The sequence below is a fragment of the Ochotona curzoniae genome, unplaced genomic scaffold (assembly GCF_017591425.1).
Source record: "Ochotona curzoniae isolate NIBS_2020 unplaced genomic scaffold, NIBS_Ocur_1.0 patch175, whole genome shotgun sequence".
Lineage (NCBI taxonomy): Eukaryota > Metazoa > Chordata > Mammalia > Lagomorpha > Ochotonidae > Ochotona > Ochotona curzoniae.
In genome coordinates this window covers 100,711-238,890 of record NW_024466723.1, presented here as the reverse complement: position 1 = coordinate 238,890, position 138,180 = coordinate 100,711, and the positions used below count along the sequence as shown (strand labels likewise).

Here is a 138,180-nt window from a genome sequence, read left to right as displayed (position 1 = left end):
CCGCTCGCTCACAGTGGCAGTGATGCCTGGAGCCCCCAGCAGGAAGGGCAGGATGGACAGGGGTATACTTCGTTCCAGGGGTCATGTGTTCAAATGCGCCTTAACTTCTCTTTGGCAGCAAGGAGGCCAGGCCAGCCATCCCACAGCCGCCGTGGTGACAGAGAAGCAGCAGATGCTGGAACAGCACCTGCAGGATGTGCGAAAGAGAGTGCAGGTGAAGCCACTGGGAAGGGGGTCTTTTCCTGGGGCTAGTGCGTGGAGGTCATCTGTGTGCACCTTTTTTGAGGTTTGAGTTTTGTTTTGGTTCCACTCAGAAACTTTTCCTTCTCCCTAAGGAAATCTTTTTTGGGGGGGTGTTTATCTTAAACAGGATCTAGAACAGAAAATGAAAGTGGTAGAGAATCTCCAGGACGACTTTGATTTCAACTACAAAACCCTCAAGAGTCAAGGAGGCAAGTGACTTAAAAAACATGAAAGTCTCCGATAGAGAGTGAGTTTGTGCATCGAGTTGCAGAATTTGTCCCGAATCTGTGTTCATAATTTACTGTGAGGGCTGGCCGTGGTGCTTAGGGGACCTCGTGGCTGAGAGGTTTACATTCTCTTAGGCCACGATCAAGGAGTGTCTCTTCCACAGACATGCAGGACCTGAATGGTAACAACCAGTCTGTGACCAGGCAGAAGATGCAGCAGCTGGAGCAGATGCTCACGGCGCTGGACCAGATGCGGAGGGTAAGTGCCCCGGACAGCCTCCCTGGCTGCCTTGTGCACACGTGGTATTTAGGCAGCTCGAGGCTGGACTTGACAGCTGGCTAAGACGTTCCTTCTCTGGGACTGACCAAAGCCAGCGGTCAGTGCTGAAGGAGGGAATGTCCTCTGACTTTGTTTTGGTCCCCACACCCCTAGAACATTGTGAGTGAGCTGGCGGGACTTTTGTCTGCCATGGAGTATGTGCAGAAAACCCTCACAGACGAAGAGCTGGCTGACTGGAAGAGGAGGCAGCAGATCGCATGCATCGGGGGCCCTCCCAACATCTGCCTCGATCGTCTCGAAAACTGGTAAGAGGGCGAAGAGAAGCTTCCCCTCTCCTAGAAGGCTGCATTAAACGATGGTCAAAATTGTAGGCCACAGAATTGGTATTGTGTCTAAGCTGGAGACCTTCACATAACTCCAGTTTAGTCCAGTAATGAAAACTTTTTACTGTATTTGAACAAATTAAAAAATACATATTTTGTTTATTTATTTGTGAGGCAGAGATAGAGAGTCAGAAAACTGCTCTCTGCTGTTTGTTTATTCCCCAAATGCCAGGCATCAGTTGGGACTGAAATGGGTTGGAGCAGGAGCCAAGAGGAACTCACTCTGGGTCTCCCAGTTAGTTGAGCCTTCCTCCCCGCTTCCCAGGGTCTGCAGAGGTAGGAAGCTGGAACTGGAAACCTGAGCCGAAACATTAACTCAAGCACTGGTGTGGGCCCTGGACATCCCCACTACTAGGCTAAAGCCCCGGTCATTTTAGTCATCTAAAACAACACATAGTCTTTATAAAGGAAATAGTTCAAATACAGAATGTTAGTAAGGAGGTGAAAAATCTTTTAACAGCTTATCGTTCAGAGGTACCAATAGTTAGCTAACATTTTCATGATCACCACTCTAGCCATCATCATGGCTATAGACATAAAGATAGGACTCCATGCAGTGTTATGTCAGCAGGATCATTGTTTAGATGTTACTCTGTAACCTTGGCCTCTAAACATTCTGTACAAGCTTAAGCTAAGAGAATCTCAACCCAAGAGGGATACAGTGAACATGAAACTGGAAATTTGAGACAACTCTATGTGAGAGTACTGAGTGCTACTCTGCCCTCGTAAGTGTTGTTTTACTGAAAGCTGTTTAAATGCTTCCTGTTCAGGGAGTCGGGAAGTTTGAGTTGTAGCATTGGGACAAAGGAAGCGACACCAGGGCATCAAGAGAGCTCAGAAATCCCTGCGGCAGGGCCTGGTGTGCCACACAATGGTGAAGTGGCAGCTTGGGACACCTGCATCCTCCCTGGGAATGGTTGGCATTCCAGTACCACCTACCCTGCTTCCCATCTTCCTTCCTGCTAATGTGCATCTTGGAGGTAGCAGCTGATGGCTCAAGGAGTTGGGTCCCTGCCCCTCAGATGGAGTTCCAGGCTTAGGGTTCCTGCCTGGTCCAGGCCTGGCTGTTGCAGACATCCTAGCTGAGTAACATAAAGAGGAAGTTAGCATAGCTGTCCCTCTCCTACATCTTTCTCTGGAATCTCCTGGTCCTTATGAAGCTGGTTGTGGATCATCAAAGAGAAACCCGAGCATGCCCACCCTTGGTGACAGACTTCAGCAATTTTGTTCCCCCACCTGCTCACTTTTTCCATACACTTGTTGTTCATACTTGAATCACTGTGTCATGTCCTTCGACCTACAGAGAGTTTGTGTGGAAATGCTCACGCAGTTGAATGCTTCTCTTGGGGGTCCAATGATGTAGGGGACTTGTGTGTTCTCAGACTGCCTAATCCCGCTTTTTCCATTATTGCTGCATTGTACATGGGCAGGTCAAGATGAGGAAGGGGCGTGCTAACTGCCACATGTCGTCATCTCTATCCGGGCTATAATGCTCATCACTCTGCTGTGATATTAGCGCCTCTTAGTGGTATGAGCCTTAATACTTCTTCCTCTTTGCTCAGCCCCCTCTTTGAAAGGTGACATTTCAGGGAGATGATTTAAAAAAAAAAAAGAAAGAAAGAAAGAAAGAAAAGCAGAAGGGCTTATGTCGTGGTTCTGTGGGTTAAGGTGCTACATGTGGAGCTGACATATTATATTGAAGGGACAGGTTAAGGTTGAGATGCTTTACTTCCTATGCAGCTTCCTGCTAATGCACTTGGGAAGGCAGCAGATGATGGCTCAACTCCTGGAGCCCCTGCCACCTATGGGGGAGACCTATGTGGTTGCCTTTATCTTCTACTCTCCCAGGTAGACTTGGGTAACTGGTAGCCTTCTTATGTTATTGGTAGGATAACCTCGTTAGCAGAATCTCAACTTCAGACCCGCCAACAAATAAAGAAATTGGAAGAGCTGCAGCAGAAAGTGTCCTACAAGGGGGACCCCATCGTGCAGCACCGGCCCATGCTGGAGGAGAGGATTGTAGAGCTGTTTAGGAACTTGATGAAAAGGTAAGCCTTGACCTAAAAAAAAAAAAAAGCCAATCCAAAACAATGTAACAATGTGGGAGATGGGCCACCTGCCAGGGCTGGGGTGGGGTGGAGACCCCAGGGAGGGGTTGGAAGGTGGGCTGCCTGTGATGAGTGGTCCTCTCTCTCTGTCTCTCCTTCCAGTGCCTTTGTGGTTGAGCGGCAACCCTGCATGCCCATGCACCCTGACCGGCCGCTGGTCATCAAGACTGGCGTCCAGTTTACCACAAAAGTCAGGTGGGTCCCAGTACTTCCACATCCGCTAAATGTTCCACCGAGGGACTTACAGGGGCTTCTCGAGAAGGGAGTCTGATGGCCATCTGACTCATGCTCTCCGGGAGGCACAGGTGGCAGTGCCATGCTGTGGGCCTGGAATTTGTTGGCATAAACCAAGTGCTACTTGGTTGTGGTGGCAAAGGTGAAAGAGCAGTAGTTTTTTCCTGAAGGCTCCTGGGAGTGTTCCAGTGAGTCCAGGATATAGCTTCCCTTCTGCCCTCCAGAAGGGGCAAATTAATGTTGGCTATTTTCTGTTTTTTTCTCTCCCCAATATGTGTATTTAAAATGCTGAGAGGAGAGGTGGGAGACAGAGAGAGTAAGATACCCTTCATCCACTGATTCATTCCCCAAATGTCCGCAATAGCTGCCGCTGGCTGAGGTGAAAACCAAGTGCCTGGAACTTGGGGTACCCCGTGTAGGTGGAGGACCTAACCACTCATGGGATACAGATGTCCCAAGTAGTAACCCCATGGCAGTGCCAGGCTCCTGTCCCTGTTTTCTGTTCTTTGAGCCCACATGTCCTTGAAAGTCTTCAGGGAAAGAGTGAGGCTCAGTGATGGGAAAGCCGAGACGAGCTGGGCATAGGGGAGGTGGCCTCCTCAGGGAAGTGTTATCTTCGCCCTGGCATCAGCACAGGTGTGCTTGGATTTGGCCCCTCCCTGCTGTGGAATGGCCCTCCTCAGAAATGCAGCATGCTGTTGGGTTTCAGGTTTCGTAGAGAGAATGCCAGCCGCAGAGCCTGGGCTCCTGGCGCAGTTTTCGTGAAAGGGTTTTTATTACCCTCTTAGGGAACTCTCACAGCTGTGTCCAAATTCTTGGGCTTTTTCTCAGCTACCTCCTGGCCTGCAGGGGTGATGCTTAGTCTAATTTCCACCAAATTTCATGTTGGGTGGAAGAAAAATTTGGGATTGTGATTCGTTTGCCACTCAGAAATGGAGGGTAATGAACTTGGCATTTCTTCAGCCAGAATTTATGGGCGAAACCTGACTCTTTTGGTTGGATATTTTTTTCTTCTGACAGATTGCTAGTCAAATTTCCTGAATTGAATTACCAGCTTAAAATTAAAGTGTGCATTGACAAGTAAGTACCCCTAATCTCAGCTTTTTTTTTTTTTCAAATGAGGGACAGAGAAGTAAGAACTTTGAACTCAGAGACTTTACCTACATGCAGAGGACTTTGTTTTATGAATGGAAGTTCACAAAGGCTCCCCCCCGGTGTGTTGCCTGAATAAATCCCCCCCCAAAAAACTGCACAGATTTAAGATTGATCCGTGACCACCGATCTCTGTAACTTGTACAATGTGTTATATAAAACTTAGAATAATGGAAAGAACAGATTTTTTAAAAAAAAAACTTCCATCTTTCACTATATAATGGAATACTTTTAAAAATTTGTGAATATCTTTCAAATATGATTCATTTTCAGTTTATTTATTTAAAAAGGCAGAATTCTTGAGAGCAGAACTCCCATTCGCTGGTTTCCTCCTCAGTAGCTGTAGGACCCCAGAACCCCATCCCCTTCCTCCTGTGGGTGCTGGGGTTGTGCACGCATGAGCCGACACAGAGGAGCGCCATGCACTGATGAGATTTGAAAGTTCTTCCTTGCTTGCAGTTGAGAGTGGGCTCAGGTCCCAAAGATCTCTCCATTCCAAAGTTCAAAGCAGCAGGGCTTATAAAGACAAAACTGCTGTCCAGAAGGGGTTCAGAGGGACTGAGCTGATGGCAAAACCACCTTAGGGATAAACAGTAACTAACTTTGCAAGCTTGTGTTGCTAAACCAGGTGAAACTCATTTTTCTCCTAGTCATGCTTGAACAGCCAAGCCAGAGGTTCAAGCGTTCTTGCCTAGCAGACTCATTTATCAGCAGTCTCATGGGTGGGGGGCTGTCTTACCTAAGATGAAAGCCAGCTCAACATGGAGTCCTTCATGTCAGGCCCATTATGAGGCTCTCAGGCACATGGGACATCCTCCATTGCTTTCCCAGCTGCATTCGCAAGGAGCTGGATCAGAAGTAGAGCAGCCTTGATTCAAACCTATACTCATAGGGGATGCTGGTGTGACAGTGTGTAACAACCTCCTGGCCACAAAACCAGCCCCTATCTTTCAAGTTTTAAAATTAACACAAATCAGAGGGCTTAGGGAAGGGAAATAGGCACTTAAAATTCTCTAAAAATGTCATGAGAATGAATTGGAAACGAAGATGATAGGTTTTCTAAATGAAGATGTAGTAATTGGTGACCTTAGCCATGCTTAGCCATGTACTAGCATTATAATAGCATTGTTAGAATTATAATAAACAACAGCAGTTAAAAAACAGTTATGATAAGCAACAGAATTAGGCTCTGTTTGAAGAAAACTATGAAAAGTTAGTGAGGGAAAGGTAATTCAAAACATGATGAGACAAATCACATTCCTGAATTGCAGGTTTTCAACTTTCTTATAAAGCTGTAGATTCTTCCCAGCTAAATCAGCACCATTCAAACGGTGAATAGGATCGTCCAGTTTATACAATGCTGTACGGATCTTACCTTAAAAGAGGAAAGAAACTAAGCAAATGTTCTAAGTCATTGGTTTACTATTATATTTTTTAATTTGTGATAAAAAAAACCCGTAAAATTAACTATCATTTGGATTGATTTATTTGAAAGAAAGAGTGATACACACAGAGAGATCATTTATCTGCTGAGCACGTGGCTGGCAAGACGTGCCTGGGCTGAAGCTAGGAGCCACGAGCTCCATCCTGGCCCCCACATGGGTGACAGAGGCTCAAGTTCTTGCACTATCTTCCACTCTTTTCCCAGGCACATCATCAGGGAGTTGGATGAGAAGTGAAGTAGCAGGGACTCAAACCAGCACTTGGGGTGCCAGATTGGGTGGTAGGGACTCCTTGAATTATCTTCCCAGACACACTAGCAGGACACTGGACCAGAGTATTCAGGACCCAAATCAGCACTCCAATTTGTATGCAGGCATCACAATCAGTGGTATAACCTGTTGTGCCTCAATGCATGCCCGTCCAAAATGTTTTAAGTACATATATATAAGTATAATGGGGAAAGAGTTGTGTTATGGGAAGCTTCCCTTCCAGATATTATAATGTGCCCTCAAATTTTAGTCTACTAAATTAGTATTTTACTACGATAAGAATAAACAGATTGATCATTAAGACAAAATCTGAAGTCCGTAAAGATTTGAATTTTATATAGGGGATTAATATTTACTTAATTAATGTTTGTATAGGGAACTAACTGCTTATTTTAATTTTATTTGAAAGGCAGAGAGACCAAGAAACAAAGACAGAGAGCTCTTCCATCTGCTGGTCTACTCCCCAAATACCCATAACAGCCAAGGTTGGCCCAGTCCAAAGCCAGGAGCCTGGAACTCAGTCTGGGTCTCCCACTTGGGTAGCAGGGGCCCAAGTACTTGACCAGTCTTCCACCGCCTTCCCATGCACATTAGCAGGCAGCTGAATCAGAAGCAGAGCAGCCAGGACTCAACTGGAGGCTACTGTGGGATGCCAGCATCATAAGTGGTGGCTTAACCACAATGCCAGTGGCACCACAATGCCGGCCCCAGAACTTTATGTTCTATACATGAAAAGTAGCTGACTAGTTTAAGAACTTCCCAAGCACAGGCGTTTTCCCATCCCACTGAGTGCCAGGATCTCAGAACAGGCTTTTGGAGGGAAGCAGAGGCCTGCGTGGTTAACAGTGATGTGTATTGTTCCAGAGACTCGGGGGACGTGGCGGCTCTCAGAGGGTGAGTTGGGCCCAGACTTCTTCCATGCTGTTCAGTCTAACTTTGTCCCCCCCCGGCCTCTGAGTAACCTGTGTGGTTGGCTTCTCTCCTGTGATCCAGATCGAGGAAATTTAACATCCTGGGCACGAACACCAAAGTCATGAACATGGAAGAGTCCAACAACGGCAGTCTGTCTGCAGAGTTCAAACACTTGGTACGTGAGGGGAGCCTTGGACACGGGACGTGGGGCCAAGGGTGGGAGAGGGCAGGCCCAGGGCACCGGCGACACACATCCTTTTTGTTTCTTCCAGACCCTAAGGGAGCAAAGATGTGGCAACGGGGGTCGCGCCAATTGTGATGTAAGTCTTGTTGGGGACAAGCGAGCAGCTGGCTCTCATAATGACAGGGGTTAGAAACTTGCACCTGTTACATCAGCTCTAGTTATTTGGAAGAGTGCCCATGGGGCCAGTGGGGTGTGACCGCAAGTCCCGGTGCCATGGCATGCTGGGACTGGGAGCATTTCCATGTGGAGTGGCAGGTCTGGGCTCCACTTGGGAGGCCTGGAAAGTCCCTTGCTGATCTCCGCCCAGCCTCAGGCTTTCCAGAGTCTCCTCCCGGCTACTGCCTGCAACTCCATTTGCCAGGACCAGTTTTACTGTCTGAGAGTGACACGGGGGGTGTGAACCTCACACGTCTGAGTTGAGCAGTAGAACGAAAGAACAAGCCCTGTGCTGTCTTGTCATTGGCCTTTCTGTCATTTCCTGGCTCCCAGACTCAGACTACAGGAGTTTTCTTTTACCTCTCTTTTTTAAATTCAATGGGTCTTCCTTCTTTTTGAAATACTTATTTATGTACTTTAAAGACAAAGTAACAAAGTGGGAGGAGGAAAGGCAGAGATGTTTTACCTGCTGGTTCACTCTTCAAATGACCATGATGGCATGCCGAGCCAATTCGAAGCCAGGAGCCCAGAGATTCTTTGTGGTCCCTGACTTGGGTACAAGGGCCCAAGCTCTAGGACCACCCTCTGCTGCTTTCCCAAGCCGTTAACAGGGAACTGGATCAGAAGTTGGGTAGCTGGGAGTCGAACTGGTATCCATATGGAATGCCGGCACTGCAGATGGAGGCTTAATGTGCTACAGCATGGTAAAAGACCCAATTATTGAATCCTTAATGTCAAGAATACACTTTTTTAAAAATTTATTTTTATTGGAAAGTCAGATATACAGAGAGGAGGAGAGACAGAGAGGAAGAGCTTCTGTCTGATGATTAACTCCCCAAGCGGCTGCAACGGCCGGTGCTGAGCCAACCCAGAGCCAGGAGCTCTCCCAGGTCTCCCATGCGGGAGCAGGGTCCCAAGGCTTTGGGCCATCCTCCGCTGCCTCCCAAGGCCACAAGCAGGGAGCTGGATGGGAAGTGGAGATGCCAGGATTAGAACCGGCACCCATATGGGATCCCAGCACATTCAAGGAGAGGACTTGAGCTGCTAGGCCACTGTGCTGCCCCCCCCCACCCTTTTATTTAAGTGAACATTTTAAAAAGCTTGGGGCATCTTGTGCTTTTTCTGATATTTGTTCACTAAGCCATTCTTCAATGCCTCTGGCATATTTATTTAGAAAAAGCAAGGTGTGGGCCCGGCTCGATAGTGTTGTGGTTAAAATCCTTGCCTTGCACATGCTGGGATCCCATATGGGTGCCAGTTCTAATCCCAGCAGCCCCACTTCCCATCCAGCTCCCTGCTTGTGGCCTGGGAAAGCAGTAGAGGACAGCCCGGGCCCTTGGAACCCTGCACCTGTGTGGGAGACCCGGAAGAGCTCCTGGCTCCTGGCTTTGGATTGGTTCAGCTCTGGCCATTGCGGCTACTTGGAGAGTGAACCATCGGACTTCTTCACTGTCTCTCCTCCTCTCTGTACATCTGCTTTCCAATAAAAATAAATAAATCTTTTTTAAAAAAGCAAGATGTAAAACAGTTTGAGTAATGTGATAGTATCTTTGTTGAAAAATATACCACCTTATATGATTAAATGAATGTATTCCAAAATCCTAGCAAAATACACATCAAATAGGATATAGATGAGCATTGCTGTTAGTACAGGAGGTTGCTCTGTCCCAGTCTCTGCAATTAATAGCATTTTAAACCAAGTATATGACTTTTATCACCAGAAAAACGGTATTCAAAAAATCAGTTGGAATTCCTTTCCTGAGAATTTATTATTACTGCTATTCCAAGAAGGTCACTTGCACTGCTGGTGGCAGGAGACAGTCTCAGTCACTTTGGGAAAGTTTGAAAATGGCTGGACAGGAGCCATGCAAGTCCCAGGAAGGCTTGGTGGAGAACTCTGCCTGGGTATGCCAGGAGACACAGACGCCCCGTCACAGCTGCCTGAGTGTAAGCTCTCACCCCAAGCCACTAGATGCCCGTCATCACTCACACACACGATGCCAGTCGTGATGTGGTCAGACGGTCGGATGTTGGACAGCCAGGAAGAAGAATGAATTGCAGGTGCACACAGCCACCTGAAGCCCTGCAGTGTGGGTGAAGTGAGGCACAACAGATTATACGGAGAGGATTCTGTATTTACGGGGTGACAGGCATCTCAATGCACACCCTGATTGGGGCAGTAGACCCAGGAACACTAGAGAAGAGAGCTGGGGAAGAGTGGCTGCTTCTGGAGGAGGGTTTGGGAAGGGACTGTCCGTCCTGCGTGGCCCGCTCTCCGACACGGGGTGTGCTTGTCCTCACTGCAGGCCTCCCTGATTGTGACCGAGGAGTTGCACTTGATCACCTTCGAGACCGAGGTATACCACCAAGGCCTCAAGATCGACCTCGAGGTGAGCCCCAGGGCCAAGCACAAAGGCTCCCAGTGGGGTCCTCCCTTCCCCAGCGACCACCCCCTGCTGAGCACTCTGCTGCTGCACCCCAACATTCCCAGCACCCCATTTGAGAGTCAAATCTGAGAGTTCAGAATACACGTGTACACTCCGCTCCTGAGTCCCGGCCGCCCACAGGGCCAGCAAGTGGAAAACCATGGCGTTGTCCTCTGTCTTTCCTGACCTTCCTGAAGTTTCAATTCAGATGGGCCTGGAGAAGTGGGGATCTTCGTCCTCGGCTTCTCCCACTTTATGGAGAAAATTAGCTTTGGTTTATGGAGAATGCCTCTCAGGTCTCCTGTGGCCTGTGAGCCACACTTGGAACAGGACCACCTCTCTGAGCTGTGGGTTGTGTTCAGGCAAGCAGCCTGCGTCCCCAGGCCATGGTTCAACATTGCTTTCACTCTGAGTGTCGTGCTAACTCAGGCCCACTCCTTGCCAGAGCTGGCAACAGGTACAGCTCTTGGCACATCCCTGTGTGGCACACGCTGCCTGCGAGGAAGGGGTGCAGGGACGTTGGAAGCCGTGAGCACCCCAGTCACCCCCAGCTCTCCACCACACTTTCTGCAGACCCACTCCTTGCCAGTTGTGGTCATCTCCAACATCTGTCAGATGCCGAATGCCTGGGCATCGATCCTATGGTACAACATGCTGACCAACAACCCCAAGGTTAGTCCATGGGCATTCTCAGCACCCTGCCCTGTCCCCTGGTCATTGGCCGGTGCCGCTGTCTGAACAGGCCGATGTGTTTTTTTCGACAGAACGTGAACTTCTTCACCAAGCCCCCGATTGGAACGTGGGACCAAGTGGCTGAAGTGTTGAGCTGGCAGTTTTCCTCTACCACCAAGCGGGGGCTGAGCATCGAGCAGTTGACCACACTGGCTGAGAAGCTCCTAGGTCAGCTTTCACCCCTCCTGCTCCCCTGCAAAGAGGGACCTGGTCCCTGGGGCAATTCCTGCAGTTGATTTGCCCTGCCCTGGGGCCAGGAAGCCTCTACACCGGAGGAGGTGGTATCTGGGTCCTCCGGATGTTTGCCGCACTGGTAGGAGGAAGAGGTGTCCCCCCTCTTAGATTCTGTCTTCTTGTCTTTGACTACTTTGTCCAGCTTGAGAAAATTTTTAAAAATTAGTTTTCTTTTTTTTTCAAACTTAATTCTGTTTGAAAGATACAGAGATCTTCTATCCACTTTTTCACTCCTCAAATGCCCACACAGCCATGGCTGGACCAGGCCAAAGCTGGGAATTCTAAACTCAGTCTAAGTTTCCCACGTAGGTTGGCAGGGACCCACGTACTTGAGCCGTCACCTGCTGACTGCCAGTGGTGTCTGTTAGCAGGAAGTTGGGTGCAAAGCAGCCGCTGGGATTTGACCAGGCACTCTGATGATGGGGTTCCAGTGTCCCAGCTGGTGACCTAACCACTACATCACATGCCTGCCCCAGCCTTAGAAGATTTTCTTTTAAAGCATGTTTTAGAAGCTAGGGCTAGAGGCTTGCCATTTCCTGTCCTAGTCTGTTGTTTGGACTATTTTGTGTGTCACCTGTATGGCAGGTGGCTTTTTTGGTGCCACCAACTTTCTTGGGGGTGCTGCTGTTCCCATTATCCACTCCCTCTGCTCAGCTGAACAGCAGCCCTGGTGGGTCCAGGGCCAGGAGAGGGTATGGGTGTGCGTTTGTGCAGTGCATACAGATCCACACTCACAGCCAAGGCAGCCTGCAGATGTGTGAAATCCAATAGCCTCATTGCCCACTGCACAACAGATGTGTGCTCTGAGAAGTAAGGTGTTGATTTTGAACTGAAAATGTCCTATATTATTCTTTCTTTCTTTTTTCTTTTTTTTTTTTTTTTTTAAATTTCAGGACCTGGTGTGAACTATTCAGGGTGTCAGATCACATGGGCTAAATTTTGCAAAGTAAGTGACCTTGTAAAATCTTGGCCATTGTGTCTCAGGGGTGAGAATGGGAGTGCTTACAAAATGTGGGCATGGCACGAGCCCAGCCTGAAGGCCTATGACTTCCAGTCCAGTGGCCTGGAGAACCTGCTTGAGGGCAGATGGGCCTAAGCGAGTGTTTCAGGCCAGTGCTTCATGCGCCTGGAGGGAAAAGGCTGGACTAGGGGTTGGCTTGATTTTTCCCATGATTTTTTTTCCAGGAAAACATGGCTGGCAAGGGCTTTTCCTTCTGGGTCTGGCTGGACAACATCATTGACCTTGTGAAAAAGTACATCCTGGCCCTTTGGAATGAAGGGTAGGTTAAGCAGAGAGCGCATGGGGTAGCCACATCACCTGCTCCTGGGCACCCAGGACAAGGGCCTATGCCTCAGGAGTCTCAACCATGCCCTCTTTGTTCTCTGTGGCTCCAGGTACATAATGGGCTTTATCAGCAAGGAGCGTGAGCGGGCCATCTTGAGTACCAAGCCCCCAGGGACCTTCTTGCTAAGATTCAGTGAAAGCAGCAAAGAAGGAGGCGTCACCTTCACGTGGGTGGAGAAGGACATCAGTGGTAAGCTTAGCTGCTGCCCCCTGGTGTCTCTAGCTGCTGCCCAGTGGCGCCCTGCTAGTTCTGAGCACCTGCTGCCCCCTGGTGGGCAGAGATAGCCTCACACCACCCTGCCTTGGTCTGCAGCACACAGTTGGGTGGGTGACTGCTTTGTTAAATAATTAATATAATAATATATATCATTAGTAAATGATATTCAAGTCTGTTGTCTTCAACCTATAGGACAGTCCATGTCTGAGTCATCCTGACCATGTCCACAGTGCTGGGCCCCAGGGAGAGAGGGAGGGGCGTTGCGGGGCTTACACGCTGGCCTGGCAGAAGTCTCTCCCCACCAAGGAAAGATGAGAGGGGGGCAGCATTTGCTGAAATCATCCAGCTGCGGGTTCCAGTCCCTTTGCTTTGCACACTGTGACAGGGAAGACGCAGATCCAGTCAGTGGAGCCCTACACCAAGCAGCAGCTCAACAACATGTCGTTTGCTGAGATCATCATGGGCTACAAGATCATGGACGCCACCAACATCCTGGTATCCCCACTCGTCTACCTGTACCCTGACATCCCCAAGGAAGAAGCCTTCGGAAAGTACTGTCGGCCCGAGAGCCAGGAGCACCCAGAAGCTGACCCGGGTAGTTGTTGATTTTCCACGTCTCTGCCCTTTTGTTCTTGGGGAGAGCTGGAAACTGCGAGGGCCTGGGAGGAGAGATACGCCTGGGCCTGTATCCGTGGGGTATTCCCGGGGGAGTATCCTTGTCCCCCTGCTGGGGAACAGTTCTGTGGAAAGAGCTTTTTGGGGTGTCTGGCTGCTGCAATCTCAGACCCGAGTAAAAGCTGAGTCTCCAGGCTTTGGCCTGCAGGGAGCACCCCATTCTAAAGGGGAGCTAGGAGGCCCCTGCAGCATGCCCACAGCTGCATAGACCACGGCAGGACAGGATGCTTGGTTAGCATGGTGCTTCCTACATTGTGGAGACCAGGAGGTCTGAAACTTAAACTTGGACTTGAGACCAGTGTGTCAGAAGGGCGGAAGTGGTGGCAGGAGGGTTGGTGAGGCTTCCCGGAGGCGAGCCAACGGAGGGGGAGTGCTGGGCTCACTGCGGTGACAGCTGCCAGTGGGAGAGTGTGGAAGCAGAACTTAGGATGAGCAGCAGCTGCAAATAAGACTTTAAAAATATATCCAGTTATCTGAAAGGAAGAGTGTCAGGGAGAGAGAGCTCTTCCACGTGTTAGTTCACTCCCCAAATGGCTAGCCCCAAAAGGGCTAAGCCAAGGCCAAAGCTGGGAACCTGGAACTCCTTCAGGTCTCATGCCTGGGTGACAAGGATGCAAATGCCGGGGCTCACCAGAGCCCTGTGCTTACGGAAGATCTGCAGGAATTTGGGTTAAACCTATGACCTGTCCAGGTGACCCATGTAGCAGGGGTGGGACCTTCCTGTCTCCCTGCTGGGTGATTGCTCTGTAACTCTGTTCCAGCAACTCGTCCTGATGAGGGGCTGTCTCTACTAGTTCTGTAGCTTTCCCTATTAAAAAAGAAGAAGAAAAAAAAGGGGGGAAAAAAAAACCCTTTATTTACCGGGGAAACAGAGAGCTCCCTTCTGTTGACTTTCCATGGCTGCAGTGGAGATCTTAGGCCAAGGCTCCCACACGGGTGACAGCAGCCCAGTTACTCAAGGTGTCCTGCTGCTACCCAGGGTTCGCATTAGCAGCAAACTGGAGTCAGAGCCAGGAGACGAACCGTGGCATGTCAGCCAGCATCGTCTTTGGTATTAGGCCAAATGCTTCTTCCCTGTTTGTTTTTATTTAACTTTTCTTACTGATGGAACCAGCATTGGGTCTTTAAATCAGCTCTTTAGAGCTGACTTTCCCTGCCTGAGTAGTTTTTGCTTAAAAAAAAAAAAAAATGATTTTGCCCAGATAACACTCACCCTTCCTTTTACATAGGAATTCCCTCCTAGGGAGGTGGAGAAGTGAGGAGTACAGTTTGGGGAGAGGGCCTTTGAGCTGGTTGACAGCTGACTTTCCTTCTCCCTTTGTTGAGCTGTGGAGTTTTGCTTCTGTGCAGTAGGGGGGTTTAACTCTCACTTCCTGTCTGCTCTTATCTCTGTCTGCACCTTGCATTTCAGTTGGGAGTTGGGTCTATCAGCCCTTCTCACACTCCCTTTGTTCCTCTCACACTACCCTGCAGGCCCAAGCCCTGGGCTGTGGCTGTGTCCTCCTGTCCCAGGGTTGCAGGGCAGGCCACAGAGGGCCTTCATGGGAGACTGCAGGATGAGATGATTCTGTTTCCTCTCTCGAGCCTGCACTGGCTGTGAGCAGTCTCACAGAGGTGGATCCTCTTCTCAGGCCCTGCCTCTGCCTCACTTGGTACCACATGCCCACTTGGGAGCTCCTCAGCGGCAGGGTGGGATTCTGAGCCCCACGCAAAGTGAGATGACTCACAGCCTGGTGTGGGGCCCCACAGAAACAGCCAGCCCTAGACTTTGTGTCTCCTGGCCCTCGTCAGGTAACCCAGTTGGTCGGTTTCTTGACCTAAGATAAATCCAGGTGGCTGCCCAGGCTCCACTTGCTTGTGCTTGCTCTCCGACCCTCTGCTCCCCACACCCTGCATTCCCCCTCCAGATCCTCTGTCAAGACCCTAGCTTTACAACTCCCTCTCTCACCCCTACCATCCTACTGTGCGCCCCCTAAGTGGCTTATGCACCTGAGGACCCCAGAATTCATCCTGGCACTCCCAAAGGGCTTTGAGTCCTTGGTGTAAGCATCTGACATTCATTTATTCCAGTCCTCATGTTTTAAACTACAGAAGAAGAATCATTGATGACAGGGGTCACAGGAGGCCAGCGCCACTTTGTTTTTCCTCTTATTTTATACGTGTGAAAGAGAAGTTGCCTTGCCATGGGTCTGTTACCATTGCTGAGGAGCCTGAGCCTGGCCCTCTTGTTCACTGGCTGAGCCTACAGGCGGCTCCCCCAAAGGGTGATGCTGTGCACCCAAAGGCCGGGTTACCTAAGAGTCACCAGGCCAGCATAGCGCCACCGGACCATGCCGAGACAGGTGACCATTTTCGTGGTCTAGGCTCCGGGGGACCAAGAGCCTGCAGGAAAGCCTGCTTGCAGCTCAGGAAAGCTCCAGGGCATTGAACTGCAGAGCCACCCCTACCATGGGCTCCACATGGGCAGGGCACAAGGCAGGGCCCTGGGAGGCAGCCCTGAGGTTCAGGGTTGGGAGTTTCCAGACCATCTGGACACAGGATGGAGTGTGTGGCCAGTCCACTCTGGCGAGAGATAGCTTCTTCCTGCCCTGAACACAGAATGAGGTCATGGTCAATAAGGCCCTGTTTTCTTTTTTCTTTTTTTCCCCTCCCAGGTGCTGCCCCATACCTGAAGACCAAGTTCATCTGTGTGACACCGTAAGTGGCTCCCCTGCCCTGATTTTGCGTTTATTTCTAATGTCCTCAGTTGCCTCCCGGGAATAGGAAAGCAGGTGAGAGGTGTCCTGGAGAAGGGCGGGTGCTCGTGGGCTCTGAGTAAGACTCAAAGTGACCTCGTGTGTCGAAGAAGCTTGAGCTTTGATTTTTTTTTTTTTCTGTTGGAGACCAGAGTTTGATGGCTTGTGTGTGTGTGTTCTGTTCTTTTTTTTTTTTTTTTCCCCTCCATTGTGTCTTGTCAACCCGGCCCTCTCCCCTCCTGCCGCTGCCCGTTTCCTACAGAACGACCTGCAGCAATACCATTGACCTGCCGATGTCCCCCCGCACTTTAGATTCATTGATGCAGTTTGGAAATAATGGTGACGGTGCAGAGCCCTCGGCAGGAGGGCAGTTTGGTGAGTACTAGGGGGTGCCCGGCCCACTCTCCACTCCCCCCAGCCCCCCTCCCCCGTTCGTGGGTCACCTGGATTGGCAGGAGGAAGTTTCAGGGTAGCACTGTCTGTATACTGTTAGAAACAGCATACACATCTTCATGGAAAAAGAAAACAGGGGCATATATTGGTCCAATAAATCCCAACCTCCTGTTATCGCAACATGTAAGAAACAGTGAAATCTTTCTCCATTTTTTTTAAAGATTTATTTTTATTTATTTCAATGACATGTTACAGAGAGAGAGGGAGAGAGATCTTCCATCTTCTGATTCACTCCCCAGATGGTCTCCACTGCCTAAGCTAGTCCAGGCTGAAGCCAGGAACCTGGCACTTCCATCCACCTCTCCTTCGGCCCACCTTGCGCTGTTCTTCCAGACATACTAGGAAGGAGCTGGGTTGGAAGTGAAGCAGCCAGGTCTCCAACTCCAAGGGGATGGCGATGTCACAAGCAGTGGCTTAATCCACAGTGCCACGACACCAGCCCGTACATTCTTTTTGTCCTCACTGAGTCTCTCAAGTGAGCTTTTCACAAGGCCAACACCCCTCAGGGTGAGTTAGCCATGTTGCAGGAGCCCCAACACACCCACCCACCCTCCCACTCAGTCGTGTTAGCAGAGACCCTCCATCCATCCTGGAAAACTGGCAGAAATGGGAACCTTGGTGGAGGGAGGGCCCTGAGAGTAGGCGGGGAAACAGGGCCTTCTCCAACCCTGACTGCATGAGGGAGCCAGGAGCCTTGTCCTCCACTCCACAGCAGAAGGGGGGTACGGAGGGCGCCCGCCAGCGGAGGGTCACACGGCTGACGGCCTTCTTGCCTGTGTGTCCCGCAGAGTCCCTCACGTTTGACATGGAGTTGACCTCGGAGTGCGCTACCTCCCCCATGTGAGGAGCTGAGGACGGAAGCTGCCGCCATGCCTGAGGCACCTCCCCGCGCCCCGCCGCCCCTCAGCCAGCCAAAGCCCAGGGTGTCGGAAACTCCTAACTCTGTGGTTCCAGATTTTTTTTGTAATCTACTTCTGCTATCTTTGAGCAATCTGGGCACTTTTTTTTTTTTTTTTTTTTGCAATAGAGAGATGTGTGAATGTGGGTGCTATGCTTTCATCTAGATGCAAATAAGAACGTGTTCTCGGAGGACAGCATGTGAGGAGGTGGGAGTGGGCGGCTGGCGGGAGCGAGAGGAAGCGGCTGCCGTGTTCTGTCTCCCTGCCCTCCTTTCTCAGCCGCTTTCTGTCACCACCGCTGTCAGACAAGTGCCTCCTGGTGCCTGTGGCACCTCCTGCCTATTTATGCCAGCCAGCGCCCTGTCCACCCCTAGATACGTCCTCCTGGCATTGCATTTTGGCCCATTGCTAATGTCCGAGTGGACTGCCTGAATACCCCAGGCCACTTTCTAAATGAAATAATCGTACTGAAAGGGCAAAGAAACCCAAATTGTCACATTTTGTGAGCAATGTAGCTTTTGTGTATTTAATTCAGCTCCCAGCCTCCTCGGTGCTCTAAGCATTGGTTTTCTGTGGGCTGATAATTTATAAAAACTCTGAGACGGGCTTCTGATCACTTTTTGAAGATATCTGAAGCTGTGGCTTAATAGCCTTTGGTTTTGACACAGGTAGATTTTAAAGAGAACCTACCCATTATAGGCTTTTATTTTTTAATTAACAGATTTTAATTTTCCTCTGTGACATTGGCCTTTTAGCTGGTGAAGCTAGGCAGAGGGGGCATAAGATCTGTCCCCCTCCCCAGACTGCCACCCTGCTGCAGACAGAGCCTCGCCATGACTCTGGGTGCCTTTGCAGGACTGGGATGGCCTGGCTCCTCGCCCGGCCCACCCCAAGCCCACGCCTGCCCTGGGCTTCCAGGCTCTTTGTCCTGCTTGCTTCGGGAACCCTGCTCTGAGGACCCCAATGAGAGGGGCAGGCCAAAGTTGTCAGGGTGATGGTGAGGCCCTAGCCAAGTGTCTGGCTGAGCTCAGGGAATACAGTTCTTGGCCCAGTTTCTCACCGACTTCCCACGGCGCCTGCAAAGCCTTCTTCACTTGGCTAGCACAGGGCAGAGACCTCCTCCCAACCAAGCCCTCCACGGGAGTGTTTTGCACTCAGCCTCCCCAGGGCGGGTGGGGGCTTACCTGCACCTGCTGTGGCCTCCGCTGTGCCTGTGAACATGCAGTGTGCTCTGCTCGGAGGGCTTATCAGATCCAGAGGTTTCTGTGGAACTGTTAGCTCCACACTTGATGACTCCTGAACTGAAGGGTGAGGGCCTGCTCTCCAAGACGAACAGGGCTTGCCCAGGGACATCCCGTCCTCCTGCTTGGGGGTGGAGGGGGGCTGATTCGTTGTACGGAGCCCTCCCCTCCACAGCAACACTTTTCCTACATAATAAGCTGACTGCCTACCGCCACAAACTAGAAAAGATGAAACTCGGGGCATACGAGGGGCATAAATCCTGAGGACCCAGGCTTAATATTTTGTGTTTCTCAGGAACAAACATTGTCGAGTTCCCGCGCTTGGGTAGCACGCATATCTGGGTTCGCTCTGATTGTAGCAGAAGTTCTGAGAGGAGCTGGGCCTTTCTCTCACCTCTCCCTTCCCCGGGCCCTGCCTGCTCTCTCTCAATTGCCCCTGCCCAGCCCCAGATCAGCCGAGGGATTTCTATTGATCGCTTCATCTATGAGTGGTTTATAAGCTGCTGTCCTAGCCACTGCACTCAAATTCTAATATGTACTAAATAGTGTAAAAATTTATATTATTGTGGGGTTTTCCTTTTTTTTTTTTTTTTTTGTATATTGCTGTATCTACTTTAACTTCCAGAAATAAAAGTTATATAGGAAGCGTCTGAGAGCCCGGCAGTGCTGTCTGTACCAGATAGAACGTCCCTTTTCGGTCCAGGCCCCCATCCGGCAGCCTGAGGGACACGAGGGGGGTCCTCAGGTCCAGGAACCAGCAGGTGGAAGTAGAGCCACACCCCTCCCTGGCCCTGCCTGGGCTCTGATAAGCCACCTAAGGGGGGTTGGGGTGTGGCTGCTCCCAGCCCCCACTCCAACACTGGCTCCATTATCGCATGACCTTCAGTTCCCTCAGAGGTAGAGGGGGATCACTGCAGATACCTTCCTGGCTGCTGCCATGGCCCAGCCCCCAACAGCCCGGGGTGATAATCCAGGGCAGCGGCACCTGTACCCCAGCGCCCACTCAGCACTCCCACTTCGACTAGCCCAAGTGCCATGGAGATAGAGCGGAGACTGACATGGGGGATGAGCTGCTTCCTCCTACAGAGATGGAGCAGATTAGGGACGTAGGGAAAATGCTCTAGGCCCCTGCGCCTTCCTGGGGCAGGATGCCAGCTCCAGGCCCTTCCCTCTCTCTTTGCTGAGAGCTCCCACCCAAGGGAGGCCCCCCAGTGGCAGCAGTGGGATGATGCCCCCTGCTGGTCTCTGGGAGGAGACCAGGAACACAGGGCTGCCGGCCACTCCTGCTGCTCTTGGCTGGGAAGCACTGGAATCCCCCTGCCCAGCAGGTCCTCAGCTGCTGGCTTCAGGAATGCTCCCAGCAGCAGCTGATAATGGCCGCCTGCACCCAGCTTTGCTGGGTCCCTGCCCGCAGTCATTCCTGCCTTCCCTGGCTCTAAGCCCCTAGCCAAGCTCTTCAGTCTTCTGAGTACACTGACAGCTTTCCAGGGTGGTGCTCACCCTCAAAATTGTGCCAGAGAAGGTTGCATGGCAGCTGCAGGCTACAAATGACAGCATCAGCCACACAGGCGGGACAGGACACAAACACCCCAGCTCCCAGGTCTCCACCTCACAGGCAGATCCCCAAGCCAGGAATGGAGCAGCCAATGTATGAAAAAAAAAAAAAAAAAAAACTTTAATTCAGAAACACTGTTTACACAACTGCAAGTCTATGTACAAAGTACAGCTGAACCCCTTTTCTCCTCCCCACCCCCCCGGGCGTCCTGAGGCCCAGGACAGCGAGGGCTCGGGCCACAGCCTGCCACACAGAGTAGCAGGAGGCCGCTCCCCACTCCCAGCCTGGCTCGCCCCTCCCTGTGTTCCCGCACATACAGCAGGTGTCTGCTGGGCCTCCCTGTCCCCACCCCGCACATTCTAGGCCTCTGTTCACGCACCATGCCCTAGCCCTGCCCCTTTCTCCTCTACAAGCAAGGGTACAAATGGACAGGAAAGAAGGCTGAGTGGACAGGAGGGGGCACAGCAAGGATAAAGAGGGCACAGGGTTGGGCAGTTGGTAACCACATCATAGACTCAAAGCTCATGTCCCTAGGCAAGAAGCTGTGTTGGCCACAGGGGCTCTGGCCATGGCCTGGGCCAGCTCTCAGAGGGCAGAGGGGGAGCAGCAAGTCTGCAGTCAGCGCAGACTTTTATACCAAAGTATAAAAGATACGTGGAAGTGAACCCCAACCTCCCTCCAGGGGAGAGAATCAGACCACTGTGTGTGTCTGTGGCCAGATGCACGCTCACACACGCGTCTGCACACATGCACACTGGGGAGGGCAAAGCTGCTCACTCAAAGGTTAAGCCAGCCTGGAGCTGTTCCATCCCCTGCCCTTGAATGAATTTCATGTATTCAAACATTGCTGCACAAACTGGACACACAAGGAGTAGGGTTGCCGGTGCAAAGCACCTGCCAAGAAGGAAGCTCGGCCTCCTGGACAGATGGACTGGGGAGGGGGTGGTTATCAGAGGCTGCTGCCATGGCAACCACAGAGCCAGGGCAGGTAGAGTGAGGCAGGCCCACCTCTACGCCACACATGCGTGCACACGCATCCACGTCCTGCCTACACTGGCATCACCGGGCACAGCGGAACCGAACCCTTCCCATCGGAGACTGCTTCCAAGAGCAGGTAAGATGTCCCTACTCAGGACAGGGAGCCCCTGGCTGCCGTGAAAAGGGCAGCAGGTGGGGACAGGCGTGGATTGAGGCTGTCCATGGGGCGGCGTAGGAGCTCCTCCACGTGTCGGGCTACATCCATGGTCTCGTCCAAGTCGAACTCTCCTTCTTGGTCCAACACAGGGTCTGGGCTGTGGACAGAGGAGACATCATAGGGGCTGGCATGTCTCAGGGAACCCAGTCTGCTCCCTACTTCAACCAGCATCCTAGGGACCAGCTGTGTGCCTCACAAGACAGCAGCAGTTCCAGCTCAGCATCCATGTGCATCTCTTGGTATTTCATTATCCTCTTGGGGAGTTCCCTGCCCTGTCGGCCTTGTCACAGTGGCTGGGCCAGTGAGTTCACCCACCTGCCCACCATGCACAACACCATTCCCGGGAAGAGCGAGGTGGGCATTCACCCCATTTTATAGGGAGGCTCGGCTTTGTTCAGAAACTTGCTCATGCCCCCAGGAATCAGGGCTGGCACCTGGGGTTTCCAGCCTGTTGGTCTCCCTGCAGCTCCCTCCCGGGTGCCCAGCCCCAGCCACCCACGGCCCACACAGGAATTCCTTGCCCTGGGCCCGCCCGCTATGGGTGCACAGCCTCTTTCTCACAGCAACCCTCCGCCTCCTAGAACCCAACTTACTTCTGGGGGTACATGTTGTAATGTGTCTGGGGACACACAGCCGGGGAGGGAGCCTGGTCCATGTAGGTGGCGTTGGCCCCTGCTTCTCCAGATGCATTCACAAACCTGCGAGAGAAGCAGGACAGAGCTCAGCTGCCAGGGAGGCCGCGGGCTGCCCAACCCGGAGGAGGGGCCCAGGCCAATGGCCTCCTTCTCTGGGTCAGGCAGGACACAGGGCCCAGCTTTACCCCCTCTGATGGCTGAGCCAGGTCTGTGGGCAAAAGGGAAGGCTGGACCGGGGGGGATGGAAGGGGCGGGTGGGAGGAGGCCCCAAGGGGACACTGCACACTTACTCAGGGACCACTTGCTTGATCTGCGGCTTCACGTACCCGTCCACGGCCTTGGCTGCGGGAAAGTGAGAGACAGCCTGAGCTGCCCAAGCTCCGCCCATCTCCCACCCACCATCAACTTGGAGCCTTACTTAGCAGGGGTGAGACTTCCCAAGCCCCAATAAACATCTGCTGAGGGCCCACCTGAGGTTCCACAGGCTCCCAGCACAGGTCTCACCCCTTTCTGGGCAGCTGCTTTCTCTGCACCCCCTCCCAGGCAGAATTCACAAGATGCAAACCCCACCACAGCTTTGGGAGAAGAAACCTATTCATTTTGCTTCCCGCAACAACCCCAAGGAGCTGGGAGAGTGACCAATTGGCAGAAACAGAGGATGCTCTGTGGGTGTGGCTTATCCTAGCTCCTCCCACCCCATCCACACCCTGCCTGTTTCCTCCAGGGGAGCAGAGGTAGACTGCACTGCGCTTGACCCCTGGCAGACCCAGCAGGGCCAGGGCTGCTTTCCCTGTCTGTCGGAGGAACCTGACGTCCCTTCCCTCACTGCAAGACCCCAGACTCACGGGAGCCAGGCATCCGTTGTAGTGTGAGGAGGCACTGTGGGGCTCCCTTGAGTGCTTGACCCAGCTTTGCTCCTGCTAATGCATCCCTGGCGACAGCAGGTGATGGCTCAGATAGCTGGATCCCTACCACCCTCATGGGACACCTAGATGGGTCCTGGCTCCCACCTTCAGCCTGGACCAGCCCTGGCTGTGCAGCCATTTGGGGAGTGAGTCAGCAGATGGAAGATCTCTCCCTCGTGTCTCTGGGCAATTATTGAGAGAACCCAAGATGGGGCGAGAGGCAGGGGAGGGGGCAGGACGCACCAAGCACAGGGGTGTAGTACTTGGAGAAGACCTCATCCTTGGGGCGGTCAGGAAACACATAGATGAGATAGCTCAGGTCCCCGAGGCGGTCAGCCAGGGACCGGATGGAGAAATCACGTGTGGTGAACGGCTTCAGGTTCCACAGGTTGCGATCAGCTGGGAAAAGGAGACTCCTGTTCCCACCAGCCTCAGAGGACAGAGGGCCAGGGTCTGGCCTGCCCAGGGACCCCCTCCCGTGGGATCTGGGCACAGGGAAGGAAATTCACACAGGAACCTGCCTTCCCACCAGCCAGGAAAGCAGACACCAACATGGCCAGGCATGGCAAGTGGGGGGAGCAACAGATGCCAGCTGAGACCTTGCCCTGTGGGTCTGGAGCCTATGTGCGTGTATGGCAGGGCTGGGGGGTGGAGGGTTGGCTAGTGGAGCAGGTGCTCCAAAAAGGGACGAAGGAACCCACTTCTGAGCATCATGCTGCTTGCACTGTGAGCCCAGCCCCTACCTTTCCTGATGGGCACCTCTTAAGCGGGGAAGAAGGAGACAGGCAATGGGGTCCCTGCACCTGACAGGGAGCGGGCGGGGGGCAGTGGAAGTGGGCACTTACGGGAGTCGAACTTCCAGGCAATGGTGATGCCCCCGATTTCTGAGTCGCTGAACCTCAGGAGGAAGGTCCCGTCAGGCTTGTTAATGAGCAGGTCGTGGGCCTGCTGCTTGTTCACAAAGCCGAGGATGGCCCTGGGACGACAGGACGCAAGTGGGTCACGCCGGGCCAGTAGCCCTGGTGCCCTGTGCCGGCCCTCGAAGGCTGACCTGGCCCTCACCCGTCATTCCAGTGGGGCTTGTGATGCTTCTTCAGCACCTCCATGACCCCGTCAAACCACTGCCAGAAGGTGTAGTTCCAGCCGGGCAGGTTCTCCTACAGGCCCGGAGACCCCAGGTCAGGGCTGCGGGGCCCAGCAAGCTCACAAGCCCCCCTGGCCCCAACTCAGGCCTGCTCCCAGGGTCCATCCCACTAGTTCCACCCTTGACCCCAGCACTCCATAAATCAACAGCTCCACTCGTATCGCAGGGGTCTCCTGTCCCATGTTTCTAAGACACAGGATTCCCTAATACTCCCCTTGGTGGGAGCAGGAGGAGCAAGAACCCTTCCAGGCCAGGGGTGGCATAGGGTACCATAGCTATGATCCCACCTGGGGTGCCCACACACTACACTGGAGTGCCAGGGTCCAAGTCTCAGTGCCACTTCTGATCCCAGCTTCCTGCTAATGTCCACGGAAATGGTGGGTGATGGCCCATGGACTGGCTTCCCTGCTGCCCCTGGGGGAGACTCGGGCTAAGGCCCAGCCTTCTGGCTTTGGACCAGCCCAGCAGGCACTGGGGATGTGAACCAGCAGGCAGGAGATCCTGCTTGCTCTCTGGCTGGCTTTTACCTACATTAAAAAAAATAAACTTATTTAATTTTACTGTAAAGGCAGATATACAGAGAGTGGTTTTCCATCAGCTGGTTCACAGCCACAATGGCTAGAGCTGAGCCAATCTGAAGCCAGGGACCAGGAGCCAGGAGCTCCCTCCAGGTCTCCCATGCAGGTGCAAGGTCCCAAGGCTTTGAACTATCTTCAACTGCTTTCCCAGGCCATAGCAGGGAGCTGGATGAGAAGCGGAGCACCTGGGACATGAATCAGCCAGTGACCATATGGGTTCCTAGAACTTGGAGGTGGAAGACGACCCAATTGAGCCATTGTACTGGGCCCTCACCTACATTTTAATAATATGTCCAGCTGGACCGATTTCCAAAGTCATTCCTGCCCCTTCTCCCTATTTTACAAATGAGTAAACTGGGCACGAGTACAGATCTAGCACTGGAACCTAAGAGTGCTGATGCCCCCCTCCAGGTTCCCCGGGGTCCTGCTGCTCAGGCTGTCACACCCCCACGCAGCCCTTGCCTGTGCTTCTTGGGGGTCCAAGCCCCTCCCCCTAACAGCAGGAGAGAGGCACAGCTGCCTGACCTAGATGTGGCCCGGGCCTCACCCTGTTGAACTGGGACCAGGACACAGACATGCTGCTGTAGTCCTCCAGGTGGCTGCTGCTGCTGTTGAAGAGCTTCTGCGCCAGGAACACCAGGTTCTCCTTGGTCAAGCCCCGGTTGCTCTGCACCTCAGCCTTGAACTTCATGTTGAGGGCCTCGCACAGCTGCGGCCATAGTACTTTGTCGGGCACGGCGAATGGCACCCTGCCCTAGGAGTGGGGAGGAGACAGGCAAAGGTGGCGGACTGAGGGAGAAGGAACGTGCCAGCAGCCAGCACACACACCCTGAAGGCAAGGTGCTCAGATACCATAGAATGGAGTGGGGGAGAGGGGGAAAGGACCGAGACACAAACACTAGGGGGAAAGAAAAGCAAGGCCGAAGAGGCAGCTGCATGGGCCTGCCGGGCTGCCCCAGGCCAGAGGTGAGGGAGACAGCCAAACTCCAGGTCCAAGCCCACCCGCCTGAGGAGCTCAGGGCCAGAACCAGGGACTCAGGGTGTGTTTGCCGCTGGCCCTGCTCTGGGCAGGGCTGAGGAAGGCCGGCTGAAGCTGGCATCCTCCTTGAGTAGGGTATCCTAGGGCCAGAGGAGCCAGGCTGGGGTCCCACGGGGCCTCACCGGCTCAGCAAAGGCGTTGTCCCACAGCACGGTGGCAGTAGCATTGTGGTCCTGGCTGCCGTGGACAATGACAACCACGGGTAGGGACAGGGTCTGTAGGGAACCAAAGGAATGGAGGTGGGGAGGGAAGCAGCCACCATCAGCCCCCCTCTTCCTTCCTCCTTTCCCCTCCCAAACCCAGTCCATCCGTCACCCACAATCCCCACCATGGAGGGACAGCAGGTTTTCTGTTGGCCTCACAGGGACCCTGGGTTTCCAAGCATCCACGTGGCCTCCCACAGAGCTGCAGGTGAGCCTCAGGGCGGGCCAGGTGGCAGTCTCACCTTCACCTGGAACACCAGCTCATTGCTGCCCACGCTGAACTGCGACTCGAAGAGCACAGTGAATTTCTCCTCCGTCACCGACTCGGCGCCCCTCCGGTCGGCACGCTTGATCCGCTTCAGGGACTGCAGGGATACGGATGCAGAGTTGGGAGGCTGGAGGGAGCAGCTCCGCTTAGGGCCCCGTCCCCTCCGAGGCCAGGCCCAGGCCTCACCATGTTCCTGAAGTGGGCACTGAGGGTGCCCGTGGCTTGGTGGTATTCCATGACACAGCAGTTGTTGAGGATCTCGCCGCTGTACTCGCTGCCAGCAGAGAGAGGGCCCCAGCTGAGTCCTGGCAGGGGGCCGGAGCCTCCCTCCCCCACACCAGCCCGTGCCTCGTCACCCCAACAGACAGCACCCAAGGCAATGTCTCCAAAGGCTGAGTTGGAAATTCTTCTGACAGAAAGGGCAGCAAGGGGACCTCATGGGGCAGCTGGGAGCTTCTGGTGTGTTTGAAAGAAGAGCCATGACCATGGCCTGGCAGGACTTCATGACCAAGCCCACCACCCTGCCATACTGAGTTCCCCTCCCCTCGCTCGGGACGTAGGCCTTGCCACCCACTGAACTTGCCAAGTTCAGTGCCTAACTGCGACTTCAGACCCTGGCACTCGCTCCTTCTGTCCCTTCGTCATCCCTGATCCGTCACCCAGCCCCACTCAGGTGTAGCTTCCACTCCCTGCTCTGCCCTCACCCATCCAAGCAACAAGGTAGCCTCTCTCAGTTTGCTTTCTTCACTCTCCACTTTCTGGCACTACCTTCTTTATTTTTCAATGTTATTTATTTGAAAGAGAAAGAGACAGCCCATCAGATCTGTCATCTGCTAGCTCACTCTTCAAATGTCCATGTTGGGTTGGAATGGGCTGAAGGCAGCAAGCATAAACTCAGCCCAAGCCTCCCCCATGGCTGGGCCATCACTTGTTGCCTCTTGGGGTGCACAGAAGTGAGAAGCTTAACTCAGAAGAGAAGCTGGCATCTATACCACCGAGACACTTTGATGTGGGGAACCCACAGGGCATCACAGCCACTGTGTCAGATGCCAGAGGGCAATTCTCAGCCTCCCCAGCTAAGCCTCAAGTTCTAAAAGCAGAACCTAGAATGCCTCCATCAAAGCACAATCTGCCAGTCACATGGCCTGCACGTGCTGAATGCCTCCCAGGGATAGGATGCAGGAGCCCAGGAGCCCAGATCACCCGTCCCTCACATGCTATCGCACTTGGTTGACAGCCTACCCTGACCCCTAGCCCACCACCGGGGCCTCGTGCCGTGCAGCCTTCTTGTGCCTCAGCCTCCAGGACACGGCCCAAGTTATCTTTCGATATAAAGTCCTCCTTCTCCAGCCCCTCTGGCCAGCTACCTCCAATCCAACTGCAGCCTGAGACTCCCTATGGGGGCTGGCATTTCACAAAATCTGTAGGCCTCCAGGGGCACCCAGGTTGGGTAGGGACAAAGTCAGGCTGTGTGTGTCTCCTCAAGGTTCGCTCACAAGGCCTGGACAACTGCCAACTACTATGTGCTGGACACAGGCAGGGTCCAGGAAGGGCATCAGGGCAGGAGGACAATAGTAGCTAAGGACAAAGTGTGAATTGGGACCAGGAGGACACACCTGCAAGTGAGGCAGGGGACCCAAGGGAGGGGAACTGTGTTGTCCCGACACCAATGGCACCAGCACAGAGGCCACACCTATAGCAGCCTGCCAGGAGGAATACAGGGAACAGTAACAGTCGGGGGGACATTTACTTGCGGGTGTTCTCGTTCTTGAGCAGGGACTTGGCCTGCTGCTCACTGATGATGGTGGCCTTCACCTGCGGGGGGTTCATGTGCACGTTCAGCTTCCCGCCCACCAGCAGGCGCACGGTGGCTGCAAACTTGGTCTGGGTCTTCAGGACCTGAGGGGGTTGCTTCTCAATGATGAAGGTGCTGCAGGGGACACGGGGAGCCCGCAGGCCGTGAGACACGCTCCAGGGAGAGGCCTCTCTGGGGCAGGGCAGGGCAGGGTGGGGCTCCTCCCTCCCTCCCTCCACTGGGGCTCAGCAGATGAAAGAAGGGCACACTGCCCAGGTCCAGCTCTCAGGGAGACCCCAGGGAAGAGGTTGGGAAAAGGGCAGGAGGGGAGCAGGCCCTGAGGACACCGCTTGTGGTGTCTGCCATAGAAATGGGGCCAGAGAAGCCACAGTCACAGCTGACAGGGTGGGGAGGGATGTGAGGCAGGGCGAGCCAGGACTGGAACAGACACCCAGGCTGCCCAGCACCCCTGCCTCCCAGGTGGGGAGCCACCCTGCCCACGGGGCATGGCCAAGGGACAGCGGTCACCTGGTCACCAGGGCTGAGATGATGTCTGTGATGGTGGCATTGACCTCGGCCAACATCTCCTCCACGGGGCCGGGGATGGGCAGCTGCTGGCACAGGTGTTCGGCTCGGCGGATCTGCTGCCGGTTCTGCCAGATGATCTCGGCCAGCTTCTCACACCTGGGGGCAGCCCAGGACCACAGGTATGCTAGGGCTCCCCCACTTCCCAGACTGCAGTTGGAGGACTCCCGTTGGGGGAGACTCTGTGCCATTATACAGCTCCACACTCCCAGGAGAGTCTGTGCTGTAACCGCCCCTCCTTTTCCTGCTTCAGAGCAGGCTGACTGCCTACCAGAAGCACAGGAAACAGGCCAGGACCAAGCAGCCCAGAGCTCTGCACACCTGGCCAGGCCCCCCTCAGGACAAGACGCCCTCACTAGGGAAGCTGGCAAGGACTTTGAGACTAATGTCTATGTCACAAATGGGCCCTGCTGAGACGCAAGTTGTCCCCAACAGAGGGGCCTGCCACACAGGCTGACCCAGTGGGCAGAGGGGTCTGCCCCTTCCACCAGCCCAGCCCGCACCCTGGCCTCACCAGGACTGCAGCACGTCCAGGCTGCCCTCGGGGGGCCCACCATTGCCGGCCAGCTGTTGCCGCCGCTTCCACTGGATCAGCTCGTCATCCAGAATGATGGTCTGCTGCTTCCGCAGCAGCTGCAGGGTCTTCTGATGCTTCTCAGCCAGCTCCTGCGGGACGGTGGACAGCAGCCCTGCTGGGCCCCCAGGCCAGCCTGCAGGATGCCCAGAGACACAAGGCCCGACACCTCCTGCTCCACACCTGCGCTGACCCAGAGCATCCCAGAGAGAAGGATCCAGCCACCGGCTCTCCAGGGCCCTGCTCTCATCCCGGCCTTGTCCCCCTGGCTGGTTCCAACAGCCCCCACCAGGATGTTCCACCCTGGGAGCAGGACGCAGAGCCACTCACCACGCGGTACTGCTGCAGGGTCTGGGCCTCGCGCTGCAGCCAGGCCTCCAGGGACACCTGCTTCTGCTGCAGGGCCGTCTCCCTGCTTAGTCGCTCCTGGGGGTTCAGCTGGGCCAGTTGAGCAAACTGAGCTGCAGAGGGGACACGACACCCATGGCCATCACCTCCTGCAGCCTGGTACCGAGCCCCAAGCCTGCACCCAGCTGGACAGATCAGGAGTCCTGCAAGCCTGCCTGGGTGCCAGTGATGAATGGGCTCCCTCGAAGGCAGTCCCACCCTCACTCTCCAGGCTCCTGACCATGTCCTCCTCCAGGGGTGGGTAATGGGCACTCAACCCTGCCTCTGGCTCTGTCTGCCTCCACACACAGCTGTCTGCTGAACCCTTATCACAAGGACTCCGGGTTGGACTAGTCTCGGGTGAGGCATGTGCCCTGCCAGGAGCCACCCCTTTCTGTCCTGGGGTCCCCATGAGCTCAGCCCACTAACCAGCAAAGACCACCAGGAGAGATACCTGGGCCTGCTGGGAGCAACGAGATGTCCCTGGGAAGGGTACTGCTGCCCTCACACTCCCTGGAGGGCCCTCACCCACATGGGGATCTGGCCTGAGTGAGGCCTCAACACCTTGCTCAGAACAGCTGTGACAAAAACCTTTAGACCAAGGAAAGGACAAAGTCGAGCATGAGGAACACCTGTGTGGCACTAACTGGTCACTAACCTGGCTTAGAAGTGAGCATGTGCCCAGGCAAAGCCCACAGAGAGCCACAGCCCTGACCCAGGTCATGCCTTCCTCCCAGAACCTTCCCAGCTCGAGCCCATCTTGCTGGAGCTCTTGGCTGGCCTCTATGGGCCATGTCACCCTGACCTTGTCCCTGCCTCAGGGAACACACAAGTGGATCCATGAAAGCCACTCCAGGCAGCCAGCAACTGCCCAGAACTACAACTCACAGATCTGCACACATCTTGGGCAGGGCACCATACAGACTGAGTGCTCCCCAGGCAGGGTCTGGACTAGGGAACTGGGCTGACTACACAGAAACCTGCCCACTCACAGGATGGGCTTTTGGTCCCAGCCCCTGGGCCTGGCCTCCCCATGCCAGTGACCCACTTGGCTGTCTCCTGGAAATCTGCACAATTTTCTGGAAGGAGGTCTGGGAGACCTGAGACAAGGGCTGGCTTCACTGAGGGAGCTGAGCCTTCCCTTGCGCCAACGGGCCCATGGTCTGCACAGGATGGGGGAGGCAGATAGATGAGGCTGAACACACGTGACACTGCAGGAACAAATTCAGATGTGGCTCCAGTCTTAACCCATCCCCAGCACGGGTCCTAAACCTAAATTCAGGATCACAAAGGACCTGGGTAGAATTAACACCCTGAACTCTGCTGGCTCTGCAGGCAGTGTGGGGTGGAGTCAGCAGCTAGGAGGAAGACATTCTGGAATCTTCCAGCATTTGCTCAATTTATATGATGATTTATGGAATGGACAGATTTTATGAAACTGAAAGCCCTGACATGGCAGTCTTAAAAAAAAGAAGCTTAAATTGCTAAAATGAAATTCTAGAGTAATCAAAAATATCCAATGTCCTGAAAAAAAAAAAGGAATGAGCAGAACAAAAACCCAGTCATACACAACAGAAAATGTTAAAATGGACACCTTAGTACAACTATGGCAATGATTGCTCTCAATATTTCTGAACTAAATAATGAAAGTCAAAGGCTTTGAGTAGCTAAAAAGCCAAGATTGAGCTACATGTTATTTACATGTCAGCTCTCAACATGCACGGATAAAGCTGTGTCGTGTAAAATGCAGAAGGCACTAAACAATGTCCGAAGAAGACAAAATAGCATTGCCAAATTAAGAAAGATATTTCATCATGATTAGGATGCCAAATGATCTGTGGAATAATAAAGGATAAAAATGCATGAAGGGGGCCCGGCAGCATGGCCTAGCAGCTAATGTCCTCGCCTTGAGTGCACTGGGATCCCATACAGGCGCCGGTTCTAATCCCGGCAGCTCCACTTCCCATCCAGCTCCCTGCTTGTAGCCTGGGAAAGCAGTTGAGGATGGCCCAAAGCCTTGGGACTCTGCACCCGTGTGGGATACCCAGAAAGAAGTTCCTGGCTCCTGGCTTCAGATCAGTCCAGCACCGGCCATTGCGCTCACTTGGGGAGTGAATCATCGGATGGAAGATCTTTCTATCTCTCCTCCTCTCTGTATATCTGACTTTGTAATAAAAATAAATAAATCTTTTTAAAAAATGCATGAAGGAAATACAGAATTAACCACAGTAGCAGTGAATTCCATTATCATAGTAATTTCTCCCTCAGCAACTAATGAAACAACTGGGCAAAGATGAAGGACAGATGAAGACAGTGGGGGTCTCCCGGTGTATTCTAGGGTCTTCCCAGAATACACCTGAGCCCCTCATCCTTAAGCACTTGCTTTTTTCACTCTCAGTCTTACACAGACACATTGGAGTTTTCCAGAAGCTACAAGATGTATGATACTACGGCAGAATGAAGACACAGCAACCTTTCACTAAGCCTGACATTCACGAGTTTTGCAAATGCAATTGTGTAGTAACAACAGAGCTACAATGAGAAATTTCTCATTAGACAATCTCATGGCTGTTTAAATATGGCAAAGTGTACCAACAAAGACCTAGATAGTGTAACCCACACACCCAGGCTATACGGATAATTAACCCAACACTGGCCAAGACACCAGGGTACAGTGCGTGATTGTTTGTAAAACAATGCCCTTCTACCCACTAAATTTTGTTTAGAAAACAAGGTTTTTTATAAAATTTTACCTTTCATATTAACATTACTAAATTGATCATTATCAATTTTAATGAAATGACCATAGAGTTTGCACTCTTTCCAAATGCATAAGATGCATCCACTGAGACAGAATATATCCTAAACCATCAAAGAAGTCTCAGGACATTTATAAGCACTGAAATCATACAGAATGCAATCACAGTAGAATAACAAGATGATATAGTTAAAAAAAATAGTTGGAAATTAAAGAAAATGTTTCTAAGTAATATATGAATTCAATAATTACTCACTGGAGGAATCAGAAATATTTCACAGTGGATAATGCTTGTACAGCATAACCAAAATTATGGCATGTAGTTAAAACAATGCTTAGAGGTACATTTATAGCTTTAAATAAATGAATATATATATACATACACATCATATATACACACATATACATGTGTAAGGGTACTTAAAGTTTGTGAAAGAACAAAATTATAAACTTATTTTGGTGTAAGAAAATGGAAATCCATACATAGTTTTTTCATGCTATGTATCTTTCATGAACTTTTTAAGACCCTGCTGTATAGGCTTACATGTTTGAAAGGAGGAGTCAGAAAGTCAAAGAGGAAAGGCACAAGTAGTTCAACACATCCTGCTGTTCCCAGGACAAGGTGGCACATCCCAGGAGTCAGGCTGGAGTGAAGGGAGATGGACCGTGTCTCGAGACTCCTTGGGTTACACCTGAGTAGGATTCCCTCAGGGCTCCCTTTTTCCCTCCCTCACGCCCTGACGGTGGCAGCCACTGGCCACACACAGTTCCAGGAGACAGGAAACTTTGGAACAGTCACCCCTTAGGTCTACGTTCTGTGAGGCCAAGGAAGTGGGGTTCCTGGAGTTCCCTCTCTTCTCAGCGTGTTACAACCTGGCGAAGCCCAGCCCAAATCCTCCCTCTTGTTGGGGAACACCATGCTCCTGCTGAGTGACATATTAAGGTATTCCTTGAATACCCACAGTTAGGAAGAGGCCATGGTTAACAAAGCACAGGAATTTAAACTCACAGCTTGGCAGCTAGTTCTGCAACCCATAGGAACCTGGGCCAAGTTACTTGTGCTTCTTGAACCTCAGTTTCATCGTGTGCAATGTAGGGATAATGCAGCTCTCTCTGGCCCCCCTCCACTGCCACCCCCACCAGTGCCTCAAGGTCATCTCCCTGCATGCAGGAGGCAGAGCAGCTCTCCCATCAGGCTCTCAGTGGAGTGTTGTGGAGAGTGACACTGCTTTGCAGGAGCTCCTGAGATGCCACCCACCCTCACTGGGGACAGGTGCTGGGCCCACCTTGGATCCTCAGGCTCTCCTGATACTGGATAATGAAGTACTCCTGAGTCTGCTGCAGTTTCTTCAGCTCATTCTCTGTGTCCTGTGTGACCAGCCGCAGCTCCTCAAATGTCTGAGTGATCTGCAGGTGCTTCTGGGACATGGCGTCCACCAGGGTCCCAGCAGGAGAGCCGCCCTGTAGGCAGGATGGGGGGAAATGACAAGGAGCGGTATGCCAAAGAGTAGGGGGACAAATGGAGAGGAAAGCCTCCAGGCTACCCACCATGCTCCCCAGGCTTCACATCTAAGCTAAGGAGGGAGGGCCATGTCCCAGCAGGGGGACAGAGGGAGGAGTGACAGGTGACACAGCCATAATAGAAATCTCTATTTCAGATGACTCCTCCATGCCTCTGCTGTCCTCCCTCCATGCTCTGCCAGAGCACAGCAGCTGGTCCTGCTTTCAATCTCCACTCCTTGAACACATTAGCATGTTCCCAGATCAGGGCCTTTGCACATGCCTGTCTGTCGAGAACATTCTGGCCCCACTTCCCCAGAAGGGGCCTTGTCGGATAAGCAAACTCACTCTGATCCTGCTCTCAGGTGCACGTGTCTTACTCTTGTTGCTCTTCTGGTTTTTGGTATCTCTTGCAAGAGGATGTGGGGTCCCCAGGTTCTGGCCCTCCCCCTATCACGTCCCACAGAAGCTGGAACATCAGAGGTGGCTCATGAAGAGCCTGTCTGCTGGGGAAAGGCGTGACCCCGTGACCATGACAACACACATCCCCAGACCAGAGCTGGATTCACATGCAGAGTCACATGGTGTTCTGTGGCTGCCACAAGGCAGGGGATGCGGGGTCAAGGGAGAAGGTCTGTTGGGACCCAGCTTCTATCCCGTCTCAGCCTTACCTACTGTCCTGGCCCACCTGGCTCCCTTCTCCCCAGGGACACTAATGACTTGCAAGCTCACCCAGGTGGCAAGACACTTGGGCTTTGCAGCCCCTGCACATGTTGCCACATTTCTTTTTTTTTTTTGGCAGGGGGATTCATCCCCTCTCTTTCCTCACTTCCTTCCCCACTGGGGGTCGGACACCCTGTCCTCGGCCCGTGCCCCCTGAGCACTGAGCTCCCCTCTGGGGAATTTGTCCATGCCCTGCCCTCCCTTGGGAGGAACCGGGCTTTTACCTCCTTCTCCAATCCCAGCCCAGGGTCAGACACACAGTAGGACTTCAATAAACGTTTCCTAAGGGACTGTGAAGTGCTTCAGGTCCTAATCCAAATTCTTTATGCAGTGTGACATTCACTTTACTTTACTGCAGATAATGCATTTAGAACATTGTCCTATGCCTTTATTATATGAAGGCTGGCATTGTGGGGCAGAGAGCTAGGCTACTGCCCTGCACTGCCAGTTCTCCGTATCAGAGCATGGGTTCAAGTTCCAGTGTTGCACTTTCAAGACAGCTCTGTGTAATGCACACGGGAAGTCAACCATGTCGTGAGACCTGCAAGAAGTTTCTGGCTCCCAGCTTTAGCTCAGCACAGCCAATTATTGTAGCCTGATTACTGTAGTCATATTGGGGAACAAACCAGCAATGGAAGACTTTTTAATTCTGCATTTTGAATAAATACATATAAAACTTTAAAAATATACATGCTGTTTTCAAAAATTATTTTTGCAAGGTTGGTGCAGTGGTGTAACAGGACAATCCTCCACTTGTAGTGCCAGCATCCCATACGGGTTCCAGTTCATGTTCTGGCTGCGCCACTCTCAGTCTAGCTCCCTTCTCAAGGCCTGAGAAAGCAGCAGAGGACAGCTCAAAGCCTTGGGACTCTGCACCTGTATGGGAGACTTGGAAGAGGCTCCTGGCTCCTGACTTCAGATTGGCTCAGCTCCAGCTGTTGCAGCCATTTGGGCAGTAAAGCAGTGGATAGGAGATCTTTCTATGCATGTGCCTCTCCAATAAAAATAAACCTTTTTTTTTTAATGCCTTTGAACTTGTAGTTTGAGAGGAGTCCTGGTTTCCCCCTCTGTGGGCCTCACTTCTCCACGCTGCCCTGGGTTGGTTCTCTTCCCCCAGGCCTCAGCTCCTCCCCTTCACACAGACGCCCCCAGTCTGCGGTTAGGCTGCTCAATGAAAATCCAGTCTTCCCTGCTGATTTGTAACGGCACCTCTGACACAGGTCGAGTTTCCACCAATGTGTGTGTGTATACATGTGTACACAGGGGTGTGTGCATGTGCATGTATGTGGGGTGGGTGCACATGTGAGTGTATGTATGTATGTGGGGTGGTGCACATGTGAGTGTATGTATGTGGGGTGGTGCACATGTGAGTGTATGTATGTATGTGGGGTGGTGCACATGTGAGTGTATGTATGTATGTGGGGTGTGTGATATGCACACAACCGTGTGTGTATGTGCACGTATGTGCATTAACCCTTGGTGCACAGTGCCAGTGAACTGTCACACTAGCCCAATAGCACAGGTATTATTAGTAGTCCCATTTCACAATAGAAAAATGGAGGCTCGGAGAGGGATGGTAACATGCTGACGTCCCACAGCTCATGAGAGGGAGGGTGATGGGTGGAGCCTGCGCCATCACCCCACACTGACTCAGAACACTGCCTCTCACGTTTGCTTGCGTCTCCGGCAGCACTGTTTAACATGGATGCAGCCATGTCCAGGGAGAAAGCCCCAGAAAAGGACCGCCCAATTCTCTCCCCACCCCCACGGGACACTCACGTTGTTGGCCTCCTGGACCAGCCTCTGTTCATTGTACAGAATGTGCCGGATGCAGCGTACCAGTTCCATGGGACAGCGGTCATACGTGTTCTGGAAGAATCCCGCAGTGTGTTCTTCAATTGCAGCCATGCCTGGCTTCATCCCGCACACAGCCCTTCCTCTCCTTCAGCGTTTTCCCAGGAAGCTTCAGGAGCCATTGTCAGATGTTCCTCCCTCTCCTTAACTGTTCCTCCCCTCCCTTCACACTTGGTTTGCGGTGAACTCAAAACCTACCATCTACAGAGCACTTCAATCCACCCTGCCCCTTGGCTCTCCCAGCGTGGAAAACCCCCACCGCGGAGGCCAGCACAGCACCCAGAGGAACACGGGTGTCAAACAAGTGAGTGGGGCTGGTGATTCAAGCCACACGCAGCTGATGCTGAGGCCAAGACGCTTTCCACCAGAACCCTGCCCATACTCGTCCCACCATCCCAGGTTCCTCCCGGATCCACCCTCTTTTCTGGGTGGGCTTTGCTTTACCTGATCCCTGCTGTCTGTGGTTGAGAAGGGCTCTCTAAGAAACCCAACTGAATTCCAATTAACCCTTAACCGTGATTACACCCACACCCCTTTCCTGCTTCATAACAGCTCCTGGCTTCCTCCACTACCCCCCACCAACTCCACACCACACAAAGGAGAAGCCACATCCTACAAAGCCATGCCAGCCAGCCCCTCCTCCCTGCCACCCCTCCAACGGCTCTACCACTTTTATCAGGGTCCCCAAGAGGGGCTTCTGGCTGACTTGTCCCCTCATTTCTAGAATAGATCAGTCTCCTTTTCTTCTGGAAAAGAAGCCAGCCTCAGTTTACCACCTCTCCACCTGCTCAGTCTGTCCATGATGCTGGCTCACCCACCTCCCCTCTGCAGGAAACAAAAACCCCCACCCCCTATCCCATCCCTTGCTCTGTAGTAGGTTAAAGGAATCTAGTAGCTCTGACTTAGAAAGAGGGGGCGGGGGAAATTGAAGTAAAGTTGCCACCAAGCAAGTGAGTGGGCTCATGATGACACTGGTGAGTCAGTGGCCAGGCCAGGAAAAAAAAAACCCTGGGGGTTTAGCCACATGCCCTCTCCACCCCCCCCCCCCCCCCCCCCCCCGCCCCAAGGTGTCCTGGAGTTCACACCCACCTGCAGCTGGGTGGCATAGTGGCCCAACTTGATCTTCAGAAGAAAGCCATCTTCCCCCACTTGGTGCTCAGCCTTCTTCTGCAGCTCCTGCACCAGGCCCTCTAGGAGCTGGGTGGCCTGAGCTCGGTCCTGGGGGCTGTCCAGGTCAATGGCATCCCTGGGGGCAGGACGGGGGGGGGGGTGGGAAGAGGGGAGACAGGAGTCCACTGTTGCAATTCCCTAAGCCAGGAGGTCAGGCACCAAGAGTGCAGTGGCAATCCCATGATGAGAACCCAGTGCACTTTCCCGAGCCCACGGGGGAGGGGGGACCACAGGCCTTCTCTCTCCCCTTCCAGCACCCCGCCCCCCGCATTTCCCGGTTCCCGTTTCCCAGGGACCCCACCCCTTCCGCACAGAGAAGGAAAGAGAGGATCAGAGTCACGCCAAACCACAAGGAGGAGACCTGGGGCGGGGGGAGCGCAGAGGGAAACCCGTCCCTGCGGTTGCGGGTTGGAAGCCCGGTGCACCTACCACGGCTGACTCTCGATCCACTGCGCCAGGTAATGCCGCACCTCGATGGGGAAGTGCTGGCCATAGAGCACCTGCATCTGGCGCAGTGCGTCCCCCTGCAACTGCTGGGCCTGGATCCAGCCCGCCATAGCCGGTCACCTAGGATGAGCCCAGGGCTGAAGAGGTGGAGCCCCACGGTGCCCACCCATCCCTGCACCCGGAGTCGGGTCAGGCCCGGCCCCTCCCACAGACACGCTTTCCTGTGCGGGAAGAGAGAGATGGTGAGGAGGGGCGTGCCGCCCTTCCTCTCCCACAAGGAACCCACTGAGGCTGGGGCAGGGTGGGGTGGGGGGTCTCAAAAGGCAGGTGCCCTCCCTCTTCCTCTCCCCTCGCCCCACGGGAAACTGAAAGAGAAACTTAACTGCCCAGGGAGGCCCTCAGCGCTCTGCAAGGGCTGCTCGGATCCCTCCCTCAGCGCGTGCCCCGAACCCCGACTCCCCGTGTTGGAGGACTGGGGAGGGAGATGTTTCAAACCATAGTTGGGTCAAGGCAGTGCCATTCCCACTCGACGCCCGACCCTGGGCACGTGGCTGGGCTTAGGGAGACGGAGCTTAGGTGCCGCGGCACCCCGAAACTGCGTTCCCTCCCGACGGCGCCCCCGCGTCTGCGAGCGACACCGGCCCCCACCTGTGACCGCCTCCCTTTCTGCCCGGTCCCCTCGACCCTCTACCCATGTGTCGGCTCTGCCAGCGGCGTCCCAGCTCCCTCTGGGCGCCGGGGACCGGTCCCTGCAGCGCGACGGGCCATCGGGCTGCCGGAAGTGTCGGTCCAGGAGCCCCTGTCCCGGCGCGCGCTCCCCAAGTCCCGTCGCGCGCTCCCCACCTGGTAACGCCAAGCGCGGTGTCGGCGCAGGCTGTGCGCCCCGCGGCTCTCGCTGGAGGGCCCGGGCTCCCGGTGGCGGCGGCGGCGGCTGTTACTACAGGAAGGAGCCAAGAGCAGCGATTTCCTCCTCAAAGGTCAGCTGCCTGCGCTAGACCAAACACAGAGCGCGGGCGCTCGCCAACACCCTCCCCGCCGCTGGTGCGGCCTCCCCTGCCTCCGCCCTCGGCAGCCAGCTCCCCAGCGAGTGCGCAGCAGCGGCCTGGCCGAGCCCGCGCGACCCGGCTGGGCGGGGCGGCGCCGGGCGTCGGGGCTGTCCCCCACCTCCTATCCCCACGCCCCGACGGCGGGGTCCCCCGGGAGTCCCAGGTAGCCTCTCCTGAGCCCCGCGGGAGCGTCCCGGGACTGTGTCTGGCCAGAGGCGCAGGACCGGGAAATCCCGGGACCCTGGAAACCCCAAAGCAAGGGCTCAGTTTTCTCAACCGTGAAAGGGGAGGAGAGAAGGGTGGGCTGACTGGAGATGCCTCCTCACTCTGGCGTAGGTCAGCTTAGTTAGAGGATGGAGAAAGAGAGAGACATGATGTGGGTTGGCGCCACCGTTTTTTGCGACCTCAGCGGCCAAGCCTTAGCAAGGGAAAGGACCCGGGGGTGGGGGGATTCCAGCGAAGCCAAGCTCCCCTCTGCCCTCCCTCTCATTACTCCCACCACCCAGCTGGCGGGGAAAGAACCGTGGCAGGCCGATGTTTGTCCTCTCCAGTGCACAGGACCTGCAGGTGAATGGAAGTCTGGAGGAAGGAGGGTACAGCGCAGGCAGCACACCGGAATCCCTGGTGCCCCCATTCACCTCCTACCAGGCTGTGCTTTCAGAAAGGGCTGGAGGAAGTCTGTTTTTGGAGCCTCAGAGTCCCACAGCTGCAGCCACAGGCATCCTTCTGGGGGCCTTCCCGGGGTCACAGTCCCCTCCCCTCCAATGTCCTCGCACACAAGGCCCCAGGGGTTGGGTAAGGCTGGCTTGGAAGCCTTCCATCCCCTTTGCCTGGTTTCCCTCCCCTCTGGGCCTCCCCTATGCCTGGCAGCTGGTATTGGCAGCACTGGAGGAGGGGGCGGCCTGGCTGCCCACTCCTGCCTGCCAGCCACGTGTCCTGGGGCAGTGCTGCCCACCTGCCTCCTCTTCTTCCCACCCAGTTGGATCTACCCTTTTCTCTCCATGCCCTGTTTCTACTACCTTCCAGCCCCTCCCTGGACTTCTTGCCCCTCACTCCCTCTCCCAGTTTTATTAGGTTCAGTTCACAGAAAATCTCAAGTTTTTCTGCAGAAGTTGCAATGTCTGGACTCTCCCCACCTTCCACGTGTGGTCAGAGCGTCTTGGCTGGCAGAATCACAAGGAAAGGAATTGAAAATCCAGCGGGTGTGGGGAGGACTGGGGGAAGCCTTGCTTCCCAGATGTTCCACACGGGGCAGAGTTGGGGAAGCTCTGAGGACCAGAAAGCAGCAACTGTTTTGAGCAGTGGATTTCCCAGGGGAAGTGCAGACACACAGAACTGGGCAACGTGGAGGCATCAGGAGGGAGGCAGCTGTCACCTGGAATAAGAGTCAAGTGTTAGACCGTGAAGATGATTTTCCAAACAGGGAGATGAAGGCCGCAGAGGGGAAGTTAACTTAGCCAGTGTTATACAGCCTGTCAGGGGCAGATCCAAAGCCATTGGCACCCAGTGGGTGAACACCCCTGGGGATCTGTGGCCTGCAGCCTTGTCCTACAAGCAGCTGTGGAGGTCAGAGGATGGGGAACAGGGTGGGTCCCTGGATGTCCAAGGCCTCCAAGTGAGACCTAGAAGCACTCATGTGTGGGCACCTGGGAGAGAGCATTGTGGGAGTACCCCATGAAGTGTGGGGACCCTGCCTACACACTTCCTGGCAGCTCCTCCTCCAGGGCCTGTTGCTCCAGCTGACAGCCCCACCTAGCAAACATCTGACAAAGTTGAGTTTGGTGAGGATATGGGAGACCCAGATCCTAAAAAGGTGGCACCGAGGTGCAAGCAAGCAGAATCAGAAGGGATGCCCCCAAAAGGACATGAGCGAGTGTCTGCAGAACCCTCAGGGGTCCCAGCCTCTGCCTGGCATCCAGGCGCCCTGGCCAGCCTCACCTGTCAGGCTCCCAGCCTCTTAGATTCTACTGACTGCTTCCTCCCTTCCCTTGTCTGGTCTCTCTCTTTCTCTGGGTCTTTGTTTGGTCCTCTCCTGGAAATACAGCAGGAGGGAGGAGCTTGGGAGCTCTCCCTGGATGGGTAAAGGCCAACCCAGGCCAGGCAGGAGGGAAGGGTGTCAGAGGTGGGTTGGGGGCAGAGGTGATTGTGGTCGGCACTCCGTACCCGGAAATGTCAAATTTGGGGTTTCTTTTTGCTTTCAGTCCCCTGGTTTGGTCTCTGCTATTTCCCACCACAAAGCACCTAGTGGTTTGAGGGGACCCGGCTATAGAAGAGAAAACTGAAGTCCAGGGGAGGGGGTTCCCAAAGACCAGAAGCTACCTGTGGTCTGGACTGAGCTGGGGCCCTCAACTGGCTTCCCTGCCCCCAGTGGACCTTCACCCCCATTTCCAAATTGCAACAATGTGTGTGTGGGGGGACAGTGAGGAGGAGGAGGAGGAGAGAAGGATCCTTTTAAAACCTCAAAGGAATACATTCCCTAAAGGAAGAATGACTGTATTGTATCAGGAATACTTGTCTTCGGCACAGACTGTGGGAGCACACGAGTCGCATACCCGGAGCTGCATTGTTGTACAAACATGGCTGTGCTCTCCAACTCCATTGAGGTTTGCACCAGCCTTGGCATCAGGCAGGGCCAGAGTTGCACTTTTGGATTGGTCAAGGAAAGAGGCTTGACCAAGCCATCTGGCCAGTCCGTGCACAACTGGCATCAGGGCCCCAGTTGCCAGGCCTCTCTGCCTCACACCTGCAGCATCTCGTTCCCCTGGCTGGCCTATGATTGTTCCCTGGTATGGAATGTTGCAGCCCTGTTCCCTTGCCACTGTGGCACTGTGGGACTGTGTGACGTGGAGGTATGGAGGGTGGGAAGAATGATCTCAAGTCCCTATTCTCCCTTGTCCTTGGAGACCAGGTTACCCAAGAAGGTCCTGCCGATGCCTCTTGGCTTGGGAGAGCAGGATGAGGTCACCTTGACCTGACCATGCCCTGGGGGTGGGGGAGGCACAGAGATGCCTTTGTTTTTTCTGCTCAATCCCTTCTTCGAGGAGAGTTCCTGCCCCATAGGAGCAGGCAGGGCCTTCCCTAGAAAGCTACAGGTGCTACAGGAAGTACCTCTGTGCCTCAGAATGGACAGGGGACAGCTGGAGCCCCAGGGCCCTTTGACATCCTGTTTGGCCCCCACTGGCCTCTGCTTGGATCATCTACCTCCATTCCAGCCCCCACGCCAAGGCTGCTAGAAGTGAGGTCTCAGCCCAAGCTCCATGGCCACCCCCAAGGTTGTTAGAATTGGGGTCCCAGCCCAAGCTCCATGGCCACCCCCAAGGCTGAGATGGTGCCTCCCTGAAGGGGTGTACCCCCATTCTTGGCCAGGAAAAAAATAAGCCCCGGTAAGAGAATGTAGGGATCAGGAGTGGGGTAAGGGGTAGGGGTACGCAGCAAGGAGTCCGGGCCGAGCCTATTCCCAGCCCTGCCCCCATCCTCCACCACTCTTCAGGGAAGTCAGTTTACAGTGAAGTCACCAAGCACCAAGGTCATCCTGCCTGAGGCACAATGACTGCCCTGTAGTTCTGGGAATAAAGCAAAGGGAGAGGGGTGCGACTGGACAGGGTCAGGGGACTGGGAAGTCCTGCCTCCTCCCTGCCCAGGTGCACTTGCCTTCAGGGGAGGTTCGCAGGTGGCTTCCCTCTGGGCAGAGAGGAGGGGTGCAGGGTCTGTGCCAGGTGCATGATTCCCATGCCATCTGTGGAGATCCCTCCCTTGGTCCATCCTCCTTCATGTCAGGGTAGGCCTGAGAGCCCAGGGCAGGGGAGTTAGACAGATGGGCATGGGCAGCTGAGGGGCTGGCCTCGGTCCTGGGGAGCACCCAGCAGGTCTGGCCTCTCCTCTGGGGCAGTGATGGCTATCAGGCCCCTCTTCCCGCTGGACTCGATTCTCCTCCTTCATGCCTAACAAGAAACCTTTTGTGCCCTCTGGGTGCTTCGTGTTGTCACCCCTACCTTCCCTGGCTGATCTCTTTGCTTTTCATTGTTCTCCACAGTTCTGAGGTTCCAGGCTCACCCACATCTGCCCTGCCCACTGCCTGTTGCAAGCCTCAAAGACAACCCCACAGCCCCAGGAGCAAGCAGGGGATGCAAAGGCAGATGATGGCCTGACCCTTGGCCCAGCCCCTAGGAGGGACTGGCGGTGACCTGGCTGTCAGCTGCTGCTGAGATGGGCCCTAAGCCCTAGCCTGTCCTTACCAGGTGATTCAGCCACATGTTGTCCCTTACACTGGCCTCTCAATGCCAAGCCCTTATTCTGCCATCCCTCCTACCTGGAAAGTTATTCCTCCTGGGGCCACCTGGGGGAATGCGCCTGGTCCTCCCCAAGGTTAATGTGAAGCACAAAGGCCTTGTGGTCAGCTGGACCAGCTGCAAACCCTGGTTCTGTTGCGTGGCCTTGTGAGAGAATCTGCCTCTCTGAGCCAAGTAACTTCTCCTTTAGGACAGCAAGAGCTACATGTTAAGACCCTCAGCACACAGACATTCAGCACATAGGAGGTGCTTGGAGATCCTGGCCAGTAGACGGGGGCATTTTTTTTTTTTCTGCTGCCATCTGCATTTGGGGCCCTTTCTTATGGCTCTAAGAAGTTGTCTAAGGTATTTCACTGTGTTTTTATAATGAAACCTTCGTAAGTATCTGGTGGATGAAGAATGGTCCCTAAGGCAGCCTAGGGAGTAAAAAATCAGGCCTCCTCTGGGGGGAGGGTCCCCTCTGGGGGACCTCCGGGGCATCCACACCAACCCACTACACTCCATAGGCTCTGCTCCCAGTCCCACTGACTTACTTTCTCACCAGGGCAGCTGCAACTGCCATTGCCTGCACTAGTCTGATCTGGCATTCTTAACACCCCAGCCAGTATCTGGCTGGCACCCTGTTCTCTCCTCTGCCTCAGCCCCACCCTTCCTGAATAGCACAGCATTGCCCTGGGGACTCTGGGTGGAGAGGGCATGGTAACCTTTCAGGAGGTAGGGAGGAGACCATAAGCTTCCCAGAGTCCCCACTTTAGCTGTGGTTGAAGGGAACCCAGATAGGTGAGCCCAGGAGCAAGGAGAGCACACAAGCATCCCTAGGTGTGAGGTCTGCGGGGGTCCACACAGGAATCACTGCTCCCGCCCCCTCTGGCCCAGGAGCTGGCTGGGGTTGGGCTGAGAGGAGACTCATTTAGAGCACCTTCCCGAAATCAGACCTGGTGTGTGACACCTTCTCAAACTCTCACTACTTTCCCCTTTAAAAGAAATCCATCTTGGGCACCGGCATTGTAACCAGTTAGTAAAGTCACCGCCTACAAAGCCGGCATCCCATATCAACATTGTGCCACTTCCAATCCAGCTTCCTGATAGTGTGTCTGGGAAGGCAGTTGAAAATGGCTCAAGTGCTTGGGCTCCTGCCACCCACATGGGAGACCAGGATGGAGTTCCAGGCTGCAGCCACAGCTGTTGCAGCCATTTAGGGAGCAAACCAGTAGGTGCAAGACCTCTCTCCTCTCTCTTTGTGTGGGTGTGTCTGCTTGTCTCTTTCTTTGTAACCCTGTCTTTCAAATCAATCAACCCTTTAAAAAATGTCCATTTTTATTATTTTAATGGGTTGTCCATGAACATGATACTAAATACAGGAGTCCCAAGAACATGTGGTAAAAGGTAGTGTGTCCCCTTTCCCATCCTCCAAGTCCCCCTTTGGTAGGGGAACAGCAATGCCCAGGGTCTCATGTGGACCAAGAACATCCACGTGCTTACAAACACATCCTATACTTTTCTTCCCAACGTAGATTACAAGTGAGGAGAAACTGAGGCCCTCAGAAGTTAAGTACTTTGGTCAAGGTCACACTAGGGGTCAGTTGGCAGGGCTGGAATTGGAAACCACATCCAACTGTAGAGCCAGGCTCTTTGCACCACCCACACTTTAGCAGAAGTGAGTCCAGGCTGCAGCACAGGTCCTCCATCCTGCCCCTTCCCTCCCCCACCCCCTGCCACCGGCTGTCACAAGCCTCCCTTCTGAGGTCTCAGGGACCTGGAGTTCCTGCCTTGAGGCCAGCTTAGTGCCAGGCTTGCTCCCCATGGCTCTAGGGCCCACACTGACTTGGCCCCAGATGGAAGGGCCTCAACTCCTCATGGAAGGCGGAAAGTTCCTGAAAAGGCTTTTCCTTGGCTGATGTGTGGCCAGAGGTCGCCCCCAGGGCAGCCTGATTCCTGGGATCCAGTGAGGTCTGGAGAGGGAAGCCGTGGCAGCCTGGGTCTCTGCCTACAGGGGATTGTGGTTGTGCTTTTAATTACATTCTCAGAAAAAATGGCCTCATGGTCTATGTCCCCGTGGTGGGGCAGGAGTGGAAGGGGTTGAGAATGGGGGGAGCCATCCTCCTGGGCCTGTGTCCATCTGTGAGAGGGAGGAAAGCAACAGGAAACTGAAGCTGGGAGCAGGGAGAGGTTGGGAGCAGGTCTGTGGGCCAGCCCTCCAGCTCCCTGTCTCCTGGGTCAGGCCCTGCAGTGGTATCTTGTGGGATTTTTCTCTCTGGGTTCTCTGTGGAGTCTCTCTGGATCCTGGCTTGCTGGTCAGTGTCTTCCTAGGACCCTTCCTACAACAAGTCTGTTAGGGGACCCCTCAATTTAGGGGGATGTAGTCCCCAAGACTCGGAAGAAGAGGGTCTCAACCCCTTGGCCTTGACAAGCAATAAGAAGTGGGTGCGGGCCTTCCTTCCTGTTCCAGGATGAGTGTATTCTGTTTTGCCCAGGTAGTCACTCAGAACATTCTGTCCTTCGAGTCTGTGCATGTCACCAGCCAGGAAGAGCCTGGTGCCTGGTGATCCATCTGAGATGCAGGAACAGCAATGCGCCTGCTCTGCCCTCCGGGACGTGTGAACTGGCCCTCTCGCAGCAGCTGGTCACTGGCAGCTGTGGGAGATGGACATAGCCCTAGATCTTGGTCAATCTTAGCCGGAGAGGTAGGCATCTTAGCTGTTACTGAAAATGACCACCATCATGTTCAGCAGCTTTCTAGCATCTTACAGTGCCCGGAGCGCTTCACTTTAGTGCAGGGTACGCACTCAGCATCGTCGTATTACAATGAGGAGAGCAAGGCAGATAACTTGACAGTCACACAGTGTCAAGGACGGACAGTCTGTTTTGGGATCTGTTGCTCTTCATGGCCATGTAATCATTGCCAAGATGCAGTATATTTCTTGGGTGCTCACCCTCAGGGCTGGCAATGACAGGGGAATGTGATGGTGAACGGGACAGCAAATGTGCCATTGGTGATACAAACACATGTTCATAAGAAATCATCGCCCAACACTACAGGGGCTGTGATTAAGGTATGAGATCCAGGGAGGGTGGGCTTCATGCTGCCTGGAACAAGGGGGCAGAGGAGAGCAGCCTGCATACAGATGTGAGAACTTATAAGGAGAAATACAGTGTGCCCAGAGGCGGGAATGTGGTGGCAATTGCCGTCACACGGGTGGCTAGTGTTTCTACCTAGCTTCCTGCCAGAGCTCTGGCCTCAGGCTCCCGGCATCTTCTGCTGTGCCAAGTGGTGCACTAGGTGCTGGCCCAGAGCAGGAGCCTGGGGGTGGGGGGATGGGCCACGGGGATTCCAGATCCACCACAGAGCCCAGAGACTTTGCAGCAAGGAGGCAAGAAACGCTGCCGGGCAGAGTGCGAGCTTGCTGTCATCATCTCTGTACATCTGCAGCTGGACAATCTGTGGGAGGGGAGGGGTAGGGTGCTCTGTGTGTGCCCACGCTGTGGGGCCAGGAAAGGGGGGTCCTTTTCCCTCTGTGGCTCCCTGTAGTCAGGCTTGGGGCTGGCCCTTGGAGGGTTGCCAGGGAAACGGCTGGGGAGCTCAGGAGATAAAGCTACAGAGAGGAGCCTGAGGTGACTCAGGCTGTTTTCCCACACAACACACCAAGCCCCTCTTCTCCCACTACGTGGGAAAGGATCCAGGAGACCCCCTCCACTCGAACCCACTCGGGTGACACTGTTTATCCCTTCTTCCTTGGACGGAGCAGCACCTCTTACCCCACCCCCGAAGCTCTGACAAGATTTCGTAGGGGAGGAAAACGGCCCCAGACACCCCGTCCTCGCAGATGCACCAGGGGACAGTGTAAGGGCCAGCGGGAGCGCCGGCACCGAGGGTGTCCACTCAGGCCTCTGCCGAGCCAACCTCCCCGGAACAGTCCCGGGAGAATTATTGATCTGGGCCGCCGTGGACTTCTGACCTCGGCCTGGCAAGGGAGGGGAACCAGAACGCGGGCCTCGGGCGCAAGGGAAGGTGGTGGGCGGGTCGCGAAAGGTGGTCGTGGGCTCTGTGCAGACAAAGCCTCCGGTGCTCGCGGGGACGCCGCTGAGAAGCCGAGTAGGGGGGCCGCCAGCACCCGTCCACGGCCCGGGAGAGCGCGAGGGGCCGCCACGCCAGATTCGCCGTGGAGTTCCGGGTCCCCGGGGGCGGCCGTGGACTCGGCGCGAGCGACCTCGGGGCTCACGCGCGCGCCGGGCGGAACCAGGAAGCGGGGCGCGCCCCCGGGCCTCCGCGCGCGCGCCCCCGTGGGCCCCGGCGGGAGGAGAGTTGGCGGCGGCCGGAGCCGTCACCCGGGCGGAGACCGAGCGCAGACGACTACGCGCGGCGACCCGGCCGAGGGAGGGAGCGAGCGAGCGAGCGAGCGGGCCTGGAGCTGCCGCTGGCGCCCGCGGGGCCGAGCGAGGTAGGAGCTGTGGGGCCAGCCTTGGGCTCGGGGCTCCGGGCTGGGGGCCGGGGGCGAGTTCGGAGAGCCAGCCCGGGTGGGGCCCAGCGCTGCCGCTGCCGAGACGCCCGACCGCGTCGCCGCCATCGCTTCCCGGGCCCTTGAAGCGGCTGCTTGCCGGCTGAGGCGCGCCGGGGCCGGGGAGACGGAACGGGCCGCGACAGGGGCTGGGGGACGTCGCGGGCGCGCGCGAGGGGCTGGAGAGGGGGTGGTCTTCCGGAGGTCGTGGCGGGGGGACCCGGCGTGTGTGTGTTTGGGGTGTGTGTGTGAGGGGCTCATACGGAAACCCGGAGAGTCACGGGGGCTGTTGTCGGCCACCTCACGCCTTCCTCGTGCGGTGGCGAGGAACCCCTGGCGTTTCCAGAGGTGTCTGTGACGGCCGGGGATGGGGTGAGCCCAGGGGTGCACAGTGGGGTTGGGGCGTCCGCAGTTGCAAACAGAAATGCCTTTTAAGGAGTGAAGACCACAAATACGAACATTTTGAGAGGGCTTGGCTGTGCGGAATCCCGCTTGAGGCCACGCCAGGCCTGGGCCGTGCGGTGTGGCGGTGGGATGCGGGGTTGTTGTTTCCTTGGGGTAAGGTCAGGAGTGGCAGAGGGCTCCTGGTGTCTGGGGCAGATAGGGAGAGTCGGAAGGGGCTGCGGCTTATCAGCGAAGCTGGTTCAAGGCTGAAGGAATCTGGCAAGATGGTTAGAATGATCGAAGAGGCAAGAACTGATGTGGAGCAAGAGGGGTGCCGAGTAGGGTGGTTAACAAGTGCCAGCTCCGTAGGAAGATGGGGTTCCTGAAAACCACAAGGACCTTAAAGGCAAAAGGAGATACCGAGTCTCCCTTCGCCACAGGGCCTGGCCCTGGGCTGCTTCTTCTTGCCCCATTCCCGTGCTACCTGGTGTCGGGTGTTGGTGCCTGCAGTGGGCGTGAGAGCAGGAAAGGTTCCCTCCACCCCCGCCATCATGCCCCCCTCCTTTCTTGTGCAAACTGAGGACACCTTGGCCCAGGTATAGGGAGCAAGTGGCCTGTTCAGTTCCCGTGGCTGTAGTTGCAGGACTGGATTGTTCCCAAAGTCAGGTGGAGGTCCCTATATAGATAGTGACCCTAATGCAGTTCCTGTATTGCCGCTGAAATGTTCTTGGAGAATATCCCTTGATATTCTAGTGTGTCACCAAATAGTATGCTAGGCTGATGTCGTTGTTTTAGTCTTCAAGTGGTGTTTATGGTCGGTTTGTATCTTAGGTTTCCAAAGTGGTTGGAGAGTTGCCTGGGCTGTAATAAACTTTCAGCTGTTGAGTCTCCATGATTATCTCAGATAAATTTATTATCCTTTATTTCAGATATGAAAATGTTACCGCTTTCTCCACCATTTTGTTGTTGTTCATTTGTTTGTATATTATTGGCTTAGGTTCACCGTCCTAACAGAGGTTATATGTTTTCTGTGCCTTGTTTTGTGCTTTTTCTGATTTCATTTTGTGACCCCATGAACACTGGCTTGGTTCTGATCATTTCAGTGGGGGAGAATCCTATTGATTGGCTTAAGGTATTAAGTTTTTTGTTTGTTTGCTTTTGTTCTAATTCCTATCTTGTGGCTAGAATTTGTAGTGTTAAGTGGGAAGAGGGTCTGCTGATTTTAGGAAAAATAAACTATGAAAAGGGGATGCCATGTTTAATAAAGCAGTACCTCACTTTTGTCAACTAAGTGTTGGCACCTAGATGCCTTGGCTTCTGTAACCTCCAGAAGGTGAAAATTTCACGCATTGAGTATAGACACAGGGGAGGAATGGAAAGATCTTAAAAAAAAGAAAAAGAAACATCAGGGAAAAAAAAAAAGAGAAAAGGTTGATTTTTATCACCAGTACTTATTGCGTAATTTGGAGCTAAACCCTGCACGCACAAAATCTTTTCCGTGTGCCCCACTGAATAAATTATTCCCTCTTAATAGTTCCCACCTATTCAGCTTGCATGTTTTTTACCAACAAGACGTTAATAGGGAGTGTGTTCAGATGGTGAGTATGTTTCTTAAATGTGTACTACATGCCGCATAAAGGTAGGAGGGAAAGTACTGTCATTGTTTGGAGTGTTACGACATAAATATTTTGACCAACACTTCCTATTCTGCTCTGACTTCTCATTTCATCTCTTTTTCCTTCCTCTCAATTGATCTTGTTTTTATTTTATTTACACATAGAAAAACCATATTAAGGCTAAAGGTGTCACTTTTGTGTCTTTTATGGACATTTGAATTTTTAGCAAACTTTGTTGTCGGGATTCAAATGACTTGTGACTGGTGTTGGGCTTGTATTTGTGAATATGCTTTTGCTGGGGAGCCATTTGGCTTGTTATTAAGTAAGACAGATAGGTAAGACAGTCTTATCAAATGAAAAAGATGTTAGATAGAGTAGTGCATTCAAGGTTAAATGAAAGGAAGCCTGCCTCTAGGGCCCTGTCAAGATGCTGAACTCTCTCACGGCCTCTCACAGATTTTGTCAGTGAGACATGTTTTCCCTTCTATTGGAGTGTGAATTACCACGTTATTCCTACAAGAGGGAGCAGAAATCCATTAGCACCTTGGTTGCTTTGGGCGGCGTTTGAAACTTAGTTCTTTCGAAGAGCTGCTGGCAGCTGTCGGTGAGTGAGCCCTTCCGAATCATATCCCTCTACTGTGTCACACAACAGCAAAATACCCTGACTCTGGAACTTACTAAAAATGATGTGGAAAATTTAACTATAAAGCATCACTGTCACCAATGTATGGTATTGAAAGGCGGGACCAAAAATTAAATTTGAGCTTTGTAAAATAGTGCTGTTCAAACCAGGAGTATTTTTTTCTCCTCTGCAGTGTTGGAAACACAATAATTGTATGCTTTCTGGGAATAAGAAAGACAAATTTAGAAACAAATTTGGAAACCTGGTTTCCACTGATGGGACAGTTGTTTTTGTAAATTATAAACATCACAATGATAAAACATTTTCTTTTCTCTTTGCTGTTAATAGTGGCCTTATTTGACGCAAAACATTGATATTGGATATTTTATTGATGATGATCCTTTGTTACCTAAAACCCAAGCCAGTCTGGAGGACTGTATATGTCCACATCTATGCTATTTTTACTGATGAAAAGAAAGTAGTAATTTGCTGGTGCTAAATTTTTGTTTGGTTGAATGAGACCCTCATTTTGGCGGTTTCAGATGACGTTTTATTACTTTTGTTAGTTTTGGTCACACCCATGACTTCCTTGGAAGGTATCTTTGAGGGTTTGGTTTCCTTTTTTTTTTTCTCAAATGGTAATATTGGGTTGGGGGGGTGCTTCCTGTTTATATTTTCAAAATTAGGTCCATGTGTTCACCTTCTTGTAGTGTCATGTTTTATTGTACACATCTTAGGACAGACAGCAGATGTCACGGGCTTCCTCTTTGACCCGTCATACTGCTTCCTGTCAGCTTTACCGGGTGAAGCGGGAAGGCCTGATTGGGAAGGAAAGATGTTCTCAAATCTTTTCCCAACTCTCTTCAAGGTTTTCAAGCCCTGGCAGGAGGCTTAAGACAACCCTAACAAAGTCCCCATGAACAGAAAAGGGTTTATTTATCTCAGGTGCTTGGGAGACAGTAAGACGGGGCGGGGAGGGGGGATTGTGGGGGTCAGACTTGGTGTCCAGGGCCTGGAGTATCAGTGTGCAAGGTTGGTTTCTATTGCATAGGTGCCTGGTGCAGAACATGCATGTGCCCTACGCACACCATCGTGGAGGAACTGGGTAAGAACAAGGACAAGGAGAACCTAAGGGTTTGGAGGACTCGCCCTCAGCCCGAGAATCTTTCTTGATCCTCTAGAATAATTTACTGGTTGGTAACTTCTAGGGTTAGTGTTATGAAGTGAATTCTGGGGACCTGGCAGAGACTTGTGTGTGGCATCGGCTCAGTGGTTCAAGAAGTGATGTTTGCCTGGACTTCACCATGCTAGGGAATTGTCATCACTAAGTAGAGTCCTATCTGGATTGGCGTGCAGATGTGTTTGGAGTTTAGGGGCAGTTTATTCTTTGGAGCTTTCATTTAGATCACAGTCTTGAAAGCGATACTTAGTTAGCATGGTGGATAGCTGTGTAGAGTGTCATCGGTCAATGAAGTTAATACTGGAAGTCTCTTGACCTCCTGTTCACCCCTAGCCGTAATACCCGTAATACCCAAGGAACGAGAAGTTATAATGTATCACAAAAGCGGTATTTTCTTCTTCAGGTTTTTTAGTAAGAATCATGTCCATTTTCCCAGATATTATACCCTTGAGATGAAAAGTACATATATTGATTGAAAAAGAACATGTATGGTTTTTTACCTACTTTTGGAAGCTAACTTACAAAATCTGCCATCATATTCATGCTCTATTTATTCTTCCCTAATATTTTTGCACTCTAAATAACCCTTTTCTAAATTTTTTGTACATTTCTCTTAAGAGAAATAACTCCATATTCCATGCACTGTTAGGGTTTTTTTTTTTTTTTTTGGAGAGTCCTTGTGCTGACTCATTTTTTTTTTTTTTAAATTATACTAAGATGTAGAGCATAGTTTGAGAGCAGTAATGAAATTCTCAGAAAATATGAAAACTTTCCTTTCTGACTAGTTAGAGAAAGGTTGGGGAAGACAAGGGGAAATACATCAGTGAGCCAATCAATTATTGTTAGTTGTTGGGATTAACTTGGTGACTAATATTTTCAGTGCCCATCAGGCTAGCAAACGTGCATTTGGCGTTGCCCTGCACTGGTAACAGGACAAACCCAAGCGTCTTCTAATGCTGCTCTTTCCCCCGGGTAGGGGATTTCTTTTAGTTTGGGAAGTCAAACCAAAGTTACCAGTAACAGCCACATCCCTAATTTATATTAGAAATCCTTATTTGTCATCCTAACCTATAGGTCTACTTACCATGGCCTCATCTGATTAACTTCATGATAAATACCCTATAATCTTTCAAGATAATTTTAAAATCTAAAATTCAAAGTTTGATAAATTGTTCCAAAGCTGTGGAAGTAGAAGGATGATAAAGATGATACCTTTAGGTGTGCCCAGCAGGCAGTGCACTCAGCTCTTGCCATGTTCTGTGACCCGCAGGGGCCTGGGTGTTATCCCCTGATGAAGATGAAGAAATGACCACAGAGAAGTTAAGTAACTTAGACAAGGTCGCGTTGCTGGCTGTGGCAGTGCAGGCTGCAGACACAGAAGCTGCTGCCAGACATGGCCTCCTTGACCACTGCACTGCACAGGACAGCGGGCTCCAGCAGCTGTGTAACACAACACTTGGTTCCTTAGAAGCTTGTATATTACTTTACTCACTTTCTAAAATGGACTCTTTTTTTAAATTTGACTTTTTAAATATTCTTGAGGGTTTTGTTTTGTTTTATTTTTTTGCTGTTCAAACATACTAGTAAAACTCTTCCAGTGAAAATATATAATCAATGGGATGGTCATTTTTCTGATTGGGACATCGTTCTCCCACATCCAAGTTCATTTCTCGGCTCCCGCCCATGATCCCAGCTTCCTGCTGAGGCAAACCCTGGGAGGCAGCAGTGACACTGCAGTGACGGCTCAAGTGTTTGGGTTCCTTTCACTCAGGTGGGAGACTTGGATTCAGTGCCTGGCTCCTGGCACCTGCTTCTGCCCTGGCCCTTGCAGACACTGGGAAAGTAAACTAGTGAATTAGAGCACTTTCTCTGTTTTTGTCTCAAATAAAGAAATGAAAAAAAAAAAAAAAGATCTTTTTAAAAAGTGTATACTCCAGGTGGAAATTATATTAAAACAAAGAGTCTGAATTTTTACCCAAGTTGTCCTTTCTGGTTTTTTCCACCTGCTTATTCATCACAGGAGTAGAGCGCTAAGCAAGCGGTCCCCTGAGCCTCTGTTTATACACAAGAGGCTCGTTTGTGTCAGTGCGGTGGGTTCATGTGACGAGGGCGTCTGCACTGATAACTCACTTGTCCAGCTCACTCATTTTATTACAACTTCCATTTTGTGGGGATTTATTCTTGCTTTGTTGAAGCTTTTCAGAGCCATTAATTGTGATTTCTGAAAAAGATTTATGCGTTTTGCTTATTTGGTCCAAATTCTAAGGCACCCGAACTCCCCTTTCTGTGTTAAAAGCTCTGCCACAGCCCTTAGAAACTAATGCCGGGCATCTTTTATTCCTTTTAATGTCTGTCACCTGTTTTCTCTCCATGCTTCCTTGGGAATGGTTTAGGAAGTTAAATCTTGGAAGACAGAATTCACAGTCACAAGAGGAATGATTTGAATTGGGAGAGCCAGTCATGGATGAGAAAACCTCCAGTTCCCTGTGCTGTCAGTATAAACTTGTTCAAATAAACAAAGGATGTTAGCTTCCAGGATTGTCAAACTGTTACCTTTGACCAGGGTTGAATTTTCTTTGAATGTTGACAGAAGTTACAATGTCAGTGGAAAAAGCTTAATGTGAGATGTCTGTAACTCAGAATTTCCTTGTGTTTGTCAGTGAGATCCTACAACTAAAGCAGTTTTTTTCCCTCTGTGTCTGCTGAGTTTAAAAAACCTATCAGTGGGGCTTTCCAGCCTTTTAGATGAGAGTAAATTAGAAAGTTTGTGAACAACCAAGTGTTTTGTATTGTCTGAAATTTACAGCCTGTACCTGGTAGGATGGTAGAATTTCTAGAAAATCCAAGTTGAGCTACATGTTTTCAAGAATCTATTTTACACATGCCATTTTAGCTCGTAGAAAAATATACTGTTGAGTACTTCATCTGCCGAGGTAACAAAAATCAAAATTTATGAGCTTTATAATAAAGCATTCTATAAAATATAATCTTAAATAGGTGAAATGTTTTCTCAGAAATATTAATTTTTAAATGTTTCTAAAAATCTTCTGGTCATCTTTTAGGACTGACCAAGCAGCACACTGTAGATACACAGATAGTTCTTACAAAATGTAGCTGAAGTTCACCTTGTTGGCTTGAGTTTTTAAGGCTTTTAATCTGTTTTCAGTAGAGGGAACATTGTAGCACGTAGCCCCAGAAGTACAGGTGAGTATGAACACTATAGGGGTTCCCTGCAGAGAGCCCCCCTTTTCAGATTTTTCTTTAGTTATTATTTCAGTTATGTAGCCCTGCTTGGAAACCCCAAGTGTGGGTATTACTCCGTTGTTACTACCTAAAAGGGCGGCTTAGTCTTGCAGAGAGCTAGCCTGTCAGGGAAAAGACCAGCTCCTCTGTGAGCCAATCGCCGTCTCCTTCACTGTGGAAAGTGTCCAAACAAACTGGGAGACACCAGGCTTCCTGGAGGCAGCGTGGCCACCACACGGTTCACATGCTGAACGGGTGTGGCAACAGCGGGCGCTTGAGCAAGGTCACGCAGGACCGTAGCACATAAGGTAAATGCGTCCTGAAGCCCCTCAGGGCTTGCCGCCTGGGTTTTCATTACCTACACGTGGAGAGGCCTCGCGTGCTCAGGGTTTAACATCATGTCCCAGTTATATTGTAAATTTGCAAAGAACAAAAACAGTTTTCATGAAGTAACTAATAAAATTTCTGATATAAACCTGAAAATGTAAAAAAAATACATATCTATCAAATATGTCAGAAGTCAAAGGTAGATGACAAAAATGAGAAAAATGTTTTTAACATGCATAACAAAGCATAAGGTATAATATTTTAGTATACACATAAATGTGACAGAGCATCGTGAGGTAATATTCTGTGTATTCTAATATACATCATGTAAACTGGTAGTAAGGAAAAAATGTTTCCCATAAAAGGAAAGTGAACAAAAGAATTACAGATGGCCACTAATCATTATAAAATGTTGTTCATCTGGACTAGAAAGCAACAAATGAAAATTAAAACAATGATATAATGATACTTTTTTTTTTTTTGCTAATAGATTTATAAACAGTAAAAATGTTGCAAAAGCACAAAGAGGCTTGGGAGTGTGGGGACCTGACCCCTTCACACTCCTTGCTTGATGTGTAAGTTGGGGCCCTTCTTGGAGGACAGTGTGGTGTATGTATATCCAACTTCTAAAATACTTTAGCCTAGCATTTCCAGTTAGTAAAATTTTGTTTAAGGATACAACCTAAAATGTGCCTGAAGGTCTGCAGAAAGCATATTCCTGGCAGAATTATTTGAAATTACCATAGGGGCAAATGCTGTGGCCCTTTAGGTTAAGCAGCTGCTTGTGACACCGACGTGGTATCCCACAGAGCAGTGCAGGTGCCAGTCCCAGCTCCTCCGCTTCCTCCTGATGCACCTGAGAAAGCATCTGAAGTCAGCCTGAGAACCTGGACCTCACTGTCACCCACATAGGAGACCAGGATGGAGTCCTGGCTCCTGGCCATTGCAGCCTCTTAGGGAGCAATCCAGCAGCTAGAGGATCCCTCGTGCTCTCTTGTTCGGCCCATCAAATAAGTAGTTATTTCAAACAAGTAGTAAGCTTCACTGTGTGACATTAGAATATAAAAATAACTTCATTTATTACATCTGTGTATAATTTGTGCATTGGAATGCTATTGAACTATTTGAAATCAGTATTATAAAGCAGATCCAGGAGCCCAGCGTGGTAGCCTAGTGGTTAAAGTCCTCACCTTGCATATGCTGGGATCCCATGTGGGTGGCAGTTTGTGTCTTGCTGCATCCACTTTTGGGAGTGAACCAGTAGTGGAAGATCTTTTCTCTGTCTCTCCTCCTCTCTGTAAATCTGACTTTCCAATTTAAAAAAAAAAAAGAAAAAAAAATCCAGTGACCTTAGCAAGTTAGCAGTGTGTCACTGAGTGAAAAATCAGGTGGCAGAATGATCACATACTAGTCATGCTTGAAAAAAAAAAATCATGGAAAAAAAGATGTCTGAGTTGTGGGATTCAGGGTGGCGTGTGTATCACATGGTTTCTAATGTCTTCCCATTTTTCTCTAAGAAACAAGTAACAGTGAACAATACTTTCATCAGGAGGAAAAAAAGTTCCTTTTAAAATGACGTTTGCATATTGATTTATCTTAGAATGCAAAGCCTGTTTACGTTTTCAGTTGGCCTCCTTGCCAGGAGCAGAGGAGAGCAGCTCGTGATGTTTGTGTCCAGGATTGGCTGTGTGTTGCTGTTACAGGTTGCCTGCCGAGCCCTGTGGAAAGCGTGCTCCTTGTTGGTGCCTTCAGAGCTGGGGGACTGAGCTAATGTCCTACCCTCGGTGGAAAGCTCTCTGCATAGAAGTTGATTAAGAACTATTTTATCACAATAAAAAATTGTGTTGTTTTATTTGTAAGTGGGCTCTGCTAGGTTAGCATTCATTTCATACTGAAGATGTGTGTGTGTGTGTGTGTGTGTGTGAGAGTTTTCTTTTCAGTTAAAAAAAAAATCAGCACAGTTTATTTTAACTTGTCATCCGAGCATTGTGTTATGTCAGTTTCTTGTTTACTTTTGCACAGCTTTCTCTTTCATGGTGATCCTGGTAAAGGCGGCCGGACCTGTGGAGTTCTTGTAACTCCATTAGTCATGCTGAGTGACTTCTCTAAATGTTTATTATGATACTCTTTGGGGAATATCCAGTAAAGGAACTCTCCAAAGACACTTTCTCTGGGGCATATGCCATACTAATTAGAAATAATTACATAAAAACATAAGAAACTTGTGTTCTGCTTTAAATCAATTCACATAAAATAGTTTCTCTGCAAGTGGCTCTAGCGTTTAGAGGCATTTTAACATTTGAAGGCATTTAAAGAGGAGAAATGAAATAAATTACAACTTGATGTTGCAGGGGGAGTGTTTTGCACAGAATTTGGATCTTACCACTCTTTAACTTAGGAAGTTATAACCTTAAACAGTATGCATTTTTTTAAATCAATAAATCTGTTTGTTTCACATAAGAATAAATAAAAGTCTACCTTAACTACTTTGTTATTTGTTGTAATGGAATTTGCTGAAATTACTTGATTTTAAGCCACTTTAGAAACTATAAAACTACTACTAATAAATCACATTAGTGCCTTCTAGGGCTTGTGAAACCTAAATTCATAAATGGTTAATTAAAATGCCAGAAGATAAATGTTTTAGGTACATTGTTCAGTGTGTTTACACACGTAGAAACTTCTGTTGACTTTCTGGCTCTCTCTCTGCTTGTCATCTCTTATTTCCTCTACCTCTTGGAAATGTAATAATCTCATTTAATTCAAAATTGTTTCCCTTTGGTTTCAGTTTGTTTATAATTGCCAATCTTCTCCATGATCTATTTTGTCAATAGCAAATTATTGTGCCCAGTTAGAGCAATCTCCTTTTTCTGAATCTTTTTACCCAACCATGTAATATAAAAATTATATAAACTTGGGGTCTCACCTTTGGGATTGTGTGGTTCATAATATACCGCTGGTAAATTATAAACATTTTAAAAATTCATGTATGAAATGTTTTATTGCTTTTTTTCTAGGGCTAGTTACTTGATTGTGTCCAAATCTTATCTGATTTTAAGAATTTAGGTATCATTACAGAGATAAGTCCTTCTCCAGGTTCATAAATCTTTTTTTTTAGATTTATTTTATTTATTTAATCGAAGGAGTTAGAGAGCTAAAGAGAGAAATTTTCCATCTGCTGGTTCACTTGTCCAGTGGCTGCAAGGGTAAAGTAAGGAAGCAGGAGTGTTTTGTGTGTCCCCCACATGGTGCAGGGATCAAAGTACTTGGGCTATCCCCTGCTGCTGTCCCCGGCCCCAAGGGATTAGGGCAATTTCTAGCCTCTAAATCCTTTGCCTCTCTTCTCAGTAAAATAGACGTATACATAAAAATTTGTGTATCTTTTTAAAAATTAATTTAAGTTGAGAAACAGAGGGATTACACAGAGTGATCATCTGCTGGTTCATTCCCCTAGATGCCCGTAAGAGCCAGAGTGGGATCAGGTTAAAAGGCAGGAAGCTGGAATTCTATATATATATGTATATATTCGATTCATTCATTTTTATTGGAAAGCCATATCTTCCATCTGCTAGTTCACTCCCCAAGTGACCACAACGGCCAGAGCTGAGCCAATCTGAAACTAGGAGCCAGGAGTCCCTGCTACCCACACAGAAGACATGGATAGAATTCCAGGTTCCTGGGCCCAGTGCTGTAGCCTAGTGGCTAAGTCCTCACCTTGCATGTGCTGGGATCCCATATGAGTGCCTGTTCATATCCCAGCTGCTCCACTTCCCATCCATCTCCCTGCCTGTAGCCTGGGAAAGCAATAGAGGGTGGCCCAAAGCCTTGAGATCCTGCACCTGCGTGGGAGACCCGGAGGAGACTCCGGGTCTCAGTGCTTGGACTGTTATCCTTTGCTGCCGAAAGTACAGAAGAAACTAGAATCAGGAGTGAAGCCAGGACTTGAATACAGGCCCTTGGGAGAGTAAACCAGAAGATGGAAGGTTCTCTTTGTGACTCTGCCAGAACACAACCACCGCCGCTGCTGTGCAGCCAACTCAGGCTTAGTGGGTTTTTTCACACATATTTGATCAGCTCCTTACTGTAAGTTCTGGAAGTAGAATCTCTGAGTCAATTCTGTAAGTAGCGCCAAATTGCTCTCCAAAAAGACCACCCCCATCTTCTTGCTGCCAGGAGACCATGTAAAAGTGGAAAGGGGCCACCATGCCCTGCATGGCACACTGTTGCCAGCCCACCCTGCTGGCCTGTTTCTTTTTGCTTCCATTTGTTTCATCTGTAGCAAGGTTGGATGTTGTTTTCCATAGATCTATTGGTCACTTCACTTCTTCCTTGTGACTTGCAAAGGAAGTAGATACACAAAGGCATCTACTACTATCAATATTTGAATTATCCAAAGCTGCTTTTTGTCTTACATACCAAGATAGCTTTCTCTCATATTTACTCTTTTTTAGTGTAGAATTTTGTTGTTGTTGTTTCCCCCCCCCCGTACAGAAATGTTAAACACTTTATAGTCTGTTTAATCATCTTCAGAACCTGCTATCAACACATGCTGAGGAAAAATGCCTAGCCAATGATTACAAGCTTCATTTATATATTCTTTATTACAAAGCATTTATTTTTATTTGAAAGGCAGAGTTACAGAGAGAAAGAAAGACAGAGATCTTCGATGTGCTGGCTCACTCCCCAGATGGCCGCGATGGTGCTGGCCTGGTCTGAGGTTGAGCCCAGAACCTATACCAGGTCTCCCACGTGGGTGCAGGGGCCCACATACTTTGACTGTCCTTGCTACCCTCCCAGGCGCATTGGCAGGGAGTTGGCTCAGAAGCAGGGCAGCCAGGACTCAAGCCAGTGCCCATATGGGATGCTGGCATGGCAGACAGAGGCTTAGCTTGCTATGCCGTGGTGTTGGCCCCGTTTATATATTCCTTTAGAATATTTTATGGTGCTGTTTTTCTATTTTATATATGAAGCAAAACAGGAATTTTTATTTTCTCTAATGATAACTATAATTAATATTTATTGACATAAGTTGTCTTCCAGTTTTCCCAAATAACCTAATCCTTCCCACTGTCTCCCTCTTTTCCCCACTGATATGAAAATCCAGATATACTGTATTATTTAATTATTAGGCATTTCAGTTAGGTCCCTCCATTTTTGTTCATAGAATGAGTACGAAGTAAGAATGCTGCATAGATTCTCTTTTGATACGGGAAGGGGTTGGGGGAGTCCCAGAGCCTATGAAACTGTGTCACATAATGCAATGTAATAAATAAATAAATATATATATATATTTTAAAGATTCTCTTTTGAAATATGTTTCATTGTTTAGTTCTTTTTAAGATTTATTTATTTTTATTGGGAAAGAAGATTTACAGGGAGAATGTGATATATAGAGAAAGATCTTCCATCTGCTAGTTCACTCCCTAAGTGGTCTCAACAGCTGGGACTGAGCCAGGAGCTTCTTCCAGGTCTCCATGTGGGTGCAGGTCCCAAGGCTTTGGAATGTCCTCTACCACTGCTTTCCCAGGCCACAAGCAGGGAGCTGGAAGGGAAGTGGAGCAGCTAGGATGCGAACCAGTGCCCGTGCAGGATCCTGGCATGTACAAGGTGATGATTTAGTTGCTAGGCTATCGCACCAGGTCCAATTCTCCACTTTTTTAATTTAAGAGGCAGAAAGACAAACAGAAAGAACACAGATCTGCTGATTCACTCTCCAGATGCTGAGGGTTTCCAGGCTGAAGAGGGTGGGGAGGGGGAGAACCTGACAGCAAGAAGGTAACTGAGCCGCATTTGCAGGAAGCGGAGTGGGGAATTAAAGTCAAGCCCGACCCTAGGGAGCCAGCATCCCAACTGCTAGGCTTATCACCCGCTCCGGGTTTGGTGTTTTAAATTCAGTTTGCCTGGAAAAGAACTGATTTGTCTTTTTGACTTACCTACTGTTTATTTTCATGGGGTATGTAAGAATTTAAGTTTGAAATTTGAGCTCTAGTTACACATGAAATACTTTTTAAAAAAAGATTTCTCCCCCTTTTGTTTTAATCTTAGGAGATAACTTGAGGAAGAGGGGAGTGATTTTTAGTTCTCAATGGATGGGGTGATGGGCAGGACTCTCCCAGTTCTGATGATTCCAGCTGTTGGTAGATGACTGGTCAGACAGAGCTCCAGAGCCTGACCTGCGAAGTCTTTTTTTAAAAGTTTTTAAAACTTACTTCTTTGAAAAGAGCAAGAGAAAGGTATTGAGATTGAGGCTTTTCACCCTCTGGTTCACTTCCTAAGTGCCTCCCAAACAGTCAGGGGCTGGGCCAAGCAGACGCCAGGAGCCAGGAACTCCACCATCCCCATCTCCTGCCTGGCTGGCAGGGTCCCACGTGTCTGAACCATCAGCTGCTGCTTAGCAGGGAGCTAGACAGAAAGTAGAGGAGCCAGAAGTGGAACCAGTAACTCTTTTTTTTAAAGATTTATTTTTATTATTTTTTCATTGGAAAGGCGGATATACAGAGAGGAGAGACAGAGAGGAAGATCTTCCGTCCGATGATTCACTCCCCAAGTGAGCGTAACGGGCCGATACTATGCCGATCCGAAGCCAGGAGCCTCGCTCCGCTCCTCCGGGTCTCCCACGCGGGTGCAGGTTCCCAAAGCTTTGGGCCGTCCTCGACTGCTTTCCCAGGCCACAGGCAGGGAGCTGGAAGGGAAGCGGGGCTGCCGGGATTAGAACCGGTGCCCATATGGGATCCCGGGCGTGCAAGGCGAGGACTCAACCACTTGCGCCACCGCGCCGGGCCCGGAACCAGTAACTCTTAACAAAGGGGTGTGGGTGGCCCAAGAGGCGGCTTAACCATTCTGCTACATTGTGTGCTCCTTGTTGCAATTTATTGACTATAAATTATTCTTCGATAAAATTCAGGATGATTCTATAAAGGGAAAATTTCCTTTCTCCAAATTATAATCTCTATTGCCTGTTTTAGAATATTTAAAATATATCCCAAAAGATCTAGATTTAAGGGCATATATGAAAGTCTCTTGCTCCAACAAGGCTGGGTTTTTTTTTTTTTCCTGAAAAGTCAGATATACAGAGAGTAGGAGATGCAGAGAGGAAGATCTGTCTGCTGAATCACTCCCCAAAAGTGGTTGCAATGACTTGTTCTGAGCCAATCTGAAGCCAGAAGCCAGAAGCCTCTTCCAGATCTCCCATTGCAGGTGCAGGGTCCAAGGCTTTGGGCCTTCCTCCACTGCTTTCTCAAGCCATAAGCAGGGAGCTGGGTGAGAAGTGGAGCATTTGGGACTTGAACCAGCTCCCATATGGGATCCCATGCAAGGGGAGGATTTAGCCACTAGGCTACTGCTCTGGGCCCAATGTTGATTCTTTTGCTTTAAAATTCATTATATTCCACAGAAACATGTTGTGTTAGATTGAGAAACAGGTGGGAATTTTCAAATTTGTTTTTGTTAGACCCAGGTTTTCACTGTGATGTCATTTGTTGTCTCAGAAGAATTTGACCGATACTTTATTCTGTGGGAAAAAAAGACTAAATGTAGCCACTTTATGTTGCTGTTCCTCCTTTGTGAGGAAGGCTTGACTCCTGTCATGAGGTGTTAGTTCTGTGCTGTGTTTTTTTTTTGGTGACTTGTGAAGATTGACTCTGTAAATCTTCTTTGAGAGATAAAGGATTTGACGAGATTATTGCAAGCATGCAAGTTGTCCTCTAAATGAAACTGTGTATCCTGGGAAAAGCTGGAGCGAGGCCGCACTGGGCTGATTTTAGTTGTGCAGTCCCTGATTGGACCCAGTTTGCTCTGTGTATCATGCAGCTCCATAAAGACAATCCGCTTTCAGCAGCAGTGACTAGATGTCCCTGTTTACTCAGAAACGGCTTTCACGTTGTCGAGACCTCACAAAAATGAAAACCTCCTGTTAGTCTGATGTTGACTTTAAAAAAAAAATTTCCTCCCAATACTGATTAGAATGTATGGATTTGCTCTTTACCCATTTTCTAGTCTGGTAATGTCCCTTTCTCTCAACAGAAGTAAAGAGCAGCAAATAAGAAATAAAAACTTGAAAGTATAGCAGAGGTACAGTGAAAGTGGCTACCTAAACTTTATTTCGTATTTCGATGCCAGAATCTAAGTTCCACAGCGCAGAGTCTGTTTTGTTCAGTGCTGTGTTCTCCGTGCCTGGGACGACAGAGCCTGCATGTTTTAGGAAGATGCTTCAAAGAAAAGCTTGTAGAACGGTGGAATGAAAAGATTGGTGCATTCTCCAGAAACTTTCTGAAGTGCCCTTGCTGGTGCTTCCCAAGCACTTCACTTGTGAAGTAAACATCGTCTGGAGGTCTGAGCCAGGCCCTCTGATCTGCGCCGCCCTCCCTGCGCTGGACCTGCTGCCGGGTGTTGCCGTCTCCTTGATTCTGTTCATTCCCCTTTAACCTCCAAGTTTGTTTCCAGAGACCTTAACCCTCAGAAGGACTGGATGTAGGCCCTCTCCTATGGAAGAAAGAAAAGAGGAGGAAAACCAATAGTACTATTCCTTTTGGATCTCAGCTACAGGTGGAAGATATGTGAGCTTACTAAGCAAACATTGGCTTTCCCCCTATTTAAAAATTTACAACAGGGACTGGCACTGTGGCATAGCAGGTAAAGCCACTGGTTCATTCCCCAGATGGCCGAAACAGCCATAACTGGGCCAGGCTGAAGCCAGGAGCTTCTTCCCAGTTTCCCACATGGGTGCAAGGGCCCAAGCACTTGGGCCATCGGCTGCTGCTTTCCCAGGTGCGTTAGCAAGGAGCTGGACAGGCTGCTGGAAATACAGACAGCAGCTTTATCCACTAGACCACAGAGCTAGCCCTTACTCTTTCTTCTAAAATGACCTTGAAGATTTGACAGTTTTTTTTTTCTCCATGAATATTCAGTTTTTGCTTTGTAGCTGAAGCTAGCTGGGCGTGCATACACAGTAAGTATCCAAATACAAGTTAATTCAACAGCTTGTTGCATTCCGCTAGGGGGTTATTAAAGCTTTGAAAATATGATTCCTAATCTGTGTGTCTGTGGGTTTATCTACTCCAAGTCTTGCTGGTAAACCTGCACTGATAGTAATAGCAGAGATTAGTCCTTCTGAATGTTTCATAAAACAAATTGTTCTCATAGCCTGATTATGAGCTAGAAAATTACCAATGTACCCAGTACGTTGTTGGTAATTGTTTATACAGACATTGGGACATATCTACATAGGGGACCTCAGCCACAGCAGAAGTTGTTGATTTGGGAAAATTATTTTCTTATTCTAAATTATTCTCTCTGTCCTTTCTCTTTCCCATTTTTATTTCATCCTCCTTTCCCTGTCTGTCCTCTCACTTCTTCCATTTCTTCTTTGTCTTTCTTTTTCATTGTCATTTTTCTTAGTAGTTGCTACAGAAAGACCTATTCTGTAGGTCCATGCATAGATAAAATAGACTTCTATAGCAGTCCACCTGCAGGAGGAAAGAGAAAGGAAAGTAAGGGAGTATTTTTGCGGGGAGTGGGGAGACATTAACTAGCTCAGATAAGAGAAATATCTTGATATTTTGGAAGATCTGATTGGTAGAAAAAGAGAGAACTTTGAAGAATTATTTGAAGAATGGTCTGTGTGGTTTAGCTTTTTTTTTTAAGATTTTTTTTTTTAATTGGAAACACAAATTTACAGAGAGAAGGAGATATATAGAGAATGATCTTACATCCACTGTTCATTCCCCAAGGGCCACAACCGTTGGAGCTGATCTGATCTGAAACCAAGAGCCTCCTCTGGGTCTCCCGCACATAGGCAGGGTCGCAAGGCTTTGGGCCATCCTTTATTGCTTTCCTAGGCCACAAACAGGGAGCTAGATGAGAAGTGGAACAGCCAGGATATGAACCGGGACCTATACGGGTTGCCAGGATGTATAAGGCAAGGATTTAGCCACTGGTCCACTGTTCCAGGCCTGTGATTTAGCTTTGAAACCGTGTGTTGGGCTTGGTCTGGACTGCTTCAGTGCCTCCTAAGCAGAATGTTGGACTATGAGCTAGTACAGCAGTGCGCTGCTCCTGGCTTCCCTCTGCTTTCCACCACTCATGGCTGCTTTCCATACCAAAGGATCAGCTATGAAGTTCAGAACCCCCAATATCCGGACTGAAGCCATTAGAATAGGAAACATTTCTCTCTTATTTTTTAGATTTATTTTATTTTTATTGGAAATTCAGATATACAGAGAAGAGCAAAGACAAAGAGGAAGATCTTCTGCCCGTTGATTCACTCCCCAAGCAGCTGCAACGGCCGGAACTGAGCCAGTCCAAAGCCAGCAGCCAGGAGCTTCTTCCAGGTCTTCCATGCGGGTGCAGGGTCCCAAGGCTTTGGGCCATCTTTGACTGCTTTCCCAGGGAATTGGATGGGATTAGAACCAGTGACCACATGGGATCCTGGCATTTGTCGCACTGGGCCTGGAAAGATTGCCTTTTTTTTTTTTTTAAAGGGCAAAGTAAGGGAGAGGGAGCGAGAGCTCTTCATCCACTGGCTTACTGCCCACATGGCTTCCAAAGCCAGTAGTGAATCAGGCTGCAGTTGTGACAGCACACCCAAGAATTCTATCCTGGTCTCCCAGACGGATGGCTTGTGCCATATTCCATTGCCTACGTAGATACATGAGCCTGGAGCTGGATTGCAAACATGACAGCTGAGGCTGGGCACAACACTCTGTTAGGGAATGCCAGCATTGCAAGGGGCAACTTAGTCCCCTGCACCATCATGCTGATCCCTGAAAGGTACTTTCAAGTTCCACTGTGGGGGCTGGAGCCAGGACCTCATATGACATAATAGGTTAAGTCTCTGCCTTAATGCCAGCATGGGTGCTGATTCACGTCCTGGCTGCTCCACTTCTCATGCAGCAACTTGCTGATGTGCCCAGGAAAGCAGTAAGAAGATGGCTCAAGCTTTCGTGCTCCTGGCAAGAGCTCCATACAGCATTGTCTTTGATTCCCGGCGTAACTTTACAGGGAAGCTGTCACAGTGTCCGGAGCCCTTGATGTCCTGCAGATGGAGGAGGAGGATGTCCTCAAGTTCCTGGCTGCAGGAACCCACCTGGGAGGCACCAACCTTGACTTCCAGATGGAACAGTACATCTACAAAAGGAAAAGCGATGGCATCTACGTCCCTCCAGAGGACCTGGGAGAAGCTCCTGCTGACAGCGTGAGCCATCGTGGCCATTGAGAACCCTGCGGATGTCAGCGTGATCTCCTCCCGGAACACTGGCCAGAGGGCTGTGCTGAAGTTGGCTGCTGCCACTGGAGCTACTCCCATCACTGGCCGCTTCACTCCTGGCACCTTCACTAACCAGATCCAGGCCACCTTCCGGGAGCCATGGCTCCTGGTGGTGACAGATCCCAGGGCCGACCACCAGCCCCTCACGGTGGCATCGTACATGAACCTGCCCACCATCGCTCTGTGCAGTGTGGACTCTCCTCTGTGCTACGTGGACATTTCCACCCTGTGCAACAACAAGGGAGCCCACTCTGGGTTTGATGTGGATGCTGGCCCGGGAGGTTCTGCGCATGCGTGGCACCATCTCCCATGAACACCCATGGGAGGTCATGGCTAATCTCTACTTCTACCGTGATCCTGAAGAGATTGAAAAAGAAGAGCAGGCTGCAGCTGAAAAGGCTGTGACCAAGGAGGAGTTCCAGGGTGAATGGACCGCCCCGCTCCTGAGTTCACGGCTACCCAGCCTGAGGTTGCAGTCTGGTCTGAGGGTGTGCAGGTGCCTTCTGTGCCCACCCAGCAGTTCCCCACTGAAGACTGGAGCACCCAGCCTGCCACTGAAGACTGGTCTGCAGCCCCCACGGCTCAGGCCACTGAATGGGTAGGAACAACCACCGAGTGGTCTTAAGTGATCTGCAGTCTTTGAAGCAGACATGGAGTGAAGTTGACGGAAAATAAACACCGGTTTCTTAAAAAAGAAGAAGAAGAAGATGGCTCAAATCCCTGTGCTCCTGACCCATGTGGGAGACCTGGAAGAAACTCCAAACTTCCTCTGTTTTTGAACCTGCACAGCTGTGGCCATCACAGACAACCATCTGGAGAATGAATCAGCTGGAAGATCTCCCAGTCTCTCCTCTCTATATACCTGTGTCTTTCAAATAAAAATAAGTCTTTTTTTTAAAAAAAATAAAGTCCCGTTTTTGTATTGTCTATAGATCAGTGTTAATGTGCCAGAAACAGAAGTATAGACAATGAAAACTTACCCAGTGGCCCAGTGTAAAGGTTCGGTGGCTACATCCTCCCCTTGCATCCGCTGGGATCCCATATGGATGCTGATTTGTGTCCACTGCCCATCCAACTCCCTGCCTGTGACTTGGGAAAGCAAAGAAGGACGGCCCAAAGCCTTGGGATCTGGCATTGAATGGGAGATCCAGAAGAAGCTCCTGGATCCTGGCTTCAGATTGCCTCAGCTCCAGAGATGGCATCCACTTGAAGATATTAATCAGTGGACAGAAAATCTTTGTATCTCCTTTGCTCTGTAAATCTGCCTTTCCAATAAGGATAAAGTAAATCTTAAAAAAAAAAAAGAAAAACTTACCCAAAACCAAGATGGTTCATATCAAAAGGTGGAAATGGTTGTGATGGAATTCACTGATATCATTTTCATGACATTTCTGTAAGCTCAGGGTGTTAGGAAAATCTTCCATTGCTTTCTCTCTCTCTCTCTCTTTTTAAAGATTTATTTATTTTTATTGGGAAGTCAGATATACAGAGAGGGGAGAGAAGAGAGGAAAATCTTCCATCTGTTGGTTCACTTCCCAAGCAGCTGCAATAGCTGGAGTCGAGCTATCTGAAGCCAGGAGCCAAGAGCTTCTTCCAGGTCTTCCACGCAGGTGCAGGGTCCCAAGGCTTTGGGCCATCCTCGACTGCTTTCCTAGGCCACAGTCAGGGAGTTGGATGGGAAGTGGGGCCACCGGGATTAGAACTAGCACCCATATGGGTTCCCGGTGCATGCAAGGTGAGGACTTTACCACTAGGCTATTACGCCAGGCCCTGTTTTCTCTTTAAATATAGACTCACAATATTTGTATCCAGTAATGCCTTGCCCCCTTCTCTGGAATTTATAATGCCCTTGTTCATTTTTTTTAAGATTTATTTATTTGAAAGGCATAATTACAGAGAGAAAAAGAGAGACAAAGAGAGAAATCTTCCATCTACTACTTCTCTCTCCAAATGGCCACAACAGCCAGAGCTGGGCCAGTCCAAGGCCAGGAGCCTGGAGCCTTTTCTGGGTCTCCCATATGAGTGCAAGGGCCCTAGAAGTTGGCCAGTCTCCATTGCTCTCCTTGGTGTGTAAGCAGGGAGCGGAACAGAAATAGAGCAGCTGGCACACAAACTAGTGCTCATATGGGGTGTCGGCACTGCAGACGGAAGTTTAACTTACTGTATCATAGCACCAACCCTTAGAGCGCCCTGTTTCTAAAGTTTACTAGACAGTATAGAGCTCTGCATCTCCCACTCCCTATCCCAGGGCCCTCTCTCAGTTCAATATGCTCGTATTGGCACTTGCTCTCGTTTTCTTTACAGCAGCAGCTGCTAATTAGTGACAGTTTTTGAGCAAGCAGCTTGGCATTTTTGGCAGGGAAGGGGACATCCTTAGCAAGTCAGGCTGTATTTTCATTTGCTAAATTTACTCTGGAAATACATGTTGAACAAAAAATAGTCCATAGCCAAGATAGCTGTAACTCGTGCACCATCTTCCTGAGTTGGCACCCTGTCCTTCAGTGGAAGAACTGTTAGGGTGTTGAAAACAAGCAGGCCTGGTGGCTTTCAGACTTTAGACCATTAGCCCTGAGTCATCCTGCCCACTTTAATCTTCACACTGGATGGCAAACCTCATTGTCTTGTTTTGGCAGAATAATAAAATCTTCCAGGATTGCATTTAGTGGCACACACGGTGACCAAAGAAGTAGATTGTTGATGAACTTGGCGCTTTTCATGTGTATTCAACTTCTTAAAAGAAAGAAACATTGGCCAGCCTCATGTCCTCACAAGCTAATCCTCCACCTACAGGGTCAGCCTCCCATATGAGCACCGATCCAAGTCCCTGCTCCACTTCCCATCCAGGTCCCAGCCTGTGACCTGGGAAAACAGCAGAGGCTGGCCCAATACTTGGGTCTCTGCATCCACCTAGCAGACCTGGAAAACCTTCTGGCTGCTGGCTAATGACTCCTGGCTTTGTACTGGCCTAGCTCTTGCTGTTGTAGCCATTTGGGGAGTGAAGCAGCAGATGTAAGATCTGTGTGTGTGTGAGTGTGTATATCATTCCCTTTGACTTTTAAATAAAAATAAATACTTTTTTAAAAAAAAGTTTAGTTTGCACAGAGGAGGTTGGTTTGCAGGATGTGGGGGTTCAGCTAATGCTGGCATTGTTGTATCTCATGGAAGTCTTGTCTTTGAAATTGCTGCAATGAGATGTTAGCGCTGTTTTACAAACTTATCCTGCTGTGTATGGATGGTACGACTCGCAATTGTATTTTCTGTGATTAGTACCGATGATGACTCAAAACCTCCGTCACAGTTTCTATAAAGTGTGATTCACTGCCATTATTCCCGTAATAAGGACTCAACTTAATGACCGCCATGATGTTAAAAATAGCATCTTGAAGGAAATAACTGACCTACCAGCCATTTCCCCCACCTTAGATTCTTTTGGTCACATGGAATTCTACCAAATCATATTTAGCATAAGTAATTGATACGATCAGCCATGTTAAGAACACCCAAGTGAGTGGGACACAATTCTTGTCCCTGCTCGTACTCTGTTAACTAGGCACCAGATAACTCAGACTTGCCTTAGTTCTTCTGCCTAACGGGGAAATGCTAATCCTGGAGGGGCAGAACACTTCAGCTTTAAAGATGAGGTGGTCAAAGGTGTTGCAGGGGTGGGTGTCTGGCACACGTGCAGGGTAAGACACTGCTCTGGACACCCACTTCCCACGTTGGAGTGCCTGAGTTCAAGTACCTACTTGGCTTCTGATCCTGGTTCCTGCTAATGTGCACACTGGAAGTAGCAGATGATGACTCAAGAACTCAACTCCCTGCCACCAATGTAGGGGACTTGGGCTTCTGACTTCAGCCTGGACCAGTCCTAGTGATCATCAGTATCTGGGGAGTGAATTGGTGAATAGGATCTCTCTCTCTCCCTCTCTCTCTCTTTCTCTCTCTCTCTCTCTCTCACACACACACATTTTCCTTCCTCTTTAAAAATATTTATTTAATTTTTTTCTGAGAGACAAATTTACTGAGAGAGAAACAGAAAGCTCAGCAGGAAAGAGAAGCCTTCAGGTGGCTGTCCCCAGTTCTGCCCACCCATCAGCTGCTATCAGTGTGACAGGAACCTGGGCATCCTCGTTTGGAGTCCAGGTTGAACACATGTCCAGCTAGTCACTGGATGTCAGCAGTCTCATAACCCTTTGAATATGTCCAAAACAGAATCCAGGCTTTTCTTCTCTGTGTAGACATCATATTTACCCGGAAGATGCTAGAAGCATTGCTGTAAATGTCAAGACAAAGGAAAGGTGCCTGTGACGTCACCATTATCTACAACTAATTGGAGAGATCTACTGAATGTGTTACCTTACAGGAAAGCAGTTATTGAGAGCTGAAAAATGGAAAATCCCAGAGATTCATGTGGTAAAACAAAATCAAATAACTCAACAGGGTTGCCTGTTACTAAAGTAATAACGCACTAAGACAGTAGCATTGCTTTAAGCCATTATTCCTTCGTTCTATTAAAAAAAATTTGAGGACCTGTAAAACAAGTTTTTTTAATTTTTATCTGAGAGACAAATTTACTGAGAGAGAAACAGAGAAATCTTCCATCCACTACTTTGTTCTCCCAATTGCCACAATGGTTGTAACTGAGTTGATTTGAAACCAGGAGCTAGGAACTTCTTCCAGGTCTCCCACATGGATGCAGGGGCCATGGGCATGAGCCATCCTCCACTGCTATCCGAGGCCACAGAGAGGGAGCCGAATCAGAAGTAGAGCAGCCAGAACTCAAACCAGTGACCATATGGGATGCTGGCACCGTAGACCAACCATTAGTTTGCAAAGTCACTGTGCTGTTCCCACACTCTGCCTTTCAAATAAATGAAATTGAGTAAACAACAACAAAAGCCTGTATTGTATGTATTCTGTTTCTAGCTAAATGTACTGGAGATTGTATGAGGCAACTTTCTTTCATGAGACTATGATATTACCAAGTGTCCTTGTCTCAGGTTTCCCTAAACATGTTGCACAACACCGTGAAACTCAGGAGTCCAGAGCATCTCCTTTAATGCCATAACTTCATGAGCCAGGAAGCTCTCCTGACACGAAAGTAATATTCAGTGTATACCAAAAAGCACATAAGCATGGTTATTTCTACATTTTTTCAAAGTACAAGTCACAGGAATTCAACATTTTATATCTGTCTGCGTCAGCATTGGGCTAAGTTCATGTTTAATTAGTGGTCTAGTATGAATACTAACTAGATGACAACTAACTTTAGCATCTTCTACTTTCCTATATTACCCCCTGGAACATTACACAAATTGTTCTTTTATTTGATGATAGTGTCCCTTTGTGGGAAATATTTCCCGCCTTTGCAAGGCCTAAGTTTAGGATCATCCATGATAAACATAGATGAGGGCTTATAACAGTGAAGAAATTGGGAGCAAACCTAACAAAGATGACGACTCTGCTTCTAATAAGAAATGTCACAGTGCTAATTCTGACCACTACTGGTCAGGATCTAGAGTCTTGGCCTCATTGCAAAGTTACCTTACCCTGGGCAGTTGTTGCTAATTCTCCATCCAATCCCTTTACATTCTAAAGCTTTTAGATAATACCTGATTGATGTAGAAGAATGGAGGTGAACCCCCAAGTGCCTCCCATGGCTTGCTTCAATGGTTTTGGAATGGTGATAACCCTTAGAAAAGGAAGTCTCATTTAAAACTTTTAAAAATTGTCTAACCATCTCTTTGTGTCTGTTGATTGCATTTTATGATAATTCACCTTATATATGATTTTTATCGTAAATAATTTGAACCAGCAGGTGTTATTTTCAAGAAAAGCTCATTTTTCTAGATGAGGATTGTTTAAATTTTTCACTTATTTGAAAGCCAGAGAGACAAGAAATCTTACGTTTATTGATTTACTCCCTAAATGCTCAGAGCAGCCTGGGATGGGTCAAGATGAAGCCAGATGATGTTTAATCCACATCTCCCATGTGCATGTCAGGAAGCTTAGCATTTGAGCCATCACTTACTGCCTCCCAGGGTTTGCATTAACAGGAGGCTGGAGCCAGTAGTCAGAGCTGAGTACTGAACCCACAGGCACTGTGACTTGGGACCATGGGTGTTTGAAAGGATCCTTATCTGACAAGCCAAAGGCCTTTAGTAAGTATGAGGCTACAGAAGTGATCTTCTAAATGGGAATCCCAGCTCCTTCAGCTGTTACTGTGGAGTTTTAAGTAGATTTCCACATCTGTAGCCTAGGGGTAGTAGCAGTTTGTAGCTGTAGCCGTGGTGGTGGTGGTGGTAGTAGCTGTTGAGGGCTTCAATGAGGCTAAGTACTAACATACAGCACATGACATGGCAGAAGTTCCTTTTCCTTCCATATTTACTTCTGCTACTGTTACTGTTATTCTGCTGTAGCCTACACTTGCTTTTCCTACTTTCCCTCAGGAATTCCTTTTCTGGTCTTTCAGATTTGGCAATGAAACCTGGAAAGGCTTGGGAATTAAATTTACTTTGTGTCCAGTGTGAACAACCTTGGGTAGTTTAATTTAGCACATATAGCAAACTTGTTGCTCCATGAACCCCAAGCTGTCTCCATCTCAAATAGGGTGTTGTCAGAGTGGGGTTAAAAGCTCCCCACCATCAAAGCCCAGGATCTTTACAACAAGAGCGAGTCTCACCAAAGCCTCACCAAAGCCTCCCGTTTCTGTTGCCGCCACAATCTAAGACTACCGTGATGGAAACCACACCAAGCCCTCCGGCTTGCTGGAGATGCCTGTCAGAAACTAGATTCAGTTGTAAAAAAAAGTTTTTTAAATCTTGACTTTTCTTCCTTCCTTCTGTACTAGTTGTTTAAAAATGACCTAATTTTTCTGCCTCTAGGAAGATTGAATGTATAGTTTCATTTATTTTGATGCTCTTTTTTTGATTTATTACTTAGGGCTGGCCTTTTGCTCAGTGGATTGAGCTATTACCCACAATGCAAGAATACCAAATAAGTGCAGTTTGAGTCCTGACTTCTCTACTTCTGATCGAGCTCCCTGCTAATGTGCCTGGGAAAGCAGTGGAGGATGGGAGTCAGCACAATGGCTCAACTGGCTAATCCTCTGCATGCAAGCACTGACTTCCTGTATAGGTACCGGTTCATGTCCTGTTTGCTCCTCTGCCCATTCAGCTCCCTGATTGTGACCTGGAAAAGCAGTGGTGGAAGATGTCCTAAAGCCTTGGGACCCTGCACCTGCCAGGGGAACCCCCAGGGAGCTCCTGGCTCCTAGTTTAGGATTGGCTCAGGACAGCCGTTGTGGCCTTTTGGGGAGTGAACCAGTGGATGGAAGGATTCCCCTCACCCCCGTCCATCAGCAGACAGAAGATCTGAGCAGATCCTCTAAACCAGGAGCTAGGAGCTTCTTCCAGGTCTCCCATGCAGTACGGGGTTCCAAGGCTTTGGCCCATTCTGCACTGCTTTCCCAGGCCACAAATAGGGAGCCGGAAGGGAAGTGGAGCAGCTAAGACACAAACTGGCGCCCATATGGGATCCGAGCGTATGCAAGGCAAGGACTTTAGCTACTAGGCTGTCATGCCAGACCCCTCTATCTCTCCTCTCTGTAAATATGCCTTTTCAATAAAAATAAATAAATCTTTAAAAAAAAAAGTGGAAGATAGTTCAAGCCCTTGAGCCCCTGCCACCTATGTGAGAAACCCAGAGAAAGTTTCAAGCTCCTGGCTTCAGCTAGCCTAGTCGCAGCTGTTGTGGCCATTGAGGGAGTGAAGCAGCAAGTAGTATATCGATCTTCCTCCCCCTTCCATTTCTACATAACTTTGGCTTTCAAATGAATAAATAAATCATTAAAATTTTTTTTTGTTTTAATGGACAGGCAGCCTGACAGAAAATATCTTCTATTACTGGTTCATTCTTGCAAACGCCTACAGCCATGTGCCTTTGCCACTTGGAAGCCAGCAGCCCGGAACTCTGAGCCTCCGAGACAGGTGGCAGAACCTACTGACTGGACCGTCATCCCTGCTGCCTCCCAGGATACATTAGCCAGAACCTAGAAGTGAAGCAGCAGGACTTACACCGGGACTGTTGTGTGATGCTTGCATCCCCAGTGGCAGCTTAACGCAGTATGCTACAATGATGGCCCTAACTCTATTAGTTTAAAACTGTCGGTGCGAGAATGCAGTACTGTTTTGAGAAGGTGGTAGGGAGTCCTCGGTGTTATTCATTGTCTATTCGGGGTTCCTCCCTAACCTGAACCTAACCCAACGATTTAAATACTTTAATTTTCTGTCTTCTTCCTCTTTGGTGATTAGCTGTGCAGTCTTTTCTTTGTATCTACATCATTGTATTCATTGTAGATGTACTTCTGCTGGGTGACTGCTTTGAAGCCTGCCAGCACCTTGTGTGTTGGACAATGCCTGACTTGACAATTAGAATGGAAAGCCAGGAATGTTTACTATAAGAAGATTTTCCATCCACTGGTTCAGTCCCCAAGTGGCTACAACAGCCGGAGCTGAGCAGATCCAATACCAGGATCCAGGAGCTTCTTCTGGGTCTCTGACATGGGTGCAGGGTCCCAAGGCTTTGGGCCATCCTCTACTGCTTTCCCAGAGCACAATCAGGAAGCTGGATGGGAAGTGGGGCTGCTGAGACATGAACTGGCACCCATGTGGAATCCTGGCGCATGCAAGACAAGGATTTAACCACTGCGCCATCGGACCAGACCCAAAATAAATTAATCTTTGAAAGAGGATCCAGCATGGTAGCCTAGCGGTTAAAGTCCTCATTTTGTATGCGCCAGGATCCCATATGAGTGCTGGTTCTAATTCCAGTGGCCCTGCTTCCCATCCAGCTTCCTGCCTGTGGCCTGTGAAAGCACTGGAGGATGGGCCAAAGCATTGAGACTTTGCATCTGCTTGGGAGACCTGGAAGAAACTCCAGGTTCCTGGCTTGGGATCAGTTCAGCTCCAGTTGTTGTGGCTGCTTGGGGTGTGAATCATTGGACAGAAAATCTTCCTCTCTGTCTCTCCTCCTCTCTGTATATCTCACTTTCCAATAAAAAAAATAAATAAAATGAATCTTTTAAAAAGGCGTCATGTATCTTCCGTACTGTCCTTGTCCTCTTCCTCGTGTTCATCTCCTGTTACCCCGGTGGTTCCTGACAGTCCCGCCGCAGCTTGCACAGTGGAGCTCCACATGATCTCGTTGCCTTCAGTTTCATCAAGTGAGCATGGATGACGTGGATGCTCTGCATCTGTCATGTGCTTTGATTTTCTTTGGAGTGTTGCTGGAAGCCAAACTATTGCACACTAGCTGCAGAAGCAGGAGGGGAAGTTGGCGAGAATTCACTGCTTTCTGTTTGGTCTGTCGGGGGCAGCTGACCTTTCGGAAGGAAGTCACTGCTGTTGGCTTCTTCCTGTAGCAGTGCAGTGTGTGAGAGAAGCCACAGGCAGAAGGCTTCTGCCGTGACCCTGGCCCACGGCTTAGGGCAGAGCTATCAGTTACGCGTGGGGAGGCTTACCGCTGCATCTGTTGTGTGCTGCGGCAACGGGAACACATGTTCAAGTTCACACTGCACAGCAGCATGGAGATGTCCTCATAGATACGTAGTGAGAACTAATCTGTATCCAGAGAAACATGGTTTATTTTAGCAAAAGTAGTTGCATTTCATTGCAGAGTGCTGGTGTTTGGTGCCATCATGAGTGTGGAGTTACCTTGTGTATAAATTTAATCCATCTAAATGTTAAAAGTCCTGCTAGGTTTTTTGGCTGGGTGGTCCTAACAGGACATTTTGACTTTCTAGGATATGAACTTTTTTTTTATGTCATTTCTTCTCAGTTTCTTGACACACCTGTTGCTTTATCGGCCCCACCTTTTCTTTTTTACTGTTTTATTTATCTTCATCTTATTTTAAAGAGTGACAAAGAAAGAGAGAAATAGATCTTCATCCACTACATCACTCATTGAGTACCTGCAACAGCCAAGGCTGGGCCAGAACCAAACCAGAAGCCTCCATGATCTCAGCCCAGGTTTTTCCACATGGTTGGCAAAGTGTGTGGCAGGGACCCAAGTCCTTGAGTCATCATCTGCTGACTTGGCAATTTGCTCACCAGCAGGAAGCTTCATTGAAAGCAGAGGAGTCAAGACTTGATCCAGGTGGCCACCCCAAGTAGTGACGTAACTGCCATGTGAAATGCCTGCCCCCCGGATCTGCCTTCTCTACAAGATATGTGTTCCTTAACCGCAGGTAGCATCACATACCTCTGGAATGGTGTTATCTGCAGGGAGCGGAGGTGTGCCTCAGAAGCAGAATGCCACCTGGTAGGCCAGCAAAGGAGGAGGAGACTTTCTCTCTTTGAACATATTTCTTGTAATCTACAGTCTAAACCAAAACATTCGGGTTCTTTATTCATTCATTTATTTCTGGAAGGACTTATATATCAGTACTTGCATATAAGCAAACAAACTAGATGATAATTCCTGGTAAATGAAGAGGATGCAGTTACCTAGAAAAGAGGCAGAATACCATCTTCTACATTGAATTTGTGCCCAAAGAACAAGTGTGTTTTCTCCGTGTATGGCTGCTGATATTCCCAGAGTGCCTGTTGATGGCAGAGATGGTTGGGAAGGGGTTAGCGCACATGCACTAGGAGCCGTGGAGACCAGTGCAGGGAGTGTGAGCTCAGGACTTTCCTGGCAAGATGGCCGGAAGTGTTCTTCCCCATCCCTGGCAGCTCTTCTGAGCCGTCCAACCTTCCTGAGGCTCAAGAGTTCAAGAGGACTGCAAACCGGCTTTGGCTTTAGATACAGATTCTTCTTGGAGATTTAAAGGCAGAGTTACAGAGAGAGAGAAAGAGAGGTCTTCCATCTGCTGTTTCACTCTTCGAGTGTGGCAATGGCCAGGCCAGAGTCAGACGCCAGAAGTCAGGAGCTTCACTGGGGTCTCCCCATGTGGGTGTGGCACCCAAGAACTTGGGCCATTTTCTCAAGGATCTCTCTTTCCCTGTAACTCTCTCATATACATAAATAAATATTTAAAGAAATTTCTTGAGAAGTATTTCAGAGGAAAAGGCCACGATGTCTGCAGCTGACTTGCACAGGACAGAGCAACAGCAGCGGTGCCAGCGAGTGCTTGAGCAAACGCAGTGACTGCCGACAGTTGGCCAGTCTAGGTGAACTGTTCATCACTCCATTCTTCCAACTTTTCAGAACACTGTTCCAGTATCAAATTTAAAGTAAAAAACTCCAAGACAAGACAAAACAATAAAAGACTAAACAGTCAAATATTAGAAGGGAGCTGGATGAGAAGTGGAGCAGCTGGGCCTCAAACTGCTGCCCACCGGGGTTTCTAGTACTGCAGGTGGTGGTTTTACATGCTGTATCTCAGCACCAGACCCCTAGAATTTGATTTCTTTGAAAATTTTTGCAATTCAGGCCTGGTGCGATAGCCAGGCTCCTGGGCCCAGTGAGATATCCTAGTGGCTAAGTCCTCACCTTGCATGTGCCAGTTCGTATCTCAGCTGCTCCACTTCCCATCCAGCTCCCTGATTGTGGCCTAGGAAAGCAGTCGAGGACGGCCCAAAGCTTTGGGACCCTGTTCCCTCATGGGATACCCAGAAGAGGCTCCTGGCTTCTGGCTTCGGATTGGCTCAGCTCTGGCCATTGCAGCCACTTGGAGAGTGAACCAGATGACAGATCTTTCTCCTCTTCTCTCTGTAAATCTGACCTTTCAATAAAAATAATAAATCTTTTTAAAATTTTTGCAATTCTGAATTGTTACTGCTTCATGTCTCACTTAAATATAAAGCAATGTTATAATCTGGGTACTGTCATTTTAGGAAAAACTTATCCCTTTTGCCTGTCCCTTTAAACAGGATTCCTGTGGAGTAGTTAGTATCAGATGTCTTGTTTGTTAATGTCATATTTGAAGTTTTACTTTTTTAAGATTTACTTATTTTATTAGAAAGGCAGATTTACAGAGAGAGGGAGAAACAGTGAGAAAGATGTTCTGTCCACTGGTTCACTCCCCAAGTGGCTACAACAGCCGGAACTGAGCAGATCCAATACCAGGAGCCAGGAGCTTCTTCTGGGTCTCCGACATGGGTGCAGGGTCCCAAGGCTTTGACTGTCCTCAACTGCTTTCCCAGGCCACAAGCAGGGAGCTGGACGGGAAGTGGGGCAGCAGGGACACAAACTGGCATCCACATGGGATTGCAGCACATGCGAGGTGAAGATTTAACCACTAGGCTATCCTGTTAGGCCCTGAAGTTTTACATTTTATACAAATTATGTTTAAAAAACAAAAAATGTGCTAAAATCCCTTCACCTAAATGTAACAACTGGCATGTGTCTTCTAGCATACTGTTGTATGTGCATTTGAAAGTGAGAGAGTTTGACATTTTCATTTAGCATTTTTATTTTTACTTAAAAAAATATGTCTGCCTCATCTTTATTGTGCAACAGAACCTTTATATTTTGTTTCAGTGGTTGCCACATATTCCATCAGATTCATAAATTCTGGCTTAACACACCACCACCACCACCACCACTACCACCATCCGGAGGGTATTTCTGGTTTCCCCTGATTGGCTGTTACACTATCTCTCTAATGTTGGTTCTGGGAGTTGACCGAGTGCAAGACAGTCTTCAAAGCAAATTTTGCTAATTGGGAACTTAACACTGAAATTCTCAATGGTGAGAGGAAGGCTGTGAACTTTAATGAGGAAAATATTGGGAACATGTTTCTTGTTTTTCCATAACGCAGATGGTCATTATTTGTGGGCTACCGCAAATGTTTCTAGTTATCTAAAAAATGTTGTTGTAGCTTCTCCCCCAGTGGGCTGCTCACGTTGCCTGCTAGACTGGAGCCCAGAGCCCATGGCAGCGCCCTTGCGGGGTGACCTCATGCTGCTTGCTCATTTTCGACACAGAGCCTGTGAAGTCCTGAGTTTGTGTCCTGCCAAGGACAGTTTCCTGATGAGTCAAATCTCTGCCCTACTTGTTGACTGTTTTGTTTTGCTTTGTCTTGGAGTTTTTTACTTTAAATTTGATACTGGAAAAAACAACAGTGTTCTGAAAAGTTGGAAGAATGGAGTGATGAACAGTTCGCCTAGACTGGCCAACTGTCGGCAGTCACTGCGTTTGCTCAAGCACTCGCTGGCACCGCTGCTGTTGCTCTGTCCTGTGCAAGTCAGCTGCAGACATCGTGGCCTTTTCCTCTGAAATACTTCTCAAGAAATTTCTTTAAATATTTATTTATGTATATGAGAGAGTTACAGGGAAAGAGAGATCCTGGCCATCCTCTGGTTTACTCCCTTGATAGCCACAACAGCTAGAGCTGTGCCAATCAGCCAGGAGCCAGGAGCTTCTTCTGAGATTCCCCACATGGATGTGGGGGTGCAAGTACTTGGGCCATGCTCCACTGCTTTCCCAGGCTCATTAGCAAAGTGCTGGATTGGAAATGAAACAGTCGGGACTGGAACCAGCACCCGTATCGGATGCTGGCATTGTGGAGGATTTTGGAGTTGCAGGGAGCAGCTTAATCCTTTGTACCACAATGCCTTCCCTAAGATTTTCTTATTCGTCCTGGTAATGTCCTTTAGCACTCTGCTATTGTAATTGGTGATTATTCTCCCTGTAGTTGCCATGTCTCTTCTGTTACCTTTGATCTAGAGAATTGTACCTTTTTCTTTTTATTGTTATTTTCCGTTTTACAATTTTGCATGCATAGGGTTTTTTCCCCATCCTCCATCTCCTTCTGTCTCCCCCATTGTCCCCTGTGTTTTGTAGTAAAATAGTTTATCAGGTACAGTCTTGACTCCAACTTTCTGCTCTTTACGTGGGTCATGACACTGTTGGTGTAGGCGGTAGTAGAAAGTTTAATATTTTGTTGCCTACGTATATTTAGAAGTTTTATTGGCAGCCTACTGTTATTTAGTAGTGGAGATGTATTTGGTCAGTTTTCTTTGATTTCTGGCACTCTGGACTCCATTACATCCTTCGTTGTGAGATCACAAGTGTGTGTTTGTTTACCTTTATTTTTTGTTTCATATTTTCAGTGAAGGTTGTTTTATATTAGAGTTAAGATATAATAATTGTCCTTTTGAGATTGGCTCATTTCATTGAACATAATGGTCTCCAGTCGGGACCATACCCCAGTGAGAATAGCCTACATACAGAAAACTGCCAACAACACCTGCTGATGGGGATGTGGGGAGAAGGGTACCCTGCTCCACTGCTGGTGGGACTGTAGATTACTGCAGCCACTATTGAAGTTGCTTTGGAGAATGCTCAGGCAACTGAAAATTGAACTGCTGTATGACCCAACAATTTCTCTTCTGGGAATATATCCAAAAGATCTGATACATACACATGAGAAAGCAACCTGCACCCCTGTATTCATTGCAGCACAATCAACAATTGCAAAAACATGGAAACAACCTAGATGTCCATTGAAGGAGGACTGGATAAAGAAATTGTGGTATATCTACTCTGTGGAATACTACTCAGCCATTAAAAGGAATGAAATTTTATCACTTTTACCTTTTTTTAATTGTTATTCTTCTGTCTGTTTGTGAGAACCCTACAGTTTGAATCTGATATTTTTTCTTCTTGATTTTGTTTTGTGTATTCTCTTTGGCGCATTACACCTGGAGGCACAAATATTGCAAGGATTTGATCACTGCTTTAAGGTGTGGTCCATCAGACTTCTCTACTGAAATGTATCTCTTCCCATTGGTGAAAAACAGTATGTGCAATCATGCTGTGACTTGCCTGACTGTCCTGTGTCCCACACCTGTCATCTTGAGCTGCGATGATCCTTGTCTGAATATGTGTATTGGAAGCAAGAGTTTTAAATGTATGATAACCAGTGGAGGCAGCTTTATTTTTATGCTTAGCAGATCTTCTTCCCCTCTCTTTCCTTCCCTTCCCCTTCTCTCCTTTCCTCAAGGTAGTATGTCACAATTTAGCTATGAGTAAAGATTTATGAATGATCTTCTTCCAAGAATGTTATCATTGTGTTACCTGGGAAAATTTTTCCCTCTGTGTTTCATTGTGGGCCAAGTGATTTTATTGTTCCATTCCCATCTGTTTAGTAATGAGTTTTTAAGAAAGAGAGTTGTCTTCCTGATTGCTTTAGATAGTATTTAAACTGTTTGCTTATATAGAGCTGATGGTTCTAGTATTGACCTACTTCTAGATGTGATTATTTTAACCTTTGTACTTTGACGTTAGGTTAGTCTTAATATGAGAAAAGTCTTAAGCCTTTATTATTACCATTTGATATTTCTCTGCTTCTCAAAGTCTCCCCTACTTGGAAGCCAGTACCACTTAACACGCAGTAATGCTGGTGTCGATGGTGAAGCAGTAACTGTCACCTGGGAGCTTGCTCTGAAATCCTGTCCAAAGTCCTTGATCATTAACTGGTCTTGAAGTGTTCAAATGTTTAATCTTGGCTCTCTGCCTTAGACGTTTCAGATCAGAAGAAGCATTTATACAGCTTCTGCTTCATCTTCTAGCTGACCCTAGACTTTGCCAAGATCAGAGCCTCTGGAGATGTGTTTTGTATTTCTGATTCTTTCTTTTTTCTTCAAATTATGATATATAACAAGTATAAAGCCCATCAGAGGACATACAATAAGCTGTGTACATGGGCCCAGGTCCCAAGTGTGGGGTGCAGTGCTGAGGGTGGACTCTGCCCAGGCTGTGTGTCCCTTAGGGGGATCCGTGGTGGAATTAGGGACCAGTATTTTACTTCTCTCTATATAATATGTTTACCAGAGTTGTACAATCATTGCCACTAATTCTAGAACATTTGCACCACCTCCCCCCAAAAATCTGTGCCTATTTGTAACCTTCTGGTTTCCCTCTCTGACCCTTGGTTACCACTGGTCAATTTTCTGTCCCTGGATTTGCCTGCTCCAAATAACTCATATAAATGAAATTGACAATATTGTGGCCTTTTTTGTCTGGTTTTTTTTTTTTTGCCTTGCATAGTATTTTTTATGTTTATCTGCTTTGAAAGTTTAGTTACAGAGAGGGAGAGAAAGAGAGAGATATCCGCTGTTGATTCCCTCCCCAGATGGCCAAAATGACCACCTCAGGGCCAGGCAGAAGCCAGGAACCAAGAGCTTCATCCAAGTCTCCAGTGTGGGTGGCAGGGATCCAAACACTTGGACTGTCATTCACTGCTTTCCCCACCCATCATGAGGGAGCTGGATTGGAAGTGGAACCAGCACCCATGTCGGAATCCAGTGTCTCAAGAGGCAGCTTTATCCACAACACCATAGTGCCAGCCTCAGCATAGTATTTTCGAGGCTTACCCGTGTTACAACATGTACCAGGACTTTATTTTCTTGTAATTTTATTTACTTAAGAAACATAGGAAACCTCCTATCTGCTATTTCAGTCCCCCAGATGCTCACAACATGTGGGACTGGGCTAGGATGAAGCCAGCATCACTGGAACTCAAGCCAGGTCTTCCACTTGGGTGGCAGGGACCCAACTTGCTATCTCCAGGGATCCGTAAAAGCAGGAAACTTGGATTCAGAGGGAAGCTGGCGCTGAGCCTGAACAGGCATCCCAAGTGGCCTCTTAGCTGCTATGTCAAATGCTCACCCTGATTTCTTTCTGGTGTTGGGATAATATGACATTCTATCTGTCCACTTCTGTCGATATTCATTAATCCATTGCATACACTTGGGTTGTTTGCACTTTTTAACTGTTCCAACTTGTGCTGCTGTGAACATTTATGGACAAGTTATTGAGTAGATAGATGTTTTCAGTCCTTGCAGGCACATTGCTAAGAATGGAACTACCGGACCCTCTGGTCACTCTGGGTCAGCCTCTTATGAAACTACCCATTTGTTTTCCAAACCATCACACGGTTGGCCAGTGCTGCTTAATCTTAGCAAAAGTTCAATCTCCTCATCTGTTAAAGGTGGAGATAATGACTATTTGGTGAGGACTGAGTGAATAGATTCATAAGAGCACTCATTGCAGATAATATAGTTACTGTTAGCTCTTCGGTCTGGGTGCTGGGTAATAACACCACCACTTTTCTCTTAATTTTATTTTTGATGATGTTTACATAGTTGATTAGGGTGGGAAGGATTCAGTACCAAGGAAAAATGGATGACCTTTGTGTCCACATCACACCAGGCCCTAATCTTTTTTTTAAAGACTCATTTATTTATTTGAAAGGCAGAATTAGAAACAAGAGATCTTTCATCCACTTTTTAACTCTCCAAATGGCCACAATGGCCAGAGCTAAACCAGTCCAAAACCAGAAGACAGGAGCTTCTTCTGACTCTACTGTATGCATGCAGAGGCACAAGGACTTGGGCCATATTCACCGCTATCTCAGGCACATGAGCACAGCACTAGATCAGAAGTGGAGCACCCAGGCCCGGCACAGTAGCCTAGTGACTAAAACTGCTCCTTGCATCCACTGGGATCCCATATGGGAACCACGTCATGTCCCGACTGCTCCATTTCCAATCCAGCTCCCTGCCTGTGGCCTGGGAAAGCAGTAGAAGGTGGCTCAAAGCCTTGGAGCCCTGCAACCACGTGGGAGACCCGGAAGAGGCCCCCCTGGCTTCGGATCTCAGCTCCAGCCATTGCGGCAACTATGGGAGTGAACCAGCAGATGGAAAATCTGTCTCTCCTTCTCTCTGTAAATCTGACCTTCCAATAAAAATAAATGAATCTTTTAAAAAAAATTGAAGAGGAGAAGAAGAGAATTCAAGGCAAAAAGTATGCATCAGACCAAGAGCTAGCTCTTACTGAGCCAGGTGCTCTTTGTGATTTGTTTATTTTTATTTTTAATTTAACATGAAAGAATTACAGAGAGAGGGAGAGAAAGAGATCTTCCATCCACTAGTGCACTCACCAAAATGGCCACAATGGCCAGAACTAGACCAATCTGAAGCCAGGAGCCAGGTTTCCCATGTAAGTGCAGGGACCTAAGGCCTTGGGCCAGCTTCTGCTGCTTTTCCAGGTGCATCAGCAGAGAGCTAGATTGGAAGTGGAACAGCCAAGACTAGAACCAGCAGTACCCATATGGGATGCAGGTGCTGCAGATGGAAGATTAGCCTGACTTCATAGGCGATCATACTGGCCCACAGGTGCTGATTTAAGAGCCTGATCGTCCAGCAACTCCCTGAGCAAACCAACTGGTTAAATCTGCAGAACTAACTGGGTGAACCCGGTATTATCTCTAAAACATTATTTCTGCTTTAAAGATCCTGGGATGGGAAGGAGACATTGTAAAATGCTTTAAATTATGGACACGAATCCAGTGAAGCAAACCTCCATGTAAATTTTACCACTGAGCTCCCACCCCAAGCAGGAATTCCTCCACTCAGCTGGCAGATAGGCCTTGGAGCCTTCCAGTGTCAGACACCATGCTCCCCTCCAGTTTGGTTAAGGCAAGCCCTGGGCCACTGTGTTCTGAAAGTCTCCATAGAGAGTAGCTTATTTTTGTTTGTTTGTTTGGGTAAAAGTTTACATTTTACTTTTTAAAGATAGGTATTATTGGGACAGAACTATCCCCATGTCCTACCTCCTTCAGTTATTTATTGAAGTGGTAGACATTCATTTTGGTGGCTTTCAGTAAACCTGTGGCATTATAAGACGTTAACATTGTGACTTGCTAACAGGTGCCTAAGGGCTGCTGTGTGTAGGACTCCGGGACCTCGGCTCTGTCCCTGGACGTGAGGGCCAAGCAGACGCTCTGTGCTTTCTCGAGGTGCAGGCTTTGTGCTCGGGTTGCCGCACGCGGGGTCTGGTGTGCCTGTGAAGACAGCAGCTACTCAGAGCTCAGCTAGTTCTCATCTTTGGCCTAAAAATAAGACTGCACTTCCAGTTCCCAGGCTTTGAGAAACCCCTGTGATGATTTACCAGAGATACAAACCACTTCCCTTGTCAGACATCGCACAGTGAGGCTGGAGCTGCCTATTGGTCCGCCGAAGATAGTCAGCTTTGGGGACGGGGTGGGGGCAGGTGCGGTTGACAGTGCAGAGTCACACTGGATGGTGGGATTGATGCGGGGAAGGAGGGCAGCAATCAGCTTACATGGAGCGTGGACCTCGTCCAGCAGCAGGGCAAAGAATGTGTGAAAAACAGTGCTTAGATTTTAGGTTTTGTTCCTAAAGATCGAAACATAATTTTTTTCCTAAATAATTTTAAATTATTTACTTGATAATCTTGGTAAGTCATCTCAAAGCCCATGTATATGTAATTCTTGTTTTAAAAGCAAAATAAAAATAATTCTATACTATTGTGTACTTTTTAAACAAGTGGTAAGCAAAATCTTTCTTGCTGTAGCTAAGCCCCTTTACACAGTGGAAGTGTATCATGTCTGTCAAAATAAAACAATTATCTCCTTGTGTTTGTAGCTATTATCCCCTAGTAAAGACATACTGTTTTAGAAAATAATTACAGCATGTTCAATTTAAAATCATAAAAGAATTGCGATAGGTTCTGAGAACTCAGCATTCGACTGTGATAAAAATTAAGGTAACACTTAAGACAGCATAAACAGTGTGACATTTATAGAGTGTAACCCTATATGTGTGGCAGAAAGGAAAGGGCTGATGGCAGAGATCTTCCATCTGCTGGTCCATGATAGGCAGTGCTGGGCCTGGCCGAAGCCAGGAGGCAAGGACTTAACCTGCGTCTCCACATGTGGATGGCAGGAGGCTGGAGTTGGAAGTGGAGCTTGGACTGTCACCCCAGGCATCCAGCTGTGGGATGCAGGCATCTCAGCCAGTAGGAACGACTGATCTGTCGATTCACTGAACAGATATTTGCACAGGCAAACCACGGCCACAGGCATCTAGGACACAGTAGTAAATAATACGCTGCCATCTTCCACTGCAGTGAATTTAATACAGAGCTAGACAAAATGAATAAAAACTGAATGGAGGGCCCGGCACCGTGGCCTGGTGGCTAAAGTCCTCGCCTTGAACATGCTGGGATCCCATAAGGGCACTGGTTCTAATCCCAGTGGCCCCACTTCCCATCCAGCTCCCTGCTTGTGGCCTGGGAAAGCAGTCAAGGACTGCCAAAGCCTTGGGACCCTGCACCTGTATGGGAGACACGGAAGAGCTCCTGACTCCCTGCTTCGGATCAGCACAGTACCGGCCATTGCGGTCACTTGGGGAGTGAATCGTCAAACAGAACATCTTTATCTCTGTCTCTCTTTCTCTCTGAATATCTGACTTTCCAATAAAAATAAATAAATCTTTTTTTAAAAAACTGAATGGAAAAGTTACACAAACTGTGGTATAGATTGTTAAAGAGCCAAAACCCCATTCTTAGCACAGACTTTTCCAAATTATAAAATTGTCATTGATTGGCTAAACAAATTATTTCATTATCACACCTTGGTATATTACACTGATTCTTATTTTATCTTACTCTGTGATAATATTGAAAAAGCCTGATAAGTCAACTAAAATGTTTGTACTTATTGATTCATATACCAAGAAAAAAAAAAGGTTGCAATGCTTTCCAGCAGTTAGATGCCTTCATCTAGTGGGGAAATGAGGGGAACTGGAGAGGGAGGAGATGAAATCCCTGAGCCCATGGAACTGTATCATAAAATAAATAAATTTTTTTAAAAAATGTCTTCATTTCATACTGAAGTGCCTGGATTTGATGCCCCACTCTAGGTTCTGATTCGAGCTTCTGCAGGTGCAAACCTTGCATGGCACTGTTCATGGCTCAGGAAAGTGGGTGTCTGTCAGTCATGCCCAAAAAGCTCATTTCTGGTCCCCAGTTTCAGGCTCAGTCCAACCCTGGCCATGTGGGCATCAGCGGATAGGAGTGTTCCCTGTCATTCAGCCTCTCAAATAAGTAAATCTTTTTTTTAGAAAGAGTAAAGTGAAAAAAGAAAGAGAGAGAGAGAAAGAAGGAAGGGAGGGAGGGAAGGAAGGAAGGAGGGAGGGAAAAAAGGGAAGGAAGGAAGAAAAAAAAAGAAAGAAAAAGAGGAGCCACCAGGACTTGAAGTGGCACTGCCATATGGAATGCAGGCATAGTAAGGGGCAATTTAACCCACCACAACTCGTCATCGGCTGCTGTCACTTTTTAAAGTGCCAGGTGCCGAGCGAGTGAGACCTGAAACAAAGAGAGCTTGGAGCTCAACAGTCCTTGTGTGGTGCCTCATGAGTTCATGTTAGAGAAAAGGCAGCCAGCAAGTGCACAATACATGCCAGGAAGTGATAACAGCAAGAAAGAAGAGAGTGGCCAGAATACCGTGTATTTGGGGGAATGGGGATGGAGTCTCTGGGAGAAATTTTCCCATAGCTTTCCTTCTTCCATCTCTTGGGACAGTTCAGGTAATGAATACAGATGCGAAAGAACTTTTGTATCTGTGGGTGCCATTCACCTGTTTGTTAAGAGAGCTCTAACAAGGTCCTGCTTCTTATTCTTTGGACTCTCCTCCTCATTTCTGTCTTAGTCTTCTTCAGATGTAAAGGCCTATGCATCTTCATCCATTTATCCCTGTATCCTTCCTCCAAAATTATAATTGGGCATCTGTTTTGATTTTGAGATTAAAAAAAAATGTACAATCAGATGTCTTCCAGCTGCTTGATTATAAAATGGGATTGCCTCTAGAGAGAAAACTTTGGTTTGAGTCTTTTCAAAGCTATTGAAATTTGATGTGTTGGTTGATCTTGAGTGATCCTGGCCCTTATGCCCAAAAGCCCTAAATAAAACTGTGCACTGCTCAAGTGTTCTATAGCATTGCACAAGTCTAAACTCGGTAACTGGCAGCCACCCCACATTCACTGCTGGCTGACTTGTCCCATAAATAGCTCAGTGTTACAGGATCAGACAACTACAACAGAGCAGAGAAAGAATTTCTGTTTCCTAACAGCCACATGCCAGTCTCTGGTCACCAACACAATTCAGGTCCAATTCCCTGCATCCTAACTGCAGCATGCCTCTTAGAAGAATAGTGCAGATCACAATATCCCCATTTACCTCAGAATCATGAAGGAAATGATATGGAAATAATAGTCTTACCCACTTTCCTATAGCCCTTGAACCTTTTTACCCAAATTAACTATGTAAAGATTGTCAAAATAAAATAAAAAATGGAAAAAAAAAAAGAGAGAACTATATGAAAAAAAAAAACGAAGAATAGTGCAAATCAGCCACATTATGGAAAGCAACATAAGAGCAAGATTCAGTTTTAGTTCTCTCAGTTCCGTACAATAACATTGCTGCTACAGTCTGGTTAACCCAGAGCCTCTGCTGACTGAATTACAAACCGTCAGAGAGTCTGAGGCCTCCTGGTAGCTGTTTGAAACCAAGTGCCTATTTCAGAAATCTACCCACCACTGGAATAGAACAGCCCTTGTTTCTAATAGTTGGTCTATATTATTTGTTTGCCTGAAAGATAACAGAATATCACATCATGGGTTACTTCATTGTGAGCAAAGTGCTGCTGGTTGGGTGCCTGGTGGGAATCGCTGTGGTTCTTCCATGCTTTAGGGGGTCTCTGTTTTTCCTTCAGGGAGCTCCTTTCCTAAATGGCACTGTGTTGTTTTCTACCTTTCTTAAAGCCACTATGCCAAATAAACAATATGTGATTTTTTTTTACAAGCCGCTCTGATAGTTTTGTAACTATTATTGAAAGACGACTCACCCTTGCCAGTAGTTTTGAACACAAATGAAGACCATGACTGTGATATCAAATCGCCAGCGGTTCCTTCCCTGATTCAGTTTTGTTCTTTGGCTTATAGGACCTCCATCTGTTCTAGGATCAAAACCTCTAGGCCCTATTGTGCACCATTCCACAGCCACCCTAATTGCCTGTGTTTTGAAAACATTTTAAAGCTAAAATTCAGTTCAGCAGTACTGACCTTGAGTCTACTAAAGGGCTATAAGTATTTGCCTTTGTAATCTATGTGATCCTTGACTCTAATAGGCTTACAATTAACAGCATTTCAGAATCTTCCAACCACTGCCTCTTCCCAGCAGGTTGTAAGCCATGGCGGTGTGGATACAAGCCCAGCAGCTGCAAGGAGATGCCCTTCACCAGATGCAAGCGCTGTACGGCCAGCACTTCCCCATTGAGGTGCGCCATTACCTGTCCCAGTGGATCGAAAGCCAGGCCTGGTAAGTGCACAGTGTTGCTGAAGAAAGGCATCGTGATGGAACGTGTACAAGATGTGCTGTAAAAAATGCTTGTAATGTGATTCATGAAAATATATTTAACCCCATCTTAGCTTAGATTTAGATATCGGGATTAGCTCTTGGGGTTTGTAAAATAAGATTTGCTCCTTTCAATGGCATAGGCCAGCTAAAAGTATTAGGCTGCTGCTACTGAGAGCGAGCACCCAGCACTAAGTGGTGAGTGCCTCTTAGGGGCTGAGCTAGTCCCTAGGTGGCAGAGGTTTTTATGAAAAGAAAGAAAGAAAGAAAGAAAAAGCCCTTATCCCTACAAAATTTAACATTTAAGAGGGCAGATAAATCTGGGTATAATTTAATTTAAATTTATATTCAACATAAAATATTTTACATTTATGTTAATAATTCACATCTAATAAACATAAGGCAGTAGTCTGACAATGAAGACGTTAGTGTTTTTAAATTAGTATGTATTTTATGTAGATACAAAATGACTATAAGAAAATACATCAAGAATGTTAGCAATTACATTTCAGTGGTAGATGTGACAAGAATTTTAGTTTTTATTTTCCAAATGACTAGTGTGTGTTGGGGGGGGCAGTAAAAATCTTGTAGAGGAGCCAGTGTGATGGCATAAAAAGCTAATCCTCTGCCCTGTGGTGCCAGGATCCTGTGGGGGCAGCAGTTCTTATCCAGTTTCTCTATTTCCAATGCCAAATCCTTGGGACCCTGTACCCTTGTGGGAGACTGAAACATGTTCCAGCTCCTGGCTTCAGATCAGTTGGGCTCTGGCTGTTGTGGCCATTGAAGGAATGAACCAGCAGATGAAAGACCTTTTCTCTGTCTTTCCTTCTTTCTGTAAAATCTACCTTTCAAATAGAATTAGTACAATGCAGTTAGTGGAAACTCAGGTTTTTAGAATTTTAAAAAATTTGTTTTAAGGCCCGTGGCGGTGGCCTAGCAGCTAAAGTCCTCGCCTCACACGCACCAGGATCCCATATGGACGCCAGTTCTAATTCTAGCAGCCCCACTTCCCATTCAGCTCCCTGCTTGTGGCCTGGGAAAGCAGTTGAGGATGACCCAGGGCCTTGGGGCTCTGCACCCACATGGGAGACTCAGATGAAGCTCCTGGATCCTGGCTTTGGATCAGCTCAGTTCCAGTCATTGCAGTCAATTGGGGAGTGAATCACCAGATAGAAGATCTTCCTCTCTGTCTCTCCTCCTCTCTGTAATCTGACTTTGCAATAAAAATAAATAAATTTTATTAAAAATTTCGCTTTCGATAAAGACAGAGAACACATTGTCCATCTGTTGGTTCACTCCCTGAGTGATGGAGTTGAGCCAGGCTAAAGCCAAGATCCAGGAACTCAGTCCAGCTCGCCTGCATAGGTGGCAGGAAGCCAGCTACTTGAACCATGACCTGCGGACCCCCAGGGTGTTCATTACCTGGAAGCTGGGATCGGAAGCAAATAGGCCTTGAACCCAGGCCCTCCAGTGTGGGCTGCAGGTGAAACAGAACTGTCATTCCCGGGCCCAGCACGGTGGCGCAAGTGGTTAAGGTCCTCGCCTTGCACGCCCAGGATCCCATATGGGCGCCGGTTCTATCCGGGCAGCCTCGCTTCCCTTCCAGCTCCCTGCCTGTGGCCCGGGAAAGCAGTTGAGGACGGCCCAAAGCTTTGGGACCCTGCACCCGCGTGGGAGACCCGGAAGAGGCTCCTGGCTTCGGATTGGCATAGCATCGGCCGTTGCGCTCACTTGGGGAGTGAATCATCGGACGGAAGATCTTCCTCTCTGTCTCTCCTCTCTGTATATCCGCCTTTCCAATAAACAAAATAATAAAAATAAATCTTTAAAAAAAAAAAAAAAGAACTGTCATTCCCTGTACATCATGTCTGCCCCGACGTAGCTCTTTGATGGTAAACAATGTTTCATACCCAGAAACAGGTTGTACTCTGTTTTGATCGGAGCCTAGGAGCTTGTTGGTTGGTTATAATCTGAAATACACCTTAGATTCTTCAGGCTTTCACCATTGAGGCCCAGAGTCTGACAGTCCCTGGAGAAGCCGTCACTGATGCCGCTGTTTCACTGTAACCTGTTGGAGATGTTGCTTGGAACAATTGCAATTTCAGTTGCATGCTGGTAGTAGATTTTTATTCAGAAGGTAGAGAGCATCGAAGGGAAGCAATTTTCTAGGCAATTAAAAATCTCTCAGCTTCATGTAATCAAGTGAGAAAAACACGAGCTAAATATGAGAATGTCAAGTGCACCTTGTTTAATGCTTTTCCGTTCCCTTTCAATTTTCTTTTCTGTTTAAATGATTTAAAGGATTTAGTACCCAAAAAAACCCACTCAGTAAGAAGTTTCTGTTGATTTAAAATTTAATAAGATTTTCCTGAAGTCTTTTTCTGTTGTTTTTAAAAGATTTATTTTGTTTTAAATTATTTATTTATTTGTATTGGAAAGCCAGATATACAGAAAGGAGGCGAGACAAAGAGGACGATCTTTTGTCCTCTGGTTCACTCCTGCAAGGGCCGGAGCTGAGCTGATCCGAAGCCAGGAGCCAGGAGCTTCCTCCAGGTCTCTCATGTGGGTACAGGGTCCCAAGGTCTTGGGTTGTCCTGTACTGCCCTCCCAGGCCACAAGCAGGGAGCTGAATGGGAAGTGGAGCCTCCAGGACATAAACCAAGTGCCTATATGGGATTGTGACTGCTTGCGAGGCAAGGATACAGCCACTGAGCCATGGCGTCAGGCCGAAATCATCAGTTTGGAAACTGTCTTTTCAACTACTTTTTTTTTTTCACCCAATAATTAAGTTTTTAAGTAAGCAACTAGTACTTCTTTGAGTTTTTCCAGTGGACTGGATCTCTCAAGAGAAAGTTCCCCAGCAGTGAGCATCGCTGATTGAAACAGCCCTACAAGGCTGCCCCCTCTCTCCTTCCAGGCTCTTCTTTAGTATGTAGAGCATGTGTATTTACAGTGTGGCTCAATTTTATCGCTGTCTCCAGACGTAGGTCTGAGTATACTCCTCGAAGAGTCTGATGCTCACGTCCTGGGACGTCTCTCTGTGCTAACTGACCTCAGGAGGCCAGAATTACAGCACCTTTGAGCCCCCACTGTATCTCTTTACCCCAGGCTCGATTGGCACCGGTTGAATGTTATTTCAGTCTAACAGCTGTAGGGTTTCTTCAGATTGCCTACTGTCCCATAGCAGTTGGTGCCTAAATTACAGAAAGAAAGAGAGGGAAGGCCACTCACCTGTCGGCAGTTAAGCACCTCTGAACTAATACAGCAATTGGATTCTTTTGTTCACGGGTAAAGTCAGCAAGGCCTGGTAGGTCGCAGTCTCCCATTGGTGAGGCACCTTCTGACACGGTCTCATTGCCAGGCTCCTTCGACATAGCAGTAACTCTTGGTTGACCTGTCTCTACTCCAGAAACACTCTATGTTACATTGAGCGACACAGGCATTGAGCTCACTGAGTCTGGAAAGGACGTGTAGCACGGCGTGAACCTTGTGCCCTCCTTTATGCCCTTGTGGGATAACTATAAATAGGAGATTATCAGAGCTCCTGTTTCCTCCAACATGCACAAAGCACTTTGCCTTTCCCTTCATTTCTCGGAGCAGATAACGTGAGCTGCAAAGCCAGCAGCAGCAAGAAGGAGAAAGGGCAGCATGTTGTTAGCCCAGCGTGCAGTCAAGTTCAGAAAGGCTGCGTCTGGTCACTGGGGGACTTGTTTCTGAAAATCTGCAGGAGCAAAAAGAAGAAATCACTTCAGTCAAAGAATGCTTGTGTGATATGTTGAGGCTGCATTTGTACAGGCTCATGTGCATGTATGTATACAGATCATGTAATTTTTTTCCCCTAGGGACTCAATAGATCTTGATAATCCACAGGAGAACATTAAGGCCACCCAGCTCCTGGAGGGCCTGGTGCAGGAGCTGCAGAAGAAGGCCGAGCACCAGGTGGGGGAAGATGGCTTTCTCCTGAAGATCAAGCTGGGCCACTATGCCACCCAGCTGCAGGTGGGTGTGAACTCCAGGCGGCACTCACCTCTTCTCCCCACCATGGCCACCCCTCACCCCCGAACAAAGTTGTTTAATCTTTTACCAGAGAGACTTGGCCTCTCTTCTCCCACCCAGGCCCTTTAAGGTTCCGTGTACTAGGTTCTGTAACAAACACTCAGTTCTAATTGGTTTTGTGTGCTCTTGTTTAAAAAAAATTCTTATTTGAAATTCACATAAAATTATCAAAAATGATACCAAGACCTGTATATAAGCCCAAATTGACCGATTAACATTTGATCCTATTCCTTTTTTCTTCCTGCATTGGCATACTTTTTAGTCATTGGATAGTAAGTTGTATACATTGCATCCCTTTACTCATTAATATTTATTTGGGCATCTTCTAAAAAATATAGGTCATATTGATTATAATCCCTTTATCAACTTCAGGAAACTTGATGTTGATATAAAATCTTAAGTAATCTTATGTCTATACTTCCATTGTGTCAGCTGGCCAAAATGCAGTCCAAGATCACATATACAGGTACTGCAAAAAGCTCATGGAAAAATAGAATTAAAAGATAGTTTAGAGGGCCAATGTTGTATAATAGCAAGTAAAGGCACTGCCTGTGATGCTGACATCCCAAATGGGTGCTGTTCTAAGTGCCAGCTTCTCCACTTCAGATGCAAGTCCCTGATAATGCACCTGTGAAAGCAGAGCCCCTGCATCTATGTGGGAGACCCAGATGCAGCTCCTGGCTGCTGGTTTCAGCCTGGCCTAGCTGTGGCTGTTCTAGCCATTGGGAGAGTGAACCAGTGGATGAAAGAACTCTTTCTCTCCATGCTTATAATTCTTGACTTTCAAATAAAGAAACAAACTTTTTTTTTTAAAGATTTATTTTTATTATTTTTTCATTGGAAAGGCAGATATACAGAGAGGAGAGACAGAGAGGAAGATCTTCCATCCGATGATTCACTCCCCAAGTGAGCGCAACGGGTCGATACTATGCCGATCCGAAGCCAGGAGCCTCTTCCGGGTCTCCCACGTGGGTGCAGGTTCCCAAAGCTTTGGGCCGTCCTCGACTGCTTTCCCAGGCCACAGGCAGGGAGCTGGAAGGGAAGCGGGGCTGCCGGGATTAGAACCGGCGCCCATATGGGATCCCGGGCGTGCAAGGTGAGGACCTTTAACCACTTGCGCCACCGCGCCGGGCCCTTTTTTTTTTTTTTTAAAGATTTATTTTTATTATTTTTTCATTGGAAAGGCAGATATACAGAGAGGAGAGACAGAGAGGAAGACAAACTTTTTTTTTTTAAGGTTAATTATTTTTATTGGAAAGGCAAATCCACAGAGAAAAGGAGAAACAGAAAGATCCTCCGTCCACTGGCCCACTCCCCAAGTAACCACAATGGCCAAACTGAGCTGATCTGAAGCCAGGAGCCAGGACCTTCCTCTGGGTCTCCCATGTGGGTGCAGGGTCCCAAGGCTTTAAGCCGTCCTTTACTTCCCTCCCAGGCCACAAACAGGGAGCCAGAAGGGAGGTGAAGCAGCTGGGACATGGATCAGCACCCATATGGGATCCTGGCACATGCAAGGCAAGGATCCAGCCATTAGGCTATCATGCCGGTCCCAAAACAAACATTTAAAGAAATAGTAACAAAAAAGGTATTTATTTTGGTGAAAAAAAAATTGAAATCGATTTAACCAGAATATGCGTTTTCCACAAACATTTTAAAATACCCTTTTCCTGAATCAAATTGTTCTTATCTGTTTCATCATCTTTAATCCAGAACTACTTTGCAATCCTCTTTTATTACTTCAGCATTTCAAAATAAGTCACCTACCCCCTTCCTGTTTACAGATAAAGCGTTCTTTGTGTGGGGTTTATCTCATGTTTTCCCATAATGAGATTCACGTTGCCCATCTCTGGTCAGGACTCTAAATGAGTGTCCTCTAAATGAGTGTACCCTCCCCAAGTGTGTGTCGCATTCAGACACACAGTGTCTCCCCTCCCCTCACCAATGATGCTGATTCTTACTGCTTAGGCCCAGTGGTGGTGTTTCTGCTGTGCTGTGTCCTTTAAAAAAAGAAAAACTTACCTGTTCTGCTTCCAAGAATATTGTACGTTAGACAACTTGAAACACAACAAACAAAGCAATCCTTTTTTCCCTGCCATTGGGTTTTCTCCGCTGTACTTTCTTGTTCCCCGTCTGTGTGAAAGGGCATTTCCTAGGATCCTGGTGGTGCATCACCTGGAGTCCTCTCGGCCAGGAGAACCCTAAGGCAGGATTAGGTCCTGGAGCGGGCAGTGGGACTAGGTGATGTTTGCTTTTGGATTCTTCCAGAACACGTATGACCGCTGTCCCATGGAGCTGGTACGCTGCATCCGGCACATTCTGTACAACGAGCAGAGGCTGGTCCGGGAGGCCAACAACGTGAGTGTCCCGTGGGGGCGGGGAGAGAAGAGGGAGGTCCCTTCAGCACACCCTGTCTCTGTTGTGTCATGGTTTTGTCAGGGTGACTCAGTGGATGTCTCTCGGTGTGTTTTAAAGACATGTACTCGTAACTGATGTATCTGCCTTTGATGAAATTGCAACCCTAAAACCACATAATTAAGTGCCAAATATTTTAATCCTAACCGCAATGTTTTGGTTTGCTGTTGTTTAATAAGCATATTTTCTTTAAATAAATCCTCCAGTAGGGGATGGAGAATTCATTGCCTTTACTTAGAAGAAGGATGTGTAAATAGTTACCTGTTGAATTTATATATACAGTTCACCAATATTCCCTTATTGGAAACATTAGTATTTCCTTGTCACAGTTCCCAAGAGGACTTTAAAGTCTCAAAATTCAGTGTCTCTTTTGGCTTGTTTCTCCCTCCAGTCCACCCAGGCCTTATTAAGTTTGCTTCCTATCATCATCATCTCCATCTTCACAGGATCTGCTTCCGCATCGTAGGAGGCCTTTTCTTTCTCTCTGCATTCTTTTCCAGCCTGAGTCAGATACTCCCACTGTGTGTTTTCTTCCTTTTTCCTATATAGTAAGAACTGTATCCATCTTTGGCTTTTTCTCAACTGCCTTCCACAGAGATGGTTTTCAACAGATTGTTCTCAATCATGACAGAACTCTTGCCATTTAGTTCAAAGGACCTTTTGTGAAATGCACTCGCACGTTCTCTGTGGGAACTTGGTAAACTCCAGTTAGCGTGATGTAGATCTTCACAGGCTTGTCTGACTGATCTCATCTGTAATTGCTGGTTCTCACTGGATATCCTGTTGCGATGGGAGCGACCACAGCAGCTGGCTAGTCATGGTTAAGGAGTTCTGCTCTTCTGGGATTATTTTTGTATCTTGTTCTTGATTTCGGTCTTAATCTTGGATTTTTCTACGGTAAAGGCATCATGTAGTCTTTTCCAAGTAGCCTTTTCCGAGCAATACCTTTACCTCCTCTAGATCTTCCTGTAATTCTTCCCAAGCTGAAGTCATGGTTGAGCTGAGTCAGGCAGCCAGACAGGAGAGAGAGCAGGAAACACCACACCTAGTACATTTAGCCTGGGCCAACCCCACTACCCAACCCAGAACCAGATCACAACCCACCTGTCCCACAATGTCTTAGTAAAGGCATGCTTGTTGTATTCATTAAATTACTTAGGAAAGACTTCGACTTAGCCCCCACAAACCCAGTGTTTAAAGGCATGGATTGGTCCAGGTCATTTAAATGGCTGGATACCCACAGATCTTATGTGTAGCCCCTTTCCCCATGACTTCCTATAGCAATCCTCAGGATACATCTTCTATGTGCAAACAAACTGTTCCATCTCCAAGATATCTTGAGTGAGGATCCATCGTGGTGCAGCAAATTGATCTGCTGATTGCAACACCAGTATCCCATATTGAAGTCGTGACTGTTCCACTTCCAAACCAGCTTCCTATTAATGTGCCTGGGAAGGCAGCTAATAATGGCCTAAGTGTTGGGGGTAATGCTACCCAGGTAGGAGGCCTGCTCCTGGCTTCTATCTGGACCAGCCTTGGCTGTCTGGACCATATGGTCTATGAACCAATAAATGGAAGATCTCTGTCTCTCCTCTGCATTTGAAATAAATAAATAGAGGTTGGCGCCCTGGTATTAACAGGCTAAGCCTCTACCTATGTGGTGTTGGCATCCCATAGGGGCACCAGTTGGATTCCCAGCTGCTCTACTTCTGATTCAGCTCCCTGTTAATGTGCCAGGGAAAGCAGTGGAAGGTGACCCATTGCCTCACATGGGGTATCCAGATGAAGCCCAAGCTCCTAGCTTGGGACTGGCCCAGCTCTGGCCTTTGCAGCCAATGGGGAGTAAACCAGTGGATGGGAGATTCTCTCTCTCTCTCTCTCTCTCTCTCTCTCTCTCTCTCTCTCTCTCTTCTCTCTCTAACTCTGCCTTGCAAATAAAAATACTTTTTTTTTTCAATGATAAACTTTTTTTTTTTTAAGAAAAAGAATCTTGGATGAGGACACAGTGTGTGTCCGGGCAGCCCTGTTGCCCACTCTGTCCTCATCATTAGCACAGTGACTTGGCATTGTGTCAGTGAGTTGGTGTGGAGTGAGGAGTCATCACTATTACTAGGAAAACCTGGATGACACCAAGACTGTGCTAAACTTTAGTCTCACTGAAAAGAATCAGATGGACCCCTTTTGGGAATCTCGAGTGGAGGCCAGATCTGAATTAGAAGTTTCTAGTGTACTCTACGAAGATGCCTTATGTCCTGCTGGCCCCAGTTCACACAGATGCCATTTGAGACTTGTACGCTGGTGAGGCCTTCGGCCATTTGTAGGGACCAGCTTTTCTTGGGGGTGTCAGCCTCAGCTTTCTCCTATCCCACTGGCCTGCGCTTTGTTTGGGTCTGTCTCCAGGGTAGTTCTCCAGCTGGAAGTCTTGCTGATGCCATGTCCCAGAAGCACCTGCAAATCAACCAGACGTTTGAGGAGCTGCGACTGGTCACACAGGACACGGAGAATGAGCTGAAAAAACTGCAGCAGACTCAGGAGTACTTCATCATCCAGTACCAGGAGAGCCTGAGGATCCAAGGTGGGCCCAGCACCTGTCCCCAAGGAGGAAGGGGGCTGGGTGGCTTTCAGGCTGCTCTCCAGCCCAACGTGTCCGAGTCTGTTTGAGTACCAGGCGATGACTGGCACCAATGTCAGTGCCAGAAGGAAGAGACTTCAGAAAAGCCAAGTGGGGAGTCTCATGCAGAATCCCTCGCACCCGGGAAGCCCCCAGACTGCAAGGGAGGACACCTCCTCTTTTAGGAAGAAGCTTGCCATCTAGGGAAAGAGCACCACAATATTTTATGTGTAATAGGCAACTTTCCCTAGAATGATCAGTGAAATAAATAATTACATGATAAGAAAACTTTCCAAGCAACGAGAGGTCAAGAGACAAGGGGCTGAACACTTCTGATGTTGCATTCCAAGTGGTGCTTCTGAGGGGCCTCCTGCACCTCTGGGGGTCCTTGTACCAGGAGACAAAGCATAAAGGTCTAGTGTTAAGTCCTGCTTGTCACAGCAGAGCCCACCAGTGCCCCTCTTGACCCTAGGGATATTAGACACGCTGAGACTAGGCAGTGTCCTCTCTTGCTTGCCAGCCCAGCTGAGAAACTCAGGGAGGTCCTGGATCAGCATGTCAGCCTATACAGATACTAACATGTGCACTGCACAGGTACTCCTGCAGCATGTGTGTGCAAACTCCATTCTAAACCATGTGGGTCATAATTATAAATGTAGTTCCTGCCCCAAAAGATCATAGAGTTTTAAAAGGGGGGTGCTAACGCAGTAGCCTAGTGGTTGAAGTCCTCGCCTTCCATGTACCGGGATCTTTATGGATGTTGATTCAAGTCCCAGCGGCCCCACGTCCCTTCCAGCTCCCTACTTGTGGTCTGGGAAAGCAATCAAACATGGTCCAAAAAGCCTTGGGACCCTGCACCCTCATGAGAGACCATGAAGAAGCTCCTGGCTTCAGATCGGATCAGCTCTGGCCGTTGTGGCCACTTGTGGGGTGAATCAGTGGATGGAAGATCTTCCTCTCTGGATATCTGACCTTTTAATAAAAATAAATAAATCTCTTTTTTTAATGATGTATTTAATTATTTGAAAGGCAAAGACAAAGCTATGGTCCATCTGCTGATTCACTCCCTAAGTGGCTGCAGTAGCAGGAGCCAGGAGTTCCATCCAGGTCATCCAGTGGATGGCAGCGGTCCAAGCGCAGGGGCATTCATGTGCTGCCTTCCCAGGCATACTAGTAGGGAATGGATTATAAAAGACACAGTGCTCACTAAGAGATGGGGACACTATAAGCTGCAACACGACAGATACAGAGGACCCGAGGCCCCTGGTCACATTGTAAGACCTGTCTGTCCTGTAAGAGTCCTACAAATCAAGCAACAGCTGGCAAGAGGATGCCAGAACATCCTCCTCCTAGCTGCTGACTCCACCCCACACTGCCTGCAGAGCCAGCAGAGTTCAGGGTGTTAATTCTACCCAGGTCCTTTGTGATCCTGAATTTAGGTTTAGGACCCGTGCTGGGGATGGGTTAAGACTGGAGCCACATCTGAATTTGTTCCTGTAGTGCCACGTGTGTTCAGCCTCATCTATCTGCCTCCCCCATCCTGTGCAGACCATGGGCCCGTTGGCGCAAGGGAAGGCTCAGCTCCCTCAGTGAAGCCAGCCCTTGTCTCAGGTCTCCCAGACCTCCTTCCAGAAAATTGTGCAGATTTCCAGGAGACAGCCAAGTGGGTCACTGGCATGGGGAGGCCAGGCCCAGGGGCTGGGACCAAACGCCCATCCTGTGAGTGGGCAGGTTTCTGTGTAGTCAGCCCAGTCCCCTAGTCCAGACCCTGCCTGGGGAGCACTCAGTCTGTATGGTGCCTTGCCCAAGATGTGTGCAGATCTGTGAGTTGTAGTTCTGGGCAGTTGCTGGCTGCCTGGAGTGGCTTTCATGGGTCCACTTGTGTGTTCCCTGAGGCAGGGACAAGGTCAGGGTGACATGGCCCATAGAGGCCAGCCAAGAGCTCCAGCAAGATGGGCTCGAGCTGGGAAGGTTCTGGGAGGAAGGCATGACCTGGGTCAGGGCTGTGGCTCTCTGTGGGGAAGGGTGTACAGGGGCTTTGCCTGGGCACATGCTCACTTCTAAGCCAGGTTAGTGACCAGTTAGTGCCACACAGGTGTTCCTCATGCTCGACTTTGTCCTTTCCTTGGTCTAAAGGTTTTTGTCACAGCTGTTCTGATCAAGGTGTTAAGGCCTCACAGGCCAGATCCCCATGTGGGTGAAGGCCCTCCAGGGAGTGTGAGGGCAGCAGTGCCCTTCCCAGGGACATCTCGTTGCTCCCAGCAGGCCCAGGTATCTCTCCTGGTGGTCTTTGCTGGTTAGTGGGCTGAGCTCATGGGGACCCCAGGACAGAAAGGGGTGGCTCCTGGCAGGGCACATGCCTCACCCGAGACTAGTCCAACCCAGAGTCCTTGTGATAAGGGCTCAGCAGACAGCTGTGTGTGGAGGCAGACAGAGCCAGAGGCAGGGTTGAGTGTCCATTACCCACCCCTGGAGGAGGACATGGTCAGGAGCCTGGAGAGTGAGGGTGGGACTGCCTTCGAGGGAGCCCATTCATCACTGGCACCCAGGCAGGCTTGCAGGACTCCTGATCTGTCCAGCTGGGTGCAGGCTTGGGGCTCGGTACCAGGCTGCAGGAGGTGATGGCCATGGGTGTCGTGTCCCCTCTGCAGCTCAGTTTGCTCAACTGGCCCAGCTGAACCCCCAGGAGCGACTAAGCAGGGAGACGGCCCTGCAGCAGAAGCAGGTGTCCCTGGAGGCCTGGCTGCAGCGCGAGGCCCAGACCCTGCAGCAGTACCGCGTGGTGAGTGGCTCTGCGTCCTGCTCCCAGGGTGGAACATCCTGGTGGGGGCTGTTGGAACCAGCCAGGGGGACAAGGCCGGGATGAGAGCAGGGCCCTGGAGAGCCGGTGGCTGGATCCTTCTCTCTGGGATGCTCTGGGTCAGCGCAGGTGTGGAGCAGGAGGTGTCGGGCCTTGTGTCTCTGGGCATCCTGCAGGCTGGCCTGGGGGCCCAGCAGGGCTGCTGTCCACCGTCCCGCAGGAGCTGGCTGAGAAGCATCAGAAGACCCTGCAGCTGCTGCGGAAGCAGCAGACCATCATTCTGGATGACGAGCTGATCCAGTGGAAGCGGCGGCAACAGCTGGCCGGCAATGGTGGGCCCCCCGAGGGCAGCCTGGACGTGCTGCAGTCCTGGTGAGGCCAGGGTGCGGATTGGGCTGGTGGAAGGGGCAGACCCCTCTGCCCACTGGGTCAGCCTGTGTGGCAGGCCCCTCTGTTGGGGACAACTTGCATCTCAGCAGGGCCCACTTGTGACACAGACATTAGTCTCAAAGTCCTTGCCAGCTTCCCTAGTGAGGGCGTCTTGTCCTGAGGGGGGCCTGGCCAGGTGTGCAGAGCTCTGGGCTGCTTGGTCCTGGCCTGTTTCCTGTGCTTCTGGTAGGCAGTCAGCCTGCTCTGAAGCAGGAAAAGGAGGGGCGGTTACAGCACAGACTCTCCTGGGAGTGTGGAGCTGTATAATGGCACAGAGTCTCCCCCAACGGGAGTCCTCCAACTGCAGTCTGGGAAGTGGGGGAGCCCTAGCATACCTGTGGTCCTGGGCTGCCCCCAGGTGTGAGAAGCTGGCCGAGATCATCTGGCAGAACCGGCAGCAGATCCGCCGAGCCGAGCACCTGTGCCAGCAGCTGCCCATCCCCGGCCCCGTGGAGGAGATGTTGGCCGAGGTCAATGCCACCATCACAGACATCATCTCAGCCCTGGTGACCAGGTGACCGCTGTCCCTTGGCCATGCCCCGTGGGCAGGGTGGCTCCCCACCTGGGAGGCAGGGGTGCTGGGCAGCCTGGGTGTCTGTTCCAGTCCTGGCTCGCCCTGCCTCACATCCCTCCCCACCCTGTCAGCTGTGACTGTGGCTTCTCTGGCCCCATTTCTATGGCAGACACCACAAGCGGTGTCCTCAGGGCCTGCTCCCCTCCTGCCCTTTTCCCAACCCCTTCCCTGGGGTCTCCCTGAGAGCTGGACCTGGGCAGTGTGCCCTTCTTTCATCTGCTGAGCCCCAGTGGAGGGAGGGAGGAGCCCCACCCTGCCCTGCCCTGCCCCAGAGAGGCCTCTCCCTGGAGCGTGTCTCACGGCCTGCGGGCTCCCCGTGTCCCCTGCAGCACCTTCATCATTGAGAAGCAACCCCCTCAGGTCCTGAAGACCCAGACCAAGTTTGCAGCCACCGTGCGCCTGCTGGTGGGCGGGAAGCTGAACGTGCACATGAACCCCCCGCAGGTGAAGGCCACCATCATCAGTGAGCAGCAGGCCAAGTCCCTGCTCAAGAACGAGAACACCCGCAAGTAAATGTCCCCCCGCCTCTCGCTCCTTGCTGCTTTCCTGTGTGCTTGCGATGGGAAGAACGTACTTCTGCCTCCTGGGTCAGCTTCCCGTGGTCCCTTCTGGCCTCTTCTTCACTAGAGAAGGAACAGCACAGGGATGTTCTGCCATGAAGATGCTACGCTTTGTTTCTCATTAGCAGGGATGCGCTCAAGACAACTCCTGTGTGTTGCGCAGCTAACGTTTCCGCTCCATCACCTCGTTTGTAGCAGCCTTCTTTTACTTCCTCTGCCCCAAATCTGTCCCGTCCCCACCGGGTGCCGAATCGCAGTGTATGACCTGGAGCCGCCTCTCTGTGCTTGCAGCGAGTACAGCGGCGAGATCCTCAACAACTGCTGCGTCATGGAATACCACCAAGCCACAGGCACCCTCAGCGCCCACTTCAGGAACATGGTGAGGCCGGGGAGGCGGGCCAGCCGGGATTTTTCCTGACTGGTGGGTGGTGAAGGGTGGGCGTCTTTGTCATCTTGCTCCTTCCCGTCTGCAGTCCCTGAAGCGCATCAAGAGGTCTGACCGACGTGGAGCAGAGTCTGTGACCGAAGAAAAATTTACCATCCTGTTCGAATCACAGTTCAGTGTTGGTGGAAATGAACTGGTTTTTCAAGTCAAGGTGAGGAGCTGGCTCGGCTACCACTCTGGCTCGATCTGTCTTTTGTCCTACAAAAGGATTGTTTAGATTCCTGCATGTCTTCTCTCACCACTGATCCACAGAGAACTGGGAACCCTCCCTTAGACTGTCTTAGGACATGGACACACAGTCTCTTTGCAGCAGCTGGTGGACAGGTAAACTGAGTCAGGGCACCAGCACTCAGAGTTTGATAAGTGGTTTGTCAATGCTAAATGTTTATTACTTGTTTCCCAGAAGTGTTTGTACTTTTCTCTCTTGTTCCCCATGTACCTTTGACAGACTAATTCCATCCTTCAGGAATGCCTAATTTTTATAAAACGTTTTTATTTGAAAGTCAGAGTCAACAGAAAGAGGGAGAGAAAGATCCTCCATCCACTGTTTCACTCCCCAAACAGCCACAATGGCTGATGCTGGAGCCTGCCAAAAGCAGGAGCTGGGAACTGCTTCCAGGCCTGCCGTATGGGTGCAGCGGTCCATGTACATGAGCCATCTTCCACTGCCTTCCCAAGTGCCTTAGCAGGGAGTTGGATTACATGTGAAGCAGCCAGCTCTTGAGTCAGTGCACATATGGAGTGCCAGGATTGCAGGTAGTAACTGTACTTGTTGTGACACAGCACTGACCCCACTATGCCACCTTTTTTTTTTTTTAAGATTTATTTGTTTTCATTGGAAAGTCAGATATACAGAAAGGAGGAGAGACAGAAAGGAAGATCTTTCATCTGCTGATTCAGTCCCCAAGTGGCCACAGTGGCTGGCGCTGAGCCGATCAGGAGGCAGGAGCCTCCTCTGGGTCTCCCACGTTGGTACAGGATCCCAAAGCTGTCCTCAACTGCTCTCCCAGGCCATAGCAGGGAATAGGATGGGGAAACAGGGCCATCCGGACACAAAGTGGTGCCTGTATGGGATCCCGGCACATGCATGGTGAGGACTTTAGCCACTAGGCCACATGCTGAACCCACAATATCACTTTTTTAAAGAGGATTTATTTATTTTTATTAGAGAGATGGACTTACAGGGACACAGGGACACAAGACAGATTTTCCATCCACTAATTCACTCCCCAAGTGGCCACAATGGCCAGAGCTGAGCCTTTCAACTCAGGAGCCAGGAGCTTCTTCTGGGTCTCCCATACAGGTATAAGGTCCCAAGGCTTTGGACCATCCTCCACTGTGTTCCCAGGCTGTAAGCAGGGATCTGGATGGGAAGCAAAGCAGCTGGAACACAAACCAGTGCCATATAGGATACTGATGTTTGCATTTAAGGAATTAACCAGTTAAACCATTGCACCAGCCACCACGATACCATTTTTAAAATAAAATGTCTATGACTGAGCACAGAATGTCAGATTAGGGGCCAGCACTGTGTATAGCATGTAAAGCTGCTACCTGCACTGCCAGCATCCCATATGGGTGCCAGTTCAAGACCCAACCATTCCATTTTTGATCCAGCTCCCTGCCAATGTACCTGAGAAAACAGCAGAAGATACCCCGAGTATTGGGCCTCTATATCCCAGGGAGCAATTAGGAAGAAGCTCCAGACTCATGGCTTTGGCCTAGTTCAGTTCCAGTTGTGACCATTTAGGGAGTGAACCAACTGATGGAAGATTTCTCTTTCTCTCTGTTTCTTCCTCTAGGTGTGACTTTGGCTTTCAGATAAATAAATATTTTGGGGTGGGGGAGATTATTACTAGAACTACTCAGATTCTGTGTGTGAAGATGTTTCCTGAAGCAGGAGAAAGTTGCAGCAGGAAGGGACGGGGGAGGAACTTGGGGCTGTGGCACTTAGCTCTCTCCTGTATTCTTTTAGACCCTGTCGCTCCCTGTGGTGGTGATTGTGCACGGCAGCCAGGACAACAACGCAACAGCCACCGTTCTTTGGGACAATGCCTTCGCGGAGCCTGTGAGTGGGTTTTGGGGCCTGTGGGTTTCCAGGTCTTCATTCCAGTGTCTTTGGATCTCTTTGTTTTCATCCTTCCCCAAAAAATCAGAGGAAAACAAATGCTGTTTTCCCTAACAGAGTAGAAGGGTTGTGGGAAGCATACAGGCTGGGTTAGGCCACAATTCACTTACCATGTGACTGTGGGACAGGTGCCTGGCCTCTCTGGGCCTGAGTTGCCAGCCAGCGATGGGCAGTTGTAGTGTCAGGAAGATTGTGTTTACTGACACGGGGAGTTGTCATTGGCTGAGGCAGTTCTCCGACTCTTACACGGCAGTTCCTTCATGTCATCTTCCTTCCATGAAATGATGACAGCCAGTGTTCTCTCCAGATCTCTGAGCCTGTGATTCATTGCAGGTCTCTCAAGAAAATGAGAAGCTTTGTCTAGTGGACAAAGGGAGTTTTCTAGATCTGTGTACCTGAAAGCCGCTGATGTGCTGCTTAACACACATTTCCAGAATGTTCCAGTAGGGAGAGGTTTATGTGTTGCATACTTGCAGCAGAGATTAGTCCAGAAAAGCAGGATAAGGGGTTCATGTTCAGGACATAAACGTGTGTCCTTCTCTCCTGGCTGTTGGGAGGACTTAGCCTTCCCAGCAGCACTCTTGAGAAAACAGTATTTTTATTGCAAAGGCAGGTTTTTAATGAGGTTCTACCAACCTCCAAGTTCGGACTATTTTAATTTTTTTAAGATTTTATTTATTTTTATTGGAAAGGAAGATTTACAGAGAGAAGGAAAGAAACATCCTCCATTTGTTAATTCACTCCCCAGGTGGCACCAAAGACTGGAGCTGAGTTGAGCCAAAGCCAGGAGACTCCTCCACGTCTCCTATGTGGGTGCAGGGTCCCAAGGGCCTGGGCCAGCCTTCACTGCTTTTCCAGAACACAAGCAGGGAGCTAGATGGGATGTGAGGTAGCTGATACATGAACCAGAGCCCATATGGGATTCTGGTGGGTGCAAAGCAAGGATGTAGCCACTAGGCCATTGCACCAGGCCCCAGACTCAAAAGATCTGCCTGCATCTGTCCCTATAAGCTTCCCATGTAAGACTGTTCCACTTTCCTCATACCCTTCCCTATCAGCAGATCTTATCCCCTCATCACCATGATAACTAAAGTGTCCTCTTGTGACACTTTAGTTATGTTTAGTTTTGTTTTTCACATTTTTAATTTTGCTAAAGACTAGTGGTGTACATCTTATGCTAACTTTTTAAGATTTATTTATTTTTATTGGAAAAACATACATACAGAGAAGGAAATGCAGAAAGAAAAATCCTCCATCCTCTCACTCCTCAAGGGCCCGCAACGACCAGAACTGAGCCGATCTGAAGCCAGGAGCCAGGAGTTTCTTCTAGGTCTCCCCACATGCAAGTACAAAGTCCCAAGGCTTTGGCCCATACTCTGCTGTTTTCCCAGGCCACAAGCAGAGAGCTAGAAGGGAAGTGGAGTAATTGGGACATTAGCCAGCACCCATATGGGATCCCAGGTGTGCAAGGCGAGGATTTAGCCCACTAGGCTATTGTGTTGGGCCCCATATTATGCTACTTCAAAATAAATGAATTCTTGGGGGAGTTTCTTGTTCAACTGTGTGTGTGTGCACGTGCGCGAGAGAGAGAATTAACATGAATGCCTTGAAGTGTTGTTTGTGGCTCCTCAAGATCAGAGGCTGTTATGTCCTCATCCAGGCTCTGGTAAAATAGGTTTTACTGCCCTCATAATGCAGAGCAGTTAGCAACCATACAGTGACAGGCAGAACTCCTTTCTTTGCCTTTTTAACTGACTCCTAATAGTAGTTGCATGTATTTATAGGGTGGGTGTCCCCAAGTGGGTGTCTGTGGTGCAATGCTCAAATCAGGGAGGTTAGCATGTGTGTCCCCTCAGACATTTATCACCTCTTTGTGCTGAGAACACTAAGAATCCTCTCTTCTGGCTATCTGTGAATCACATGATATAGACTTGCCAGCTGTACCCACCGCAGCCCACGGCAGGATCCCCGTGCTTCACCCGCCTCACTCCTGCCCTCCCACCCTGTCCCCTGCCCGTGAAGGGACAGAATTCCCTTACCTAGTGACCCAGGCCCTCTCACAGGCAGCATCAGGTAAAAGGGGTTCAGAACATGTGGCTTTTATGCCACCATGTATGAGGGCCAGTGATGCTCTATTGTTGCCACCAGCAGGACAGAATCTTCGAAAAGTTCATGGGAAATGTGTGTCATGAAACAACCATGCATAGTTTTCGCCATCCCTGGCACCAAAGGAAACATCCTTTGTCCCGTTTGCTCAGGTTGTATGGCATCCACTCAGATTTTTGACCTCGCGTGAGAAACTAGATTCAGACGGCCCTGAGGAGTAGATCCGGCCCCCGATGGGCAGGAGTAGGAGCTGACATTGCTGTACATACATCTCATGCTTCTTAAATTTTATATTGCATGAAGGAATTACCCATTCCAGCAGTTATGAAGCAATTAACATGAAGTGCTGAGGCTAGGCTGGATGAGACTTTTTTTTAAAGCCCTTTATTAAAAATCCCAACCAATCTCTTCATACCATTTGCTGCACTTTGAGCCCAAGGTCTGGGTGAGAGGTGCCAAGGCAGGATTACAGCTGTGCACATGCCTCTATAGGGACTCCCTCCCCCAGCCCTCACTCTTTCTGCCTCTCTTTTTACCTAGAGAACCAGTCTTTCAGCCTTCCTGATTTCCAATATGTTCACAGTAGAAGAGCCAAACTTTGGTTAGGCTTTGTTGTCCCACTCTCCAGGCCCGGGGCTGAGCTGCAGATTCAACATCTCCTTTTGCAAAGCAGCTCCCACCACTTTGTGGCAGTGCAAGAAAATAACCTAGAACGCTGTCATCTCAGTCTCACAGCCTGCTCACCCCAAGGTCTGACTGCCCTCAGGCCTGGCAAGGCACCTGTTTATGATTGCTCCCAGCCATCACCGTCTTTCTTTGGCAGCTTAAAGGCAATAAATCGCACAACTGTTTGCTCACACGGTTTTGGCCTCTCCGTCCTCCTAGGGCAGGGTGCCATTCGCCGTGCCCGACAAAGTACTGTGGCCGCAGCTGTGCGAGGCCCTCAACATGAAGTTCAAGGCTGAGGTGCAGAGCAACCGGGGCTTGACCAAGGAGAACCTGGTGTTCCTGGCGCAGAAGCTCTTCAACAGCAGCAGCAGCCACCTGGAAGACTACAACAGCATGTCTGTGTCCTGGTCCCAGTTCAACAGGGTGAGAGGCCCAGGCCACCGGCTGCCGTTAGGTCAGCCATTCCAAACCAGACATGCCCAGAGCCTGCTACACCGCCCCTACCCCACCCAGATGTGCCCTTGGTGTTTCTGATAAAATGGACCCAAACTAACGGAAGTTTCTGAGTAGATGCACGCCTTGGGAGTTCCCTGGATCCCTGTAGGAGGTTGCATCTTTGCGTACTTGGGCTTTGTGAAAGAAGCAGCAAATACCAACACGGTTCTTGATGAGCAAAGCCAGCATGGTCACAGTCCTTGGCTCTGTTCCATTTGCTCGCTGTGTTCCTTGATGTGTCATGCCAGGTCAGGCTCCTGTAGCATCCCTAGCCCACAAAAGGGGTTGCTGATGAAGGAGAGCTTTTCCCTTAGCACCGGGTAGTTCCAGTGTCATCTGACAGGTCGATCAAATCTGCCATTAGTTTTGCTTCTTTTTTTTAACCCATTATCACCGCCAGGGTTGTTTTTTGTTTGTTTGTTTGTTTTGCTATTTTTACAGCATTAGCCCTGAATTCAGAAGTGTCCACGATCTGTACTTACAGGCTTGCTAGCGGACAGGCTGGTAATCAGAGGATGTTGGGGCAGGGAGGCAGGAGGGCTGGCCGGCTGTCCTTGCCGTGGCCAGCGACACTTGTGCCTCAGAATGGAATTAGCTAAAAGCATTTTATTGAAATCTGTTGGGAACCTCTGCGCGACCTCACAGCATGCTCTAAATGTATTCGTCAGCTGGGTATCTTGTTCAAAGGCAGGCTGTGAGTCAACAGATCTGATTCGGGCCCTGGAACTGTACATTTCTCAGGTGCTCCCGGGGACCCCAGGGCTGCCAGAGTGTCAGGATTAGTCAGTGCCAGTCAGATGGGGGCCACCACATAGTGCCAGCGCTGGCAGGGAGGCTGTGCTGTTCTTCCCCGACCCTCCCCTCCTCTTCTCCTGGCACTCTGTTTCCTGGCTGTAAGGCCTTTGTAAAAGTCAGGCAGGTCCATTTGCATGCTTCCAGTGTCCCATGTTTGTACCCCGTTTAGTTTTCTTGGTTGAAGTGTGTGCGCCTGCAAGCCGGGTTCCCACTGCTCCTCTTGCCTCCTTGTGTTCATTATTGGTTCTCCACCCAGGAGAACTTGCCAGGACGGAATTACACCTTCTGGCAGTGGTTTGACGGAGTGATGGAAGTGCTAAAAAAGCATCTCAAGCCTCACTGGAACGATGGGTGAGCATCATCATTTTTTTTTTAATTTTTTTAATAATGATTACATGGTTGATCAGGATGGGAAGGATCGAGGAGAATCATCATTGCTTAAGTCAGCACTAGAGTCAAGTCTCCTTCTTGGCCCTCACCTGTCACCCTCTGCTTCCGCTCCTGTGGCCTTTGTGATCCAGGGCCATCCTCGGCTTTGTGAACAAGCAGCAGGCCCACGATCTGCTCATTAACAAGCCTGACGGGACCTTCCTCCTGAGGTTCAGTGACTCAGAAATCGGCGGCATCACCATTGCCTGGAAGTTCGACTCCCGTGAGTGCCTGTCCCTTTTTCAAAGAGCTGTGTTTTGCTTTCATGTCCAGAGTCAACTGTTTTTATTGCAAAACTGGTACTTGGTTACGCACACCTGTTGTTTTGGGGGAGCCAAGATTTGTTACAGGAAATACATGCACAGCCAGGACATGGCAACAGCTGCCTGTCAAACATGTTGCAGGAGGCACAATGGCTAATTTTGGGATTCAGGAGCATTTGATCAGGACATGGGTTCCTGCAGCGCAGGGTGGTCTGTGCAAGACCCCAGCTGCTCACCCGCTGGAACATGGGCCTCATTGTTATGCAACCCAGAACTTACTGTGGCAGAGAAGTCCTCTGGGAGTTTGAGTCTCTCATGAGGACACACCATGGGAATCTCGCCCATGCCCTCAGCATAAAGATGTTGCTCTTGACTGTTTGTGTCCAGGAAGGGGAGCAGAGAATGGCCTGCTGGCTCATCTTTCATGATGGAAGTGCCGATATCACTTCCCCTGCCTGTGTGAGCTTGTAGCCCTGCTCGCTGATAGATAGGCAGGGGCTGGGTTGGGGAGGGAACCTAAGTATGGCTTCTCCCTGAGCAGAATAGCATGTGGACTTGAAATGGCCCAAGAGCTTTGGCTCTTGAAGGAAGCTGGTCTGTTACCTGCTTACTGACCAGTGACTTCAAAATGACCACCTGTGGTTATTTTAAAAATGGAGCTCTTTTGGGGGCCATCTCAGTGAAAAGCTCAAATTTGTAGCATGTTTGGGTTTTAAGATTTCCTGTTCAGAAAACACGTGTAGAACGTGACTGTTGTGTGTTTTGGTCTAGAGGAAAGAATGTTTTGGAATCTGATGCCGTTTACCACCAGAGATTTCTCCATCCGGTCCCTGGCTGACCGCCTGGGGGACTTGAATTACCTTATATATGTGTTTCCTGATCGACCAAAAGATGAAGTGTACTCCAAATATTACACACCGGTTCCTTGCGAGCCTGCCACTGGTAATGATGTTTGCATTCTGATTTGATTGTGTGTGTGTGTGTGTTTCTCATACATGAAAGCCTGCACACTAGCCTTCAGTTCCTGCTGTGTGAGCATTATCCAGGGCAGGTGTCAACGCCAGGCTGTGTACTTCATTTCAGGAAAATGCATCTGCCACCAATCCCAAATACCACATTCCAAAGCACAAATCACTTTTAATACAGGCTTTATTGCCTGCTGAATCTGGAGGTATTAGGTGTTTCTTGTAAAATTGTCAGAAAACACATGAAAGCAGAGGCAAGAAAGAAGACATGACCCACGGTCTTTCATCTGGAGGCTCGACTCCATGCACGCGATAGCGGCTGGCACTTGACGCTCTGCAGTGTGCCTCCTCCCTGCATTCCACCAGCAGGTGCACAGCAGTACTTCCTCTGTGGAGACCATATACCAGCCAGTGGTAGGGAGAAAGCAGTCAGGTTAGCAGGCACTCGCTTAGCCACGGGAGCTGTGAGGAGAACAAAGCCAGGGCTAACGGGCATTTCTTGAAGAGAAACTGGAGTAGACCCTGGTACAGGAAGGAAGCTGGCCATGCACAGACCCAGGCACGGGGAGGAGGCTGGTCCCACACAAACCCGGGCACGGGGAGGGAGGCTGGCCGTGCACAGACCTGGAGAAGACATTCCGGCCAAGAGCAAAGGCAGAACTGCTGGGCTGGGAGTGGGAGAGTAGAGTGAGCAACTGCATGAGCACCTGGGAGGTCACAGCCAGTGAAGCCAGGAAGAGAGTGAGGGGTCAGAGCAGATCACCTCAGACCTTGGAGTCCAAGGTGGAAGATGCGAGTTTGGGTCACCACAGAATCTTTTGTGACTTGATCTCTCTCTCTCTCTCTTTTTTTTTTTTTGAAAAGGCAGATCAGATTTACAGAAAGACAGACAGAAAGATCTTCCATCCACTGGTTCACTCCCCAAATGGCCACAACAGCCAGAGCTGTGCTGATCTGAAGTCAGGAGACAGAAGCCTCTTCCAGGTCTCCCATGAAGGTGCAGGGTCCCAAGGCTTTGGGCCGTCCTCCACTGCTTTCCCAGGCCACAAGCTGGGAGCTGGATGGGAAGCAGAACAGCCAGGACACAAACCAGTGCCTGTTTGGGATCCTGGCGCTTTTAAGGGAAGAATTAGCCAATTAAGCCATCACACCAGGCCCTCTGTCATTTCTTCTTACACTAAGATGATAGTCGCATTCATAAGTGGAGAAAAAAGACCAACTATGAAAAGATTTATGTGATAGTTTAGGTTACCCATCCACTGCCTCTTTTTATTAGCACAGCCAATTCAGCCTGTAGAATCTCATTGCCACAGCCTTTGAGTTTTGTCATCTCTGCCACAAACTAAGCACAGAGGGTATGCAATATCCAGGCAAGGTAGCTCCCACCGCCAAACCAAGAGTGCCAAGTCGGGATGGCAGGTGCCCATGCCCCTGGGGACTGACTCTGTCAGGCTCTGTGATCTTCACCCTGTTGGTGCCAGGCGGTCTCCTTCCCTGGCTGAGACCACCGCTCCCCACCCCCATCCCATGCCCAGGAAGCAAAGCCCCAGCCATGCACCCTCAGCACATGCTCACACTCTTCCTGCCAGGTTGGCAACTGTGGAGGACCCACTCATGCCAGCCTTGCCCCTGGTCTCTCATGGCACAGGGACCTCTGAGAAGCGACATGCCCAACAACAGTGTTCTTCTGAGGCAGGCAACACAGGCAGCCCTCCCTGGGATGTGTGGACACCTTCACATGAAGGAGCAGACAGGTCCCGGGAAGAACCATGTCCCTGCTGCCTGAGTACCTCTGGCCCAAGGGTTGCCTCGAGCTCATCCAGCCCAGCTGATGCCTCTCCAGTATGTGGAGGTCTGGGCAGGAGCTACCAGCAGCAGGGCACCTAGGGATGTGAGGCAGAGCTTCCTGGGACAGCCTGGCCAACGTGGGACGGTTCCCAGGGTGAAAACCCCCTACTTGCTGTGACCACAAATGTCCTCCCCAGACCATACACAGCAGAGGCTCTCCCCTCTGACTGGACACTGCTAAAGGAGATTTGTATTGGAGTCTGTGTTTCCTGTGGCTTAAGGAACTTAGTAGAACATTCAAGCCATCCTCCAGATGCCTGGGATGCCCCACGTCTTCCCCACAGGTTGAAACATCACTGTGTTAGTGTCTGTGTTAGTGTACAGGTAGATAGAAGTACAGGTACCCAGGCGCGAGCCTCTGGTAGCTGTGTCGTATCCCATACAAAGTGGATTCTGAGGGGAGATTGCATCTTTGCCCTTATCCCCGCAGCTAAGGCCGTGGACGGGTACGTGAAGCCGCAGATCAAGCAAGTGGTCCCTGAGTAAGTGTGCAGCGTCCCCTTGGGGCCTCCTCCCACCCTCCTGTTCCGTCACCCCAACCCAGCCTTTCTCTTTGCTCACACACCTGGCTCAGCCATCGGAGGGGGTAAAGCTGACCCCAGGTCCTGTCCCACAGCCCAGTGGGCCCTGTGTCCTGCCTGACCCAGAGAAGGAGGCCATTCGCCCGGGCCCCTCCTCCGGGTTGGGCAGCCAGAGGCATCCCTGGCAGCTGAGCTCTGTCCTGCTTCTCTCGCAGGTTTGTGAATGCATCTGGAGAGGCAGGGGCCAACGCCACCTACATGGACCAGGCCCCCTCCCCGGCTGTGTGTCCCCAGACACATTACAACATGTACCCCCAGAAGTAAGTTGGGTTTTCATGGGAGCTGTGGGGAAGGGGTAATTATGGATGGGGCCTCAGTCTGTAGTTCCGAAGGCTCGTGGGCATGGGAGTCTGGCCGAGGCCTGAGCCCTAGGCGGGAGTGATACTACAAAAAGTGTGAGTAGTGTGGGATGCAGGGCAAGTAGACCCATCTATATTCCTCATGAGACTGTCTTCCCCTGATAAGGACCACATCGGGGGAGGTGCCATGCCCTAGGTCTAACTGCAGAGACTTTGCTCCCCCGAGTCAGGTCAGAAGGAGGTTTTAGGGCAGAAGTTACTGCCTGGTGAGGCCTGGGTCTCCAGCATCCTTGGCTTTCCCTTCCCAGCCCGGACTCCGTCCTTGACACCGATGGTGACTTTGACCTGGAAGACACAATGGATGTGGCACGCAGAGTAGAGGAACTGCTGGGCCGCCCCATGGACAGCCAGTGGATCCCTCACGCACAGTCGTGACCCAGCCCGGCTCCGTTGTCAGCAGCTCCGTGGTCCTTGCCGGAGGAGCTCCTGTCGTGGATGCGTGACTTCCATGAACCGCTTCTCTTTGGAAACAATGCTCATAATGTGAAGTGTCCGTCCTCGCTTGTGACTTCGTGTTTCTGTGCACGTGGCACCAGTGGCGGGCGTGTGAGTGCGTGCGTGTGTGCGTGTGCACGTTGCCGTGTGCTTCTGCTCCATGCCGCCAGCCCAGGGGCCACCTCAGAGGCTGTGCTTGTTCCTGCCCCTCGCAGAGGAAGGCGGTCTCAGCCATGGGTCTTAAAGGTAGCGGAGCTCCAACCACGGCCACAACTGGAGAGGGCCGCTCTTCTCCACCAGGCCTCCACCACTGTCCGCCAAGCTCCTGCTGCCTCATCAAGGCTGGAGGCGGCATGGGGAAGGGGGCTTGGTGGCGGCTTTTTGCTTAGCCACCTGATGTCCTGTCTTGGTCCTTTCTCCTCCTGCCCCCTGCCTCCCTCTCTGTCTCTGGAAAGCCACACAGTTCCTGTGTGTGTCCACACAAAGGAAATGGAGGAAAGTGAGTCGCGTGACAGAGCCAACGCTGGGAGGTCCTCGGTGTCATGGCCAGGGTGGTCGGCATGGCCCTGACCCCCAGGTGCTGAGTCCCAGGGCAGTGGCCCTTCTGCTCGGTCTGTCCTTCCGTATCTTCCTTAAGGCTTAGTCACAGTGGCTCTGGGGCAATGTTGAATGGCATTTTTTTTATTGTTTTGTTTTGTTCTGTTTTGTTTTGTTTCTAAATTGGGTCTTTTTGGTTCCCCCTTCCCACCAAGTTGGACAGCAGGGTTCTTCCTTCCTGTGACAGGCTGGAGGAGCAGGCTGGGAGCAAGGCCTGACCAGGTACTCCCGCTGCTGCAGGCCACTGGGTACCAGGTGGAGGGAACTTGGGGGAAGTGCAGTCAGCAGATTTGCTTGGGAGTTTGGTGAACTATGAAAACCAAATCAAAAAAACAAAAAAAAAAAGAAAGAAAGAAAAGAAAAAAACTCCCTTGGCAGCATCTTGTCCTGTGGTCTCCTCCGAAGAATCATGCCAGAGGGCAGGACTGGACAGAAATGGGCAGCGGGGCAAGAGGAGCAGGTGCAACTTTCAGTTGAGGCCTAAGAGGTCCCCTGGGGCCCCTTCTCCAGATGAGCCCGAGCACCCCTAGAGAGGATGGCCCTAAAAACCTTATTTTTATACATGTGAGTAAATAAACAGATATTTTTTTTTTTTACAAAAGTAACTTCTGAATTTATCAGTGTTTTGCTGTTAAAGGAAAATATTCCTCTGTAGGAAACTATTTATTGGAAGATGACTTTTTTAAAGCTGCTGTTTGCCCGGGCTTGGGTTCATACACTGAGTTATTCTTCTATGTCAGGGAGTGGAGTCTCTGCTCCCATCCCGAGGAGCGGACTGGCTCCTCTTCAGGTGCCATCTTGGCCTGAGGAGACTGGTCGGCCCCTTCCCTGCCACAATGTCCAGCTGACTTCACCAGCTGCCCTGGCTGGGACACGGAGCCCAGTGGTACTTTGCTGTCGGAAGTGGGTACCGCCCCAGGGCCCAAGGAGGGCAGAGCAGCCCAGCAGCCCTGAGCGGCTCAGAGCTCACTTGGCAGTTAGCACTGGGGTCTGGGAGGAAGAGCGGGGGTGTTCACACGGGGGCCAAGCCGCCCTTGTTCTCAGGAGGCTGCGCTGAGAGGTGGGAGAGAGTTTTGACTGAAAGGTGCGCTCGTTCTCTGCATTCTGTTTTCTCTCTTCGCCCTGCTCCTGCAACCACAACAAGAGGTGGTGGCAGGCTCGTTGCCGCTCCCACACCCCTCTACCCCCACCGCACACAGAGTCCTCCAATGCGCCAGCTCCCTGTGTGTGGCGTGTGCAGGTTTTGTAGGGGATTGGGGGGAGACCACGTAAGCGTAACTTAAAATGAAAGTTATACTTTTTATAATTTTTTCTTTCTAAAACTTTGTGAAATGATCTCAGATTCATATTTTAGCGTGGGAGGCAGATCATATAGCAACCAAAAAAAGTATTGTGTACAATTTGGGGCAGTCACAGAATTGTGTATTTCATGTTACAATAAAGGCTTCATCTGAAGAGTTAGGTTTGAGTCTTATTTTTTTTCCCCATCATGTGGCAAAGGAGGATGACTGTAAGTCTCGGTGTGATTCTGAGAAGCAGGCGTGGGACACGGCTGGCCCACAGACCCTACAAGCCCACGAGGTCACTCATGCTGTCCCTGCCAAGGCAACCATCAGCGTTACCAAAAGACAGTCAGCCTACAGCAGGTGAATTGTGATGTTGACAGTTCTGTATGATCCACGGGTGAGGTTGTGAACATCCAGTGGCCCTTGGTGGACAGACAGGGTATTCCTTATTTTCCTGCCCATGTAATGTTATAAAACAGTGCAACAGGTTCCCTCCTGGCCTTCTCATGCACTCCTGTGAGAAAGCTCATCTTGTGTAGGCAGGCACCATTGCAGTGCCAAAGATCACGCTAAGAATGCTTGCATCCTATGGCCAGAGCATTGGCTCAATTGGTTAATCTGCCACCTGCAAGCACCAGCATTCCGTAAGGGATCTCCTGTCTCGGTTGCTCCACTTCCCATCCAGCTTGTTTCCTGGGAAAGCAAGTGGTGGAGAATGGTCCAAAGTCTTGGGATCCTGTACCCATATGAGAGATCCAGAAGAAATTCCTGGCTCCTAGCTTCAGATCTGCTTAGCTCCAACCATTGCAGCCATTTGTGTGAAAGATAGCTCTGTCTCTCCTCTCTGTAAATCTGCCTTTCCAATGAAAATAAATAAATCTCAAAGAAAAAAAGTTTGTTGTCTGTATTGGAGGGCTGAAGTTTAAGTCCTGACTGCACCTTCAGTTCCAGCTTTCTGCTGAGGCACACCCTGGGAGGCAGCAGTTGATGGCTTGTGTCCTCAAGTCCTTGTCACTCACACGGGAAACCCAAAGGGAATTCCCGGTTTCCACCTTTAGCCCTGCCCATTCCCCATCTATACAGCCATATGGGGGATGAACTAACGGATAAAAGATGTCTCTCTGCCTTTCAGACAAGTAAATCCTGTTGGAAGATATTTCATCTGCTTCATGGCTTCCAGATGGCCACCATGGCCAGAGATGAGCTGATTCAAAGTCAGGGGCCAGGAGTTTTTCCAGGTCTCCCAAGCAAGTGCAGGGTCCCAGGGCTTCAGGCCATCCTCTGGCTGCTTTTCCAGGGCCTAAGCAGGGAACTGGATGGGAAGTGAAACAACCAGGATATAAGCAGGCATCTTTATGGGATGCCAGTGCTTACAGGTAGAGAATTAGCTTGTTGAGCCATTGTACTGGCCCCTCTATCAAGTAAATCAAACAGGAGCAGGTGTTGTGTAGCATGTTTGAATGTGCAGGTGGGATTCCCAGCTCTGCTTCCCATCCAGCTTCCTGCTAGTGTGCACCCTGGGGAAGTCCTTGGGTCCCTGCCTCCCATATGGAAGACCCAGCTTGAATTCTGGGCTCTTGGCTCCAGCCTGACCCAGCCCTGGCTGAGGAATTTGGGCCATTGAATAGGTACATGGAAAGTGTCTTGGGCCTGGTGGTGTGGCCTAGTGGCTAAAGTCCGGGATCCCATATGGGTGCTGGTTCTAATCCCGGCAGCTCCACTTCCCATCCAGTTCCCTGCTTGTGGTCTGGGAAAGCAGTCGAGGATGGCCCAAAGCCTTGGGACCCTGCACCCGCGTGGGAGACCCAGAAGAGTTTCCTGGTTCCTAGCTTCAGATCGGCACAGCACCAGCCGTTGCAGCCACTTGGGGACTGAATCAGCAGATGGAGAATCTTCCTCTCTATCTCTCCTCCTCTCTGTATATCTGACTTTGTAATAAAAATAAATAAAATCGTAAGTGTCTTGTTTCTTCTCAGTCTGCCTTTCAGAATAGTAAAAATAAACAATGGACATTTTAAAACTTTAGCAAAAAATAATGACCCAACTGAATGCTTTCCATAACAGATACACTTTAGATTCAAAGGCACCAAACAGATTGAAGATAAAAGCATGAGAAAATGTGTCACCCAACCATGAGACATGTAGAGTAGCTTGTCCTGGATCAGAAAAAACACACTGTAAAACAAATAATGTTACTAGATATAGCGATACTTATAATAGTGACAAAGAAGTGAGATAGAACAGTTATGTACATCTAGCAGCCAAACCTCAAAATACATTTTTAAAAACCTGACATATCTGGAGGAAGAAATATAAAATGCAATAATATTTGGAGACTTCAGATATTTGGAGACTTAAAATAACACAGGGGCAGCATTGTGGCACAACACATTTGGCTACAATTTAGGACTCTAGCAACCCTATGGGTTTGCCTGTTTGGATCCCGGCTGCTCCACTGTAGATCTACCTTGCTGTTCATGCACCTGGGAAAGCAGTGGAACGTGGCCCAAGTGTTTGGGACCCTGCATCCATGTGACACAAGACCCAGACAGAGCTCCTGGCTTCAACCTGGCCCAGCCATGGCTGTTGTAGGCATTTGGGAAATGAACCAGTAGATGCAAGATCTCTCCGTCTCCCTCTTTTTCTTCTCTCCCCAACTTCCCTCCCTCCTTCCTTTTCTCACTCCCCTCCACCACCGCCTATCAAATGAAAGTGGCTTTTCATGAACTATGTTTCATGGGACACTACAAAGAGAACAAAAGATGGTCCACAGGGTGAAATATTTTTAAGTCGAAGGTAGGCTAGTGGATTTATATGTAAATACACAAATATACTGGCATGGTAGCCTAGTGGATAAAGTCCTTGCTTTACAAACACCAAAATCCTATATGGGCACTGGTTCGTATCCCAGCTGCCCCACTTCCCTTCCAGTTCCCTGCTTGTGGCCTGGGAAAGCAGTGGAGGATGACCCAAAGCCTTGGGACCCTGCACCCACCTAGAGGACCTGGAAGAAGCTCCTGGCCTTGGATCAGCTCAGCTCCAGCCATTGCATCCACTTGGGGAGTGAACCAGCAGATGGAAGATCTTTCTCGTGGTCTCTCCTCTCTGTAAATCTGAGTTTCCAATATAAATAAACAAATAAATATTTTTCTTTTAAAAAAAAGAGCTTATTATCAGTCAGCAGTTTAGCACAAGGGAAGCTGCTGCCAACAATACCAGTATCCCGTTTGCACACCAGTTCAAGCCTTGGCTGCTCCACTTCTGATTGAGCTTCCTGCTAATGTGCCTGGGAAAGCAGCAGAAGAGGGCACCAGCCACCCATGTGGGAGACCCACATGGAGTTGCTGGTTCCTTGGAGAGTGAGTCAGCAGATAGGAGTGTTCTGTCTGTTTTCTTCCCTCTCAAGTTTAAAAAGCAGCAGGAGCGGGGAAAAGAAGACAGTGTCCCAGCCAGACAGCAGGCATGATGAGAGGGGCTTTCATGAGCACAAGTTGTCTCCCCAAGGGTAGGAGCCTAACTTAAGCAGGTGCCCTGCTCTCTGCTGCAAAGCCACCTGCTTCTCCAAAGAAAGCCAATAGACTAACACAAATGTCCCCTGGTAGTAGAAATGCCCCCTGGTAGTGGAAAGGATTGACTGGCTCTTGTCTTTGTGTCAGGAGTTCAGGCAGATGTCTCATGGGAGTGAGGCTGAATGGGGCAGAGCATCTGTCAGAGTGGATAGGTGCCCCTCAAGGTGCTCTGTCCTTGAGGCTGGAGAAGTCAGGGGATGTGGGCTAGTGAGGAGAACACAGCTGGCAGGCCAGGCAGGCAGCTGGGGAGAAGCTGAGAGCTGAGCGTGCAGCCTGTACTCAGACTGGGGCTTGTAAGGGAAAGGGCGCCACTCCTCCCCACCCTTTCTCCTTTCCCACCTCCCAGTTCCCAAGGACAGAGTGTCAACTAGGTAACATTCCTGTCCAGGTCTCCCTACCCCAGTGCTCTCAGGCTAAGCAGAGGAGATGTCCCTGGGGGGCCTTTCCTGGGGAATGTAGGCAATGGCCTCAGGTTGGGTAAGCCATATCTGTTGCTGAGCATAGAGGATTCCCCTAGTGGGCAAGACTCGGCCCACCTGTAAAGCTGTGGGGGCCAGAGCAGGACTGTGGACTGTGGAATGCTGCTCCAAGGTGTGCTTCTAGAGTTTTCTGTTTTGCAGAAGGTTTGTGTTGCTGTAACCCTTCACACACACATACACACGGACTGACGGACCCAGACACCTGAGTTACCGCACACTGCTTCTGAGGCTGTCTTGCTACACAAGCCACTTCAGGGTGCTCTTGTCCACACTCAGCTTCTCCTGCACCTATGTCAGTTTGAGAGCCTGGCCTCAACTCCTAGATCTACCTGCCTGAGCCAGCACGCAGCCCTTGGGTGTTCTGCTGCTTTAAGAGCACCCCCCACCCCAGCTCCTCCCCTAAGCCTGGAGGCCGGATTTCCCCCATTATGGCCCAGCCCTTTAAAGCCCCGGCTCCATCTTCCCGGCTGGTGTCCTGATTCCTGAGGCACTGTACAGGGGGGCCCTGGGAACTGACAGTGGGCAGAAGTGGACTGTGACAGGTGCACAAGGGCACAGAGCTGCCATCCAGGGCTCAGGCGGGACGAACAGCTGGGACAGACAGGGTGGATGCTGAGAGAACGCAAACTCACTGGCAGCGGCCACTTTGTGCCAGGCCTGTGCTGAGCCATTTCTGTTTCTTCTGGGAGAGAAATTGGGATTCCTGTTTTACAGATCAGGCCTAACCTGACTGCCCGGGGCCACGCAGCCAGCAAGCCGCAGAGGCAGGATCTGAATTCAGGTCGGTTCCAGAGCCTCTCCCCAGGGTCACCTGCCCAGCAGCGTCCTGGCTTTGTCCTATCAACTTTGCTTCTCCTAGGCTTTCTGGTGCGCAGCACGGGGAGAGGGGAGGGGACTTGGACAGCCCCTCCTTCCTTGCTTAGGTTTCCTTCTTTCCTCCTGTTCCCCCCCACACACCCCAGGAGCTGCTTGGAGATGCTGCTGTGGCTGCTGTGGCTGCTGTGGCTGCTGTTGCCCCTGTCCCTCCTGCTCCTGCTCCTCCTGCTGCTGCCTCCTGCCACACTGGTGCAGCGGGGCTCCCAGAAGGCCAGGCTGTCCTGGCTTGCTGACCTCCAGTACCGAGTGGCCCGCTGCGGCCTGGGCTGGGCAGCAGCCTGGCAGCAGCGGAGACTAGAACAGAGCACGTGGCACGTGAGCCAGAGCCAGCAGCAGGCTCTCACCTGGTGTCTGCAGGGTGCCCGGGGTCCCCGCTGGCCCTGCGCAGGGAGCACAGGTGTGTTGCCAGGGCTTGGCAAAGTCACCCATGGGAAAGTTAGCTTCTAGAGCTGAAGAGCCTCTTCCCCTACCACTGCTGCCAACCCTGAGCGCCCTGACCTATAGCCCGTGCTAGGCCCCAGGCCCCCACCTAGCTCACAGGGTCAGGTTCACCTTTTCCCTTCCTTGTCCCCTGGGTTCCTCCCACAAGGGGTCTCCCTGTCTCACATGGAACTCTTGGCACATGGAAGTTTCCAGAGCAGTTTCTGGGGTCTTTGTGGTTATAGATGTGAACACCTTCCGGAATCGCCTCCCTCTGACTCAGGCCAACCAGGCCCAGGAAGAAGAACATGGAGGGCAGCTCCTGTCCCCTCCCGCAAAGCAGTGTTGTGGTGGGATCTCGCTGCAGGTAAACAGGGGCAGCCACTGGAACCCCTACCTGTAGCCAAGCCCTCCCATGGGATGGGCAAAGAACCCCAAAGCCGGGGCTCTTGAGAGCTAGCTCCACAGCCTCCCCTCTCTCCCCCAGGCCACTTTGCTGGGTCTCAGGGCGCTGGACAAGGCCTACCCCGGTGTGCTGGCTCCAGGAAGCACAGCCTGCGTGACTCCCACGTCCCCTTGGCCCAGTGCCCTCCCATGGCCAGGCCATGCCCTGGGCCTGCCTAACACCCCTGCAACCCAGGACTCCCAAGCTTTGCTATTGGAGGCACTAAGGTCCCCAGAGCTGAGAGCGCTGGAGGCCAGCACAGCCACTGAACTCCTGGATGTCTTCCTGGGCTTGGAGGCAGACAGCACAGAGCTGGTGGCCACCCTTGCAGCCGGAGACCCCGGCATTGCTCTCCCGGAAAGGGCAGCGGCGCTGAGCGAGGCCCTGGAGCAAGGACCCCAGGGCCTGGCCCGCCGGCTATGGCCACAACTGCAGGTGGTGGTGACGCTGGATGCAGGAGGCCAAGCTGAGGCTATGGCCGCGCTCGGGGCCTTATGGTGCCAGGGGCTCAACTTCTTCTCTCCTGCTTACGTGGGCTCTGGAGGTCAGCAGGCCACTGGGGCGGGGTGGGACAGGGTGGGGACAGAGGCCTAGGGGCAGCCAGTGGTGGGTTACTTAAACCTCTTGACACCCTCCATTCCACAAATGGAGAACCTGACACTCCTACAACTCCCAGCAGCACACACTGGGCCTCCTCCCAGCAGAACCTGGGGTTCTGGCCTAGAAGGATCGAGAGGATCAGACACCCAGAGGCTGGGCGCCTGGAGCTAGGTGCTCCAGTGGAAAGCAAATAATCGCTGTGGGATGAACAGTTGGTTGTTTGGCTTTCTACAGGGGTGCTGGGCCTCAACCTCTGGCCAGAGCAGTCCCCAGGCCTCTACCTCCTTCCCCCTGGGGTCCCCTTCATTGAGCTGCTCCCAGTCCCAGAGGGAGCCCAGGAGGAGGCTGGCCACACCATCTTCCTGGCTGAGGCTCAGAAGGGCAAAGAGTATGAGCTGGTACTGACTGATCACACCAGCCTCATCAGGTGACCACCTGCCCATCCCCTGCCTCCGTGGGAGCCGAGGATGTGAGCTCAGCATCCCCTGCCCTGACTCCCCCCTCCACGTGCAGGTGTCGCCAGGGTGATGTGGTGCATGTGGTTGGGGCCTACAACCACTGTCCAGTCGTCAAGTTCACGGGCAGGTAAGGGACACCCCTGGGGAGCGGAGTGGCTGCCCCTGTGCCCTGGTTCCACTGCCTCCGCCTTCCTCCGCCCAGGCTGGGCCAGGCCCTGAGCGTACGAGGCGAAGATACCAGCGAACATGTCTTCTCGGAGGCCCTGGCCCGGGCGGTGGGGCAATGGCCAGGGGCCAAACTCGTGGAGCACGGTTGTGTGGAGAGCAGCATTCTGGGTATGTGTCTCTACAGGCTCCTGCTTTCATTCTCTGGTTAGCGCCTCCCCCACTCCCTGCTCCCCACACCCTCTGGGAGAGGAGACCCTGCCTCATTGGCAGCCACTGACCTGATGAAAGTCCCTCTTGGTGTCTAACTCACATCCTTGCTGCTTTCTTCTCTCCAAAGCTCTGTGGTATTTGGGATTGTACGATAGGTTCCCCTTCACGCAGCCTACACCCTACCAAGAAACTTTCTCTTCCCCATGAACCTCAGGGTGGGAAAAAGCAAGATGGGGCAGGGGATCCCTAGCCCTGGAAGGTGCCCTGCTTACAGGAAGTATGGATGGTGGGTATTGTCCACAGACTCCTGCGAAGGCTCTGCTCCCCACTATGAGATCTTCGTGGAGCTCAGGGGACTGAGGAACCTGTCGGAGGAGAATCGGGACAAGGTAGCCGGTCCACTAAGAGAGAAGGCCGGGCCTGTGAGGGAGGGCGGGGCCTGTGAGGAGGGAGGGCGGGGCCTTGCGGAGGGGAACGCTGGGCCGTGTGCAGGAATGGGACATGAGGGGCAGGGCCTGCAAATCAGGGCGGGGGCATCGAGGGGCGTGGCCTGTGGCAAGGGGCGGGGTTGCGATGAGGGGCGGGGCCCCACTAGGAGAGAGCTGGTCTCTTAATAGATTTTTATGCCACTCACAGCCCTGGCTCACATGAACCCCTCTGTTCACAGCTCGATCACTGCCTTCAAGAAGTCTCCCCCCATTACAAGTCCCTGCGATTCCGGGGCAGCGTGGGGCCTGCCCGAGTCCACCTGGTGGGAGCTGGGACCTTCAAAGCCCTCCGAGCAGCCCTTGGGGCCTGCCCTTCATCTCCTTACCCCCCAGAGATGCCCAGGGTCCTTAGGCACAAGCACCTGGCCCAATTCCTACAAAGGAGGGTGGTGTCCTGAGCCAGGGCCTGCCCCACTGCCAGGCTCCCTGCTTCTCCCCAGTGGGGGTCTCTCAGCATGGGGATCCTTGGCCAGTGCTGGAGGCAGGCAGCCAGGAAGAGTAGACCCCAGTTCATGGCCACTGGAGACCCCTGGGGGAGAGCTCCCTATGTCTCCCAGCCCAGGGAGTGTTCTCGGACCTGTGCTCTGGATGGGCTGGGTGGACTCCAGAGGAACCCTCAGCTGACAAGGCAGATGGGCAAGGAAGAAAACCATCACGGACCCTGGCTGTTCCACGTGGCCCCTCCTGCCTCGGCCATGGCCTTCTCCCTAAAGCATCCCTCCCCACCTCCCGATGTCTCCCAAATAAACCTCTGGCCCCCAGAGTCCGGAGTCTGAGTCCGCAGGGAGCCCCCTTTCACTACTGGTCTGCCACAGCCTGGTTCCCCTTCCCCTGGGCTCAGCTATTCCCCTGGGAACCCTCAGCCCCTCTCTCCCCAAACTCCCCACCCGCCAGCTAGACGCTGAAGCCTGGAGCTGTATGCACATGGGGTGGGGGGCCCAGAGACTCCTGCCACGGCCTAGATCACCCTGCCTAGGTCATCCAGCCCATGGAGTGGCCCTCCCTGCCTGCCCAGCTCCAGCAGACCTGAGACTGGAGCAGCACTTCCCTCCTGCCTCCCACGCTGCTCCCTGCCCAGCCCAGCAGCAGCTTGCAGGCAGAGAATGCACCAGGTCTGTCTCCTGGGCTTCTGCCTGCCTCTCCACCCTCTGTCCTCACATCCAGGCCCCTGCCACTGTCCTCCACCCCCACCCCTCTCACGACTCCTTCCTCTGCGACAGCTCCTAGGCCCCCACCCTCAAGGGCAATCAGCACAGCCTTGGGCCCCTTGTCTAGCCTCCTCTCTCCCCATGGGTGGAGGGAACATACCCTGCGAGGCCCACGTGTCCCCCATGCCGCCCACATGAGCCAGGCCTTGGCCACAGCATCACGGCTGTGGGCGCCTTCTCCTCCACACCTACTTCTCAGGACAGGCACAGCCGGCAGGAGGGCTCCACTCCGCCTGCTCCGCTCCTGTCAGTCAGTCGCTGTCCTGTTCTCCAAATTAAGCTGTCCTCAGGAGCCCCCGCCTGCACTTGTGAGCTCTTAGGGAACTGGGCTGTGTCCCACGCATCCACAGTTCCTGCGCCCACACAGGGCCTGGCACACAGCAGGAGTGCAATAAATAGTTCCTGGGGGCCAGTATGGGTACAGCAGCTGAGATGGCTGGCGCTGGGCAGCCTGGCTCTTCTACCAGAGGGCCCGGGTTTGTGCCCCTGCTCTGCTCCCCCAAGTCCCACCCACTGTGGCTGGTGCTCCGACCCTGCCCATGTGGGAGACCTGGATGTGCTCTAATACCTGGCTGCTGGCTTTGGTCTGTCCCAGTCTCAGCTGTTGTCAGCACTTGGGAATGCTGACAGTGAATGGGAAATCTTTGTCTCTCTGTATTTTCAATGAATAAATAAATTAAGGATTTTTATCTTTGTTTCAAAGGCAGATATACAAAGGATATACAGAGAGAAAGATGTTTGATCTGGTGGTTCACTCCCCAAGGGGTTACAACAGCCAGAGCTAAGCCAGTGCAGAGCCAGGAGCCAGGAGCTTCTTCCCACACAGATGCAGTGTCCCAAGGCTTTGGGTCATCCTCTGCTGCTTTCCCAGGCCGCAAGCAGGGAGCTGGAAGGGAAGTGGACCAGCCAGGATAAAAACTGGTGCCCATATGGAATCCTGGGTGTTGTAAGGTGAAGATTTAGCCCCTGAGCCATCATGCTGGGCCCCAAATAAATATTATTAAACAATTAAAAATGAAACAACCAGTGCCCAGCCTGGAAATGGCATCTTCCCTGTGGAAGGTGGATAGGGGCGACACCCTCTCCTCTAAGCAACCCTGACCAAGGAGAAAACTGGGCAGGTGGGAGCTTTCTAGAAGCTTCTAGCAAAAACCACATTTGCCTTCTTTTTCTCTACCAGTACCGAGAGAATATTAAAAGTCTTAGAAAAGGCAGAAGGGAAGGAGTGGGGAGGGAGGAAGGAACAGAACCCAGCTTGGGCAGCAGAATGAGGCCTGCTGATGGTCGCTCTCCCACACCCCACTGTCTCACGCAACCTCTTCTAATTAGCAGCTATCCCTCCACCGCCATATTATGGCATAAACACGTCCCAGCTCAGCTGCTTTTGTGCGAGTGCATTCCTGGATGCAAGGTGGCCTCATTAGTTCCCGGAGACTGTCCCATCTCCAGGGAGCAGGCGGACCCAGCAGCGGGACCCTGGGGCCTCTGCCTGCCTGGGCGGCCATTCCTGGGAGCTATCCTGGAGACCAGGGTGCTAATCTTAGCCTGGCCTTTGTCTGGGCCCCGGGAGAGGACGCAAGCATGGATCACTCCCCCACCATGGCAAGGCACTATAAACCCCAGGCCCTCTGAAGGGGGTCACAGTCCACAGCCTCCGGGGTTCTGTCTGCTGGCATCACCGCTGACACCTCCGTTCCCAGCTGCCCCACCCTACGCTTCAGACGCCATGAACGTTCCTTGCACTAAGGTACAGAAAGACCCCATGGCCACTTGTCCTGTGAGAGAGTGTTGCTGGGGCAGGGGGATAGGAGGCAAGGAGTAGGGGAAGGTCTCTCTCTTCCTCTGGGCTCTGAGGCAAGAAGCTTGGTACACGCCCAGCTTCTGACCCGCACTGTTCTTCTGGGCCCACTCTCTTTGGGCAGCTACTATGAGATAAGTGTCATGTCTTCACCTGTCAGCACGCTTCACTCTGGCAGCAGGATGCCCTGCCCAGCTGAAACTGCTTTATACCCAGTTCACAGGTGAGGCAGCAAGACAGGGAAATGTACAAAGCCAAGGGGTTCAACTCAGCAGCTCGTAGTGCACCCAGCAGCCGATCTCCATCTTCTGGGTTGGCCAGCTGTGGAGAGGGGTGAGCACAGGAATCTCACTAGGAGACGGAGGAAAACGGTATCCAGAGCCAGAGATTCATTCTGCCCCAAAGGAAATCTCCAAAAGCTTCCGGGAGGAGATGTCCTGTTGAGTCTTGAAGGATGAGCAAAGGAAGTGGACACAAGCTTTTCTCTATCAAAGAGAAGGGTCCAAACGGTCCTGTCTTGCCCCCCACAGGTCTCCTGGGCTGCTGTGACCCTCCTGCTGCTGCTCCTGCTGCTGCCGCCCGCTCTCCTGTCGCCTGGGGCAGCTGCGCAGCCCCTGCCTGATTGCTGCCGCCAGAAGACATGCTCGTGCCGCCTTTACGAGCTGCTGCATGGCGCAGGCAACCACGCCGCGGGTATCCTCACGCTGGGCAAGCGGCGGCCAGGACCTGCGGGGCTGCAGGGCCGGCTGCAGCGCCTCTTGCAGGCCAGCGGCAACCACGCGGCCGGCATCCTGACCATGGGCCGCCGGGCAGGTGCAGAGCCTGCGCCACGTCCCTGTCCTGGCAGCCGCTGTCTCGCTGTGGTCCCCACGGCCTTGGCGCCACGTTCTGGGATCTGAGTCCTTCCTAGGCCCCGCGCTCTCCACCTTTTGCTCCCAAATAAAGACGACTCTCCCTCCCGTGTGTGCCTGGTGTCTCTGTCCTTTGTGGGGTCGCGTCCAGCCCTCTAGGGGAGCAAGAGCCACACATCTGGCAGGGACTGGCACTGGTTAGGGGAGCATCATGGCAATAAGAGGACCGCCTCTGTGGGTGCTTGGTAGGAAGGCTGCACAACAGACGCTCCCTGACAGGAGCTAAGACCTGGGAGGGGACCCACAGATCCTCAAGAAAAGACGGCAAGGATGATTGCCCCCAGGAACGGGAATTCAGCCTGCAAGGCGATGCGGGGGAGACATGGGGGTGGGCGTGGGAGTGCTGCTGTGTGGGGTACAGGGCGGGAAGTGGCACCCTATGGGCGGATGATGGCTCTCACCACTCATCATCAGGCCTTATACTCTGTCCCTAGGAAACGAGGAGGCATAGCAACTACTTAGGCGAGGATAAGGCAAGGTTTTCCTATAACACCTGCTCTCCCTCCACCCCTTCACGCTCAAGCCTTAACTCCTAGCCCTGCCCAGCAGGACGCCAGGTTAGGGAGGAAGGTGGGTGTGGGTGTAATGAATTGGGATGAGATATGCAAGAATAATCTATGGGGACAGGTACCCTTAGGAAACTGGTGAAGATCTGCCAGCCAAGGGCTGCAGTTCCCTGCCCCACCACATGGGGGGCAGATCTTCCCTCTCACAGCCCCGTCTTCTCCACCTTGGTCTTGGTTGGACTTGGGGAGTCCAGCACTGTGAGAACAGAGATGGTTGCCTCTGGCACCTGCCTTCTGTGCAGCTCTGTTCTCTGGCCAAGCAGGAGGAATCTGACAAGGCCCCAGGAAACTCACAAGGCCAGAAGTGAAGGGGCAGAAAGAAGAGGCCCTGGTGAAGAATCTGAAATCCCAGACACTGTCCAGCACAGACAGTGGACTGTGAGAGGGAAGGCAGGTAGCCTGCCCTCTTGCAGACCTGCTTTCCACTCCGGCTATTTTGTCTCTGGAAGAAGCCAGCCCCCCGCAGCCACAGCACTCAGCTGCCTCGGTGGTTTTCAAGTCCTTGTGTCTGATCCTACCCAGGTTTTGCTTGCTAGAGATCAAAGTCCATGTGTGTGTCCCTGGGGACTTGCAAACCCTTGTGTTGCCCACCTAGAAACTTCCTCAGTCCCAAACCTGCCTCGTGTACCACTTACACTTGAAATGTGGTAGAGGGGCCAGCATTGTGGTATGGTGTATAAATCCAGTACTTTCAGGACTCTTACCCCAGATAGGCACCAGTTCGAGTCCTGGCTGCTCCATTTCTGATCCACTTCCCTGCTATAATGCACCTGGGAAAGTAGTAGAAGATGGCCCAAATGTTCGGGTTGCTGCTACCCCCCATGGGAGGTCCTGAAGAACTCTCAGGCTCCTGGCTTCAGCCTGGCCCAGCCTTGGCTGATGTGGCTCTTTAGGAGTGAAACAGCAAATGAGAACTCTCTCTCTTTCTCTATAACTTCGCCTTCCAAATCAAAATCTTTAAGGGGAAAAATGGTGGCAGAGAGGAGAGTGTGAACAAGACTGAATGTGGGGAGCGGGGAACAGAGAGGCACCATAATAGATGCACACAACTAGCAGAGGAGAGAATTCATCAATTATGTCCATGTTGCAGATGTGGCTGAAGAAGCCAAGTCACACGCTCAACACCCGGAGGTAGCCTCGGCCAGGGTGCAGGGCACAGGGCACAGAGGCCAATGCTTCCTCCAAGCCAGGGTTCCCAGCCTCCCAGTCCTACCCTCCCTCTACCTCTCCCACAAAACACCGCGACTCCAGCAGGCGGCGCTGTGCGCCAGACGCCGGCGCCCGCGTGGGCGGCGCGCGGGGAAACCCGCGAGGTGGAGCCGCCAGGGCGGCACGCGTGGGGGCGTGGCCTCGTCTGGAAGGGGGCGTGTCTCGGCGCCAGGCCCCTCCCGATGGGCGTGTCTCCAAGACTCTCCCCGAGAGACACGCGTGGGCCGCTCCCCGGTGCGAGGCAGGCTGCCGAGGGGGGTGCGGGTGTCGGCCGGGCCCCTCCCCGTGCGGGGCCACGTGGCGGGCTCAGCCCGCGGGGAAGAGCCTGACCCGTGGGGAGCTGCCGGCAGTGAGGCGGCGGCGGCGGCGAGCGGGAGGCCAGCGGGCGGGCGCATGGGGCGCCCCCTCCGGCCCGGCCGCGCTGAACGCTCCCTGGCGCCGCACCTCGGACCCGCGACCCGGGGCCATGCCGGTCATGAAGGGGTTACTGGCCCCCCAAAACACTTTCCTGGACACCATCGCCACCCGCTTTGACGGCACGCGTGAGTGGGGCAGAGGCTGGGGCTGCAGCTTTGGAGCTCGGGGCCAAGTCTCCGGGATGTGGTGAAGAGAGAGTTGAGGGTCCAGGACGGCCTGCAAGCCGTGGCTGAGGCGCGGGGCAGGGCGGAGGAGGGGAGAGGGAAGGAGAGGGGTCCCCCTGAGGGCTCGGGTAGGGGGTGTGACTCGAGACACAAGAGGCTTCCCTCCTCAGGGCCGGGGGAGGGGGCGGGCATCCGAGGCAAGAGTGGGACGAAGAGGCCGAGCGTCCTAGGGCTTGCACCTGCACCCTCCCCACCCAGGGAAAGAAATCAGGAAAACTGGATTTGGCGGGACCCAGCTGGGATTGGGGTCCCGAGACCCCACACTGCGGGTGAGGCGGGGCGGCGGAGGGAACTCGGGCTCGCCCACCGGGGCTCCCGCGCGGGTCCCAGTTCAGCACCTTGGACAGCCGCTGGCTCCCTCCCTGCCTCCTCTCCCGCCATTCCCTCTGCCCACTGTGGTGCAGAAATCCCCTCCCGCCCCCCTGGGGAGCCTGGGGCCAGGAGCAGTATACCCCAGGGGCGGAAACCGAGCCAAGGGGCCCTCCTCGCCTCTCCACCCTCCCTCTAACACACACACACACACACACACACACACACACACACACACACACACACACACCTCCTTGTTTCCATAGCACCCATCACCAGGGCAACCAGGGCCCTGGGATGGGAAAAGGAGGCTGCGCCCAGGGCCTAGAGCCACCCAGCACCCTGATGTGTATCCCCTCCCCAGCCACCCTTACTGAGTGCCCCAGAACCGACTGTATCTCAGGCCCCCTTGTCAGGGTGAGCGTGCCTCCCCAGGGGTCCTCAGCACCTCCCATTGGAGCTGGAGCCAGCTCAGGGGTCACACGGTGCCTTCTCCTGGGTGACTTTGAGCCCTGTGGACTGATTCCCTGAAAATAGCTAAAGGAATAGGAAAAGGTGGGCCTTGCCTCAGACGCTGAGAACCAGGAGCAGCATTTTACAGGGTACATCACCCCCACACTAAGGAGATGCGTGAGTGAGGGTTCTGCAGCTGTGAGACCAGCAGAATCTTGGCTTGCTGTGCATCAGGACAGCGCAATGGTGGGGCACATGGTAGGGAGTCTTCTCACCTTCTCCAAGCCCTGATTCCTGTTGCCAGGATATGTGTGCCCCAGGTGAACTGATGTAACTCTTGCCACCATGCCAGGACGGTGTGTTATGCCCCACTTGGCTGAGAAGGAGGCTAAGGGCCAGAAGGGCTGGTTAACTTGCCTAAAGCTACGCAGTCCTCAAGTGGCAGGACAGGGGCTTTGGGGCCCAATGCAAAAAAAAAAAAAAAAAAACAGTGAGCCTGGTATGATGGCTCAATGGCTTAATCCTCACCCCGCGAGTGCCAGGATCCCATACGAGCTGGTTTGTGCCCCAACTGCTCCACTTCCATCCAATTCCTGACTGTGGCCTGGGAAGGCAATTGAGGACAGCCCAAAACCTTGGGACCCTGCACCCATGTCAGAGACCCAGAAGAAGCTTCTGGCTCCTGGCTTTGGATCAGCTCAGCTCTAACTGTTGTGGTTACTCGGGGAGTGAACCAGCAGATGGTTCTCTCTATCTCTCCTTCTCTCTGTAAATCTAATCTACCTTTAAAAAATAAATAAGTAAATCTTTATATCTGAAAGGCAGAGTTAGAGAGAGGGAGAGAAAGAGTATGAGATCTTCCATCTGCTAGTTCACTCGCCTAGTGGGTCCATGCAGGTCTTCTATGGAGTGGCAGGGGCTCAAGCACTTGGGTCATCCTCTGCTGCTTTCCAAGCATTGCTAGATCTGAAGTGGGGCAGCAGGACTCGAACCAGCACTCACAAGGGATGCTGGTGTTACCGCGGCAGCCTAACTTACTGTGCCACGATGCTGGCTCAGGCCCATCTCCAAGCGTGCTGTATTGACTTCGCCAGCCAGGCTTCATGGACTGGCAGTTGGGAGATGGTTTACAAAGTCTCCGGGGGCTTAGGTTCTTCCTGCAATTTCCCATGCCTTGGGTCCTTTTCCCTTGATCATCTCCTCTCTCATTCCAGAATATTCCCAAGGGGTCAGGAAATCTGCCAATGCCTGAGAAAGTTCCCGCTGGGACCACATCTTGGAGAAAGTGCTGTCTACTTGCTAGTTCTCCTCCTGGCCTTATCTTGACCTAGCCCTCTCCCTCCACAGACAGCAACTTCCTGCTGGCCAACGCACAGGGCCCACGGGGCTTTCCCATCGTCTATTGCTCCGACGGCTTCTGCGAGCTCACGGGCTACGGCCGCACCGAGGTCATGCAGAAGACCTGCAGCTGCCGCTTCCTCTACGGCCCAGAGACCAGCGAGCCGGCCCTGCAGCGGCTGCACAAGGCCCTGGAGGGCCAGCAGGAGCACCGCGCTGAAATCTGTTTCTACCGCAAGGATGGTGAGGGGTCCTACAGCCCTGCCTGCACCCCAGAGTCTGCTGCCCCTCCCATGCTACCGCAAAAACTGGCTGTGTGACGGAGGACCCCCCCAGCCCTCTCTGGCCACCGATTTCTGTCTCCCAGACCTGTCTGGAAAATGAAGGCATCAGGCTGGTAGATTCTGGGGGTCTTTCCAGCTGCCAAGCCCCCTGGGCCTGCCCAGCAAACCCCCGCTCCCCTGCCCAGGTTGCTCACTGCCTCCTGCCTTTCTCACGGCTGCAGGCTCCGCCTTCTGGTGCCTCCTGGACATGATGCCCATCAAGAATGAGATGGGGGATGTTGTGCTGTTCCTCTTCTCCTTCAAGGACATCACTCACACAGGAGGCCCAGGACTTGGCACCCCAGGAGGCCATGGGGACAGTAACCACGGTAACCGCAAGGCTGGGCAGGCAACATGGGAATCGCCAGAGGTCCTTGGCCAAGGTCACATGGGGCCTCTCCCCACCTGGCTACAGCGTGAGCCGACCTCCACATCCTCTGTTGCCCACAGAAAACTCCCATGGTCGGAGGGGAGCTGGCTCGAAACTGCAGTCCGCCAGGAGGCAGGGTCGCACTGTTTTCCACCGGCTCACTGGCCACTTTGGCCGTAGGACACAGGCAGGCATGAAGACCAATAACGTGAGTCCCAGTCCTGTCCTGGCATCCCCTGAGTCCTCCTGCTGCCTAGGCCGGGGCCACCTCTGCTGCTGCTGCTGCTCCCCCATTCCTCCTGGGCCTTCCTCCTGCCTACTGGCTGCCAGCCACTGGTTTGCTCCCCTCCATGTCCTTCCACAACTCCTACCAGCCCAATCTCCCTTGCTACTGCAGTTGATTGACATATTGACATCGCTCTGCTCTGATGCTGGCACGAGGGCGGGGCCCTGGAAACAGTGTCACACCACCCACATCAAGGTTATACGGGGTTGTGCTGTGCTCCTGGGGAGAAAACCCCACCCCTGTGAAGGGCCCAGCCTTTAGCCCCATGCACTCCCTCCTAGGACTCTGCCACAGCCAGAGGATGGAGAATTCCACCCTCTGCAGGGGAGGGTCGGTCAGCTTCGCCTTCCCGTGGGAAACATGTACCCACCCAGCAAGACCCCTAAGACCCAGGAAGGACTTGACAGAGAAGTCAGTAACCCCTGAAGCTAGGCTGTGTGCCTGATGTATCATAATTTTTTAGTACTTTGGGGGTCAATAAACTCCCCAAACATGTGATTGGATCATCAGGGGGCCTGGGCAGGAAGTCATGCAGGAAGGAAAACATGGCAGTGCCAGCCTCAACTCCCTCTCCCTCACCTTCTGCCTCCTCTCCCCTCGCAGTGCCCGCTTCCCACTTTGCTCTTCTGCTGCTTCTCCCTCCCCCACCCCCACCAAGCTGTGACTCCTCTGTCCCCCAAGTGTCCCCAATGGCCACCCCTCTCCCCTTAGAACGTGTTTGAGCCAAAGCCATCAGTGCCTGAGTACAAAGTGGCCTCCGTGGGGGGGTCCCGCTGCCTCCTCCTCCACTACAGCGTCCCCAAGGCCATCTGGGACGGCCTCATCCTGCTCGCCACCTTCTACGTCGCGGTCACCGTGCCCTACAACGTCTGCTTCGCGGAGGACGACGACAGCCCCATCACCTCCCGACACACTCTCGTCAGCGACATCGCTGTGGAGATGCTCTTCATCTTGGGTCAGACTCTTTGCCTCCCCACTGCCCGGTGACCTCGGGTGACCTTCTCAGCCAAGCCCCACTCCCTGCTTGGCCTGCCGCACCCAGGCGGTTCAAGCCCATCCCGGCCTGTGTGCCCCAGGCCCCTTCAGCCTGCATCCTTATGCCCTTTCTCCCTGAGGTCAAACCAGCCACACTGACCCTCTCTCTCCCACAACTTCCTCCTCTTCCGTAGCTTGTCCAGTTTCAGGGCCCTTTGGATTGAGTCTCCAGGCCCCTCCCGCCACCAGTAACAGCCTCTTGCACCCCCAGATATCATCCTGAATTTCCGCACCACCTACGTGTCCCAGTCTGGCCAGGTCATCTCTGCCCCTCGTTCCATTGGCCTCCACTACTTGGCCACCTGGTTCTTCGTCGACCTTATTGCTGCCCTGCCCTTTGACCTGCTTTATGTCTTCAACATCACTGTGGTGAGTGACTCCCTGTCACCCCAGATCCCACCATGCAACCTCACCTCTCCCATGAAGGGGCTGAGCACCCAGACCAAAGCCTTTCCCCTTAGTCTGCACCTGCTGTAGGTGTGGCCTTGGGCTAGGTGCTGGGAGGGACCCGAGAGTGTTTGTGCCCGAGAGCTGGGCGCACGATGTCTGAGGGAAGCTGAGACAAATGCAAAGCTAACTATGGCTACCAAGGCAGAGTTGGTCTGGCGCCAAGCGAGTGGTACTTTTCACATTTTTATTTAACAAACAACTGATGAGCATTTGGCTGGCTGCAAAGCACTCTGTGGGGCATGGTCACTGCAGAGGAAAGACACGAGGGGGCCTCAGCTGGCGAGCAGCAGGGACTGGGACAGGGAGAACCTCAGCAAAGGAGAAGGGGAGTGGCAGGTGCAGCCCAGGTATCACCACCTGGGCGCAGTGCTGCAACATGAGCCTGTACTGAGAGGACCTGAGAGCAGGCCAGTGCTGGAGAGGCCATGGTACCCCAGTGGGGCCAAGGCTGGGTTGGGGTGAAGGATGTGGGAGCAGAGCTGGACCTCCAGTGGGGAGGAACTTTGGAGGGAGATGGGACATTGCAGGGAGCACTGTTATGTCAAGATGAGGAGGGAGAGAGTGTGCTTGTGTGTTGCTAGGAGAGGGTTGGATTCGGAGGGAGAGGAAGCCAGGACCTATGTCCTTGCAGTTCCCTGGGGACTTTCTGGAGGCGCCTGAATGGTCTGCCCTGGACCTGGACAGCAGAGTTCAAGTTCAGGGCGAGGCAGACCCATCCTGTGTCCCCAGACCCCCTCAGCTGTGAGAGGGGAGGTGGAGAGAGGCTTCCTTGTGTGTTCTCCCTGCCGCTCTCAGCTATAGCAGGAAACCACCTACACGCAGCCAGATTTAACTAGCCGCCGACGGGCTGCGGGCCTTGGCTCCTGCCTGTTCACACGTGTGTGCACACTCACACACACGTGCAGGTGTGTCCATCTGTCCTCTGGCCAGCATGAGCGCAGCCCTTCACTCCTCCATGTGGGGTGGGGAGTGCCCCCTCCTGCCCACAGGGGTGTCAGGTGGACAGAGGCTGTTCTTGGGGGAGAGGGGACACTATGGCAGCCCTTTTCTTTTGCTTCCCATGGGCCTTTGAAAGTACTTGATGGTCACTGCGCTCCTCCAGTCATATCATCACATGGGAGCCTTGCAGTAATCCCGCAGGGAAGGTTCTCGCATCCTTTCTCAGAGGTAGTTGCAGAGGCTCAGCGAGGTTAAGTGGTTTGCTGAACATCACACAGCTAGCAGTGGCATACAAGAGATTAATAGCAGATCTCCCGGTCCTAGTCTAGCTTTCTTTCTAACATATCCCCCTGCCTGCCAGGTAAGCAGATCACCTGAGTGAATGGTCTGATTTAGGAGGTGATGAGAGGCCAGATGGGAGGCTGGGGGGAGGCAGAGCAGACTCAGAGGATGAGCAGGCTCTGGCCGAGCTGTGGGCTTGAGGACAGGGCCTGTCACATTCGAGGTCAAAGAGAATGAGTGGGGCCTGGTGCTGGATGCACCCCAGCTGGGACTGCCGGTTCAAGTCCTAATTGTTTCAGCTCCTTGCTGATGCACCTGGGAAGGTAGCAGGGGTGTCCTAAGGGCTTGTGTGCCTACCCCGAGTAACATACAGGTATGGAGCTCCTGGCTCCAGGCTTCAACTGGCCTTGCCCCAGCCACTGCAGCTATTTGGGAGGTGAACCAATGGATATAAGATCTCTCTCTCTGTATTATTCTGCCTTTAATTACATTTGTTTTCTAAGGGGGGGGGAGAAAGAAAGGAGACTGAGAAGAGGTACCTAAGGGTGAGGTGGGGGGTCCCTGAAGGATTAGAGTTTGGAGCCAGGAGCTCTGGGAGCTACGGGGCAGGGCTCCACTAAGCCCTGAACGGGGGTCTTTGCAGAGAAATCAGCACCTTCTCTCTGGCTCCTTCCCCTGAAAGTGGACTAAATGCCGAGGTGGTTTAGCAGCAGTATGTACTCTAAGCTATGGGGCAGGGTATAGCCCTGTGGTCCCCTGCAGGACTTGGGAGTGGTCGTGGGGACCTTCCCCCCAGGCTCCTCAGGCAGGTGCTGCCCCCAGACACATACCTGATTCATCCCACCAAGAGCAGTATGATGGAAACAGTGGTCGGGGCTGTGTGGCGAAACCTCATAGGGTCCTGGCCTGCTCTGCTTAAACCCTCAGGCCCTGGCACAGGCTCTGCTCTTTTGCCCATTGGGGGGTTCCCAGAGGGGAGGGTCCCAGCTTCTTGCATGCCTCAGACCCCTTGCCTGTTCCCATCTCCACTCTGATGCTCCACGTCTCATGCCATGGCCTGCAGCACAGGTGCTGCTGTCACCAATGAACAGCTCTTGTCCCTAGCTGACTGTGTTAAGGCCTCTAAGCAAGCATCTTTCCCTGTCCCCTCCTAGCTCCCCCATCACAGCATGGCACCAAGCCCGAGGGTGGCACCAGTCAGCCCAGATGGACTCCTAGCTCCTCCTTTCCTTGGTCTAGGACCTTGAGTAAGCCACTGGCCTCTGGGTGTCTTATTTTATTCTTCTGCAAATGATTGGGAAGGATGATGATTTTTTATTCTCTTTCTGAGGACTGCAATTGCTTAAGGAGGGACAGGTGGGGGCGGGGACACTTTCTCAGGACAGCAGCTATGTCTGTGTCAGCCTCCCCTGGCTCCCTGGACTCTAGGGTGTCTGGTGGAAGGGTCCAGAGGTGTATCTACCTGCTGCCAGCCTGCCCGGCCTTTCTCCCGCAGACCTCGCTGGTGCACCTGCTGAAGACAGTGCGGCTGCTGCGGTTGTTGCGGCTGCTGCAGAAGCTGGAGCGGTACTCGCAGTGCAGCGCGGTGGTGCTCACGCTGCTCATGTCTGTCTTTGCCCTCCTTGCCCACTGGATGGCCTGCATCTGGTACGTCATCGGGCGCCGGGAGATGGAAGCCCATGATCCGCTGCTCTGGGACATCGGTGAGCCACCGACCCCAGACTTTGCTCCCATCCTTTCCCCCTAGTGGATGCCACGGCAGGGGGGGGGGGGGGACCTGGAGGAGAAGCCAGACCAGGTGCGTCAAGTGCAGCAGCACTGTGATGGGGGAGGCGTGCTGGGGGCAGATGGAAGCCACCTACAAAGGCTCAGGAGCCTCATGGGTCCTCTCCCTGCCCCCTCAATCCCTCCTTCTCTAAAAGCCCAGAGGCCAGGAAGACCAGGGCCTCTA

The 138,180-nt window shown here is 50.8% G+C and overlaps 6 protein-coding genes and 2 pseudogenes across 10 annotated transcripts in view; 6 read left to right on the top strand and 2 right to left on the bottom strand.

Annotated features, from left to right (window-relative positions):
- LOC121166575 (signal transducer and activator of transcription 3) overlaps positions 1 to 19,031 on the top strand; it is a 60,863-nt gene extending 41,832 nt beyond the window's left edge. The window contains exons 5-24 of one of the 4 annotated variants that reach the window (XM_040995774.1): positions 119 to 214; positions 371 to 452; positions 635 to 729; positions 904 to 1,055; positions 3,023 to 3,181; positions 3,344 to 3,436; positions 4,496 to 4,555; positions 7,204 to 7,233; positions 7,333 to 7,426; positions 7,524 to 7,571; positions 9,958 to 10,041; positions 10,651 to 10,749; positions 10,842 to 10,977; positions 11,937 to 11,989; positions 12,229 to 12,323; positions 12,439 to 12,578; positions 12,991 to 13,200; positions 15,935 to 15,977; positions 16,278 to 16,390; positions 17,257 to 19,031. In XM_040995774.1, coding sequence (XP_040851708.1) covers positions 119 to 214; positions 371 to 452; positions 635 to 729; positions 904 to 1,055; positions 3,023 to 3,181; positions 3,344 to 3,436; positions 4,496 to 4,555; positions 7,204 to 7,233; positions 7,333 to 7,426; positions 7,524 to 7,571; positions 9,958 to 10,041; positions 10,651 to 10,749; positions 10,842 to 10,977; positions 11,937 to 11,989; positions 12,229 to 12,323; positions 12,439 to 12,578; positions 12,991 to 13,200; positions 15,935 to 15,977; positions 16,278 to 16,390; positions 17,257 to 17,312 — 1,938 coding nt within the window. In that variant the 3' untranslated portion in view covers positions 17,313 to 19,031. Of the gene's footprint in view, positions 1 to 118; positions 215 to 370; positions 453 to 634; positions 730 to 903; positions 1,056 to 3,022; positions 3,182 to 3,343; positions 3,437 to 4,495; positions 4,556 to 7,203; positions 7,234 to 7,332; positions 7,427 to 7,523; positions 7,572 to 9,957; positions 10,042 to 10,650; positions 10,750 to 10,841; positions 10,978 to 11,936; positions 11,990 to 12,228; positions 12,324 to 12,438; positions 12,579 to 12,990; positions 13,204 to 15,934; positions 15,978 to 16,277; positions 16,391 to 17,256 lie in introns of all 4 variants that reach the window. The other 3 variants (XM_040995773.1, XM_040995776.1, XM_040995775.1) reach the window with 3 other exon arrangements.
- Positions 19,032 to 20,273: 1,242 nt separating this feature from the next.
- Positions 20,274 to 38,871, bottom strand: LOC121166574 (signal transducer and activator of transcription 5A). The gene is made up of 19 exons (XM_040995772.1): positions 38,767 to 38,871; positions 37,906 to 38,043; positions 37,396 to 37,552; positions 36,232 to 36,321; positions 33,516 to 33,690; positions 29,415 to 29,545; positions 29,025 to 29,176; positions 28,454 to 28,609; positions 27,881 to 28,060; positions 26,317 to 26,404; positions 26,105 to 26,227; positions 25,782 to 25,874; positions 25,168 to 25,374; positions 23,961 to 24,055; positions 23,744 to 23,874; positions 23,142 to 23,297; positions 22,284 to 22,335; positions 21,952 to 22,056; positions 20,274 to 21,455 (listed from the first exon to the last, which is right to left on the bottom strand). The coding sequence occupies exons 2-19, from the start codon at positions 38,031 to 38,033 to the stop codon at positions 21,293 to 21,295; spliced, it is 2,382 nt and encodes a 793-aa protein (XP_040851706.1). The 5' UTR covers positions 38,034 to 38,043; positions 38,767 to 38,871; the 3' UTR covers positions 20,274 to 21,292.
- Positions 38,872 to 47,563: 8,692 nt separating this feature from the next.
- Positions 47,564 to 116,573, top strand: LOC121166571 (signal transducer and activator of transcription 5B). Of its 2 annotated transcripts, XM_040995768.1 has the most exons (19): positions 47,564 to 47,697; positions 89,382 to 89,519; positions 93,398 to 93,554; positions 95,877 to 95,966; positions 98,424 to 98,598; positions 101,286 to 101,416; positions 101,655 to 101,806; positions 102,222 to 102,377; positions 102,767 to 102,946; positions 103,289 to 103,376; positions 103,471 to 103,593; positions 105,418 to 105,510; positions 108,562 to 108,768; positions 109,892 to 109,986; positions 110,157 to 110,287; positions 111,099 to 111,269; positions 113,571 to 113,622; positions 113,877 to 113,981; positions 114,329 to 116,573. In XM_040995768.1, the coding sequence occupies exons 2-19, from the start codon at positions 89,392 to 89,394 to the stop codon at positions 114,453 to 114,455; spliced, it is 2,361 nt and encodes a 786-aa protein (XP_040851702.1). In that variant the 5' UTR covers positions 47,564 to 47,697; positions 89,382 to 89,391; the 3' UTR covers positions 114,456 to 116,573. The 2 variants fall into 2 exon arrangements, with proteins under 2 accessions (XP_040851702.1, XP_040851703.1); XM_040995769.1 differs by lacking the exon at positions 47,564 to 47,697 and having other exon boundaries at positions 89,437 to 89,519; positions 93,426 to 93,554.
- LOC121166573 lies at positions 66,068 to 67,074 on the top strand (annotated as a pseudogene).
- On the bottom strand, positions 96,375 to 97,016 carry LOC121166539 (annotated as a pseudogene).
- A 4,313-nt stretch (positions 116,574 to 120,886) lies between the features above and the next one.
- LOC121166572 (GH3 domain-containing protein-like) lies at positions 120,887 to 124,866 on the top strand. Its single transcript, XM_040995770.1, has 9 exons — positions 120,887 to 121,227; positions 121,409 to 121,719; positions 121,988 to 122,109; positions 122,230 to 122,731; positions 123,022 to 123,214; positions 123,301 to 123,372; positions 123,448 to 123,581; positions 123,927 to 124,012; positions 124,291 to 124,866. The coding sequence occupies exons 2-9, from the start codon at positions 121,422 to 121,424 to the stop codon at positions 124,507 to 124,509; spliced, it is 1,626 nt and encodes a 541-aa protein (XP_040851704.1). The 5' UTR covers positions 120,887 to 121,227; positions 121,409 to 121,421; the 3' UTR covers positions 124,510 to 124,866.
- Positions 124,867 to 127,045: 2,179 nt separating this feature from the next.
- LOC121166602 (orexin) lies at positions 127,046 to 128,016 on the top strand. The gene is made up of 2 exons (XM_040995829.1): positions 127,046 to 127,066; positions 127,648 to 128,016. The coding sequence occupies exons 1-2, from the start codon at positions 127,046 to 127,048 to the stop codon at positions 128,014 to 128,016; spliced, it is 390 nt and encodes a 129-aa protein (XP_040851763.1).
- Positions 128,017 to 130,269: 2,253 nt separating this feature from the next.
- LOC121166553 (potassium voltage-gated channel subfamily H member 4) overlaps positions 130,270 to 138,180 on the top strand; it is a 14,335-nt gene continuing 6,424 nt past the window's right edge. Inside the window, exons 1-7 of the mRNA XM_040995747.1 lie at positions 130,270 to 130,345; positions 132,554 to 132,787; positions 133,050 to 133,196; positions 133,318 to 133,445; positions 134,235 to 134,478; positions 134,770 to 134,927; positions 137,725 to 137,932. Of these exons, the coding sequence (XP_040851681.1) occupies positions 130,270 to 130,345; positions 132,554 to 132,787; positions 133,050 to 133,196; positions 133,318 to 133,445; positions 134,235 to 134,478; positions 134,770 to 134,927; positions 137,725 to 137,932 (1,195 nt within the window). The remainder of the gene's footprint in view (positions 130,346 to 132,553; positions 132,788 to 133,049; positions 133,197 to 133,317; positions 133,446 to 134,234; positions 134,479 to 134,769; positions 134,928 to 137,724; positions 137,933 to 138,180) is intronic.

What these genes read in the sequence shown, in the direction of transcription:
- LOC121166574 (XM_040995772.1), bottom strand. Translation starts at nt 38,033, where the DNA reads ATGGCGGGCTGGATCCAGGCCCAGCAGTTGCAGGGGGACGCACTGCGC. An exon ending in AGCTGGTGTTCCAGGTGAAG is followed by an intron (nt 25,875 to 26,104) that starts GTGAGACTGCCA and finishes GGTTCCCTACAG; the next exon opens with ACCCTGTCCCTACCCGTGGT. An exon ending in CCTGGTCCCAGTTCAACAGG is followed by an intron (nt 24,056 to 25,167) that starts GTGAGGCCCGGG and finishes CCGGGCCTGTAG; the next exon opens with GAGAACCTGCCCGGCTGGAA.
- LOC121166571 (XM_040995768.1), top strand. Translation starts at nt 89,392, where the DNA reads ATGGCGGTGTGGATACAAGCCCAGCAGCTGCAAGGAGATGCCCTTCAC. An exon ending in AAGCCTCACTGGAACGATGG is followed by an intron (nt 109,987 to 110,156) that starts GTGAGCATCATC and finishes TTTGTGATCCAG; the next exon opens with GGCCATCCTCGGCTTTGTGA. An exon ending in TGCCTGGAAGTTCGACTCCC is followed by an intron (nt 110,288 to 111,098) that starts GTGAGTGCCTGT and finishes GTTTTGGTCTAG; the next exon opens with AGGAAAGAATGTTTTGGAAT.
- LOC121166572 (XM_040995770.1), top strand. Translation starts at nt 121,422, where the DNA reads ATGCTGCTGTGGCTGCTGTGGCTGCTGTGGCTGCTGTTGCCCCTGTCC. An exon ending in GTGGTGGGATCTCGCTGCAG is followed by an intron (nt 122,110 to 122,229) that starts GTAAACAGGGGC and finishes TCTCTCCCCCAG; the next exon opens with GCCACTTTGCTGGGTCTCAG. An exon ending in GTCGTCAAGTTCACGGGCAG is followed by an intron (nt 123,373 to 123,447) that starts GTAAGGGACACC and finishes TCCTCCGCCCAG; the next exon opens with GCTGGGCCAGGCCCTGAGCG.
- LOC121166602 (XM_040995829.1), top strand. Translation starts at nt 127,046, where the DNA reads ATGAACGTTCCTTGCACTAAG. An exon ending in TGAACGTTCCTTGCACTAAG is followed by an intron (nt 127,067 to 127,647) that starts GTACAGAAAGAC and finishes TGCCCCCCACAG; the next exon opens with GTCTCCTGGGCTGCTGTGAC.